Here is a 121,896-nt window from a genome sequence, read left to right as displayed (position 1 = left end):
TGTGGCAAAACCCTCTCTCTACTAAAAATACAAAAATTAGTCAGGCGTGGTGGTGCACACCTGTAATCCCAGCTCCTCTGGAGGCTGAATGCAGGAGGCAGAGATTGCAGTGAGCAGAGATTCCACCACTGCACTCCAGCTTGGGCAACAGAGTGAGACTCTGTCTCAAAATTACTGCAATGCCCTCCCACCCTCTATGTCCTGTGTTCATGAAGAAAAAGAAAACTCGAATGCATGGCACAAATAAATAATCTTTAATTTCAATAAATAGCTCCCCATCACACCAGACATTATGCTGTGGAAAAAGATACAGAAGCATCCAATAGAGAGAGAGGAGAGAGAGAGAGAGAGAAAAAGAGAGAGAGATCTATTCTAACTACATTAATTCCCTAGCACGTGAGACGTAACATTGGTTCACAGACAAACACAGAAAAACGCTCAGAGTATGATTAAGGAAGAAGATCATCATGGATGGGTGTGGTGGCCATTTAATCCATGTATCGGGTCCTTTGTATATCTTTTGTGGGTCACAATCACCATGATTCAGCCAAAAAAATGTTACTTTTGCGTTATCATATCCTATTTACTTGACTCACACACACATTACTGTTACCCAAGCTGGGGTCTCTGACAGACAGGACACTGGTTGGAATCGCACTGGACAGGAGAAGCAGAGAGAAGGCAGTGCTCAGGATTGAAGTCCCGACTCATTGCCATGCTCTCCAAGAGGACACGTAGGCACACGCATGTGTTCACCTGTGAGGGCACATGCACGAGAACATACACATATATACCCACAGGGAGTCTCCTGGAATGAGCTAACACAAGGACGATTCCATTAAGCCAGGAGAGGCTTCTGACACTGGAATAGTTCTGGTTGCCATTTGGTTTCTCCAAATGGTCCATAATCTAGTTATCACATTTACTAAGGAGAAGACAAAGATACTTACACCTTTGGAGAAAGGTATCAGGTTTGAAGAACCCCAGGGAACAGCAGCCTGTTCAGAAGTTACCCAGTGGGTGTGTGTTTGGGGAGTGGGGGTGGTCAGGTCTCCCACATACTGGCCAAACTCTTGGTAAATTCAGTCTTGATGGAGACTGGCACCCTTTGGGAGGTCCTTTCTCTGGCCTGAGGGTTGAAAGTGCATTTTGGGGCAGGGGTATTGACAAGAGCAGGCACTGCCAATAAGTCCCACGGCAGAGCCCACTGAGCTTGTGATCTACAGATGGGGCTTCCAGAAAGTTCCCAGGTCTCACTGAGGGTGGCCATTTCGTGATTAATAGTCTGCTTCCTCTCACTTCTGAGAGGATTTCGGGTGTCTGTGTGTCTGTGTCTGTGGACGTGTGTAGACATGTTGCGAGTGTGTACACAGGTGTGGATGTAATAGTATGTGACATTTTTTTTCTGTCTTTTTTTTTTTTTTTAAACATATGAAAGTTGCCTTCCCTGCAGCCCTCAGGTCACCTCCAGGGAGGCAGGAGACACCCGGTCACACTCAGCTCGGGACCTCAGGCTGTGCCACTGCTCCACGGCTGTGCGGTGCGTGTTGAGCATGCGCCGCCAGTGGTTGGACTCAGAGGGGCCTGAAGAGTACTGGCCGATGACAATCCTCCCGATGAAGTCGTTGCTGCTCTTCATGTTGTGGCCGAAAACTAGGGAGCCAGAGGGTTGAGGGTAGGAGGGAGGCAAGAGGAAGGAGGGGAACAGAACAGGAAGGCAGGGAGAAGACAGAGGCCATTAGTCTACACATTCGTCAACTGCAAACATAGGGGTCATCGTTTAGGGCACGTCGTCTTTTTCCTTTTCTTGGTGAGAGTTCCAACTCCTTCATCACATCCTCCTGTGAGTCTCTGTAACAGATGCACCTGGCTTCCTGCCATCCCATGCCAGCCAGGTTCCTACCTCTCAGCCTTTGCATTGGCTGTTCCTTCTGTCAGACAGCTGCACTGCCTACAATATACAGCCTTAAATGTACATCCATGGCATCACCACACTGCATAGGGAGCTCTTGAAGTGGATAGTTCTAGTGGAACAGCGAGCCTGTCACTGTAGTCCAGCTGAGTGATTAAACAAGGGTTTCTCAGTCATGGCACTGTTGACGTTACGGGTGGGATAATTCTTTGCTGTAACTGTCTTGTGCATTGGAGGAGGTTTAGCAGCATCCCTGGTACCCACCGGTCCCTGATGTTGGTAGCTGCTCTCTCTACAACGGTGACAACCCATAATGTCTTCAGACATGGCCCCTGGGGAGGCCAATGCATCCCAAATGGGAACCACTAGGTTAAGCCCTGGGGCCAAATATCCTAGAGCGAATCCTGGCTCCATCATTTGACCAAGCTCTGGGACTCCAGGGCAGGTGGAGTAACCTCTCTAAGCCTTAGTTTCTTTGTTAGTTAAACAGGAATTTTAATAGTGCTTCTCTCATAGATCAATGTGCAATTTCTATGAGATAATGTGTGTAAAGCTCTCAGCACACAGTCCCAAGCATGTGATGAGAGCTCAACAAATGTTATACTGCTATTTCGATCCTAAATTTCTGTCTGTTGACCTTTTATAAAAGAGACTTCATGTCTCCTCTGTTCCATCAAATGGTGGAAATTTGCTGAGAGTAACGGCTATGGCAATTTCTTCCACTTTTTATTGTGCTGCATGTCTCTTTGAAGGGCTCCTCTGTTAATCCCAACTTAAGCTTAATTTGTGTCTTTCAAGCCTAATGAGATGGTTAACTTGATTTATCTTCCCGGCCAAGTTCCGCCTAATTCTTTATCTGTGTGTGGGTAGTCCAGGCATGCCGTTTCACTAATGGGAAAGCAGGCTATGCCTGTGTTATAAATGAAGGGCTACAGAATGGGAAATATCACAGATTCACCCAGCGTGAGCCGAGCAAAGGCGGGCTAGATCCCAGGAGGGATGCCGAGAATCATATAAACCAACTAAAATATGCAGCCAAAAACAGAGCTTGAATGCTAACGAGCCACTGTTCTCCCCTGTGGGTTTCACACTACGAATTCCAAATGATGAAAATGAGGGAGAAAAAGAAAAATGCAAAAACTCCGTGCATCATCCAAAAGCCAAAAAGACTTAAGGAAAACTAAGCTATGTGAAATAGTTTGTCATCTTTATCAAGAGGGATGGGTACCTGTCAGCTCTGTGGAGAAAAATTGGACCATGTATATTTTTTGTACATTTGGTAACATGCTCAGTATGCACAGGTGGACCTCATTTACATGCAAATTACTTATGTTAGAGAAATAATAGGAAGGGAAGCTTTGCTTAATAAATGAAATTGCTAAGGAGCTCTCTGCATTTGAAAAAAAAATTTTTTTGAATAGGTAACACTCAAGGCTTTTTGGAATGATACTTAGTGAGTAGTCTAAGGTTTGATCTTACCAAATGAGGACAAGTTACCAGAGTCCCCGTCCCTGTGGGCCTCAACCTAAAATAAGATACTATTATGAGGTCACTTCAGGCCCCATTTGGTTTTCTTCTCCAGGGGCAAAATGTTCTATCTTCCTCTTCCTCTCCAAAACTCAAGAATGACAATGCAGAAACTTCCCTTGTATATGGGTATGGGTTTTACTTCTTTGGGAAAAGGGTTTAATAAAGGAAATTTTGATGGGACATGGGGACTCACATCTATAATCCCAGGACTTTGGGAGCCTGAGGCAGGTGGAATGCTTGAGCCCAGGAGTCTGAGACTAGTCTGGGCAACACAGAGAAACCCCACCTCTACTAAAAAATACAAAAAATCAGCCAGACATAGTGGTGCATGCCTGTAGTCCCAGCTACTTGGGAGGCTGAGGTGGGAGGATCACCTGAGCCCGGGGAAGTCAAGGTTGCAGTGATGGTGCCACTGCACTGGATATAGCCTGGGTAGCAGCAGAGTGTCCTTGTCTCAAAAAAAAAAAAGAAAGAAAGAAAGAAAAGAAAAAAGAAAATCTCAGTCTCAAGTACTCTCATGTGCCACTGGTGGAAAAGCAAGTTGGTTCAAATTTTGGAGTGGTTCACAGCATCTGTTCAAAACAAATATGTCATAACTTCATAACTCATGACTCGGCAATCTCACTTCTAGAAATTGATCCCATAAAATTTTCTGCACAAATGGACAAAAATACACATATGAGGATATTTTATATAGCACGAGTAGGTAAACTGCACCCTTCAAGTCAAATATGGACTACTACCTGTTTTTGCAAATAAAGTTTATTGGAACACATTCAAACTCATTTGTTTACATAATACTGCTTTTGTGCAAAAAGGGCAGAGTTGATGTCTTAGCCCATTCAGGCTACTGTAACAAAATGCCATAAACTGGGTGGCTTATAAGCAATGAAAATTTATTCCTCACAGTTCTGGAAGCTGGGAAGTTCAAGATCAAGACACTGGCAAGTTTGGTGTCTGGTCAGGGAGACTGCTTCCTCATAGATGGTATTTTCTCACTGAGTCCGCACATGGTGGAAGGGACAGGCTAGTTCTTTGGGGCATCTTTTATAAGGGGACTAATCCCAGTTATGAGGGCTCTAACCTTCATGACCTAATCATCTCCCAAAGGTCCCACCTCATAATGCCATCACTTTGTGAGTTAGGATTTTGACATAAAGTTGGCAGGGTGGGGCACAACTATTCAGACCATAGCAGTTGAATAATTTGGAAGCCATGTGACCCTCAAAGCCTCAAATATCTGCTCTCTGTCTAGTTCATCTATGTTGTAGCATTACTTTTTATAGCCAGATAACATTCCATTATATGAATATGCCATGTTTTGCTTATCTATTCAACAGATGATGAACATTTGAGTTGTTTCCACCTTTTGACTATTATTGTGGATAAGGCTACTGTAAACATTTGTACAAGTTTTTCCCTCCCCTCCCCTCCCCTACCCTCCCCTCCCCTTGCCTTCCTGATTAAATTTCATTCCTGTCACTCAGGCTGGAGTGCAGTGCCACAATCTTGGCTCACTGCAACCTCTGCCTCTGGGTTGAAGTGATTTTCCTGCCTCAGGCTCCCAAGTAGCTGGGATTACAGGTACCTGCCACCATGCCCAGCTAATTTTTGCATTTTTAATGGAGACAGGGTTTTGCCACATTGGCCAGGCTGGTCTTGAACTCCTGACCTCAGGTGATCCACCCGCCATGGCCTCCCAAAATGCTGGGATTACAGGCATGGGCCACCACACCTGGCCAATGTACAAAGTTTTTAAGGCCATACATTATGATCCATTTATATGAAATGTCCAGAATAGGTAAATCTCTAGAGACAGAAATTACCATTAGTGGTTAGCAAGGACTGAGGAAGGGGGATGGGGAATGATAGCTAATTGGCACCGAGCTCCTTTTCTGGGCGCTAAAAATGTTCTGGAATTAGATAGCGGTGTTGGTGGCACAACCTTGAAAATATACTAAAAAGCACTGAATCATATACACCAAAAGGGTGAGTTTTATGTTATGTGAATTTTATCTCAATTTAAAAAATTGCTAAAAGAGAATACAAAAAAAAAAATGACTCTCTGGCTCCTTATACAAAAGTTTCCTGACCCTTGCACCAGGGCATTGTCTGTAAGAATGAAAAACTGGACATGACAAGACTGTCCCTGAGGGAGTGTAGCTGGGGCTGGTGGTGCCCTGCCTACCCCTCAGCCCACCTTGGAGGCTACTCATGGTTTCTGTGGATAGTGCCCTACCTCAAGCACCTGCAGCTTCCTGCCTGAGCCATGCCAGCTTGTCTATGCTAACTGTCATTTATGGTGGGGACCTTGGGCCACTCGACATTAGCTTGACCTTTGCAGGGGCTGGAGACTAGGCTCAGCCACCCAGATGGTCAGCCATAACCATATGACTGACCTCTTCTAACTATGCTGGACACACAACAACTGGAAGCTTGCACCTGGTCTCTCTTGTACTTTTTCCTATGACAAAAAGGACTCTTTCCCCTTTCTTAGTCTGTTTGGGCTGCTAAAACAAATTACCACAAACAGGAAGGCTTATAAACCATAGGAATTTATTTCCTAATGGTTCCAGAAGCTAGGAAGTCCAAGATCAAGGTACACCTGTAATCAGATTCGGTGTCTGGTGAGGGCTTTCTCTTCTTCATAGGTGGTGCCTTCTCATGCAATAGAAGTAACAAGGCAGGTCTCTTGGTTTCTCTTATAAGGACACCAACCTCATGGGGATTAGGATTCAACATAAGAATTTTGGAGGAACGAAACATTCAGACCATAGCAGCAATCTTTCACTTTGCTGATTTTAGTCTGTATGCTTTTTTAAATTTATTTTTTGATACGGAGTCTTGCTCTGTTGCCCAGGCTGGAGTGCAGTGGTGCGATCTTGGCTCACTGCAAACTCCACCTCCCGGGTTCAAGCAATTCTCCTGCTACCAGGCCCAGCTAATTTTTGTATTTTTAGTAGAGACGGGGTTTCACCATGTTGGTCAAGCTGGTCTTGAACTCCTGACCTCATGATCCACCCACCTCAGGCTCTCAAAGTGCTGGGATTACAGGTGTGAGCCACCGCACCCAGCTATATGCTTTTACTGTAATAAACTGTATCCATGAGTTTTTCCAAGTTCGGCGAATCCTTCTGGTGAATCATTGAACCCAAGGGTGGTTTTGAAGACCCCCCCATACTGCAGATATCTACTCATCAAACATCCTCAATTTGTCTTACCCCTTTTCCTGTCTCATTCGCCACTCCCTTATTCAAGCTTCCTGAAGTCACTTGAGTGCAAGTCATTAAGTTTGTCTTTGGGAGGTACCCAGAAGAAGACTGGAAGAAAGGAATTAAATAACTTCCGCAGTAATAATACCACGGAAATCCATATTGCCCTTAAAAATGAGACAGACTTATCTATATGAAATAGAAAAATCTCCAAGACATATTGCTAGGAGACAAAAGTACATTACAAAACAGCATATGTAAGCACAATCTTTTTGTTAAAAAGAATGTTAATATACATACAGAAAAAAATATCTGGGTGAATGTTCACCACACTGTTCAGAGTGGCTCTCTCTGGGGAGGGGGAAACAGGAAAATTTCCACCTTCTGCATCATATAAGTATGTATAGTTTGAATTTCTCATAGCAAGTGTTTATTATTTTGGAAAGAAAACAAAGGAAAAATAAGTCACCATTAGAGAATCCACATCTAAATTGCCAGAAGGGAAGAAAACCAGAAGGAAGTCTAATATCCTACGCTCTTCATCCCAATTTGTAAAGTAACTTGGCTGGTGAATCACTTGGCCCTGAAAGGTGGGAGCTCTGAAGTGATTCAGCTTTCTGATGGGAGGCAGTTCCTGCCATGGCCATCTGAGTTAATCAGCAGGCACTGGCACTTGCAAATCATTTGGTAAAGTTATGGTACTCTTAACAGTCTTATTTTTTTTAAAACCCAAAACTTAAAATGCAAATTATAATAAAGTGAAGCTGAAGATAACTAATGACTTCTAGCAGAAAAGTTGCCTGGGAGAGTATCAAGATTGCTATCACTGTAAAAGTCTAAGACGTGTGTTGGAGAAAACAGAGAATTAAAACTAGACATGTAAGGAGCCAGGTGTAGTGGCTCACACCTGTAATCCCAGTACTTTGGGAGGTCAAAGTGGGAGGATTGCTTGAGCCCAGGAGTTTGAGACCAGCTTGGGCAACATAGCCAGACCCTGTTTCTAAAATTCTTTTTTCTTTAAAGATTAGACATGTAGAATCCAGAAAGGGACTTAGGGACAGTCAGTCAGATAATCCAGCCCTCTCCAGGTTATAGATAAGGAAACCAAGTAACGCAGCTAATTGATGATAAAACTTGTGGTATTTGAATAACCTGTGAATGAAGCCAATTCCTTATAACCATATTCCTAAATTTCTTCTCTTTAGAAATATTTACAACTGAAAATTTTGTTGTAAAGCACTTCCACGAAATGTTCCTACTGATGGTTATGGGGGACTCCTTTTAATGTAGTCACTAATATATTTCCAGAGAATGTAAACCAAAAAATAGAATTCTAAGCCCCCTAACCATCTGACAGGACCCTCCTCTTGGCCAAGGGCATTCCAAAGTTAACCTGAAAAGCTAGTTCAGACCATTTGGGAACAGGAAGTCAGACACGCCACCATTAACATCAACACAGATCTTAAGACTGATAAACTCTTTAAAAAAAATTTTTTTTGGCCGGGCGTGGTGGCTCAAGCCTGTAATCCCAGCACTTTGGGAGGCCAAGGTGTGTGGATCATGAGGTCAAGAGATCGAGACCATCCTGGTCAACATGGTGAAACCCCATCTCTACTAAAAATACAAAAAATTAGCTGGGCATGGTGGCGCGTGCCTGTGATCCCAGCTACTCAGGAGGCTGAGGCAGGAGAATTGCCTGAACCCAGGAGGCGGAGGTTGCGGTGAGCCAAGATCACGCCATTTGCACTCCAGCCTGGGTAACAAGAGCGAAACTCTGTCTCAAAAAAAATTTTTTTTTTTAATTTTTGGAGATAGGAATCTCACTCTCTTACCCAGGTTGAAGTTAAGTGGCATGATCTCAGGTCACAGCAACCTCTCCTCCCAGGATCAAGTGATCCTTCTACCTCAGCCTCCCAAGTAGCTGGAACCACAGGTGCACACCACCATGTTTGGCTAATTTTGTGTGTGTGTGTGTGTGTGTGTGTGTGTGAGTGTGAGAGAGAGCGTGTGTGTGTGCATGTGTATTTTCTGTAGAGATGGGGTTTCACCATGTTGCCCAGGCTGGTCTCTAACTACTGAGCTCAAGTGATCTTCCCACCTTGGCCTCTCAGAGTGCTGGGATTACAGGTGTGAGCCAATGCACTCAGCCAGAACAGACTCTTGCAGTGAGCCAAGATCACACCATTTGCACTCCAGCCTGGGTAACAAGAGCGAAACTCTGTCTCAAAAAAAAAAAAAATCTGATAAGAAACATTTACAATCAATTCTCTTTGAAGTCTGCTACCTAGAAGCTGTATCTGCATGATAAAACCTTGGTGTCCAAAACCCTTCATTGTAATTTAAACATTGATTTCAGGTCTTTAGATAATAACCAATTTGCCATTCTTTGAATCTACCTATGACCTGGAAGTTCCCCACACACACACTCCCCAACACCTGCTTCCAGCTGTCCTGCCTTTCCAAACTGAAGCAATGTACCTCTTACATGTATTGATTGATGTCTTATGTCTCCCTAAAATGTATAAAACCAAGTTGTAGCCTGACTACCCTTGGCATATGTCCTCAGGACCTCCTGAGGCTGTCTCATGGGCAGGACCTTAACCTTGGCAAGATAAACTCCTAAAATGATTGCGATTGTCTCAGATACTTTTTGGTTTACAAAATGTACACACTCTAAGTGTACCTGAGTCATCTGGAAGCAATTTCTCAATGACCTATACAATGTGGAGTGTGGCAAAAAAAACCAACAACAACATTGAAACAGTCAGAATTGATGTCGAAAAGTCTGCACAAAATCTATGAAGAGGGCTTTCTCTGAGAACCTATTTATTGCTCATGGATTTAGACATAATTCAAATGAACTCAGTCATCTGGTTTCCCCATCTGGAGTAACTTAATATAGCAGATTGTGAGTACCAGACAGATACAAGAACTCAAAAAACTACAATAGAATTGGGACCATTTGGTGAAGGGGCAAATAACATTTTCCTCTTTCACAGGGCTGGTGGCTATTCGCAGTGTGATCATTTATTTTTATAATTATGATCATGAATCCATTAGAATGTTCCTCTGAATGGATCAAATGAAGTATGAAAAATCTGGTATCAAACACAGTTAAAAATGTTAAGCCTTGTTTAAAGCTTAAGGGGAAAGTGATCAGTAAGTGGAAACTTGACTCTCACAAAATGCTTTTAGTTCTCCTCCCCCAGTGATTCTAGAATGACACCTTGCACAGTACCTTTCACTAATGTTTTCTCTTCTGAACCTGGTTGAATCTCCAGCACCCTAAGGTTACCCTTTGGGGACAGGCACGTGCATGGAAGTCCAGTTCCCTTCCTCAGACAACGCATGGACACACCCTGCCTATTCCACTTTTAGGAATTTGAGACCCAACTTAGCTGTAAAGAGTTATCAACATATCTGTCTATTTCTACCGTACCACAGCAATTCAAGTTGTGGAACACAACCAGGAAACAAAAATATGATGGGAGGCACCCACCAGGGCTCAAAGGTCAGGCTTGAGGGGACCCGGGATAAAGATCAGTTTATTAAGCACCTGCTATGTGTTAGGTCCAGAGCTAAGCACATCAATGGATTGACTCTTTAATCACTATCACATCAAGCCTCCAGAGCAGGACTTCTCACCCCTGATACTGCTGACATCATGGGCCAGATCACTCCATGTTGTGCAGTGCTGTCCTGAGCACCCTAAAATGTTTAGTAGCACCTATCATCCTACACCAAATATCAGTAGCAATTCCTCTATCTCCCCTGTTATTTTATTTTATTTTATTTTTGAGACAGAGTCTCGCTCTGTCGCCCAGGCTACAGTGCAGTGGTGCGATCTCAGCTTACTGCAATCTCCACTTCCTGGGTTCAAGCGATTCTCCTGCCTCAGCCTCCTGAGTAGCTGGGATTACAGGTGTGTGCCACCATGCCTGGCTAATTTTTGTATTTTTAGTAGAAACAGGGTTTGGTTTCATCATGTTGGCCAGGTGGGTCTTGAACACCTAATCTCAAGTGATTCGCTTGCCTCAGCCTCCCAAATTCCTGGGATTACAGGAATGAGCCACCATGCCTGATATCCTCTATCTCCCTTGTGACTACCAAAAGTATCTCTAGACATTGCCAGATGTACCCTGGGGGCACAATTGTCACACTTCCTGCCCCCCACATCCCATGTGTAAAAAGTGCTTTATGGGGGTTGCTTTCACTGGCTCATTTCACAGCTGGGGAGACTGAGGTTTAGCGGGTTAAGGGCGATCGCTCACTTAGGTCAAAACCTAAGTGCCCTGAATGAATCAGGGACAAGTTGAGGCTTTCACCTGTTGATATTTGCTGTAAAAATGAATTTGTTTTCCGCCATAAAAGCTAAATTCTTTGGTCGTTAATTTAGTTTGCCAAGGCAGACAGTTCTGGAAGGGAAGCTGGACGACTTAGAATGTGGGTGTAATAAACACTCCAAATTACAAGGAAAAAAAACATCTTTACCAATGGGAGCAGACTGGACAGCTTCTCATTTTGCGTAATTGGTTCACAAGGTAACGAAGGGCTCTTGTCTGTGCTCTAGGCTCTCACTGCTCTGAGTCTGAGAGCATGGTGCAGGGACACCCCCAGATTACAGCTGGAACCCCAAAACCTCATCACTGTACCCTGAGATCTACCTCCTCGGTGCTTAGTTAAGATGCTCCCCTATTTCTGAAAAGAAAAAAATACGCAAAACCAGCAAGACTCACCCTGGACTATTTCACAGTCCTTCCTACTTTCTCATCATCAAGGGGTCCTCATAATTCGTCAGGTTATCCATGAGCTGTCTTAACTGTTGGAGACTCGAAGCAGTCTACACAGGCCTGCTTCTTCCCCTTTTCTTCCCCTAGTACAGCACTGACACACCACAACACAGGTGTTCTTCATTCTCTTTTTAAAAAAGACTTTTGCAAAACCTCTTCTCACTGTAGCACTCTCTCTCTTTTTCTTTTTTCAGAAACCTAGAAGCTTTTTCAGGTTTTTCTTCAAAACAAGGTACTTCATATCCCTTCCCTGGGCCTCAGTTTCCCCCTTTATACAATGGGCAGGTATATGTAGATGTTGAGTTCTTTTTAGCTATGACATTTCTTTGGTTCTAAGAAGTTTCGTCTGTGGCTTAAGGGTGATGTTTTTCAAGCTTTTCTGGCTCACTTTGTAATTCACAACAGCTGCTGGGACAGAACTATTTTTTCCTTCCAACAGTCATAATGACGATTCAGAGAACTGTATTATAATAATTAAAAATCAGTCATAGCAAATCCTGAGGCTTGTGTATTAGAACCGAGAAAAGCACTTTATGTATGTTGTTGTTTTTCTTTTTGAAAACTAAATCCATATCACAGCCCTATTTTTATCACCATTTTGCAGATGGCAAACTTGAGGCTCAGAGAAGTTAAGAGGCTACGTGCCCAAAGCCACCCAGGCATGAGACACAGTAGAAAATGAAACTCAAAGTTCAGCATATTTTCTTCCCTTATCTCAAAAAGAAGTCACAGTGGCTCATGCCTGTAATCCCAGCACTTTGAGAGGCCAAGGTGGGAGGATCGCTTGAGCCCAGGAATTCAAGTCCAGCCTGGGCAACATAGTGAGACTCTGTCTCTACAAAAAATTTAAAAATTAGCTGCACGTGGAGGTGCACACCTGTGGTTCCAGCTACTTGGGAGGCTGAGGCGGGAGGACTGCTTGAGCCCAGGAGGTTGAGGTTGCAGTGAGCCATGATCACGCACTGCACTCCAGCCTGGTCAAAAGACTAAGACCCTGTCTCAAAAAAAAAAAAAAAAAAGTCTCACCCATTTCCTACTTCCCTTGACCCTCCCATGTGACAAGGATCAGATTGGGTAATAGAGACTTATGGTACGTGTGTGTGTGTGTGTGCGCACATGTGCACGTGTGTGTGTGTGTGTGTGTGTGTGTGTGTGTGTTTGAAGGGGAACTTACACCTCAACCAGCATATAAGGGAAAAGGCCAACAGTCAGAATGGCCCTGGAAAATCCCATGAAAATCCTCATGGAGGCGCCACGTTGGGGCCCTTCATGCCATCTCTCTAGGGTCCAGCACACTCAAGATTGGCTCCAACATTTGAATGGGCGGCTGCCTATTCAGTCAAGCAGCAGATAAGGAATGAAGATGTCCTATGTTTAGGGACTCCTGATACGAAAAACACGACGATAGTACCCAACACTTCTATAGTGCTTATCACATACCAGTCCTGTCCTGTGGATTTCAATACACAAATTTAATCAACACAACAAATCTATGAGGTATATACTGTTACTACCTCTATTTTATTATTTTCTGGAGCCTAGAGGGCACACACTGGCAGCACGGTGCATCTTCCTGAGGACTGTCCTAGACTAGACCTGAGCAGGCCCTGGAAATAGGCTTCGGCTATGTGGGTGGGAAATTCTGGGTTCCCAGTATTTGGAGAGGATCTAGAAAGGAAGATGTGGGCTCCTTGATGCCTGGACTCATCACTCCATGAATTTCTTGCCTCCTCCCATTTAGAGCATGAGGCCCAAGGTAGAAGCCCTCTTTGTCCTGGTCTGCAGGCAATACTGGCTTAGAACGAATTGTTAATTTTTATCTTAGAGTACAGTGGAGTGCAGTGGCATGACAGGATTATAGCTCACTGCAGCCTCAACCTCCTGGGCTCAAATGATCCTCCTGCCTCAGCTTCCCAAGTAACTGGGATACAGGGGCACCTCACCATGCCTGGCTAATTAATTTTTTTTAGACATGGGGTCTCACTATGTTGTCCAGGCAGATCTTGAACTCCTGGCTTCAAGCAATCTTACTCTCCTTGGCCTCCCAAAGTATTGGATTACAGACGTGAGCCACTGTGTCCTGTCTGAATTTTTTAATGCGGTTGTTTTCAATGGGGCTAATTCTGTCCCACCAATCTGGAGGCATGTTTTATTGTTATGTCTTAGAGGGAGGGGCTGCTGCTGCCCTCCTGTAGGTAGGGCTCATGGATGCTGCTCACTATCCTACCAAGCACAGGACAGGCCCTACAGTGAAGAATAATCTGGCCTCAAATGGCAATATAAGCATGGAGGTAGAAAACCTCTGCCTATAAGAAAAGCAGCAATGACAGGAGTTCCTGTCATGAAAACCAAATCGTCCCCTCTCTCCGAACCAAAGGAAGGCCATTGAGGCTCAAAAGACTACGCAGATCTACAGGGTAAAGGAGCTGGGAGATTCAGGAGCAGGAGGGAGGAAAGTCACATCCACTGAGCTAGACAGAGCTTGGGAGCTCAGCACAGGGGAAAAAAAATACAGCAAACTTAAGGGGAGAGAAACGGGGGAGTAGAGAAGAAACTCGTGAGAAATGTTGCTTCGGCTTATGAATTAGATCCCTTTCTCCTTCCTCAAGAGATGAAAGTCAAGGTTGAAATTTTTTTAAACTTCCTTTGGGGTTGTGGGACCCCTTTCTTTATGCCTCAGTGTGGAGACTGAGCCACGTGCAGCCTGCACTGAAGAAGACATATGAGTTGAAGCATCACTTTCAGATCCGTGTGTGAATCACACCAATGAGAAGGAAGCATTTAAAGGTGTGGCTAATAAAGCAATGTGCTTGTTTTGACGTGAGCAACCAAAATGTTCTGACTGAGGGTCGTCTCTACATGTGTTTCAGAGACGCTGGCATCACTTGGGGGGGAATGTTCACCGCAAACTGTCTACAGAGCTAGTTACAATATTTCATCTACGTCATGAGCTTTGGGGATGAGGTAAGGCCTGCAGAAGGTCTGGAATCAAATTCCACGTTCACCATGAGCACCTGAGCAAGTTTGGTGATATCATTAGAATGTGACATTATCTTCCAATTTCATTTTTGCCTTTAAGGGATAATAAATCAGATCTTCCCCCCTTCCGTGCCCAGCTTTACCCCCAAGAGATTCTGTTGATTGGTTTGGGGGTGGGGGCTCGGTGCCAGTGGTTTTCAAATGCTCCCCAAGTAAATCTCATGAGCGGAATCTCATGCAGAATCAAAATATGGGTTGACTGGTGGCTTAGCTGGGTTGTAGAAAGGGGCCTGATCCTACGATTTCCTCTTCTTGATTTAAACCTCTCTGATCATCACTGTGCAGGTCTGTCCCCGCAAGGCGAAGCCTGCCGAGCGGGCTCCCTGAGCGAGTTGCAGAGGATGGTGCCTATGGCAGGCAGACAGATCCCAGAAAGAAGAGGAGAGTAAGAAGACCTTTAACAACTTAGTCCCATCCCGCAGAGACTGGGACCTGCAGATGCACACTCATTATGTTCTCAATCATGGAAGTCACTTCTTCCCTGGAAAGAACAAATAAAGAATTGAAAGAAGGCCAGGCACAGTGGCTCATCCTTGTAATCTTAGCACTTTGGGAGACCAAGGCAGGTGGATCACCTGAAGTCAGGAGTTCGAGACCATCTAGCCAACATGATGAAACCCCATCTCTACTAAATATACAAAAAATTAGCTGGGTGTGGTGGTGGGCACCTGTAATCCCAGCTACTCACGAGGCTGAGGCAAGAAAATCACTGAACCCAGGAGGCAGAGGTTGCAACGAGCCAAGGTCGCGCCATTGCACTCAAGCCTGGGCAACAAGAACAAAATTCAGTCTCAAAAAAAAAAAAAAAAAAAATTGAAAGTCTAGAGGTGTTTCTCTAGGGCTAGGGTGGACACAATTTTTCTCTTTCTTTTCTTTTCTTAAGAGGTAGGGTCTTGCTCCATTGCCCAGGCTGCAGTGCCATGGCCTGATCACAGCTCACTGCAATCTTAAACTCCTGGACTCAAGTGATCCTCCTTCCTCAGCCTCCCAAGTAGCTGGGACTACAGGCATACACCACCACATCTGGCTAATTAAAACAATTTTTAATTTTTTTGTAGATTCAGGGTCTCACTTTATTGCCCAGCCTTCAGTGCAGGCTGCATGTAGCTCAGTCTTCACAGTGAGGCATAAAGAAAGGGGTCCCACAACCCCAAAGAGTTATCTCGGACTCCTGAGCTCATGCAGTCCTCCCACCTCAGCCTCACAGTCATGGGATTACAAGCATGAGCCACCATGCCAGGCCAACATACTTTTTCTATAAAGGCCCAGACAGTAAGTATTTTAGGCTTTGAGGGCCACCTATGGCCTCTATTGGAAGCACTCGACTTTGCTACACTAGCAGAAAGCAGCCACCAACAATATGTTGATGAATGCACATGGCTGTGTTCCAATAAAACTCTATTTACAAAACCAGGGAGCGGACTGTAGTTTACTGACCTCTGATCTATCTAAAGCAGTGGTTCCTGAAATGTGGTCTCCACACCAGCAGTATCAACATCCCCGGGAAACCTATCAGGACTGTGAATTCTCAAGCCCACTCAGCTATACCAAATCAGAAACCCTTGGGCAAGGGCTCAGCAATGTGTTTTAACAACTCTGTGGGTGATTCCCATGCATGCTGGAGTTCAGCATTGGTTCTCTGCAGGACCGCACATCATAACCACCTTGGGAGCTTTATAGACTATAGTGATGAGGGAGGGGATATTTCTGGCCAACTGACACGCTCTCTGGAGGTGCCACCCAAACATCCATCCCAACTTTTAAAAGTTTTCCCAGGTGACCCTAATGTCTAGCTGGGATTGAGATTCACTGGTTTAGAGTAAGTGCCTCATGCAAATCTTAAGTTGTGAAATAGGATCCTCTTCCAAACACCCAAAAAAATCAGCCTCATTTCTTAAGAAGGATGCTTCATTTCTAATTTTTTAAAGGTGCTGCTGAGCTTAATCTAGATGAATCATTCAGCTTTCCATGACTTCAAGTTATTTTTTTAAAATGTATATGTCTCATCCAGGCATGGTGGCTCACTCCTGGAATCCCAGGACTTTGGGAGGTCAAGGCAGGCAGATCACTTGAGCTCAAGAGTTTAAGACTAGCCTGGGCATCATGGTGAAATCCTGTCTCTACTAAAAATACAAAAGTTGGCCCGGCATGGTTGTGTGCACCTGTAGTCTCAGCAACTCGGAAGTCTGAGGTGGGGGGATTGCTTGAGCCTGGGAGACAGAGGTTGCAGTGAGCTGAGATGGTGCCACTGCACTCCAGCCTGGGTGACAGAGTGAGATCCTATCCCACAACAAACCAACAAAAACCATATATAACTCATTTCAAAGGATGAAGAATTCTGCCACATTTATGTTTTCTTTCAATGTGGGGCAGGCTCTCGAGGTAATTTGAAAAAGATGTCTCAAACAAGATTTTTTTGTTTTGCTTTGAGACAGTCTTGCTCTGTCGCCCAGGCTAGAGTGCAGTGGCACAATCTCAGCTCACTACAACCTCTGCCTCCTGAGTTCAAGCAAGCACATTCAGGTAATCTTTGTATTTTTAGTAGAGATGGAGGTTTTGCCATGTTGGCCAGGCTGCTCTCGAACTCCTGACCTCAAATAATCTGTCAGCTTAGCCTCCCAAATTGCTGGGATTACAGGCATGAGCCACTGTGCTCAGTTCAAATATGTTTTGAATAATGGTAATGTCACTTAAAGAGCAGCAGCCTACACGTAGAGGCCCTATGGCCCTGTGTATGCACAATCCCATTCCGTCCTCACAGCAGCCTAGGACGAAGGTTGTAAGATGCTCTCATTTTCCAGATAAATTGACAGAGGCTCAGGGTGTACGTACAATGAGCTGAATTGTTCAAAAGCAGCTCTGGGACATTAGGCTAGATGTCTGGACCATGAACTGTCTGGGACCAGCTCTCCCCCTACCCTGGGGGCTTCCTCCCCTGGAAAGAGGGAGCTGTAATTTCCCACGAACCCTAAGGTCTCTGGTCACTGGTGCTAACCCACCTGTCCCACTGACATGGCTGCCTGCTCACCCTTGCCCTATAAAATGGTGGGATGGTAGGTTCAAAGTCCTGGCTCTAGAAATCAGACGCATACCACAGACCTGCAGCATCTGGCCCCAGTGCATCTCTCAAAAGGATGGTGGTTAGGTTGAGGGAATTCAAGCCTCTTCCTTTCTGGCCAATGCCTGTCCTACAGGCCTTTTCCTTATTCTCCAGCAGAGTCTATTCCTTAACCTATACTGTGGGTCAATGTGGCATTTGTCTGGAATCTTTGTGCAGAACAAGGTGTCAAATCCCAGTAACGGGAGACCCACCTGGGACCCAGTTTGTGGTCCAGTGGTAGAGCAGGATGTGAATTCTGGTCCTGATGACTTTTTTTTTTTTCTGGATGGAGTTTCACTCTTGTTGCCCAGACTGGAGTGCAACGATCAATCTCAGCTCACTGCAACCTCCGCCCCCCGGGCTCAAGCCATTCTCCTGCCTCAGCCTCCCAAGTGGCTGAGATTACAGGTGCCTGCCACCACGCCCAGCCAACTTTTTTTTGTATTTTTAGTAGAGATAGGGTTTCACCATGTTGACCAGAGGAACTACCCTCTCTGCTGACAGCTGGACACTTGTCAGAACGACCTTCCTAGCAGAGAGAAGATACCCTCTCTGCTGAGAGCTGAACACTCATGGGGACACCCTGGCTATGGAGAGGAGCTATGCGCTACACTTCCCTTTGAGCTATTGTATTGCTCAATAAGGCTCCTCTTCATCTAGCTCACCCTCCACCTGTCTGTGTACCTCATTCTTCCTGGATGCAGGACAAGAACTCAGGCCTTGCCCAATGGCAGGGCTAAAAGAGTTGTTACACAAACACGGCTGAAACGCCCCTTCTCTGCCACGTTACGGGCAACAAGGACAGAAGACCTGTAACCCTGCCTCGGGCCCAGCACTGGGAGTTTCCTGAGCCAGGCTGTGACTCCCCCTGTAGAGCTCTGTGGTTCCTTGTGTCTCCAAGCTTCTGGGCACCACTCTGTTTCCCGGTGCCAGCCGTTGAAGCTGCTTGTGGTGAGCCTGGTCTGGCCACAGCCTTGCAGTGAGGTGGCTCCCATGCTGGCACCTCGAATTGCCTGCCCCACTGCAATAGCTGGTGTGCCCGACTGTGCAGTGGCTGAACCCCATGCTCGCTTGCTCACATAACCCTCGCTGCTCCCCTGCAGTCTCTTCAGAGGCATGGGATCCAGCCTGGTAGCGTGAGCCGAGCGCAGCCTGACAGGATGAGTGGGCCCAGTGGGTCCGAGCAAAACTCAGGCAAAGGCGCCACCAGTCACAGACGTTTCTGGCCAGAAAAGCAACATCCCCACTGATCCCATAACACTATGTCCTAGCATTTCTATGCAGATTAAATGAGTTATTTCATTGGAAATACTTGCAGCAGTGCCTGCCACACAGGAAGCACTATTGAAGTGTTTGCCATTATTATCCTCAAATACTGCATGAACAACCCTGTGATAGATTTTATATGCATCTGACGGAAGAAAACTAGAGGCTCAAAGAGATTAAAAGGTTCTGCTCAAAATGTTACAGCATGAAACTGGCAGTCTGGTTTTCTGATTTCTAAGGCAAAGCTATTTTCACTACAGCTGAAGGTTTCCTCAAAATGTAGGCAGATAGGTGACACTAGAGGCTGTGTCCTGCCGGCCTTGGCATTTTAAAATTTTATTATACATATATTTTAAATGTTTAATGAATTGATTTTGAGACAAGGTCTTGTTCCGTTGTCCAGGATGGAGTGCAGTAGAGGGATTACAGCTCACTGCAGCCTCCAACTCCTGAGCTCAAGTGATCTTCCCCCCTTGGCCTCCTGAGTAGCTGGGACCACAGCCGCATGCCACCATATGTCCAGCTAATTTTTTTTCATTTACTTTTTATAGAGAAGGAGTCTTTTTATGTTGCCCAGACTGGTCTTGAACTCCTGACCTCAAGCAGTCCTCCTGCCCTGGCCTTCCAAAGTGCTGGGATTACAGGTATGAGCCATGACACCTGGCCAGGCCCTGGCATTTTAAAAGTTAAGCATTCTGCTGACTGGTAGCTCTGGATTGGGGAAGTCAGAATGAGGTGATGGATAGAAGGGATGCCTGGAAGCACACTGTTGGTTTCTGATTTGATTTCATGCATGATTCTTCATTTTGAACCTACCCAGGTGCCAGCCCTAGCTTCTGAGCACAAGATTGCATCTTGCCAGCACTGAGGCACAAAGCAAGCCTGAAACCTGGCCTCTGCTGGCCCCCAAGTGTAGCTCAGGCCCTGCAGGCACACATGCGGTTGGATAAACCCTCAGTTCCCCGATGCTCTCCCCCATGGGGATCCGCCTGGAACGAGGTTCCATTCAAAGGCACCAAAGTCATTAAACAGCCATTCAAGTGGAATAAAAACCCTCAGGAGCCCTGGCAGCCGGCCCGGTCTTCAAAGACTGCCATTGGAACCCAAAATGAATGTATAAGACCCAGCCAAGTTCTACCACCTGGTGGATGTTGGCAGACTCAAGGAGCTCTCAGGAGGAGAAATTGGGGTCGGAGTGCTACTGGGGCTTTACCATGAGAACCCCAGCGTGACAGCTCAGGTCTATGCTTCCATCTCCTGACCTCCTGGCTAGAGTTCCAGCCTCTGCCCATATCCAGGTTCAACGCCACAATCAACTGAGGCCCCGCTTTACACCAAGCTCTGCTCTAAGCCCATTATGCATCATGTCCTTTTGTCCCCACAACAGCCTGTGAGGTGGGAACTGGGAGCTAGAGACAAGAAATTCTGATTCAGAAGAGATTAGTAACTTGGCCAAGCTAGGGAATGGTCCTTCACATCTGATCCATCAGCAAGTTCTGCTGATCCTACCTCCAACATTATAATCCAGTGAGTGACCTCTCTTAAACCCTTCTTCCACCTCTCCAGTCCAAGCTGCCATCAATGCAGTGGTCTTTCAGATGATTCTCCTATCAACAGCTGGAAGGATATTTTTCAAACATTTTCTGAGCCACATCACTTCCCTGGTTAACATCCTCCAAAGACTACTCAATGCACTTAGGAAAAAACTACCAACTTCTTATCCTACAGGCTCTACATGATCTCCCCCCGATATTTCTGCAAACTCACAGTCCCCCAGCCCCAGTCTGGCCATACTGGGGTGACACTGGAGAACAGAGGAAGAGTCTCCTAGCTATTCAAAGTGATGCAGGGCAGGTGAGCCCCAAAGTGGGGCTTAGTCCATGAGGGTTCCTGGCTTTGCCCAGGAAAGAATTCAAGCGTGAGCCGGTGGTAGGGCAGAAGAAAACAGCTTTATTGAAGCAGGAGCATGACAGCTCTGTGACTGCTCCTGCAGAGCAGGGCTACCCGCAGGCAGCGTAGCTCAGGGTAGTTTTGTAATCATATTTGTACCGACTTTTAATTACAGGTAGATTAACTACATGTAGATTAATGGGTGGGTTATGCAGAAATTTCTAGGCAAAGGGTGGTAACTTTGGGTTATCGGGTCATTGCCGTGGAAAGGGACTCCCAGGTGTTGCCATGGCAATGGTAAATTGGCATGGTGCACTGGTGGGCGTGTCTTATGAAAAGCTGTTTTCCCCTGCCCCTATTTTAGCTAGCCCTCAATTTGGTCCAGTGTCCAAGTCCCACTTCCTGCCTCGAAAGTGTGGGTCTCAGACCAGCACAGGTGTCACTGGGAACTTATTAGAATATAAATGCTCAGGTGCGTCCCCAGGCTTATGGAATCAAAAACCGCATTTTAACAAGACCCCCCAGTTGATTCACAGGAACGTCAATGTCGTGGTTAAGAGTGACTGAACAGGGCTTTGGAACCAAGCAGCTTTAGTTGGAAGATCAGCTCAGCCACTGACCAGCTGGATGACTCTGCACAGGTTACTAGTTACTACCTAAACAGTGAAAAAGTAATCTTACCCAAAAAGAGTCCTAGCCTTTGTCTTTGGCTCCTAGGAAATGATCTCTAGGCCTCTGTAATGTTTTGCCTAAGAAGAGAATCTTTGTCTATCTGGGGGCTTTGGCTCTTGTATAGCCTAGCAATGTGATTTATGATGGGGGCTCTAGAACCACAGAGGATCAATTCAGACTTCTGGAGAAGCTGATCATGAAAGGTATGAGCCAGACCTCTGGGAGGGGATAGAGACTGCAGATCAGTTACCTGAGCAGTATGTGATTGAGGCTCAGTAAAAACTCTGGATGCCAAAGGTGTGGTGAGCTTCCCGGGCTGGCTATATTGTATATATTGTCACACACAGTGACCGAGTGGAGGTCATGCTGTCTGTGACTTACAAGGCAGATAGATGACTACAGCCTCAGAGTTTGACCCCTCCTGGACTCTGCCCTGTGCATCTCCTCCTTGGGCTGATTTTAACTTGCACCCTTTTGCTGTAATAAAACTGTAGTCATAAGTAGCACTTTGCTGAGTTCTAGTAGTCTTTCTAGCAAATCACCGAACCTGAGGGAGGTCATAGAGACCCTGAATTTTTTTTAATTGCATTTTAGGTTTTGGGGCACATGTGAAGAACACGCAAGATTGTTGCATAGGTACACACATGGCAGTGTGATTTGCTGCCTTCCTCCCCTTCACCTATATCTGGCATTTCTCCCCATGCTATCTCTCCCCAACTCCCCACCCCCCGCTGTCCCTCCCCTATTCCCCGCAACAGACCCCAGTGTGTAGTGCTCCCCTCCCTGTGTCCATGTGTTCTCATTGTTCAACACCCGCCTATGAGTGAGAACATGCAGTGTTTGATTTTTCTGTTCCTGTGTCAGTTTGCTGAGAATGATGGAAACCCTGAATTTGTAGCTACTGTTCTGAAGTGAGGTGGTCCTAGGGACCCCAGAACTTACAGCTGGTATCTGAAGTGAGGGCAGTTTTAGGTGAACTGTTCTCTCATTCTGCAGTTGGCTTTACTCATTGCACTTCCTGTCCCTAAGCTTTGAGTTTCCCAACTGAGAAATGACCATAAAATAGATCATAGCTCATATGTTTGTTGACAGGTTAAATAAGAAAATGAACACACTGGAGGTTCATGATAAATAGAAGTATTACTGTCCCCATTGTTCAGACAAGAAAACTGAGGTTCAGAGTGGTAAAGCAACTTGCCCACAATCACACAGAAGCCAGCTCTGGCTGATTTTGACCATGGTGCTACACGGCTTCCCCGTGAATGGCTACCGTTTCCTGAGAAGGGAAGAACAGGAGTGGTTTGGTCGAGCCAGGAGCCCAGCAATCTGGTACGGAACCCAGGGGTTTTCCGGGTGAGTCACCCACCTCCATGCTATGCTCCCCACTGTTTTTTCTTCTTTCCTTCTGGGATTCACGTGACATAAATGTTCTGGGATTCATACGGCATGAACATTAGACTTTTTGATATTTCTCCATAGGTCTTCCCACCTTCTTCTTTCCTCCTGACCTTTTCACTCTCCATTGCGTAATTTCCCTGGATCTGTCTTCAAGCTCACTAACACCTTTCTCTGTCATCTCCGTTCTGCTATTGAGTCCAGCCAGTGAATATTTTATTTCAGTGATTGAACTTTTTCAGTTCTACAATTTCCATGTAATTCTAGTATCTTTGATTTCTCTGTTGATCTGATGACCTTCACATTCTTTTCAAGAGGGTTCACCCTTACTTCTTGGAGCATAGTTGTAATAGCTGCTTTGAAGTCTTCATCTGGTAATGCCAATATCTGGGCCATCTTGAGGTTGGCATTTGTTGATTGCACTTTCTCTAAGAATTCACCAGATTTTGCTAGTTCTTTGTAAATCAAGTCATTTGAGGTTGTATCCTGGACATTTTTAATATTATGAGACTCTAGGTCTTGCTTAAATCCTATTGAACATGTAGACTTTTTAAGAAATTGAGAAGGAAAAGTTCAGGCTACAAGGTCTAGCCTGCCTTCTGTTTGCTGTTATTCTGATGTTAGTTTAGTTTTCAAAGGTTTTGCAATGCTATTTGTATCTGCCCCTCAGATGTGTCCCCTAGGGACCTAGGTGGTGAGCCACCCTATAGTTCAGTTTTCAGTGTCTTTAGTGGACTGTTTAGAATAATATCCACTTGTGTGTGTGGCCGGGAGATGAGTCCAGTAGTACATATGCAGTTTTACGGAATCCCTTCCTAAGTTCCTCCCCTCTATAATGCTCCTCATACTGTGGCTCCCAGGGGCTCACTTCTGTGGTCCTCTGGCTTTACTCCCTTCACTCTGCAGCTCACTTCCCGTGACTAGTCTGGCGCTAGTGCCTACTGCCAGGTCTTGCTCTCATCTATCTCCCCACACTGCCAATCCCAAGGAACTTCAGGGAGCACAAACTGGCCTGGTTCTATATCTGGGTTGGCACAGATTTGGTGTCAATTCCTGGCTCCCAGACATTATACCAGCTGTTAGTTGTGGGGTGATGGTGAATAAGTGAGGGAGATACTGGGGCAACAACCACAGGCTGCTGGGCTGAGCTATTAAATACCTTCAATGCACCAGCATTTCAACTCTCTCCCAGACTGCAGTGCTTAAAACAGATACAATTTTCCAAGTGGCCACTTATGGATGGGCCCACAGGCTGATTTGCCTTTAATCCCCAAAATAAGAATGATTGCTACATTTTACACAACAACAAGCTGGGGCTCAGAGAGGCAGAGTCACTCACTTGAGGTCACACAGCTCACATCATGGGGCCAAGATTCAAACTCAAGTCTGTGTAATTCCAGGGCCTGCTCTTCTATGACAGAGTCCATCAATTATAACATCATCATCATCATCATCATCAATCATATTTGGCATTTATTGAGCACTAATGGCACAAGGCACTTTCTAAAGCTTTTTATATAATAGTGAGATTTTCAGCACGAGAGGAAAGGTAAAAATAAATATACAAAATAAAAATTGAAAGCTTAAAACACAGGAGAAACCTGAGATCCATCAAAAGAATAGTTTGTCCAATATCCATACACTTGCTAGGTGGCAATGGTGAATTTCTTTCTTCCTCCTCTGTCTTTTTTCTTTTTTTTTTGAGACAGGGTCTCACACTGTCCCCCAGGCTGGAGTGCAGTGGCATGACCATAGTTTACTGCAGCCTTGGACTCCCAGGTTCAAGCGATCCTCACACCTCAGTCTCCTGAGTAGCTGGGACTGCAGGCATGCACCACCATGCCCAGGTAATTTTTTAATTTTTTGCAGAGATAAAGTCTCACTATATGGCCTTAAGCAATCCTCCTGCCTCAGCTTCCCATAATGCCAGAATTATAGGTATGAGGTATGAACCACCGCGACTGGCCAAAAGGTGAAATCTGAACCAAACACGAGCTTATCCAATCCACACTCTGAATAGTCATGCAACTCTCTCTCTAGGAGGCAAAGCTGGGCCTGGTGCTCCCTAAATCAGACTAGAAGGGGAAAAGACAGAAGCTGCTGCATGGCTGCAGAGAGAAGGTGTGTCATGGGTCGGCTGTGGCTGGGGTGGGGCTCCGGGGAAGCATCTGTGCCCTGGAACAAGCCTATACATCTCACGATCTCAAAAGAATTTCAGGCTCTCTCAGAATGCTCTGCCCCATTCAAACTTGTTTCCTCTTCTCTGTGGGAGATCCTCTGCCTCTCCACTGTCCTGCTTCCCAAACTCCAACACTTTTTATTTTTAACGAATTTTATTCTTTGAGACAGGCTCTCACTCTGTTGCCAGGTTGGAGTGCAGCGGCATGATTCTAGCTCACTGCAGCCTCGACCTCCTGGACTCAAGTGATCCTCCCACCTCAGCCTCCTAAGTAGCTGGGATGACAGGTGTGCACCACCATGCTCAGCTAATTTTTAAAATTTGTTGTAGAAATGGGGTCTCGCTATGTGCCCAGGCTGGTCTTGAACTCCTGCACTCAAACTATTCTTCTGCCTCAGCCTCCCAAAGTACTGGGATTACACATGTGAGTCACTGTGCCTGGCCTCCAACCCCTTTAAAGAGCATCCTCCACTGCCCATTTGACCTGGGGTCTTTCGAAGCAAGAGGCTGGCACTCTGCCCTCCAGCCCTGCCATCTACTCCCTGCCACGTCTCCCCACCCATCTCATCTCACCCGCAGATCCAATTAGCCGATTTGATGCTACAACTGCAGAAAGCCAAGCAATTACGGAACACAGACCAGGTGCCTTGGCTCGCACTCTCACAGAGGGGCCTGGGAGGCCTCCAGACAGACTGCAGGGTGGGAGGGAGGCGGAACAGCAGAGGCAAAGATTGGCCAACCCAGCTGGCACAAGAGAGCCACCTGGGAGCTTTGAAGAATACAGATGCTTTCCAAAACCCCAAAAAACCCAGATGCCTGAGCTGAGTTTTTCTGCTGTGGGAACTGAGCATCAGAATTTTTAAAGTCCCTGAATCATACCAATGTACAGACAGGGTTAGGGGGTCAAATGATGTGCAGGGGTAGGGACCAGTGCTGGAGAGTTTTAAATTTTTTTATTTTTTTTTTGAGACAGGGACTGGCTCTGTCACCCAGGCTGGAGTTCAGTGCCACAGTCTCGGCTCACTGCAACCTCCACCTCCCAGACTCAAGTGATCCTCTCACCTAAGCCTCCCGCGTAGCTGGGACTACAGGCATGCACCACCATGCCCAGCTAACTTTTGTATTTTTAGTAGAGATGGGGTTTTGCCATGCTGCCTAGGCTGGTCTCAAATTCCTGGACTCAAACAATTCACCCGCCTCAGCCTCCCAAAGTGCTGGGATTGCTGGTGTGAGCCACGGTGCCCCACCAAAGGTTTGATTCTTATTACTGCACTGGCACTATCAATCGTCACCCACCCTGAGTCCCTTCCTGGGTCTCTGTTTCCCAAAATGTGGTCTGCAGCCCCACAGCATCGGCATCACCTGAGAACTGTTAGAAATGCAGAATTCCAGGCCCACCTCGGCCCTCCTGAGTTACTGAGTCAGAATTTGCATTTTAACAAATCCCTGGATGATGCAGGTGCATGTGAAAATTGGAGGTGCCACATTCTCTAATCTTAGCTAGAGACACCAAGGGTTGGCAAAAGCTGAGGCACGTCTGTCGTTGCCTCGTTTCTTTTCTGTGTGTTCCATAGCTGTCCTGCACTGGTTATTATTGATGAGGTCCCTCTAAGCCGATACCCAGGTCAATTCCTGTAGCAGGCAGCAGAGTGTGGGGGTCTTTCATGCCAATTCCTGGCAGTCTACTAGCTCCCAGGTTGAAGTATGACGTCAGCCTCAATTTCTCTTCTGGGGCTAGAGCCTGGCTGACCTCCCCGCACCCCCTGCAATCCTCTCTGCTGATTAACACCTCCTCGTCCTTCAGCTCCCAGCTCACATGTCAGCTCCTCTCACTCCACAGACTGGGTCAGGCACTCTGGAATGTGCCCTGCATCTCTCCTTCATAGCCCTTAGACCAATTTACAATTCAACAGTTACTGGCGTGGCATTTAATTAATGTCCATCTGCCTCTACTAGAATTAAACTCCATGAGAACACAGGGTGTGAATGCCTGGTTCTCTGTCGAATATATAACATCTAGCATGGTGTCAGGTACATAGTAGATGCTCCAAAAATTTAATCTGTAAGGACAGACACATGGTTAGCTCCTGCCCCAGGGAGGTGGTCCCACCCCCTCCCATCTCAGCCGTAACAGGTAGCCAGGAAGCAGCAGTTCCCCTACCTGCCTTTCCTTGGGCAATGGGAATGCGTCCTAAGCCAAGGGCCTCTTGACCAAGTTTGCTAAGGGAACAAGAGGGTTTCTTTCTTTCTTTCTCTTTCTTTCTTTCTTTCTTTTTTTCTTTTCCTTTCCCTTCCTTTCCTTTTCTTTTCTTTTCCTTTCCTTTTCTCTCTCTCTTTCTTTCTTTCTTTCTTTTTTTTTTTTTTTCTTGAGATAGAGTTTCACTCTTGTCGCCCAGGCTGGAGTGCAATGGCACAGTCTTGGCTTACTGCAACCTCACTGGGTTCAAGCGATTCTCCTGCCTCAGCCTCCCGAGTAACTGGGATAACAGGCACCCGCCACCATGCCCAGCTAATTTTTGTTATTTTTAGTAGAGACAGGGTTACACCATGTTGGCCAGGCTAGTCTTGAACTCCTGACCTCAGGTGATCCACCCGCCTTGGCCTCCCACAGTATTGGGATTATAGGCATGAGCCACCACATCCAGCCTACAGAGGGTTTTGAGTGCCTTTCAGAAGGCCAGAAAATCCCAGTCACTTAGGGGAAACTGAGGGAGGGAGAAGGCTAGAGGCTCAACACATAACATTTAGTTCCCTCAGATTTAGGGATTTCTCCAAAACTTCACCTCCATGAAGACAGAGGGCCTTTCTCTAACATCCAGAAGGAAGAAAATACCCTACCCAGGTAATTCTGCAAAATAATTTTTTCCTTCCCTCTTTGGGTTTTCCACAGAATCTCAAATTCTATGTTGACAGGGTAGATAAACATATATTATTTATTTATGTATATATGTAGCCTTTCTTCAGACAAGCTCAAGGTAGCATCTAGCTGCATAAATTGGATGTCTTTCAAGTAATAATAATAATGCCTCATACTTAAAAAGGACTTTCTCTGAGCCAAGCATTGCTCTAAGCCTTTACATCTATTCACCTATTTGGACTTTGCAAGAATTCACTGAAGTAAGTACCATTATCCCCATTTACAGGTGAGGAAGCTGATTCAAAGAGAGGCCAAGCAGAGTGCCAAGATTACACAGCAAGTAAGTCACAAATATGAACTCAAGCTAAGGCTCTGGTTCCTATGACACCTAACTATTCCCTCAAAGCAGCAATGAAAGAGAACATTCTTTTCTCAGGAAAAGAACAGTAGGCCAGGTTCCAGCATCAGCATCCAGGTACTTCTGTGAATTGCTCAGGATCTCCAGGGCTCAAGCCTCATTCACTCATTCATTCATTCATTCATTTTCTAATTGTGGCAAAATGCAAATAACATAAAAGTAACCATTTTGAGATATACAGGTCAGTGGCATTAAGTATATTCACAGTGTTGTATAACCATCACAGTCACCAATCTCCAGAACCTTTTTTTTTTTTTTTTTTGAGTTTCGCTCTTGTCTCCCAGGCTGGAGTGCAATGGCATGATCTTGGCTCACTGCAACCTCTTCTGCCTCCTAGGTTTAAGTGATTCTCCTGCCTCAGCCTCCTGAGTAGCTGGAATTACAGGTGCCCACCACCATGCCCAGGTCATTTTTGTATTTTTTGTAAAGATGGGGTTTCACCATATTGGCCAGGCTGGTCTCAAACTCCTAACCTCTGGTGATCTACCCACTTCAGCGTCCCAAACTTCTGGGATTATAGGTGTGAGCCACTGCGCCCAGCCTCCAGAACTTCGTTTTATCTTCCCCAACTGAAAGTCTGCACCCATTAAGTAATAACTCACCATCCTCTCCTTCCCCCATCCCCTGATAATCTCTATTATGCTTTCTGCATATGAATTTCACTACCCTATTTCACAGAAGTGGAATGATACAGGATTTGTCCTCTCATATCTGGCTTGTTTCACTTAGCATAATGTCTTCCAAGTTCATCCATGTTGTAGCATGGCTCAGAATTTCCTTCTTGTTGGTCAGCCACAGTGGCTCACACCTGTAATTCCAGCACTTTGGGAGGCCAAGGCGGGCAGATCACAAGGTCAGGAGATCAAGATCATCCTGGCTAACATGGTGAAACCCTGTCTCTACTAAAAATAAAAAAATAAAAAAAAAATTAGTAGGGCATGGTGGTGCATACCTGTAGTCCCAGCTACACTGGAGGATGAGTGGAGGCTGAACTCAGGAGGCGGAGGTTGCAGTGAGCCAAGATCTTGCCACTGCACTCCAGCCTAGGCAACAGAGCAAGACTCCATCTCAAAAAAAAAAAAAAAAAATTACCTTCCTATTTAAGGCTGAGTAATATTCCACTGTCTGTGTGCACCACTTTGTTTACCCATTTATCTGTGATGAATGCTCAGGTTGCTTCCACCTGTTGGTGGTTGTAAATAAAGGTGCTGTGAACGTGAGTATACAAAAAACAGTTTGAGTCCCTGCTTTCAATTCTTCTGGGTATATACCTACAAGTGCAATTGATAGATCACATGTTAATTCTATTTTGAACTTTCTGAAGATGTGCAATCAAGCCGCATTTCTTTTTTCTGCCTTTCTGATATGGTTTGCATCTGTGTCCTCACCCAAATCTCATGTCAAATTATAAACCCTAATGTTGGAGGTGGGGCCTGGTGGGAGGTGACTGGATCATAAGGGTGGATTTCTCATTAATGGTTTAGCACCATCCCCCTTAGTATTATATAGTGAGTGAGTTCTCCTGAGATCTGCTTGTTTAAAAGTGTGTGGCATCTCCCCCTTCTCTCTCTTCCTGCTGCTCTGGCCATGTAAGGTGCATGCTCCCTCTCTGCCTTCCTCCATAATTGTACATTTCCTGAGGCCTCCTGGGAAGCCAAGCAGATGCCAGCCTCATGCTTCCTGTACAGCCTGAGGAACCATAAGCCAATTAACTCTTTCCTTTAGAAATTCCCCAGTCTCAGGTATTTCTTTGTAACAATGCAAGGACGGACGAATATACTTTCTTTCCTTTTTTCCCCAACATCCAGTAAGAGCCCAATCCCCTCAGCAGCCAGCTTCACTTGACTTCGCTTCAGTAAACCTTCCTGAATTTCCTAGAAGCCCTCTGGGCTGTGTGTTGCTATCTTGGGTGGTGAAAAGCAATTTTGCCCCTCTTTTCGTTCTTTATTTTTAAACTTCAGCTGCAGAAACCACCTGATTGAAAATTGCAGACGAATCCTCATCCCACACAGGAAAAGAACTGCTCAGAAGGTCCAGCTTGCAGCTAATTACAGGCTTTTATCAGGGATTCACGGCAAATGCTAAATTGCAAATCAACCTTACTTTTGCTGTGAAGTGTTTGGAAACATGCTAACAGGCTGGGCTTTGGATCCTTGGCCTAGAAGTGACAGCTCTTTCCCTCAGTGGACAAATAAAGCAGGTTAGAACCTTATGAATTCGAGTTCAGGAGAACTGTAGCTTTGCTGAGATTCATAGTGGCTTAAGACACCTTTCTCATATGATTCCAGCCAGCACCCTTTATGTAAAATGCCACCCTAGCTGGGATTTCCACTCACAGCTGTGCTTCTGAACAATGAATGAGCAATAGAAATATCTGGGGTACTTTGAAAAAATAGCTACTTATAGACGCTCAGTGCCTCAGCCTAGTACAGTTGCTTTAGAGTCTCTGTGGGATGCAGTACAACCACTGGCAGCATTTTAAAGCTCCCAGCGAATTCTAAGGCACAGCCAGGGTTAAGAATCCCTGATTTAAGGGGGCAGGGAGGCAGTGCTTCCTTCTCCAGAAAGAAGATCGGCGCAATCTTGGCTCACTGCAACCTCCGCTTCCTGGGTTCAAGCAATTCTCCTGCCTCAGCCTCCCCAATAGCTGCAATGACAGGCATGTGCCACCCTGCCCGGCTAATTTTTGTATTTTTAGTAGAGACGGATTCATCATGTTGACCAGGCTGGTCTCAAACTCCTGATCTCAAGTGATCCACCCACCTTGGCCTCCCAAAGCACTGGGATTACAGGCATGAGCCACCGCAGTCAGCCTATTTTCAATGAGCTTAAATTTAACCAGAGGAGCATGAACTTCCAAGCCAGGGTCCCAAAACTTACAGAAGAGAAGCAGGTCTTCTGTGCATGGAGAGTACAGGCCTTGTCTGATGGCATCAGCTGACCACTGCCCTGCTGACAGCTGTCACCTGAAGTGCTCTGGGTTGAATAAGAGAAGTATGGGGGGTGCGGTGTGACCTTTCTAGTTTGATTTGAGCCTCATGTGGTGACCGTATGGGATTCAAGGAATTCAAAACAAAAACCTCTGCAACTATACGCAAAATTTTCCATACTTCCATGTATTTTTCTGGGGACTTGCATCCAGAGTTCTAATCACAATCCCCGAAGCTCTGTCATACTTCCAACCCCCAGAATAAATAACCTCAGCTTTTATCATACTACATCATGCAAAATTATCTAATGCAGTTATTAAAAGTAAAAAGTTAAGTCCATTTGCATTCATATTGACCTGAAGGCAATGAACACATTCATTGTTAATTAAACCAAAGCATGGTATCCCTGGAATGTCCCGGTAGCCTCCGCCAGGGCAGGGATTAGGGCTGTTTTGTTCACTACTCTGTTCCCAGAACTTGGAAGCAGTGCCTGGCACAGAATATGTTCAATACACACTTGCTGAAATCAAGAATAATGTTTTAAAGGAACAGAACCCTCTGTACGTGGATATTGTTTATGTGAACAAGGAAAAAAGTGTGGAATGATAGGCAGCAGGACATGAAAGCCATGACTTCAGGGAGAAGAAACTGGAAAGGGGAAGGCATTAAAGGAAGATATTAGGCCTAGGCCGGGCATGGTGGCTCATGCCTATAATCCCAGCACTTTGGGAGGCCAAGGTGGGCAAATTGCTTGAGGTCAGGAGTTTGAGACCGGCCTGGCCAACATGGCAAAACCCTATCTCTACAAAAATTACAAAAAATTACAAAAAAATTACAAAAAAGATTATATGGTGTCATGTACCTATAATCCTAAGTATTGGGGAGGCTGAGGCATGAGAATTGCTTGAGCGTGGGAGGCAGAGTTTGCAATGAGCCAAGACCATGCCACTACAGTCCAGCCTGGGCAATACAGTGTGACTGTCACAAAAAAAAGAGAAAGAATAGCAAAGACCTGGAATCAACCCAAATGCCCATTGATAATAGACTGGATTGGAAAAATGTGGCACATATACACCATGGAATATTATGCAGCAATCAGAAATGATGAGTTCGTGTCGTTTGTAGGGACATGGATGAATCTGGAAAACATCATCCTCAGCAAACTGACACAAGAACAGAAAATGAAACACCGCATATTCTCACTCATAGGTGGGTGATGAAAAATGAGAACACATGGACACAGGGAGGGGAGTACTAAACACTGGGGTCTATTGGGGGGAAAAGGGGAGGGCCAGTGGGAGGGGGAGGTGGGGAGGGATAGCCTGGGGAGAAATGCCAAATGTGGGTGAAGGGGAGAAGAAAAGCAAAGCACACTGCCATGTGTGTACCTACGCAACTGTCTTGCATGCTCTGCTCATGTACCCCAAAACCTATAATCCAATAAAAAATTAAAAAAAAAAAAAAAAGAAAAGAAAAAAGGGATTCCACAGCAAGAAAACATTCTGAAATAAACAAAACTAGATGAGGATGTGAGGGAGTGAGGGAGAAGGTGGTAGCTGCCCCATGGTGGGTGGGTAGGGAGCCAGGGAAGGAAGACATTACACTTTCCTTTTAATAACAGTTAACAGTTCTAGAGGGCTTACTGTGGGCGGCACAGTGCTCAGCACTGTGTTTATTGATCCTACTGAATATAAATAACAATCCTGTGACGTGCCCTGTATTGTTATCCCCATGTTAGAGATGAGAAAGACTAAGCACACAGATCTTTCCTAGGGCCACCAAAGTGGGTAAGTGGCAAAGCCACGGCCCAGACACCAGCTCCCCAGCACAGGCACATAACCCCTGTTCTCCTCTGATTCTCTGTCCTTACATATCTTTTCAGTGCGTCACTCATTATAACACATGTGTGCTATATTTATTATAAAACTTAAGTAAAATATGAAATGTCAGGGCTTTCCATACGGGCTCTCAGTTTCCCCTGGGGCCGTCACCTCATCTAAGCTTACAATAGGAGGTCCCTTATTCTTAGCAGGGACTTGGGAAAAGAGACTTCATGTTTTGATCTGTGTCTTCGTTTAATATATGATAGTTCCCACTGCCTGCCTGCCAACTGTTTAAGGATTCAGGAATGACTGTCTTCTGTGTTGGCCTGAAACCTAGGAGAGAGTGAGGCCCTTAGCTATTTGTAACTGCATCTGGACAGTAGCCATCACAGATTGCATTAGAAGGGATCATTATATCTGCGTAGGGCAGGCATCCGCCGATTCAGTGCAGACTCTATGGGTGACAGGCCTTGAGAAAGCCCAGAACCACCCTCCTTTGAAGGGGTCTCAGAGTATAGACATTTGCAATGTTGGTGAGAAGGGGCAATAAGCTTATGTAGGGGAAATGCTACATGCAAGGGTTTTTCAGCTGTGGCTTGATTTCTTGGGAGACCTGGAGCCCAGGGTTCTAGAGTAGATCTAAACAGAGGAGAGCTTCCAGTTACCCTGGAGAAGGATGTCTCAAAGGAGGATGTCAGATCCCCAATGCCAGCCCTACCTAGGTGCTTGAGGAAATATAGATCCCTTGATATGCAGAGCTAGCAAGACCAAAGCTTCAATCCTGATTCTATTGGCTTGAGACTTTGTGTAGATTGCTTGGGTTTTAAGCCTCAGTCCCTAGATCTGTAGGTTGAGGATGATGTATCAACTTGACAGGGTGGGTTGTGGTAAATATTAGCAATGATACAGGGAAGTACAGACTGTAATTAGAACACAAGAAATGATAAGCATTACTCCTACCACCTCCATCCCCATTGTGGTGAGTGGCTCCTACTGTGACTCCCAGTGGTTTCCACCTCCCACTCTTAATACCTTTGGGGTATCCCTTCCTCTTGAGTGGGGGCTGGACCTAGTGAATTGCTTCTAGTGAACAGAATATAATAAAAGCAAGAGGATGTCATTTCCAGAGTAAGATTACGAAAAGACTCTTCACTGCCATTCTTGCTCCCTCATTTGACCACTCTGATGAAAGCCGTGTTGTGAGTTGTCCTGTGGGGAAGCCCATATGGCAAGAAATTGAGGAAGGTCGCTGGCCAACAACCAGGAAGAACTCCCCTGTTCAACAGCCTGCAGGGAACTAAATCCTGCTGAAAACTGTGAGTGAGCTTGAAAAGAGATCCTCCCCCAGTTGAGCCTTCAGATGAGACTGCAGTTCCAGACAATACTTTGATTGCAGCCTTGTCAGAGATATTCAGACAGAACTATACAGCAAAGCTTTGTATGCCTGGATTTCTGACCCACAGGGATGATGAGATATAAATGTTTGTTGTTTCAAGCTATTAAATTTTGGGGTGATTTATTATGTAGCAATAAATAACTAATATACTCTGGAAATAATAGATTAGGTTATACCCTGGAAAAACAGACTACCTTCTACCAGACAGTGGCACATGAAGCCTCTACTTAAATACTACATCCTCTGAGGAAACTTTCAAAATCTCTTTCTCTGAGTTAGGTGACCCTGTTTTCTCATATGCTTCTCTTATTTGACTGCAGGAAACTTGAATCATCACCACCATCATCATCAACACAAACACAAAGTGAGTACTTATTATGTACCAAGTATATTCCAAAGTCATAAGCCATTTACTATTCACAGCAAACCTAAGCCACAAGTACCATTATATATATTGTTCCCATTTTATAGATGAGGAAACTGAAGCTCAGGGGAGTTAAGTAACTTGCCAAAGACCTCAGTTATTGTGTGGCAGTATGAGGAAATGTGGCTCAAGTCCACATTTCTAACAATTATATTATAGGGCTGTATAAGTCCTGCCCAAGTTCATAGATGTTAAATGGCATCAACCCCATGTAGTTGAACAGCAGACATTAAGTTCTTAAATATAACTCTCTCTAGATGTCTTCTGTCTCCAGGACAGTAAGTTGAACAAGTCTTACCTGGAGTTCATCAGGTTTTGGAATGCTACCTACCTGTAAACACTAAGCTGGCATTTTCCAGTTCTTCTTGGGGAACTTTGAAGCTGAAGGATTCATTGTAGAAAGGATCAATTGTGCCTCTTAAGAAGGATGTCTTCTTGGTTTTCACAAGTTTGAGTCCATGCACCAACTGGATTTTCACAAAGGGGTCTGAAAATTAGATACAGCATCATAAAATGTTAGAAATCATGAAATCTAATTTGTCCAGTCATTGATCCATTCAACCTCCCATCCATCCATCCATCTTTTCATTCATCCATTCTTCTATCATCCACTAATTCAACTTTTCATTCATCTCAGTCCATCCGTTCATCCAGCTGTCCATCCGTCCATCTTCCCATCCATCAGTTCACTGATCCATTCATCATCTCACCATTCTTTTATCTATTCATTTCTATCCGTCTAGTTTCCCCTCTATTTGACAATTCAACCATCTATCCATCTATTATCTAACCATCATTTTCATCCATCTGCTTATCTGTTTATCCCTTTCCTTTTTCCTTTAGCCATCTAATATTTGTTGAGCTCCTGCCATGTGTCAGCATTGTGTTCATCTTACAGATGAGAAAAAACTGAGAACTCAAGGTGAGAAATCATTTCTTAAAGATCTTGCTGGTAGAGACAGAACCAGACTCAGAGCCTGCCCTGGCTTTCTGTTTGTGGAAACCCATTATCATTTCAGTGAGCCCATAGCCCATATACAGGAGAATAGAGATGGCAGAATTATAATTCATCTTTAGATCATTTTACATTTTACAAAGGGATTCATGTACATTATCTAATTTAATATTTGTTTAAACAACTTATCAAGATGAATACTGTTATTATGTCAATTTTTGAGACTGAGAAATTGAGGCATATAGAGGTTAAGTAACTTACCCAAAGCCACATCATTTGCAAGCCACATCATTTGACTCCTCAACCCTTAATGATTTGATCATACTGCCTCTCCCATTGCAGTGAGTCTGAAACTCTTCAGTCTTAAAACCATTGCCTCCAATGGCCCTTTCTAAGCCTCTGTTTTTATAATATGGTTTTTGAGAATGCAGATTGTCTTCTAGCTGTCACCTTATTGCAAAAGTAATTTATTTTAGCTATTGCACTTAGAGAAGACAATAATTCTACCACTGAGCTGAAGAGATCCCTGTGATTACAGGTGCTTTCACAGTAATGTCCTTTGCTGTCATGGGAGAAGCAACAGACAGATGGAATGGAATCTGTTCCCTTCCATTAAAAGTCATGTTTGAATGGTTTTTGCTATAATGTATATACTTTAAATACAAGTCTTTTCAGAGCTGGAATTCATGAAGATTTATGGTACACATGAAATGAGCTGGGGGAAAAAACCCTCAGGGTGTGTCCTCTACACTCACTGCTTAGAATGCATAGTTGGCTGGACACGGTGGCTCACGCCTGTAATCTCAGCACTTTGGGAGGCTGAGGCGGGAAGATCATGAGGTTAGGAGTTCGAGACCAGCCTAGCCAATATGGTGAAACCCTCTCTCTACTAAAATTACAAAAATTCGCTGGGCATGGTAGCACACGCCTGTAGTCCCAGTTGCTCTGGAGGTTGAGGCAGGAACATCACTTGAACCTGGGAGGCGAAGGTTGCAGTGAGCCGAGATCACACCACTGCACTCCAGCCTGGGAGACAGAGTAAGACTTCAGCTGGGGAGGTAGCGGGGTGAGAAGCATAGTCAATGTACACTATCACCACCTGCAGGATGGCGTCTTTATTGTAGGAATAGCATTTGGAAAGGCCAAGTCACTTCCTTGGGTTCAAAGAGGTAGGTTTCCTGTAGTTATTACAACTGGTCTCAGTCAACTCCCCAATTCCAGTAGGGTTACTAAGGTGGCATCATTTACCTGCCTCATCCTGAGATGAATAATGTTCATTCAGGATGCAGAAAAAGAAAATTAGGTCCCCCACACAAACATAGATGCCTCACTAATAAAGAGAGAGAAGGAGGGAATCACACGGTACCTGAACCTTGGCTCACATCTGTTTGAAGAAGTTGCTTGGCTCGGATGACATCAACATTCAGTCTGCCAGCACTTGGGAGATAATTCAGTGACAGAAGCAGCTCCCCTAGCTCCACTTCATTCTGCAGAGAAAGGAAGTAGTCAGGAAGTTGCTTTCTCCTCTTATTCCTTTTGCAGCCACCATGCAGGAAATTGACCGCAGCAGCTCACAAATGGGTTGCTGTGAGTGCTTCGGTGGACAGAAGTGTCTCTGTATATGACTTCTTTTCAATTCTGCCTCCAATTACTGTGGTTCATCTATCTCTGAGTTTTTTCCACTCTTAGGTCAATCAACAGCAACAACAATAACAACAAAAGCAGCAATAATAAAAAATAAATGCATGTTACACTGCCATGTACTACGCTAAGTGCTTCACGTGTAATGACTAACCTTCTAATGAAGTATTAACTCTGTTTAACAGATGAGGAAACTGAGGCTCGTGGGATTAAATAACATGTCCAAAGCCACAGCAAGAAAGTGGTAGAGCTGGTACTTAGACCCAGGGAGGCTGATTTGATCCCAGATACTCTGACTGCATGGGATACCTGGGAGGTAGAATGCCCTGCAGAGGAACTATCTGAGTGAAAAAATCTGTTCTTAACCTCTAATCTCCAATAGACTCCACACTTCTAACCACACCATAGCAACACTCAGCACGGTGACATCCCTTGTTGAAGAGCACCCATCCCCTTGATGTCAACTCTATCACACTGTGGAAAATTCACAGGAACACCTAAGCACATGACTCTATACTGCCAAAAATACCTAGAAAACAGGAGACCTCCTACTTCTCTGTCCCTTACCAAAAATAAACATATTGTAGAAAATTTCAACTATATACAAAATAATAAACTAGCATAACAAATCTCCATCTATCCATCAAAAGTCTGTAACAATTATTGACATTTTGCCACATGGTGTTTCGCCTATATCCTGACTTGCAAAACATTTTAGCTGAATATTTTAAACTAAGTCCTTGACATGGTGTCATTTTACCTGTATATACTTCAGGACATTAAAACAAGCATTTTAGTGTGGGAAATTTCCAGTCATATTCAAAACCAGAGGGAAGAGTATACGCCATCATCTTCATATCCCAACATCACTCAGCTTCAAAAATCTCATCCCATGGTCAATCTCCATTCACTTATACCCTCATTCCACTCCCCATATTCCTCTGAAGTAACTCTCAGTCAGTATATTGTTTGTAATATTTCAATATGTATCTTTAAAGGGTAAGATCCCTATCTATCTAATCTATCTCTCCATCTATTACCTATCAATCATCTATTTATCTATGTCTATTATCTATCTTTATCTATCATCTAGGTATGTATCTATGCATATCTATCTATCTATCTTTCATCTCTATCTTCTTTGGTGTCAGTCATTTTCAGCAAATTAATGCCAAACACCCAGCACAATACCCAGCAGCTCTAGAACAATGCCTAGCACATAGCAGATACTCAATAAATAGCTGCTGGCAGGGTGAACAGTCAAACCAAAAGATTCCTGTACTAAGTGAGTTAGTCCCCAAACAAACAAGAAACAACCTCGTATGTTAACTCAGAAGTTGCAAATAGCCTGCAGGTTTTGTTTGCCCCGCATCATATTTTAACTTATAATTACTTGCTAATTATTATATAATTCAAGAATCAAGCTATTTCACATTTTTTTAAAATCTGGACTTCCTGCCATGCTTGAAAAACAGGAAGATGTAGCAACACCAGCATTCCCACCAGGCAAGTGACAAAGACTCTTTACTTGACCAAACTTTAGTCAGGCTCTTACACCTCCTAGGCCCATCTATGCACCACCTTATAAAATCCAGTTTCTGCAAAGAACCCTGCTAAGTCATTTCAGTAAGAAACCCTCGCCCTCGGTATCTAATCAGTTCTCTCTCTCTCTCTCTCTCTCTCTCTCTCTCTCTCTCACTCTCACTCTGAGACAAGTTCTCACGCTGTCACTCAGGCTGGAGCAATGGCATGATCATAGCTCCTTGCAACCTCAAACTCCTGGGCTCAAGGGATCCTACTATCTTAATCTCCTGAACAGCTGGGATTACAGGTATGTGGCACTATGCCTGGCTAATTTTTTTTCTTTAAGAGATGAGATCTTGCTATGTTACCCAGGCTGGCCTTGAACTCTTGGCCTCAAGTGATCCTCCTGCCTTAGCCTCCCAAAGTGCTGGGATAACAGGCATGAGCCATCATGCCCAGACAGCCTCCTCATTCTCTGTCATCCTCTAGAAAATGTCTGATCACCCTGGCCTGCCTCCAGCAAGAATCCTGCTAGGTTGATTTAGCCAGAGTCCCCTTTACTCCTGATGCTTCCTCTCAGTAATATTTTTTTTCAATCCCTGACCCCACCTTGCTCCTTGACTATAGATTCCCACGTGTCTATGCTGTATTTGGGGCCAAGCCCAGTCTCTCTCTGTGACTATAATATCCCATCACTGTGGTCCCTATACCTATCATAACGGTCCTCAACAAAGTTTGCCTTGCCATACTTTAAGAAGTGTCATTGAGGGCCAGGTGCTGTGGCTCACGCCTGTAGTCCCCGCATTTTGGGAGGCTGAGGAAGGCGGATCATCTGAGGTCAGGAGCTCGAGACTAACCTGGCCAACATGGTGAAACCCTGTCTCTACTAAAAATACAAAACATTAGCTGGTGGGGTGGCATGCACCTGTAATCCCAGCCACTTGGGAGGCTGGGACAGGAGAATCACTTGAACCCAGGAGGCAGAGGTTATAGTCAGCCGAGATGGCACCACTGCATTCCAGCCTGGGTGCCAGAGTGAGACTCTGTCCCCCCCAAAAAAAGTGTCATTGAATAATTTTTTCTTTAACCCAACATCTGGCCACAGATCAGTGCCCCCTTTAGATGAGACCTGCCCCCTTCACATCATACCTCATCTGTCCACTTTCGCCCCCTTACATTCCTGCTGCCCTGCCCTGGGTATCCAAGTTTGCAGATTTTCAAAACAGGAATGGTCAACTCAGTGTCTTGAGTAATAAGAGAAGTTCAAACCCCTACAGTTGCTAAGGGTTTCCTGCCACTTCTCAAGGGCTTGGAAGATGCGGTGTCTTTAGGGCATGACCCTGCTAACTCATCGATTCAAATATGAGCGATGCTAAGAATTCTTCAGGCGCCCAGGCCATCCATGTCCTCCTGGACTTCGCTCCTCCCAGGTTTATAAGTCACAGTGACATTTCCCTCCTTTTAAAAGCAAGTTTACTACGTACCAGGATTGGGGGATACATCAGTGAGACCAGTCCCTGACTTTATGGAGCAGACACTCCTGTGGGGGAGATGGACAATGCACAGATTTTTGATTTCAGGTAATGCTAAATATTAGGAAGAAAAATATAACAGGGTGAGAGACAGAAGAACCTTTCTTGGGTGATGGCAATATGCTATATCTGGATTGGGGTAGCCGTTATGTGTGCATTTGCCGAAACCCAATGAATGTTACACTTAACATGTACGTGTTTATTATACATAAGTTCCACCTCAATACAATTGATTAAAAGGGGGGAGATGTGAAGTAAGCAAATGTGGCAAATATTGCCGACTTATGATATCTGTGAGATGGATACATAGGTATTAGCCAGGCATGGTGGCATGCACCTGGCTACATGTGTGTTTGGTTTATTTTATGTGAGAAATATTCCCATTAAAAACATAAAATAAATATGAAAAAGGAAAACAAGACAAATTTGGCAGAGTCAGAGAATGGATGGGGTTCACGTGGGAGTTGCCCTTCCAGCTGGCGTATGGGCCAGGGTTTTCTGAAAGGTGAGGTTTGAAGAGAAATGAGGGAGGAAGGAGGGATAGGGACTCATGGGACAGAGAGAACAGCAGGTGCCAGGGTCAGGATGGTGGGAGGGAGGAATAAACCTGGTGTCACTGAGTCGGTGTGTTCAAAGGAGGAAAGAGAAGGCCCGTGTGGGTAGAATGTGGCAAAAGATGGATTCTAGAGACGCCTACAGGAGCCAAGGCAAGCTGTCTGGTGGTTGACCCCAGGGGCTCTGCCCAATCCTGGCAGCCCTCACAGAATTGGAAGGAGGAGGTGAGGCCATCTTCTGGGCCCTCAATTCCTAAGAGGCTCTCATGCCCCCTCTGCAGCCTTCAAGTGTGGATAGAATTGTTACTTCCCTTCCCTGGGGTCATTGATTGAACTTTCAACAAGCCACTTCCTGGAGTTATCCTTGTTCTAAGAAGGCTGAGTGTTTTTCATCTTAAGAAAGCAAAGCTCTTTTATTCCTCCTTCCCTTTGCAGATACAAGCTAGCTGTACTCTCTACCCATCCCATTCTCAATACACAGTGTGCACATCATGGCTTTCAGGTTGTATTTTTCCAGGGAACCATTCCCATTGATCCAGCCACTCTTTCTGTCTGCCTCATCTGGGGAGTGATCAAATGTTAGCAATGTTGTCTGGAGTCAGGGGAGCAGTTGATAGAATGTAAAAAAAGAGGGCTAATTGTGCAGTAGCAAAAGATTCATTGATTCATTTAGCAAATGCTCATGTCACAGTTACTAGGTCCTAAGCACTTGGGGATGTCATGACCATGATCCTTACAACAAACCTTTGTGGAGAAATCACCATAGCCCAGGCCCCGTCCTAGCCCCTAAGGCGGAATCAGGTTTCTTTTCCTTAACTCCAGAAGCTTCCATCTTGCAGATGAAAGAACTCCAGCTTAGAGAGCTTGAGCTGCATGACTTGCTTAAGATCATACACTATAAACAAAAAGAACAAGGTTCAAACTCAGCCCATGGTTAACTCTTACACAAGGTTTCTGGTGATTAAGCGACAATCCCAGACATCAAGCAACTGACCTTCTACTGGGGGACAGCAAGGAAGACATAAAAACAAATCGAAATTCCAGGGGCTGCACACCCACTAGGATGGCTATAATAAACACACACACACACACACACGCGCGAAACCATAACAAGTGTTGGCCAGGATGCAGTGAACAAGCACCCTGTATGCTGCTGGCAGTAATGAAAACTGATGCAGCTGCTTTGGTAAACAGGTTGCTGTATGACCCAGCAGTTCCATTCTTAGGCGTGTACCTGAGAACGGGAAACATGTCCACACAAAAACTTGTATGCAGATGTTCATAGCAGCACTACTCATAAGAGCCAAAAGTAGAAGCAGCCTAAATGTCCATCAGCAGGTAGATAAACAAAATATCACCTATCTATGCAATGGCAGATTATTCAGCATGTAGACAAACCTTGAAAAAGTGAAAGAAGCCAGACACACACACAAAAAATCACATATTGTATGACTCCATTGATAAAATATCCAGAATAGGTAAATCCATAGAGAGAGAAAGTAGATGAGTGGTTGCTAGGATCTGGGGGGAGGGGGAATTGTGGAGTGACTGCTTAACAGATACAGGGTCTCCTTTGGATTATGGGAATGTTCTGGAATTAGAGGTGATGGTTGCATACCACTGAGAATGTACTAAATGCCACTGAATTGTATATTTAAAATGACTAAATTTACACAATGTGAATTTCACCTCAATTAAGAAATAATTATAGGGCTCGAGTATTAATCAGCCATATAAACGAGACCCAAGACAAATCGAAGCCCAATCCATTCTGGGAGGGGCGTGGTCAAGGAAGTCTTCATGGATGGGGAGGCGTTTGAGTTAAGCCTTGACAAGTAGGATTTGGTCCAGTAAACATTGCAGAGAAGGGGCCCCATACAGATGGAACAGAATGAGGGAAGCCTTCGCTAAAGTCCCAATACTCTTTGTTGTATTCTGATCCTGAATTTATTAATATTATTATATAATGGTTGATATGGTTTGGCTGTGTCCCCACCCAAATCTCACATTGAATTCCCACATGTAGTGGAAGGGGCCCAGTGGGAGGTAATTTAATAATGGGGGCAAGTCTTTCCTGTGCCATCCTCATGATAGCGAATAAGTCTCATGAGATTTGATGGTCTTAAAAAGAGGAATTCCCATGCACAGGTTCTCTCTCTTTGCCTGCTGCCATCCATGTAAGATGTGACTTGCTCCCCTTGACTTCTGCCATGATTGTGAGGCTTCCGCAGCCACGTGGAATTTTAAGTCCAATTAAACCTCCTTCTTTTGTAAACTGCTGAATCTCAGGTATGCCTTTATCAGTAGTGTGAAAACAGACTAATGCAAGGGCCAAGTAACTTATTATTAATAATAAAGTTGGCTAGGTGCAGTAGCTCATATCAGTAATCCCAGCACTTTGGGAGGTCAAGGCAGGAGGATTGCTTGAGGCCGGGAGTTCAAGACCAGCCTGGGCAACATGGTGACACTCCCCTCCATTGCTACAAAAAATTAAAAAAAAACAGCCAGCTGTGGTGGTGAGTGCCTGTGGTCCCAGCTACGTGACAGGCAGAGGTGAGAGGACTGCATGAGCCCAGGAGTCTGAGGCTGCAGTGAGCTATGATAGAGCCTGGGCAACTGAGAGAGACCCTATCTCAAAAATAAATAAAGAAATAAAGTAGCCAAAGATGGTTAATAATTTGGATGTTTGAGATAAATTTGTGAGGATTCTCCTTAGAAACAGTATCACCGTCACCCATCTACATTCTTGGTTTGTTGTTGTCATTAAGTGTGGAAGACAATACTGGTTTCTCCCTTAGAACAGGTATGCACTTGGCCACTTAGGAGCAGGTGATGCCCTCCCCACTTCTACATTAAATACATTTTTAAAAAGAGAAGTAGATTTTTTCGCAAGCATTTGATATTTCAGAAATAACACTGCAGTACCCATTGAGAAATTAGAACATTGGTGAGATTTACATTTGAGAATTATTGCAGCAGTCCTTTTTGGCCAGGCATGGTGGCTCGTGCTTGTAATCCCAGCACTTTGGGAGGCCAAGGCAGGCAGACCAGTTGAGGTTGGGAGTTCGAGACCAGCCTGGCCAACATGGTGAAACCCCATCTCTAATAAAAATATAAAAATTAGCCAGGTGTCAGGGTGGGCACCTGTAATCCCAGCTGCTCAGGAGGCTGAGGTGGAAGAATCACTTGACCCAGAAGGTGGAGGTTTCAGTGAGCTGAGATTGCACCACTGCACTCCAGCCTGGGCAACAGAGCAAGACAAAAAAAAAAAAAAGACTATTATCTTGAATGACATATGGTAAGCGACTCCATAATTTTCAGGGCTTGGGGGCCTCAAAGCCTTATCCTAACCCAGCTCTGGAGACAATGGAGAGTTGACATCACACTCAGGGCCTCTGCCCCAGAATATGTTGTACGGATGAATAACACCGTTCAGTCGGACACCATACATGTCAGCTGTAATAATCGGAGAATAAAAATGTCCCTGTGGGGTTCCTGGAGCCAGAGTCTTCTCAGTCCTTCCCTAGAAGTGTCTGATGCTGCATCTAAAAGCTGACCAGGGCCAAGCATGGTAGCTCATGCCTATAATCCCAGAACTTTAGGAGGTCAAAGTGAGAAGATCGATTGAGCCCAGGAGTTCAAGACTGCAGTGAGTGTTGGTGGTGCCACTGCACTCCAGCCTGGGCAACAGAGCAAAACTTGGTCTCTAATTTAAAACAAAACAGAAAAAGCTGACCAGGAGGCAGCTAATAAGGAATTTACAATATAGAAACAGAAAGCAGGACCATCTAGTCCAGCAGCTCCTCAACTTGTCCCATTTAGGAAGATCATAAAATGAATGGTGATCTTTACAGATATCCATGAAGTCCTGGGACATCCAACTTGCAGCAATCTGGGATAATTTCATCCTCTCTCCTACCACCTCCAGGGACATTTGGCAACATCTAGTGATGTTTTTCATTGTCATAACTGGGGAGTGGGGAGGGTGTCTGCTGCTGGCATCTAACGGGTAGAGAGAGGCCAGGGATGCTGCCTGTCCTACGAGATATAGGACAGCCCCCCTCAACCAGAAATGGTTTGGCTCAAAATATTACTAGTGCCAAAGTTGAGAAATCCTGAACTAAACCTATAAATCTAGGGCCGACTCAGATTTTTAAAATACATAATTGCACCCTGAACAAAATTTAATAGAAACCAAAGACTTGGAACTTTTAGTATGAGAAGAGTTCGTCAGGTGCAGTGGTTTGAGCCTCTAATCCCAGCTACTCAGGAGGCTGAGGTGGGAAGACAGATTGAGGCCAGGAGTTCAAAGGCCAGCCTGGGCAATGTAGCCTTCCCACCTTCCATCTCTAGACATTTTATTTTTAATTAGCTGAGCATGGTGGCATGTACCTGTGGTCCCAAATACTCAGGAGGCTGAGCCAGGAGGAATGTTTGAAGCCAAGAGTTCTAAGCTTTAGTAAACTATGATTGAACCCTTGCACTCTAGCCTAGGTGGCACAGCAAGACCCTGTCTCTTAAAAAAAGAAAGAAAAGTCTATTCACCACCTCTGCTGAGTTTGTCTTCAGTCCCCTCTGGACCTGAAGAGGCCAAAGCACCACCTATAAGCCAGAGCCCAGAAAGATCCAGCTAAGATTTCCTTCCTTCCATTATCACCTTAAGCCATTCTACTTCTCTGCAAAGTGGACACCCAAGCACCAAATACAAAAATCCTCCCAGGAAGCGGGCTCAGCCCTCCCAAGGAAAATGGATTGCCTGTTTGGGAGGATCTCCAACTCTATGAAGTCTTCCTTATCCAAATTTGGTGAGGTAAGGTTGGAATGTCAGAGCTGAAATAATGTAGACCAATACTCTAATTTTCTAAAAGAAAACAGCCATGCCAGTATCTCACTTCCCTGTTTATTTATTTTATTTATTCATTTATTTATTTATTTATGTTGAGACAGAGTCTTGCTCTGTGGCTCAAGTTGGAGTGCACTGGCATGGTCTTGGTTCACTGCAGCCTCTGCCTCCTGGGTTCAAGTGATTCTCGTGCCTCAGCCTCCAGGGTAGCTGGGATTACAGGTGTGCGCCACCACACCCAGCTAATTTTTGTATTTTTAGTAGAGATGGGATTTCACCATGTTGGCCAGGCTGGTCTCAAACTCCTGACCTCAAGTGATCTGCCCACCTTGGCCTCCCCAAGGGTTGGGATTACAGGTGTGAGCCACTGCACCCGGCTTCACTTCCCTGTTTAAAACCCTCCACTCAGAATAAAATCCAAAGTGCTTGGCCTAGTCATCCACAGGGTTTGTCAGCCTCAGCACTATTGCCACTGTGGGCTGGAGCACTCTGTGTCGTGCGAGCTGTGCTGTGCGTTACAGGAAGTTTTGCAGCATCTCTGGCCTCTACCCACTGGATACCAGCGGCATCACCCCTCTCCCCAGTTGTAAAAACTCAAAATGTGTCCAGATATCATCAAATGTCCACTGAGGGCAAAAATCACCCAGTTAAGAACTAACGGTCTCCAAAAGGATCTATCTACAGGATCAAAATGATCTGATACCTGCCTGCCTCTGAGACATCACCCACCAACCCCCCTCTGCCTTCTTTCTAGTCTTTGAAAATACAAGATCATACCTGCCCCAAAGCTTGAACCCGTTGTTCCCTGGGAATCTCAGCTCAACAGTCACCTCCTCATCTAAGCTTTCCATGAACACTCAGTTGAAAACAGTCCTCTGCCTCCATCACTTTCCACCACACCACTTTGTTTATTTCCTTCGTGGCACTCGGTCCTTACCTATTTTCTTTTTCTCCATGTGTCCACTACTATATTCAAAGCACCGGGAACAACTTCCATCCAGATGACTCCAAGATCGAGCAGTGCAGCCCCCAGCACACAGGCTGAGCTGCTGCCACACCACGGGCCAAGATGGGTTGTCAGCACGGTGTTCCGTTCCCCGTCCTACCCAACCTCCAGAGAATCTAAGCCAAGACAGGAGAAGGAACTGGGTGACAGGCCCACTTCTAATTTGTCCCTTGTGGAAGCAATGTCACAAATAAACAGGCCTCATTTCCTTTCTTGTAAGAGCCCGATGAGCTTAATTTGGTTGAACCATGTGGGGTGGGCTAGGGAGAACCGAAATAGAAGATCTGTAAATTACTCAGATGAATCCAGCAGCCGGATTGGACAAATGTGGCTTGGCTCTCTCTCCTCTCTACCCAGACAAAAATTCTCTCTCCCTGCAGCCTTTCAACACAGCTAATTTCTAATCAATAAGAAGGAAATCAAAGAAATCCATCTGGGACAAAAGACATTTTCTGGAGAAAGCAAGAGCTCAGCTCTCCTCCGACAGGTTTCCTTTGAAGTGCTTCTCGATGGTCCTTTTGCTCTCTGTCACCTAGCAGAGGGTTTCAGATGTGTGCACACAACTTTTAACGAAGCCCAAACACAGCTGCTCTGTGCCCCCTTACGCCTTTGTTCTCATAGGTTGGTTAAAGCCTATTGTCTCTTAATCTGCTGCACAAACAATGTTAAAATAGAAATGGATTTTTTAAAAAGCAAACTCCCACCACCAACGCCAGCGCTTTATACATTTCATCAAATGCTTTCCTTTTTTTTTTTTCTTCTCTTCACTTTTTTTTTCCAGTCCTTGTCAATACACCAACCCTGTACTTGCATAGCTGCATTGACAATACAGGCACATTCCGAAATACCCTTTAAGAAGAAAACTTAGATGAGGGGAGAGAGGATGAAGAGAAGTAGGTTAAAGGGTACAAACATGCAGTCAGCAAGAAGGAATACATCCAGTGTTTGGAGCTGGGCACGTGACTTCAGGAGGCCGAGGTGGGAGGATCACTTGAGGCCAGGAGTTCAGGACTTTTGCCTCATGAGAGATCCCGTCTCAGTTAAAAAATAATAATAATAATAAATGTTCGATAGTAGAGTAGGCTGACTATATTTAACAAAAATGTATTGTACTAGAAAGATAAAAACCCTAAATATCCTGACTTGATCTCTATGCATTATATATGTACAAAAATGTCATGTGTATCCCATACATTCGTACTAATAAAAATATACAAAACGAAAAGAATTACACACATCACACATATATTTTCCATGTGACTAGACATCACAAGTATCATTATGAATGTTCACATGTAACATTCCACTAGGCTGAAATACTGTAACTTATATTAACCATTTTCCTATTGCTAGATACTTAGGGATTTTTTGTTTTTGTTTTTTGAGACAGGGTCTCGCTCCATTGCCCAGGCTGAGGTGCAGTGGTGCAGTCTTGGCTCACTGCAGCCTCTACTTCCTGGGCTCAAATGATCCTCCCACCTCAGCCTCCCAAGCAGCTGGGACTAGGCCCAGCTATTTTTTTGTAGTTTTTGTAGAGATAGGATTTCACCATGTTGCCCAGGCTGTTCTTGAACCCCTGGGCTCAAGCAATCTGCCCGCCTTGGCCTCCCAAAGTGCTATGATTACAGGCATGAGCCCCCCCACCCCCATCACTTAGGTTGTTTTTAACAATGTAAATTGGAGACTTTTTCTTCTTTTATTTATTTAAATTTTTATTTATTTAGAGACAAGATCTCACGCTGTTGCCCAGGCTGGGGTGCAGTGGCACAATTATAGCTCACTGTAGCCTCAAACTCCTGGGCTCAAGCAGTCCTCCTGCCACAGCTTCCTGAGTAGCTGGGACTAGAGATGTGCACCGTCACACTCAGCTAATTTTTAAAATTTTTGTAAAGATGGGGTCTCACTAGGTTGCCTAAGCTGGTCTCAAACTCCTGGCCTCAAACGATCCTCCCATCTTGGCCTCCCAAAGTGCTGGGATTACAAGCAGGAACCCCTGTGTACAGCCTATTTTTCTTTTTTATATATTACGTCCTTCTAATAAAACCCAGGGGATCACTGACTCAAGGAATATCAAGACATTTCTCTGCCACTCGATATAGACTGCTGGACTATTTGCCAAAAGGACTGCACTAATGTCACAGTCAGTAACAGAGGGGAGCACAGACATCTTCCCACAGGCTTACCAGGACTGAGTATTAACCTTTCAACAAATGGATGTGGGGTTAATGTGACTGATCAAATATATACACCTAAGATGGCACTGTATCTTTTGTTTGCATCTCTTTGACTAAATATCTAGTCATATATTGGTTTAACTACATTTCCTTTTTCGTGCTGAAATGTTGACTTTCTATGTGAGTTCAGTGCTCTTCCTCCCTAAGCTCCCAGTGAGGCTGACAAGCCACATTTCACACTGGATTATACTGGTCTATTATTGTTAGACTTTTCATTATTCTCATCTGACAGGTATCTTGTGGGTTTAATCTGGGTTTCCCTAACTGCCAAAGAGGTGAGCACCTTTTCATGTTACCAGCTTCTCATGCTTTCTCATCTGTGAAAACCCTGCTCGTTTCTTTTTGATCACTGGGCATTTGTCTTTCTCTTATTAATTTCTGAAAGGGCCTTTAAGTATTATGGATACTATTATTCAGCAGTTGTGTGTTTTTATGGGTTGAATTATGTCCCTCCTTAAAATTCATGTTTAAGTTCCAACCCTTGGGATCTCCAAATGTGCCCTTATTTAGAAATAAGGTCCTGGCAGGGTGCGGTGGCTCACACCTATAGTTCCACCACTTTGGGAGGCTGAGGCAGGCAGATCACTTGAGGTCAAAAGTTCTAGACCAGCCTGATCAACATGGTGAAACCCCATCTCTACTAAAAATACAAAAAATTAGCCAAGCATGGTGGTGAGTGTCTGTAGTCCCAGCTACTCAGGAGGCTGAGGCAGGAGAATCACTTGAACCTGAAAGGCAGAGGTTGCAGTGAGCTGAGACTGCACTACTGGGTGACAGCATGAAACTCCATCTTGGAAAAAAAAAAAAAGAAAGAAAAGAAAAGAAAAAGAAGGTCTTTGTAGAGGTGATGTTAGTTAAGATAAGGTTATACTGGAGTAGAGTAAGTCTTAATCCAATGACTGATAGCCTGATGAAAAGAGGGCATTTACATACAGACATGCACACAGGGAGAATACCACGCAAAGATGAAGGCAGAGATCTATAAGCCAAGTGGCACCAAAGATTGCCAGCTAACGACCAGATGCTGCGAGAGAGGCCTGGAACAGATAATAGCCTTGTCAACACCCCCGACACGGTTTGGCCCTGTGTCCCCACCCAAATCTCATGTGGAATTTTAATCCCCACGTGTCAGGGGAGGGACCTGGTGGGAGGTGATTGGATTGTGGGGGTGGATTTCCCCCATGCTGTTCTTGTGATAGTGAGTTCTCACGAGATCTGATGGTTTAAAAATGTCTGGCACTTGCCCCGTCAGTCTCTCTCTCCTGCTGCCTTATAAACCGTGCCTGCTTCCCCTTCACCTTCCACCACGATTGTAAGTTGCCTGAGGCCTCCCCAGCCATGCAGAACTGTGAGTCAATTGAACCTCTTTTCTTAGTAGATGGCTCAGTCTCAGACGGTTCTTTATAGCATCATGAAGGACTAATATAGCCCCAATAATTGCAGAGAGTACATTTCTGTTCTTCAAGCCACCAGTTTGTGGCATTTTGTTACAACAGCCCTAGAAAACTAATAAATGTGTATAGAAAATGTGTCCTCCCAGTTTGTGGCTTGCCTTTTAATTCTTTTTTCTATGTTTCCTGATAAGCAGAAATTTATCATGTTAATGTGGTAGAATGTATCCATCTTTTTTTTCATTGATTCATACTTTATTTACTGATTTTTAAAGAGGTGCTTTGTTATCCTAAGGTCATAAAGATCTTTATTTCCTTATAAAACTTAAAGTTTGGCCATTCCAGTGTAAGTTCCTAACCATCAGGACTTGATTTTGGTGTGTGTTGTGAGGTAAGCTCCATTTTCTTTTATTTTTTTCCTATTAGAGACAAGGTCTCACTGTGTCACCCAAGCTGGAGTGCAGTGCTGTAATCACAGCTCACAGCAGACTTGAACTCCTGGCCTCAACTGATCCTCTTGCCCTGGCCTCCCAAAGGATTACAGGTGTGAGTCACTGTACCCGGCCCCATTTTCATTTCTGAGGGAGTAGACACCTTGTTCTCTCTTTCTTCTCCACAAAGCCGTGAGCTCATTGAGGGTAGTGACCTTATATAACTTTTCCCCAATGTTGGATGGAGGTGAGGCCTGGTGGGAGGTAAGTGGACCACGAAGGTGGATTTCCCCCTTTGGTGCTGTTCTTCAGAGATCTGGTTGTTTAAAAGTGTGTGGCAGCTCCCCATTCTCTGTCTCTTCCTCCTGCTCTGGCCATGTGAGACATCTCATTTGCCCCTTGCCTTCTGCCATGATTGTAAGTTTCCTGAGGCCTCCCCCGCCATGCTTCCTGAAAAGCCTACAGGAACTGTGAGCCAATTAAACCTCTTCTTTATAAATTACCCAGTCTCAGGTATTTCTTTATAGCAGTGTGAGAACAGACTAATACACCTGTAAATACGACTGTTTTAGTTCATTTTGCATTGCTATAAAGGAATATCTGAGGCTGGGTAATTTATAAAGAAAAGAGATTTGAGTGGGTTGTGGTCCCACAGGCTGTACAAGAAACATGGCATCAGCATCTCCTCTGCTTCTGGTGAGGGTCTCAGGCTGCTTCCACTTTCGTCAGATGGGGAAAGGGAGCTGGCATGTGCAGAGATCACAGGGCAAGAGAGGAAGCAAGAGAGATGGGGAAGGTGCCAGGCTCTTTAAAACAACCAGCTCTTGTGCAGAACTATCAGAGCAAGAACTCACTCATTACCATGAGGATGGCGCCTAGCCAGTCATGAAGGACCCACCCCCATGACCCAATACCTCCCATTAGGTCCCACCTCCAACACTGGGGATCACATTTCAACATCAGGTTTGGCAGGGGACACACATCCAAACTAGAGCAATGAGGGTCCACAGTCCTTATTTGAACATATAAGTTTTGCAGATGTAATTGAGTCAAGATTAGGTCATACAGGAGTAGGGTGCGCCCCATATCCCATAGGACTGGATTCATGAAAAGGAAAGAAGAAACACGGACTAAGACACACAGGGGAGAATGCCAGGTGAGGAGAGAAATGGAGGCTGGAGGGATACAGCTCTCAGCCAAAGAGCACCAGGATTGCTGGCAGCCATCAGAAACCAGGGGAGAGGACTGGAGTGGTTTAATTAACTCTGCCGACACCTTGAATTTGGACTCTGAGCCTCGAGTTATGAGGGAATAAATTCCTGTTGTTTTAAGGCACCCAGCGTGTATTACAGTGGCCCCAGAAAATTTAACACACTGGTGGATTAAGACAAAGGACAAAGAGTCACAGACATCTGTTGCAATCCCAGCTCTCCCACGTACTCTGACTGTGTGACCTTAGCCACGCTGCTGAACCTCTCTGAGACTCATTCCTTTCCTCCTAGGAAAAGGAGGACAAATATCACATACCCCACAAAGTTCTAGTGGCGGAGGCTAGACCTTTCTTGAAATTATCCAGGCCTGGTGGTGTGTGCCTGTGGTCCCAGCTACTGGTTGATATAAGAAAAAAAAGCCCACAAATTTGGTGTCAGAAGTGTGAGTGAAAATAGTTTACCAAGTATGAACCTTATAAGAAACTAACTTTAGATCCTGAACTCCTGAAAACTATACGTTTGGCTTTTACCCCCACTTTCCCCACTGAAAATTGAGGCTCAGAGAAATCAAGTAACTTCCCCGAGGTCACACAGTGAGTAACCCCCAGAGCACTGGTGCCTGGACCAAGCAAGTGCTCAGTAAGTACCTGTTGAATGAATGAAGGTGTAAGTGGTCAAGTTAGGATCAAAACTTGGGTCTGTCAGACTTTAAAGCCTACTCCGTTACCACCATACTGGAAAGGGGCACACAGTAAGGATCTAATAGATCTATTTATCTTTTAAAAAACAGGGGCATCCCTTTTAGCTACTTTCCTTTCTTATGTCTGCTGCCCTTAGAAGCCCTCCCTATCATGAAAATAGCACTTTCTCTCAGTCTTTGGTTTTGGGGGGCCATAGGAGAGGTATCTGCAGCTTCTATTTAGCACTCCTCCCCTCCCCACTTCTTCCAGTATCAGAAGCTCTTTTGCTGTGATTTGGGTGGGGCTAACACTGGACATTTGTACAGGAGTCAGCTGGTATTCATTGATTCTAACAGTCTACTGTGTAAACGTCTATCTGATGACAAGGTTTGAGCCCCTAAATTCAGCTGTGCCTGACGCTCAGGGAACTCCTGGGATTTGCAGTTCCCTAAGTACCTCCTCCCCTGTCCCCCATGAAGGGAGTCTGAGTTGGGACTGTGTCCCTGGTGGCCCAAAGGGTCCTGACACATAACACAAATCTCAGAAGGCAAGTCCTTCCATGCCACAAATAAGCAGGTCTCCATGACCACCTTGGTGCCACCTAGAAACCAATTTCTTCCCTCACACAGGCTCTGTGTGCAGGTGATGAGGTCCCTTGGACAGTTCAGCGATAGTTGGGGCCTCGGTGGGACCTGGTGCTGAAGCAGACTTCCACTGTTGGTCCCGAGAACACTGAGGTACCACTGAGAGAGCCCCGGGTGGTGGTGGGGTTGGAAACATCCCCCAGCTGTTCCCCCCACTGGAATGTGCAGCCTTTATTCCAGTGATGTTGGTGAGCTGATCTGACCTTCTGCCTCCACACATCACCTCTCGGTTGCCCAATTTAATTCCCTAAGGAAGATCACAGGGTCACCAGTGTGGACAGAAGCTCTTTTGAAACTAAACCCTCAATCTCACCTCTCCTCTTCTCTTTTTTCTCTCAACACTGGGTTTACACACATCTTGAGGCCAACACCAGCTGTAGTGAAAGTCCAGATCAAACACCTTCTAGTCACACCTTCTAGAAATACCTTATTGCACCTGCCCTGGACACCCTGCCCAAGGGGGCAACCCACTGGATTCTCCATCACCTAGAAATAAAACTAGAATGGAGAGAAATGAAGAGCGAGTGACCTGAGTCCACGGAGTCAAGTCAATTAATCTGATCCTTCTAAGGCTTTGCTGTCAGTAGAGGAACACCTTGCCTCTTATGGCTGCTGCACACTTGAACACAGCTAGTGCAAATCGAGATGTTCTGGGAGTGTAAAAGAAGCAATGGATCTGACCATTAGTGTGAAAAATGAATGTAAAATTTCATGCTGATATTTTGCTTTCATGACTTGTAGAAATGATAACACTTTAGATGTATCAGATTGCATAAAATAATATTAAATTTCACCTATTTCTTTTAGTTTGTAAAATGTGTTTCCTAGGAATTTAAAATTATGGTCATATATATAGGCCCATGTATATGGCCCATTAATATGTAGCAGTGTTGTATTTGTTGGGCTGCCCTGCTCTAGAGAGAAGTCCATGGGGACCTGGTCTAGAGAGTCCCAGAGGCCTTGGTGATTTATTTCTTTTGATTCTATAAACTACTCCACTATCCTTTCAATACCACCCTCTTTCTCTCCCAGAGAGCCAGACATGAGTCCCAGCTCCACTGTTTATTAACTGGAGGACTGTGGGCAAGTTTCCTAACTCCCTGGCCTCAATTTTCTTATCTGTACAATGGGATAGTAAGGACACTAATCATATAGTTGTTGTGAGAATTAAATGGGTTAATATATACGAAGGGCTTACAGCCCAGATTTAATAAGTAAGCCTATCTTATTCATCATTTTCCTTAAGCTACCAAAGTCAGTTTTGCTGCTGTTTGAAATAAAAAGACCTTTTTCTTATAGCCCTATTAGTTTTCCCCTTCATAGATATCAATATCATAGATTTTTTTTTTCTTGATACAGGGTCTTGCTCTGTCATTCAGGTTGGAAGTGCAGTGGTGCAAGCATAACTCACTGCAGCCTTGAACTCCTGGCCTCAGGGGATCCTCCTGCATTAGCCTCTCAAGTAACTAGGACTATATGTGCACCAACATGCCTGGTTAATTTTTTGTTTTGTAGAGAAGAGTTCTTGATTTGTTGCCCAGGCTAGTCTTGAATTCCTGGCCTCAAGCATCCTCCTGCCTTGGCCTTACAACGTGCTGGTATTACAGGTGTAAGCCACTGTGCCCAGCCCAATATAATAGATATTGATGGCCATTACTGTTTTTCAAAGGCAATTTCAGGTGATAAGAAGTACTGAGCTCAGATGTCATCCTGTCTAAGTTCATGTCCACATTCCACCATTTACTCCCTGAATAACCTCAGGTGAGTCACTCATTGACCAGGACCTCAGTTTCCTCCAGTGTGGAATAAGGATGGGTCACCATACCTCACAGGCTCGAGTGAGTCTGCAGTGGGACTACATAGAGAAAACAGTTTGCACCGTGTTGGGAAACAGGACACATCTGACAAATGCTCATACTTATTACATTATGATGAGAGTCTCAAGGGCAGGGACCAGGTCCTCACTCATGTTTGTAGCCCTGGAACCTGCCATACATATGTGCTCAATGTTGACAGCCCATGGAAACATTCAACTTTTCACTCTCTGAATAAAGCCCTTCATGTTCTCTCTGGAGCTTACCACCAGAAACCTGGGCCACCCACCCACTGACAACCCAAAGCTCATAGCCTCATCTTCTCAGTCCCAGAGGAAGTTGATTTTTGCTTGGATGACAAATACTACTTTATTCTCCTACTTAAACTGAGATGCAATTTCTTGGCTAGGAAGATTTCAATGCAATCATCGTGGTAATGACTGCCAGTGACATTTATTTAGTGTTACCAGGAGGAAGTTCACATTAATTGAGGCCTTGCCTCATGCCACAGGCATTATCAGATGACAGCCTAACTGTGACCCTTGATGTTGGAGTTGTTATTCTTTCCATTTTCCAACAAGCTGAGCCTCAGTGAGAGGGTAAAAGTTAAGAACAGATGCCAGAATTTGAACACAGCCTTCTCCATTCACTAACTTCATGACCTTCGGTAAGCTACTCAAGCTTTCTGTGCCTGAGTTTCTTTAACTGTAAAATTGGAATAATAATGGCCCCTGAGTGAAAATGAAAGCCCTTAGAGCAGTACTTGATCCAAGGTAAGTACTCAGGGAGACCTAGCAATGATTATCATCAATGACATTGAGTAATTATCCAAACTCACACTGCTGGAAGTGGTTGGACTGGCTCTGACCTGAAAATTAAAGGACACGAGGTCTGTGCTCTTGACCACGACATGGCACCGCTGTAAACATGTATATGCCTAGCGGCTCTCTCTGTTTTTGGTGCTTCATAAGGACTAAGTCTGACTGCCCACAATAACCCTTTGAAGTAAGTACTACTGTGATCAGTGTTGTGATGGTAAATGTTTAGTTCTCGTGCAGGGAAAAAGGTTCTAACTTATGACACTGGTCAATTTCATACACAATAGCTGGTTACTAGCCGTCAATGTGATAATGTCACCCAGCTTGCAAAATTCCTGAAAATTTAACAATCGGCTCTGGGAGCCAGCACACCACACGATCCCTATTTACAGACAAGAAAATAAGAAACTGAGGCTTAGAGATGACAAGTAACTCACCTGAGCCTACACCTCTAGCAGATAGTAAAGCCAAGACCTGAAGCCAAGTCTATACAACTCCAAGGTCTATGCTTTTAGCCATCATGAGATCACTTCCCTTGTGAGGTAAAGAAGTGAATGTTGGTAGAGTACGGCAAGACCTCCTGCCTGAAAGCTGTGTGACTTTAAACAAGTCACTCAGCCTCTCTGTGCTATGGCTCTCTAGTCTATATAATAGGGAAGCTTGTCCAAAGCATCCCCGGTTCCTCTTCTAGTTCATTTTATAACTAGGAATCAAAAGTGCATGTTAAGCCTGGGCACGGTGGCTCATGCCTGTAATCCCAGCACTTTGGGAGGCTGAGGCAGGTGGATTGCTTGAGCTAGAAGTTCAAGAGCAGCCTGAGCAACATGGCTGGGCAAATTAGCCAGGCATGGTGGCTCATGTCTGTGGTCCCAGCTACCCAGGAGGCTGAGGCAGGTGGATTGCTTGAGTCAAGGAGGTAGAAGCTGCAGTGAACCGTGACTGTGCCACTGCACTTCGCTCTGGGCAACAGTGAGACCCTGTCTCTAAAAACAAACAAACAAACAAAAAAGTACATGTTGATGTCTAAGATGCAAAATCAATTTCTTTTTAAGGAGAAAGAAAACATGAAGGACCGTGAAAAGAAACTTCTAGTTAATGGCTGCTTTGCAAGACTCTGGCCCGGGCCCAACTCTGGCTGTACAACATTGCCAAACACTGCTGTTCATCAGAACCTGAGCGGGAAACAATTTTAACATACACACAAAGGCCAGGATTCTACCGAGAGGGTCAAGGCTGACTACAGCTCAGGGCAAGTTAAAGAGGAATTTCTCATTTAAAAACCTGACATTTGCCTTGTCAAGAGCCCGGCTGGTAAGGTACCAGGTGGTGAGTGATCTCAAAATACAAAATGCAGTAAGGTGTCTCTGTTTACCAGGCTGTTTTTGACAGCTGACAAGGCAGGCTGGGGGCGTTTATAACTCCAGGCAGTTTCCAAGTACTGGGTCCAATGAGCACATAATTCTGAGCACCTCGAATTATCAAGTATTTTGGCTTAAAAGAAACATTGCAGAGAAACTATTCTGGATGACATTACAACGGTGACCCCTGTCATTATACGCTGGTCCAAACCTGTAGAATGCACAATGCCAAGACCATCCTAATGTAAATTATGGACTTGGAGTAATAATGATGTGTCAGTGGAGGTTTATCAGTTGTAACAAATGCACCATTCTGGTGGGAGATGCTATAACAAAGGGGATGATATACGTGTGGGGGCAGGGACTGTATGGGAAACCTCTGTCCCTTCCTCTCAATTTCCCTATGAACCTAAGGCTGCCCTGAAAAATAAAGTCTTTTAAAAAAATCCTTCAGCTGGATGCTGGTGACTCACACCTGTAATCCCTGCCCTTTGGGAGGCCAAGGCAGGTGAACCAGTTAAGGTCAGGAGTTCGAGACCAGCCTGGACTACATGGTGAAACTTTGTCTCTACTAAAAATATAAAAACTAGCTGGGTGTGGTGGTGTACACCTGTAATCCCAGCTACTCAGGAGGCCGAGGCAGGAGAATCGCTTGAACCTGGGAGGCAGAGGTTGCCTCCAGTGAGCCAAGATCACGCCATTGCACTCCAGCCTGGGCAACAGAGCAAGACCCTGTCTTAGGGAAAAAAAGAGAAGGCTGAGCATAGTAGCTTACACCTGTAATCCCAGCACTTTGGAAGACCAAGGCAGGTGGATTATGAAGTCAGGCATTCAAGATCAGCCTGGCCAACATGGTGAAACCCTGTCACTACAAAAAATAAATAAATAAATTAGCCAGGCATGATGGCAGGTGCCTGTAATCCCAGCTGTTTGGGAGGCTGAGGCAGGAGAATCATTTGAACCTGGGTAGCAGAGGTTGCAGTGAACCAAGATTGCACCACTGCACTCCAGCCTGAGTGACAGAGTAAGACTGTCTCAAAAAAAAAAAAAAAAATCTATCTACTGTCTGCCTGGGGTATGGTTATGGCCAAAGTAGTAGAAATTGAAACACAAATCAGATTCTAAGCCAATTCCCTGTGGTTTCAATCTCAGTACTGCCTCCATCTCCCCTCTTCCTGGCATGTTCCCTCCTCGGGTCCCTCCCTGTGACCTTCTGGCGTTTATTCAGCATGTATAGCATGATTCCATCTCTTTTTGTGTCTTTTTGGTTTCGGTGTCTTTTTTTGAGACAGGGTCTTGCTGTCACCCAGGCTGGAGTGCAGTGTTGCCATCATAGTTCACTGCCACCTCTACCTCCTGTGCTCAAGTGATCCTCCCACCTCAGCCTCCCAAGTGGCTGTAACTGTGGATGTGCATCACTCTATTAGGCTAATTTTTAAATTTTTTATAGACATGAGAATCTCACTCTGTTCCCCTGGGCTAGTCCTGAACTCCTGAGTCACACCTTCCTCCCACCTTGGCCTCCCAAAGTGCTAGGATTACAGGGGTGAGACAGTGTCTTGCCCGTTTGTCCAGGCTGGAGTGCAGTAGAGTGATCTCGGCTCACTGCAACCTCTGCCTTCCGGGTTCAAGCGATTCTCCTGCATCAGCCTCCCAAGTAGCTGGGTTTACAGGTGTGCGCCACCACAACCAGCTAATTTTTGTATTTTTAGTAAAGACGAGGTTTCACCATGTTGGCCAGGCTGGTCTCAAACTCCTAACCTCAGGTGATCCACCTGCCTCAGCCTCCCAAAGGGCAGGAGTTACAGGTGTGAGCCACCATGTCTGGTGCCCCCATCTCTTTAAAACAAAGGGGAGTTTTTTTTTATTTTTTTGAGACGGAGTTTTGCTCTTGTTACTCTAGGCTGGAGTGCAATGGTGTGATCTCGGCTCACTGCAACCTCTGCCTCCTGGGTTCAGGCAATTCTCCTGCCTCAGCCTCCTGAGTAGCTGGGATTACAGGCACGCGCCACCATGCCCAGCTGATTTTTTGTATTTTTTAATAGAGACGGGGTTTCACCATGTTGACCAGGATGGTCTCAATCTGTTGACCTCGTGATCCACCCACCTCAGCCTCCCAAAGTGCTGGAATTACAGGTGTGAGCCACCAGGGAGTATGTTTTTTTAAAGGTAAAATAAATAAATAAATGAAAGAGGCAGTGCCGTGGAGTAGAGTGGCTGAGAGTACAGCCTCTGTAGCTGGATGATATGGATTCAAGTCCCAGTTCTGTGGCTTATGTGTGTTGCTTAATGCATCCCTCAGTTTCTCCATCTATAAAATGGGATGATGATAACAGTTCATATAACAAAAGCATTTAGCAGAATCGCTGGCACACAGTGAGTGCTATGTGAGAGCTTGCCACCATCACTATCTTCACAATGCTCCCTCAGTTCTCCATTGCAGTAAGAATTATTATCCCTAATTCACAGCCTAGGGGATGGACCCAAGTTCACACAGCTGGGAAATGATTAAGCTGGAACTTTTTTTTTTTATTTGAGACAGAGTCTCGCTCTGTCGCCCAGGCTACAGTGCAATGGTGTGATCTCGGCTCACTGTAACCTCCCCCTCCCAGGTTTAAGCGATTCTTCTGCCTCAGCCTCCCGAGAAGCTGTGACTACAGGCCCGTGCCACCACATCCAGCTAATTTTTGTATTTTTAGTAGAGACGAGGTTTCACCATGTTGGCCAGGATGATCTCGATGTCTTGACCTCATGATCCACCCTCCACGGCCTCCCAAAGTGCTGGGATTACAGATGTGAGCCACCGTGCCCGACAAAAGCTGGAACTTTTAACCAGGTCAGTCGAATTCAAACACACAAGCTCTTAATACAGCAATGTTTGTTCAATTCAGAAGACGTCTACTGAGTACCTTCCAAGTGCTAAAGATACCAAGAATAGAATGCTTTTATTCAGCTGGGCATGATGGCTCACACCTGCCATCTCAGGACTTTGGGAGGTTAAAGCAGGAGGATCACTTGAGGCCAAGAGTTCAAGACCAGGCTGGGCAACAACCAGACTCTGTCACTACAAAAAAATCATTTAAAAATTAGCTGGGTGTGGTGATTCACACCTGTGATCCCAGCTACTTGGGAGGCTAAGGTGGGAAGATCACTTGAGCCCAGGAGTTTGAGGCTTCAGTGATCGTGAAAGCACCACCGCACTCCAGCCTCAGTGACAGAGTGAGACCCTATCTCTAATAAATAGATAAACAAAGATACCCACATGAATAACAACAAATGCTGATGTCTCTGCTGATACTCCATACAGTATTGTAGGATGCTGAGTGATGGTGTGTCCTGTTGACCCCAGAACACGCCACCCTGGCTCAACGCGAGGACCAAGGAGAAGTACCCAGGAGCCAGCAACATCTCTGGGATTGATAAGAGGCAGAGAGGCAGTTCCGCAGCGTTCACAATCCTCCTTACTCCCAGTATCGACATGTAAAAGGGATGAGGGGAGAGGGAGCACTGGCTGAGTAGACAGCTATAGATTTTCCTTGTCTTCCGTTCCCCCAACAGCCCAGAAAGAGACATGGCTGCCAAGACAATATTTGCCAAGACTGGGCACCTCTATAAGAAGGGGGGCCTGACACTGTTTTCTTTACAGGTTTCTGCTTAGCCAGAGTTATTCATCTGCATTGCGCCTTCCTGATCAGAGGAAAAGGGAAATGAAGCGAGACGGCAAGTAGGGAGGAGAGGCATGGAAGATGCTGCATTCTGAGCCCTGAGGGGGGCAAGAGAAAGTGTAGCGGTGCTAAAGGTGCCCACTAGGCAGCACCTCGCCCCAACCAGAACAGACTCCACTGATGGCCTTTTGTCAGCCCTATATCTCTGCTTAAGTCTCTGGCCAGTGGAGTCCTTCCTGCTCATGTCCATAAGGCAAGTTGGAGGTAGGAGCCCAGGGACTTAAGGACTCTTGGGAGCAACCTGCAACCCAAGCCAGATAGGAATGGGTGAATAAATACCCCAGCTCCCTCACCCCTAGGGTAGACTACACAGAGTTCCCCAGTAGGATTAACCTCTAGTTGCCCACAGTGATGAGACCCTTTATTGGTCTCATTTTCTCCCTTCTCTTCTGGTGTCTCTCAGCATCACTTCCTAAAGAACTAATGCATGCACTCCCATCTTTGTCCTGAGGTCCATTTCTAGAGGAGCCCAATCTAGGAAGACAGACGACTTTCCCAGGTGTCAGCAGACACTGGAAAACACAGCTTGTTCAGTGACCACACACAGAGACTCTGCTTCCTAAGCCACAATGCCTGAATTCCAGACATCAAAGACCTAAAAGGTTTTCCTTTAAACAGAGCAAATCTCAGCTTGAAGCCGTGTTCAGAAACATAAATATCCAGCATTCGGGTGTGCAAATATCACTTTTGACTAAACACATTTTCTTCTTCCAGGCCCAAATCAAACACTTCTCTTCAGTGGGCAATCTGGCATTGTAATACAAGATACTGCACCCTGCCAGGACTCAGAACTCTTCTCCATGAATTCCTAAGGGCACTTTAACATGAATCTACTCCTTCCCAGAATGGCTCCATAAAAGATCATCTTAATAGCACCCTGCACACCAGGCACTCGAGCCGCCCAGGCACAGTCCTTGTCATGCCTGCTCATGAAATCATCTCAACATCCAACCCGTAAGTGGCAGAGCCAAGTTTTAGATGCAGGTCTGTCCAGTTTAAACACCTTCCACCTTCCTTCCACCTTCCTTCCACCTTCCTTCCACCTTCCACCTTCCTTCCACCTTCCACCTTCCACCTTCCTTCCACCTTCCACCTTCCACCACCTTCCACCTTCCACCTTCCTTCCACCTTCCACCTTCCACCACCTTCCACCTTCCACCTTCCTTCCACCTTCCTTCCACCTTCCATCTTCCACCTTCCACCTTCCTTCCACCTTCCATCTTCCACCACCTTCCACCTTCCTTCCACCTTCCACCTTCCTTCCACCTTCCACCTTCCACCTTCCTTCCACCTTCCATCTTCCACCACCTTCCACCTTCCACCTTCCTTCCACCTGCCACCTTCCACCTTCCACCTTCCACCTTCCACTTTCCACCTTCCTTCCACCTTCCACCTTCCTTCCACCTTCCACCTTCCTTCCACCTTCCACCTTCCTTCCACCTTCCACCTTCCTTCCACCTTCCACCTTCCTTCCACCTTCCATCTTCCACCACCTTCCACCTTCCACCACCTTCCACCACCTTCCACCTTCCTTCCACCTTCCACCTTCCTTCCACCTTCCACCTTCCACCTTCCTTCCACCTTCCACCTTCCACCTTCCACCTTCCACCTTCCTTCCACCTTCCACCTTCCTTCCACCTTCCATCTTCCACCACCTTCCACCACCTTCCACCTTCCACCTTCCTTCCACCTTCCACCTTCCACCGAGAGTTTCTCAGATTGAGGTCCAGAATTTGCCTGCATTAGAATCTCCCAGCCCATTGGCTCAAGTGCAAAGACTGGGCACCTCTCACCAAAGACATGGGAAATCAGAATCAGGGAGGCTGAAGTCCGGGAGCCTCCACAGCCACAGCTCGCAGGTAATTCTGATGCTTGTTAAAGTAAGAGTACTACCTGGGTGGTAGAAACCCAACCCCCCCACCCCCACACTGTTTGATATTCCTTGTTTACAGTTTCCTGAAAGGCTACTCCTGAACATCCAAGACTCTGCTTTCAAACTGCATCCTGTCACCGCCACCTTACATGGAGCCCAGATCATCGCCACCTGTCACCTAAGAGACCACAGCAATTCTTCCTGACTGGCACCTGTACTTCCTGTCTTTTGCTCCCCAACATTTTCTTATGAACATTCTCTCTCTCTTTTTCCTGTAGAAACAAGGTCTCATTATGTTGCCCAGGCTGGTCTCGAACTCCTGGCCTGAAGTGATCCTCCCACTTTTAGTTATGAGCCACCATACCCAGGTCTATATTTATTGATTTATTTATTCATTGAGACAGGGTCTCGCTCTGCCACCCAGACTGGAGTGCAGTGGAACGTTCTCGGCTCACTGCAGCCTCTGCCTCCCGGGTTCAAGTGAGTCTCCTGACTCAGCCTCCTGAGTAGCTAGGACTACAGGCATGCGCCACCATGCCCAGCTAATTTTTGTATTTTTAGTAGAGATGGGGTTTCACCATCTTGGCCAGACTGGTCTCAAACTCCCGCCCTCAAGTGATCCTCCTGCCTCAGCCTCCCAAGATGCTGGAATTACATATGTGAGCCAGTGTAAGCTGTGGCTTACATTCTCAACACTTTCAAATACACAGAGGCTTAAATAATTGTATAGTATGGTCAGACATGGCGGCTCACGCTTATAATCTCAGCACTTTGGGAGGCCAAGGTGGGAGATCATGAGGTCAGGAGATCAAGACCATCCACTAACATGGTGAAACCCTGTCTCTACTAAAAACACAAAATATTAGCAGGTGTGGTGACACGTGCCTGTAGTCCTAGCCACTCAGGAGGCTGAAGTAGGAGAACTGCTTGAACCCGAGAGACAGAGGTTGCAGTGAGCTGAGATTGCACCACTACACTCCAGCCTGGGCAACAGAGTGAGACTCCATCTCAAAAAAAAAAAAAAAGAATTGTACAGTACAGTGCACACTCCTAGATACATCCCCTAGATTCTATAGTGGATAGTTACTGATATTAACAATGCTATAATTATTTTTAAATATGTTCTATTTGCTTCATTCCTATCCATTATCTATCACTCTATCTTTTTTGAAAGCATTCCTAAATAAGTTGCTGACATTAGTACACTTCTCCATTGTCTTAGTCCATCCAGGCTGCTACAACAAAAATAACATAAACTGGGTGGCCTGATAACAACAGAAGTTTATTTCTTACCCTTCTGGGGGCTGTGAAGTCCAAGATCAAGGCACCAGCTGATTTCATGTCTGCTGAGGACCGTTCCTCATAGATGGGACCTTTCGGTTTTGCCTCATAGGGAGAAAGGGACAAGGCAACTCTCTAGAGCCTCTTTACAAGGGCATTAATCCCATTCATGATGGCCCTGCCCTTATGGCCTAATCACCTCCCAAAAGGTCCCACCTCTTAATATCATCACCTCAGGGTTAGGATGCCAACATATGAATTTAGGAAGCATTCAGACCACGGCACCCCTACGCATTTCGACAGGTGCATCATTAACCAGGGTTCAGTGTTTGTTCACGGTGGGGTTTTGTTGTTGTTGTTTTTTGAGATGGAGTCTCACTCTGTCAACCAGGCTGGAGTGCAGTGACACAATCTCAGCTCACTGACTCCTGGGTTCAAGTGATTCTCCTGCCTCAGACTCCCAAGTAGCTGGGACTAGAGGTGCATGCCACCATACCTGGCTAATTTTTTGTATTTTTAGTAGAGACGGGGTTTCATCATGTTGGCCAGGATGGTCTCGATCTCTTGACCTTGTGATCTGCCCACCTTGGCCTCCCAAAATGATGGAATTACAGGTGTGTGCCACCATACCTGGCCTGGCGGTTTTTTTTTTTTAAGATTAAATTTATATACAGTGAAATGCACAAACCTTAGGAATACTGGATGAGTCTCGCGTAATGGATACAACTGTGTATCCTTCCTAATGCTCAGAAAGGTTCCGCATGACCAGGAAGCATCTAATCTCTGCACTGCCCTTGCTCTTCCTTCCCCAAGCCACATGAACTCAAGAAAAAATGAACTACCTACATTGTAGATATTTTTATGGCTTAAAAAATACACACACTGTTGGTCAAAAAGCCATCTGCACACCTGTGTTCATAGCAGTATTATTTACAATAGCCAAACGGTAGAAGCAACCCAAGTGTCCATGAATGGATGAATGAATACATAAAATATGACACACACACACACACACATACACACACACATACACACACACACACAGAGGAATATTATTCAGCCTTAAAAAAGAAGGAAATTCTAACTCATGCTATGACAGAGATGAACCTTGAAGACATTATCCTGAGTGAAACAAGCCAGTCACCAGAAAAATACTCTATGACTTTACTTACATGAGGTACCTAGAACTGTCAAATTCATAGAAAGTAGAATGAGGGTTGCCAGGGGCTGGGGGGAGAGGGAGATGGGGAGTTATTGATTAATGGGTGTAGGGTTTCAGTTTTGCAAGAGCTCTAGAAACGGATGGTGATGATGGTGACACAATGTGTATGTACTTAATGTCCCAAACTGTACAGTCAAAAATGGCTAAGATGGTAAATTTCATGTTGTGGGTATTTTCCCACAATTCAAACGAATAATTTTTTTTTTAAGTTTCACTCTTGTTGCCCAGGCCAGAGTGCAATGGTGCGATCTCAGCTCACCACAACCTCCACCTCCCAAGTTCAAGTGATTCTCCTGCCTCAGCCTCCCAAGTAGCTGGGATTACAGGTGGCCACCACCAACCACACCCAGCTAATATTTGTATTTTTAGTAGAGACAGGGTTTCACCATGTTGGCTAATTATTTTTTTAAAGACTTGAGCCTACACAGATTTCAATGGCTTTCAATCCATTCAGGTAAGCAGAATTTCTCTAAATGGCCAGTGTAATTTTATATCTATGTCAATCCCCTCATCCCACTCACTCTATGGTCTTATTTCCATCATCTTCCAACCAACCTTAACATTGAGACCCCCATTAACTGCCGTTTCCTGAATGCCAAGATCAAAGTTGCAGTCAGATGGGACATTGCAAGACAGATGGGATGTTCTGCCTGGAACCAGGAGGTGCCTATATGCTGGCCCCACAAGCCGCCCATTCATCTTCCATATGGGTTTTCCAAAGAGAAAGTATAACTAGACCCTAAGAGTTAGCCCAACCCCATACACCATTAGAATAGGCTGAAAATAAGAAACGGAATAGTTTTGTCTTATATACCATTACACAGCTGCCTCCTTTCCTTCCCATTCCACTAATCAACCAAGCAACTGGTGAAAGCAGATGTTAGCCTCTAATGAAAATCAGCAATCAGGCCAGCTGTACTGACTCATATCTGAATCCCAGCACTTTGAGGAGTCAAGGCAGGAGGATCTCTTGAACCCAGTGGTTTGAGACCAACCTGGGTAAAATAATGAGACTCTACCTCTACAAAATTAAATAATTATCTGGGTGTGTTGGTGTACACTTGCGGTGTCACATGGTCCCGGCCATGAAAGGCTGAGGTAGGAGGATTGCTTAAGCCCAGGAGTTCAAGGCTGCACTGAGCTATGATTACACCATTGCATTCCAGCCTGGGTGACAGAACAAGATCCTGTCTCACACACACACACACACACACACACACACACACACATACACAGACAAGTCGCCGTCCTAACCCTGACCCCTAGATCTCAGAATGGGACCTTATTTGGAAATCAGGTCATTGCAGATGTAGTTATTTAAATTAGGATGAGGTCACACTGGAATAGGGTGGGTGTTGATAAATGTTAAGTTGTTGAGAAATGCTAAGTGTATGAATATTAAGAAATGCTGAGTGTACGATAGAATATATTGTTTGCTAGGAAGAATGATGGTAAGGAAAACCTAGCTGCCCCTCCCCACACCACCCACAAGTAGAAAACTACTTGGGGCATTCCAAAGTGGCAGGACAATGTACCAATACCACACACCAGTTAAAAAAGTTCTTTGAGCTATCTGACCCTGCCCCCGTGGCTCTCTTGTGGAGAATACTTTTTGGTCTGTCTGTGATCAATGGTTAGCGAGCACCACCAGCTGCCTACTTGGCATACTTTGCGTTATGGGAAAATACCAAACACCTGTTTGTTAATAAGGATCACCTGTTCAGAGAGTCTAAATGCAGGGGTCAGTGTCTACTGGGGGCCTTCAGCCCAGAATGCTGTCAGCCCGCTGAGGCTCTCAGCTCGGAAGGCTGTTGGCCCCCTGGAGAGCCCACTTTGCTGTTCTCTCTGGGTGTCTGACTCTAAGTTCCTTCAGCATCACCTGGGTGGGGGTCTCTACAGCCAAGCTGGTCTCGGTAGATGGGTCCCAATTTAATACGACTGGTGTCCTTATAAGAAGAGAAGAGACACAGACACACATACAGGGAAAAGATGGTCATGTAAAGGTGGGGCAGAGATTAGAGTGACCCAGCTCCAGCCAGGGAACTCTGAGGACTGCCTGCAACCATCAGAATTCAGGAAGGGGCAGGGAAGGCTTCCCCTCCAGGTTTCAGAGGGAACACAGCCCTGCTAATGCCTTGACCCAGGACTCCTCACCTCCAGGCCTCTGAGACAACCAATTTGTGTTGCTTTAAGCCACTCCATTTGTAGTGCTCTGTTATGGCAGCCTGGCAACAAATCTACATCCAAATCCCCATCTCTGGCTCTGCTTCTAGGGAACCTAGCCAAAGACAACCAGCTTGGTTTTTCTCTCTCTCTCTGTTTTTTTTTTTTTTGGCGGAACTTAATTTTTTTTTACTTTTAAGTTCAGGAGTACAACTGCAGGTCTGTTACATAGATAAACTCATGTCATGGGGGTCTGTTGTACAGATTATCTTATCATCCAGGTATTAAGTCTAGTACCCACTAGTTGCTTTTTCCAATCCTCTCCCCCTCTCACCCTCTACCCTCTGAAAGGCCCCAGTGTGTGTGTTCCCCTCTGTGTCCACGTGTTCTCAGCATTTAGCTCCCACTTATAAGTAAGAACATTTGGTATTTGGTTTTCTGTTCCTGTGTTAGTTTGCTGAGGATAATGGCCTCCATCTCCATCCACGTTCTTGCAAAGGACATACTCTTGTTCTTTTTCGTGGCGGCATAGTATTCCATGCTATATATGCACCACATTTTCTTTATCTAGTCTATCACTCATGGACATTTAGGTTGATTCCATGCCTCTCCTATTGAGAATAATGCTGCAATGAATGTACCTGTGCATGTGTCTTTATAACAGAACAATTTATGTTCCTTTGGGTATATGCCCCGTAATGGGATTGGTATTTGTCTTTAGATTTTTTTTTTTTTTTCAGACAGAGTTTTGCTCTTGTTACCCAGGCTGGAGTGCAATGGCGTGATCTAAGCTCACTGCAACTTCCGCCTCCTGGGTTCAAGCAATTTTCCTGCCTCAACCTCCCGAGTAGCTGGGACTATAGGCATGTGCCACCATGCCCAGCTAATTTTTGTATTTTTTTTTTAGTAGAGATGGGGTTTCACCATGTTGACCAGAATGGTCTCGATCTCTTGACCTCGTGATCCACCCACCTCAGCCTCCCAAAGTGCTGGGATTACAGGCGTGAGCCACCGCACCCAGCCGTCTTTAGATCTTCGAGGAATTGCCACACTGTCTTCCACAATGGCTGAACTAATTTGCACTCCCACCAACAGTATGTAAGTGTTCCTTTTTCTCCACAACCTAACATTTGTTATTTTTGACTTTTTAATAGTAGCCATTCTGACTGTTGTGAGATGGAATCTCATTGTGGTATTGATTTGCATTTCTCTAGTGATCAGTGGTGAGCTTTTGTTCATGATTGTTGGCAGCGTGTAACAACCAGCACAAATTCCAGAGTAGGCATGAGCTGGGCAACAGGAGCACATTCCTCCCTCAGTCAGTCTCCAGTGCCTTTTTTTGTTGAGCTTCTTGCGTCACTAAGTATGAGTCTGATATTCAAAGAGAAATACCCATATAGCATCGCCTCGTAGTGGATTTCATCATTTAAAACTTCTGCCTAAAATACATCGCTCCACAAATGTGAACAAATAACATCTTGATCCACTCCAATGGTACAAGACCTACTGTGTTGGCATTACTGAGAGATGGTACCTCAGTCTGCGATATGGTGCCAATTTTCAAGGCCAGTTTTGATCATTCTTAATAAAATAAGTCTTGGCAGGGGGCAGTAGCTCATGCCTTTAATCTCAGCGAACTTTAGAAGGCCAAGGTGGGAGGACTGCTTGAGGCCAGCAGTTGGAGACCAGGTTAGGCAACACAGTGCAAGTCCCGTCTCTGCGAAATATATTTTTTAAAAAATTAACCAGGTGCAGTGGCATACAACTGAAGTCCTAGCTACTCAGGAGGCTGAGGTGGGAGGATCTCTTGAGCCCAGGAGTTTGGGGCTGCAGTGAGCTGTGACTGCACCACTGCATTCCAGCCTGGGTGACAGAGCAAGACCCTGTTTCTAAAAAAATAAAATAATTATAAAAAATCAAAATGCGTCCTGACTGCACATTTATTACTGCATGCAGCACGCTGCATTACGGCTTGCTGTCTACCAAACTGTCTTTCCCACCAGAATGGAAGCTCCTGCCGCCCGGAATTGTGTGGTATTTACCGTTATTAATCCGACTAGAACTGCCAGGTATATAATAGGACCTCAAGGAAAACAGAATGAAGAAAGGAGCAGATCAGAGAAGAAAAAACAAAGAATAATAAAGAGGGGTGAAGAGAAGGAAAACAAATATCTTTTTTTTTTTTTTTTTTTTGAGATGGAGTCTCTCTGTAGCCCAGGCTGGAGTGCAGTGGCACAATCTCAGCTCACTGCAACCTACGCCTCCCAGGTCCCGGTTCAAGCAATTCTCCTATCTCAGCCTCCCAAGTAGCTGGGATGACAGGCAAGAGCCACCATGCCCAGCTAATTTTTGTATTTTTTAGTAGAGACAGGTTTTTACCATGTTGGCCAGTCTGGTCTTGAACTCCTGACTTTGTGATCTGCCTACCTCGGCCTCCCAAAGTACTGGGATTACAGGCGTGAGCCACTGCACCCGGCCGAAAACAAATATCTTAAGGGTCCAGATAACACTTCCAAAAACTACTTTGAACAGTACTAAGAAAACACTCATCATCATCAGGAATGAGACAGAGGGGGTTTACAGCCAGGATTTGAGAGTGAAACTCACAGTGAAAGGCATTGCCAGCCGCTATCTGGCTGACAACAGCACCAGCAAGGCTGGAAGCCCCAGTGTGACAGACCAGAGTGTAAATCAGATGAGCAATTAGAGCAGCTGACCTGCCTGAAATAGTTCAACTTTATACACACTTTGTTATTTTATTTTTTTAGAGACAAGGTCTTACTCTGTTGCCCAGGCTGGAATGTACTGGTATAATCATAGCTCATTGCAGCCTCAAACACCTGGGCTCAAGCAGTCCTCCTGCCACAGCCTCCCGAGAAGATGGAACTATAGGCACATGCTACCATGCCTAGCTAATTTTTTTTTTAATGTTTTTTAGAAATAGGATGTTACTATGTTGCCCAGGCTGGTCTCGAACTCCTGGGCTCAAGCCATCCTCCCACCTCAGCCTCTCAAAGTGCTGGGATTACAGGTGTGAGCCATTGCACTCAGCCCTATACACATGAATAGTTTCAATTCACAGAGGCACCCAAAAGTCCCCATGGGACTAAGGCACCGCCCACAGCTCTATCAAGGGTGAGGAGCCAGCCCTCGTCTGGGAGAAACCTGCTCCAGCAGTGACATGAAACAGGCCCTGCCACCCCTCTTCAGATGTAAGGGAGACGGCAGCTCTGAGATTAGCTCAGCTCAGGCGACGGCCAGCTCCTCTGCTGCAAGAAGGCTCCGCATCAGGAGTGATGGGAAACACTCCCGGTCTCTTGTCTGCCCAATTAGATATTCACCAGGTGTGATTACTGCTTAGTGTACCGGAAGTCGATGCGTCACAGGCTCACTCTGAATGGGTTCACAATGGAAGATGTCTGCTCCTGACAACTGGGGATGCCACTGTGGAGAGCTCACCATCAGCCAGACCCTTCAACAGGGTTATCTGGTCCACTCCTCACCTCATCACTTCAAGGTGAGGTGAGGGAGCAGAGGGATCCCGCAACAGCTAGGCAGTGGGGGGAAGGTTGGACCTAAAGCCATTTTCTCTGCATGTCACCAAATGGCTCCCAATGGAAAAGTAACTTTTTTTTTAAAGAGACAGGGTCTCGCTCTGTCACCCAGGCTGGGGTGAGCTAGAGTGAGCACAGTGGCTCAACCATAGCTCACTACAGCCTTGAACTCTGGCCTCAAGAGATCCACCTGCCTCAACCTCCAAAGTAGCTGGGATTACAGGTATGCACCACCATGCTTGGCTAACTTTTGAATTATTTTTTGTAGAGATGAGGTCTCACTGTGTTGCCCAGGCTGGTCTCGAACTCCTGAACTCAAGCAATTCTTTGAAACTCCAATGACGTGGCAGGAGCTACAAAGGTGACACTTGGTTCTCCTGCCTCAGCCTCCCAAAGTGCTGGGATTACAGGTGTGAGCCACAGCGCCTGGCCTGGAAGGCAACTCTTATTGACCTCATGGTGGTCAAAGCCCCCTCCCTTGTGTCTCCATCTCCCATAGCTGTTCCTACACCAGCCATCCCACAGGACAGGCAGAAAAGGAAGGGAAGAGGAGGGAGGGAGGGAGGGAGAAAGGAAGAAAGGGAGGGAAGAAGGAAGCAGGGAAGGAAGGGAGGGAGTGAATGAAGAGAGAAGTGGGAAGGAGTGGCTGGGTCTTTTCCTTTCCTTAGGCTCCCCACGTCCTTCTACCCACAGTGGGTTGACACTTGTCCTCTAATATACAGGAATGCCTAACAGCCAACTGGAGACGGGTCTGTTGGTGGCTTCCCAAGCAGCCAATCGCATTTCCCTAGCCTGGACACAGGGAAAGCAGCCAGTCTAACAGGGAGGGAGGAAAGAAGGAAAGAAAAGAAGGAAAGGAAGGGAGGGAGGAAAGTGGGAGGGAGGAAAAGAAGAGGAAAGAGAGGGAGAAAGGGAGGGAAGCGGGGAGAAGGGAAGGGAGAGAGGAGGAAAGGAGAAAAGAAGGGAAGGAGGAAAGGAGGGAAGAAGGGAGGAAACCAAATTTGCAGTGACATGGCAGGAGGACTTATCTGCAAAGGTGACACCTGAGCCTCCACTTTAAGGAGGTGAGGTGTGCAGACACCCAGATTCTCTGTATCTCCAAGTCTTCCACTGTGGGAAGTAGAAAAGTTTCTCTTTAAAGTTCCCTTTCTTGTTAAAGAATACATCGTAAGTGTGCTAATAACTCTTTGTTAAGCCCGGATATGTAGCTGTTAAACATGCTGTGCTTACAGGCACATAGTATATTCTATGTCCTTGTACTTTAACCAAAATATCTGTGCTGGATGTGCCCATGGGCATGTCTCAGCTTGCAGCCTATGCCCCTTGCCTGTTTAAAAAGGTTTTAAGTTATTAGTCAATTGGCTTTTAGTTTAGATTGTGAGGTCTGGCTCCAGCCAATGGAAATTAGACACAGCAGTAAAGATGACCCCCCAAATGCGTGAGGGATAAATATGTCTGCTTTTCCTTTGTTCATTGTACTCTCATGGCAAGATGGCTGGCGAGAGTCCCCTTCCTGCAGTCCAGGAAGTGAAACTTGCTTGCTGACAGATCCTTTGTCTCGGTGCTGATTTTTTTTCTTTCTGGCCCTGAGCATCTGTTTCCAACATCCACTGAAGTTAAGAATGGAGTTTGGCAAGATGGAATTTGTTAAGTCTAGTGGGTCTCCCTCATTAAACTTTAAGTTTCTAGCTGGGTGAGATGGAGCAACTCTTTGAAACCCCAGTGATATCAAGAATCAAGGAAGACACCCAGGAAGCACCCATGAATTCTGACTATGTGATGGGAAGGAAGATTAGACACGAGGAATGCCCAACAGCGGACTGGAGACACAGCCTGGTCCGTGTGTGGCTTCCTGAGCAGCCAACCATATTTCCCTGGGCTGGACAGGGGGAAGGAAGCCAGTCTAACAGTTGCCTTGAAAAACATCCATGCATCATCCTGTTTTCCAGCCTTCAGTTTTTTCCCTCAAAATCAATTTCTGAAAGTCAAAATGATTGATAGCTTTATACCCTGCGCAATCATTCTCCTTATTAAATAACTCAGCATCAGTGATTTTAAAGAGGCTTCCAGAGTGATGGTGGTTACATGAATCTATATATCTGATAACTTTTCGCAGAATGACACAAGTGATGCATGTAAAAACTAGTGACATCTAAATAAGCTCTAGGTTAGTTACCAATGTCTACTTCCTGGTTCTGTAAGACATTATCACTGTGGGATGCTGAATCCAGAGGACACAGGAAGTCTCTGTTATTTTTGCAACCTCTTGTGAGTCAAAAGTGATTTCAAAACAAAAAGTTTGGCCAGGCATAGAGGCTCATGCCTGTAATCCCAGCACTTTGGGAGGCTAAGGTCGGCAGATCAGGAGGTCAGGAGATCGAGATCATCCTGACCAACATGGTGAAACCCGGTCTCTCCTAAAAATACAAAATTTAACTCTGTGGCATGTGCCTGTAGTTCCAGCTACTCAGGAGGCTGAGGCAGGAGAATGACTTGAACCCAGGGGGCGGAGGTTGCAGTGAACCGAGATCGCACCACTGCAATCCAGTCTGGTAACAGAGCGAGACTCCGTCTCAAAAAAGTAAAAATAAAAAGATTAACGGTTTTAAAAATTTTTTAAAAACCTTTTAAACAGTAAAGTAAAAATAATCACTTTTTTTAAAAGCTCCCAGGAGGAGACACCACAAACCCACCCCTTACCTGAGAACTGGGAATCAGCGCCTTCCACCAGTGCCCACCCTTGACCAGGTCAACTTCACACAAAGGCACGGAAACTTTCCCAATGACACAGTGGCGGGAGAACTTATCAAAATCCACCACGGTCAGGAGCAGGGTCCTCCTCTGGGCTTCCAGGAAGGGGATCTCGAAGGTGTAGCGCTCCTCAAACACAGGCTTCTGGGTCTTGCGTTTGACCCCAGTCTGCTTCGAGTTCTTCTGGTCTGGCAGGAGACAGATCTTGACGTAGGGGTTGGAGTGTGCCATGTCCTGGCGAGAGCCGTCATGGGAGATGGGAGGTGGCAGGTCCCTGGCCTCGATCACACGCACGGTGAGGTGATTGTGCAGGAGGTCATACTGGGTGCTGAAGTGCAGCATGCCCAGCTGGTACTTGGTCAGGATCTCCTCGTCCGTCAGAGAGTCCACGTCATCGCTGTTGGAGTCGAGGGAGTACAGGTGGGGTTCGAACTTCCTGAAATAGTCGTCAGGGGTATAGGTCCGTCTGAGCACCGAAGGCTGGATGGGCTCCTTCTTGGAGCTGAGAACACCAAACTCGATGGGTTTAATATCGATGAGTGGAGAGCTGGGACGTCTTGACTCAAGACCTGAGAACCACCAGAAATAACAGTGAAGACCACCACCACGTACAAGGCCGACCTGGGCCACTTTACAGGTGAGCAGATTCTTGCATTGTTTGCTCTGCTTCAAAATAATCTTTGCCACCTTTCTCCACACTCTAAAATACTCACTGATTCTGTGACAGACGGTATGGTGGCACTATTGTCACCACTGCCATTATCACAGCAGCCAGGTGCCAGGCACTGCTCTAATGGACTGCGTACATTACATCACTTCATATGCACAATCATAATCTCCATATCCCCTTGAATGTTTAGATAATTACTATTATCCCCACTTTATAGATGAGGAAACAGAAGCTTTAAGTAACTTTCCGAAGGTCACACACTTGCAAGTGGAGGAGCCAGGGGTCAGGCTGACCTCGCTGGCCTGAGTCTGGCTGTAACCATTATCCTATGATGCCTCCACTTTAAGAGAGGGAGCTCTGGGACCAGAGTGTCTGGGTGAAATTCCTACCCAACCACTTACTCACTACTCGTCACTACTCATGTACTCAATAGCAGTGAGCCATGTGACTCTAGGCATGTTATTTTAACTCTCTGGGACTCCACTTTCCCATCAGTAAAACAGACTCAATAATAGCACCCACCTCAGAGAATGTGGTGAAGATTCATGGAATCTTCATGCATGGAAAGGGCATGGCGCAGGATGTGCTGGTAGGCACAGACCAATAAATGGGAACAATTATACGTCAAGGTGCATATTCAAACCTCATCGCTTACAGGTGGCCTCTCTCCCTTCCATGAACCAGCCAAGTCCATCGATCCCAAGTTCATGATTCTAACAACTGCACATCCCTCTCTTCTAGCAATGAGCCCTCGGCATTCTTGCTAATTGCCCACACAGCTGTCTTTCTGAGACATTTGCCTGAGGCAAGGGAGGTACACTGATAGATGTGTGCTAAATGGAAATCACCTGTGTTCAAAGCTGGGCATGAGACTTCGAAATCATCTGGACCCACACTGTCCACAGAAAGATAACGCAAGCCAGAAATGTAAGCCACATGTGTAACTTAAAATGTTCTGGCAGCCACGGCTTCTAAAACATACAAAAAATGGTGGTTCAAGCCTGTAATCCCAGCACTTTGGGAGGCCGAGGCGGGTGGATCACGAGGTCAACAGATTGAGACCATCCTGGTCAACATGGTGAAACCCCATCTCTACTAAAAATACAAAAAATTAGCTGGGCATGGTGGCGCGTGCCTGTAATCCCAGCTACTCAGGAGGCTGAGGCAGGAGAATTGCCTGAACCCAGGAGGCGGAGGTTGCGGTAAGCCGAGATCGTGCCATTGCACTCCAGCCTGGGTAACAAGAGCGAAACTCCATCTCAAAAAAAAAAAAAAAAAAAAGGGGCAAAATTTATTTTATTTTATTTTATTTATTTTGAGACAGAGTCTTGCTCTATCACTCAGGCAGGGGTGCAGGGGTGTGATTTCGGCTCACTGCAACCTTCCCCTTCCAGGTGCAAGTGATTCTCATGCCTCAGCCTCCCCAGCAGCTGGGACTACAGGTTGTACCACCACACCCAGCTAATTTTTGTATTTTTAGTAGAGACAGGGTTTCATCATGTTGGCCAGGATGGTCTTGAACTCCTGGCCTCAAGTGATCCACCTGCCTCACCCTCCCAAAGTGCTGGGATTACAGGCGTGAGTCACCGTGCCCAGCCTGCAAAATTAATTTTAATATTTTATTTAACCCATTATATCCAATATAAAATCATTTCAACATGGAACCAATATAAAAATATTTTAGTGAGATATTTTAAATTTGCTCTTTTTTTTTTTTTTTTGAGACAGGGTTTCACTTTTATTGCCCAGGCTGGAGTGCAGTGGCAATGATCTTGGCTCTTTGCAACCTCTGCCTCCCAGGTTCAAGCAATTCTCCTGCCTCAGCCTCCCAAGCAGCTGGGATTACAGGCATGCACTACCATGCCTGGCTAATTTTGCATTTTTAGTAGCAATGGGGTTTCACCATGTTGGCCAGGCTGATCTTGAACTTCTGACCTCAGGTGATCCTCCTGCCTTGGCCTTCCAAAGTGCTGGATTACAGGCATGAGCCACTCCACCTGGCCTCTTTTTTGTTTCTCTTACTGTCTTGAAAGTCCAGTATGTATTTTGCACTTACAGAATATAAGTAACATTCAGTCTTGTACCATTTAGGTGCTGAACAGCTGCATGTGGCTGGTAATTGTGATACCAGACAGCACAGATCTAGACCAGCCCTCTCATTTTACAGACAGGAAGACTGAGGCCTAAAGAAGTCCAGTGCTCCCTCTGTTTTTCACTATTTCATGCCCTTGAACTCTTTTTTTTTTCTCCTACTTTTTTATTTTCCCTCTCCCCCCAGGAAAGATTCAACATCAATGATCTCCACCTGAATGAATTTGTTTCGCCCATTTTAAGCTTCTCCCTCTGTTTCCTGAATTTCAGACCGACTCACAGAGAGCAGAGATACTTTTGTGAAGCAGAAGGGGATTGGGAGTCTCTGGGTGTTTGTCCTCTTTTCTCCTCCTCACCCAATTCGTGCTATTTGGTCAAACACATACGCCACACAACAGAGTGAACAAATTGGGTGACCAGCTTTGACAGCCACACATACAGTTCATTTAGGCTTAAAAGTAAGAATGTTTTATATTAAAAAAAAAAAAAAAGACCCAGATTGCCAATATCTCTTTTAAAAAAAAAATCAGACAATACTGGGAGCCCTATCCCATACAGCTACCATTGGCCACAGCTGAGTAAAAGCCACCCTGCACCTCTTTTAATGGGACATTAGCTTTTCAATTGGCCAAAGTCCCCACCCTGCCCTAGTAACTCTCCAGACAGAGCAGCTGCTGCCATTCGTCACTGCACTCAGGCAATGTTTATTTCAATCCAACCTCTGCACTCGGTCACTGATGCAACCCACCTGGCCCCTGAAGTCACCAGAATTGACAAGCCCTCCTATATAATATAACGACACTCATCTTTCAGAATCTGAAATGATATACACTGACAATGTTAATCAATTCAGTCATTTCAATCAAACCTAAAATTAATAAAAGCAAAAATCAATCAAAATGATTGCTTTTGATTAAACTCAGCAGCAATCAGGTGCAATGCCTTCCTCTGTCACACTGTCATTATCTCTCTCTCTCCCTGTCTCCGGGACTGTCACCCTACTCTGCCGCCCTCCTCCAGCAACAACCCTACCCTTCATGATATGACTCTCCTTGGGAGAGTATCTGGAAAGCCAGCCAGGGTCCCCAGATGGGCACAGCAGAGATACTTACTCGAAATCCTCCGCGTCAGGCTGTATGTGGACTTGGATGTGTCTGAGGACGAGCGTCTCCCATCTGGGGAATTGGTCCGTGGGGTCAGCGGGACTTCGCTGGCCGTGTGGACAGAGTCGCCATCCTTGTCACTGCTCCGGCTGGCCATCCTATGGGAAAGGAATAGGTCTCAATGGCTGTCCAGGAATTCTCGGGGACTGACATCCCTTGGGGGTTAAGACCCACGATGAGAAGGGGGACCCAAGATGGCCAAGTAGGAGCAGCTCTGAATTGCAGCTCCCAGTGAGAGCATGGAGGGTGAGTGGATGCTGCATTTCCAGATGGATTTTTATTGCCCACAGACCAGGAGATTCCCCAATGGAGGAGCGCCACGGGTCTCCAGCATAGCTGTTTTGGCCAGCAGGTGGGTCTCCACATAAAAAACTCACATGGGTCGGGGAACCCTTTCAGCTGGTGACTGGAGCACCTGGGAGACAGAGTTGCCATTCAACTGATAAGAAGGGGGCTGAAACACGGAGCCAGGCCAGGAGATTCCTGGGTGGAAAAGCCCCATGAGCCCCCAATGTGGCTGTTTCAGCTGGCGCAGCAGGTCTCTGTACAAGAACTCACACAAATCTTGGCACCATTTCAACTGGTGACTGGAACGCCTGGGAGACAGAGTCACTCATTTAACTGAAAAAAAGGGGTCTGAAGCAGGGAGCCAGGTGATCAGGCATGGCTGGTCCCACCCCCACAAACACCAGCAATCTGAAACGCTCTGGATTGAGAGTTTCACAGCAAACACAGCTGAACTGGGGATGGTCCAGCTCTGTGGGGGAGGGGAGTTTACTGAGGCAGTACACCACTGCTGAGGTAGTCTGCCATTGCCGAGGCTGTCAGCCATTGCCAAGGCAGCCCGCCATTACAGAGAGAGTCTGCCATTACAGAGGCAGGCCGCCATTGCCGAGGCAGTTCTAACTACACCGGTATAAATAAGACTGCAGGGAAGTTCACATGGCAGCTGGGCGGAGCCCACAACCAGCTCAGAAACGCCTCTGCTGCGTTTCTGCCTCCTTGCTGGGCAGAGCAGCCCTCAAAAATGGCAGCAGAATGACAGAAACTTATAAATAAAGCCCTACCTTCCTGGGACAGAGCACCTGGGAAAAAAAGGCAGTTATGAGTTCCGCTGCAGCAGACTTAAAAGTACCTGCCCAGCAGCTCTGAATGGAACAACAGAGCTCACAGCTCAGCACTTGAGCTCCTATAAAGGACAGACTGTCTCCTCAAGCAGCTCCCCGGTCCCCATATATCCAAAGAGTCACCTCATAAAGGAGAACTCAGACTGACATCTGGCAGGTATCCTTCTGGGACAAAGATAGCAGAAGAAGAAACTGCCAGCAACCCTTACTGTTCTGCAGCTGCTGCAGGTGATCCCCAGGCAAGCAGGGCCTGGAGTGGACCTCCAGCAGTCCTACAGCAGAGGGCCCTGACTGTTGGAAGGAAAACTAAGAAACAGAAAGAAATAACTTCATCATCAACAAACAGGATGTCCACTCAGAGACCCCATCTGAAAGTCACCAACTACAAAGACCATAGGTAAATAAATCCACAAAAATGAAGATAAACCAGCACAAAAAAGATGAAAACACCCAAAACCAGAATGCCTCTCCTCCTCCAAGGGATCACAACTCCTCACCAGCAAGGGATCAAGGCTGAATGGAGAATGAGTCTCATGAATTGACAGAAACAGGCTTCAGAAGGTGGGCAATAAGGAATTTCTCTGAGCTAAAAGAACATGTTCTAACCCAATGCAAAGAAACTAAGGACCTTAAAAAAAGGTTTGATGAAATGCTAATGAGAATAAACAGCTTAGAAAGGAACATAAATGAATTGGTGGAGCTGAAAAACACAAGAACTTCGTGAAGCATACACAAGTTTCAATGGCCAAATTGACCAAGCAGAAGAAAGGATATCAGAGGTTGAAGATCAACTCAATGAAATAAAATGAGAAGGCAAGATTAGAGAAAAAAGAATAAAAAGAAATGAATAAAGCCTCCAAGAAATATGGGATTATGTAAAAAGACCTAATGTATGTTTGATAGGTGTACCTGAATGTGACGGAGAGAATGAATCCAAGCTGAAAAGCACTCTTCAGGATAGTATCCAGGAAAACTTCCCCAACCTAGCAAGGTGAGCCAATATTCAAGCCCAGGAAATACAGAGACCACCACAAAGATATTCCTCAAGAAGAGCAACCCCAAAGCACATAATCGTCAGATTCACAAGGGTTGAAATGAAGGAGAAAATGCTGAGAGCTGCCAGAGAGAAAGGTCAGGACACCCACAAAGGGAAGCCCATGAGACTCACAGCAGATCTCTCAGCAGAAACCCTACAAGCCAGAAGAGAGTGGGGGCCAATATTCAACATCCTTAAAGAAAAGAACTTTCAACCTAGGATTTCATATCCAGCCAAACTAAGTTTCATAAGCGAAGGAGAAATAAAATCCTTTACAAACAAGCAATTACTCAGAGATTTCATCACCACCAAGCCTGCCTCACAAGAGCTCCTGAAAGAAGCACTAAACACAGAAAGGAACAACCAGTACCAGCCACTCCAAAAACATACCAAATGGTAAAGACCATCAACACAATGAAGAAACTGCATCAACTAACAGGCAAAACAACCAGCCAGCATCAATATGGCAGGATCAAATTCACACATAACAATATTAACCCTAAATGTAAATGGGCTAAATGCACCAATCAAAAGACACAGACTGGCAAATTGGATGAAAAGCCAAAACCCATTGGTGTGCTATATCTAGGAAACCCATCTCACGTGCAAGGATACACATAGGGTCAAAATAAAGGGATGGAGGAAGATTTACCAAGCAAAGGGAGAGCAAAAAAAAAGCAGGAGTTGCAATTCTAGTCTCTGATAAAATAGACTTTAAACAAAAATCAAAAGAGATAAAGAAGGACAGTACATAATGGCAAAAGGATCAATGCAACAAGAAGAGCTAATGATCCTAAATACATATGCAGCCAATACAGGAGCACCCAGATACATAAAGCAAGTTCTTAGTGACACACAAAGAGACTTAGACTCCGACACAATAATGTGGGACACTTTAACACTCCACTGTCAATATTAGACAGATCAACCAGACAGAAAATTAACAAGGATATCCAGGGCTTGAACTCAGACCTAGACCAAGCAAACCTGATAGACATTTATAGAACTCTCCACCCCAAATCCACAGAATATACATTCTTCTCAGCACCACATCACACCTACTCTAAAACTGGCCACATAATTGGAAGTAAATCACTTCTCAGCAAATGCAAAAGAACTGAAATCAAAACAGTCTCTCAGACCACAGTGCAATCAAGTTAGAACTCAGAATTTAGAAACTAACTCAGAACTGCACAGCTTCACGGAAACTGAACACTGGCTCTTGAATGTTGACTGGATAAACAATGAAATGAAGGCAGAAATAAAGAAGTTCTTTGAAACCAACGAGAACAAAGACACAACATACCAGAATCTCTGGGACACACTTAAAGCAGTGTCTAGAGGAAAATATATAGCAATAAACGCCAACATTAGAAGCAAGGAAAGATCTAAAATTGACACCCTATCATTAAAATTGAAAGAGCTAGAGGAGCGAGATCAAAAAAAACCTCAAAACCTAGCAGAAGACAAGAAATAACTAAGATCAGAGCAGAACTGAAGGAGATAGAGACAAAAAACCCTTCAAAAAATCAGTAAATCCAGGAGCGGGTTTTTTTTGAAAAGATCAACAAAATAGACAGACTAGCCAGATTAATAAAAAAGAAAAGAGAGAAGAATCAAATAGATGCAATAAAAAACAATAAAGCAGATATCACCACAGATTCCACAGAAATACAAACTACCATTAGAGATTACTACAAACAACTCTATGCACATAAACCAGTAAACCTGAAAGAAATGGATAAATTCCTGGAAACTTGCAACCTCCCAAGCCTAAACCAGGAAGAAGTCGAACCCCTGAATAGACCAATAACAAGGGCTGAAGTTGAGGCAGCAATCAACAGCTCACCAACCAAAAAAAGCCCAGGTCCAGATGGGTTCACAGCCGAATTCTACCAGACATACAAAGAGGAGCTGGTACCATTCCTTCTGAAACTATTCCAAACAATCCAAAGAGTGGGAATCCTTCCCAAATCATTTTATGGGACCAACATTATCCTGATACCACAACCCAGCAGAGACTCAACGAGGAAAGAAAACTTCAGGCCAATATCCATGATGAACATAGATGCAAAAATCTTCAATAAAATACTGTCAAACTGATTCCAACAGCACATCAAAAAGTTTATCCATCACGATCAAGTGCGCTTCATCCCAGGGATGCAAGGCTGGTTCAACATACACAAGTCTGTAAACCTAATCCACCACATAAACAGAACCAAAGACAAAAACCACATGATTATCTCAACAGATGCAGAGAAGGCCTTTGACAAAATTCAACAGCCCTTTATGCTAAAAACTCTCAATAAACTCGGTATTGATGGAACGTATCTCAAAATAATAAAAGCTGTTTATGACAAACCCTCAGCCAATATTATACTGAATGGGCAAAAACTGGAAGCATTCCCTTTGAAATCCGGCACTAGACAAGGATGCCCTCTCTCACCACTCCTATTCAACATAATATTGGAAGTTCTAGCCAGAGCAATCAGGCAAGAAAAAGAAATAAAGGGTATTCAATCAGGAAAGGAGGAAGTCAAATTGCCTCTATTTGCAGACGACATGATTGTATATTTAGAAGACCCCATCGTCTCAGCCCAAAATCTCCTGAAACTGATAAGCAACTTCAGCAAAGTCTCAGGATACAAAATCAATGTGCAAAAATCACAAGCATTCCTATACACCAACAACAGACTTAGAGCCAAATCAAGAACAAACTGCCATTCACAATTGCTACAAAGAGAATAAAATACCTAGGAATACAACTGAAAAAGAATGTAAAGGACCTCTTCAAGAACTACAAACCATTGCTCAATGAAATAAGAGAGGACACAAACAGATGGAGAAACATTCCATGTTCATGGTTAGGAAGAATCAATATCGTAAAAATGGCCACACTGCCCAAAGTAATTTACAGATTCAACGCTATCCCCATCAAGCTACCAATGACCTTCTTCACAGAACTGGAAAAAAACACCTTAAACTTCATATGGAACCAAAAGAGAGCCCGCATAGCCAAGTCAATTCTAAGTAAAAAGAACAAAGCTGGAGGCATCACACTACCTGACTTCAAACTATACTACAAGGCTACAGTAATCAAAACAGCATGGTACTGGTACCAAAACAGAGATATAGACCAATGGAACAGAACAGAGGCCTCAGAGGCAATACCACACACCTACAACCATCTGATCTTTGACAAACCTCACAAAAACAAGCAATGGGGAAAGGATTCCCTGTTTAATAAATGGTGTTGGGAAAACTGGCTAGCCATGTGCAGAAAGCAGAAACTGGACCCCTTCCTGACACCTTACACTAAAATTAACTCCAGATGGATTAAAGACTTAACCATAAGGCCTAACACCATAAAAACCCTAGAAGAAAACCTAGGCAAAACCATTCAGGACATAGGCATAGGCAAGGACTTCATGACTAAAACACCAAAAGCATTGGCAACAAAGGCAAAATAGACAAATGGGACCTAATTAAACTCCAGAGCTTCCGCACAGCAAAAGAAACAATCATTAGAGTGAACTGGCAACCAACAGAATGGGAAAAAATTTTTGCAATCTACCCATCTAACAAAGGGCTAATAGCCACAATCTACAAAGAATTAAAACAGATTTACAAGAGAAAAACAAGCCCATTCAAAGGTGGGCAAAGGATATGAACAGACACTTTACAAAAGAAGACATATATGAGGCCTTTTTCATGAGGCCAAGAAACATGAAAAAAATGCTCATCGTCACTGGTCATCAGAGAAATGCAAATCAAAACTACATTGAGATACCATCTCACGCCAGTTAGAATGGTGATCATTAAAAAATCTGGAGACGACAGATGCTGGAGAGGATGTGGAGAAATAGGAACACTTTACACTGTTGGTGGGAGTATAAATTAATTCAACCATTGTGGAAGACACTGTGGCGATTCCTCAAGGACCTGGAAATAGAAATTCCATTTGACCCAGCAATCCCATTACTGGGTATATATCCAAAGGACTATAAATCATTCTATTATAAGGACACATGCACACGAATGTTCATTGCAGCACTGTTTACAATAGCAAAGACTTGGAACCAACCCAAATGCCCATTGATGATAGACTGGACAGGGAAAATGTGGCACATATACACCATGGAATACTATGCAGCCATAAAAAAACGATGAGTTCATGTCCTTTGTAGGGACATAGATGAACCTGGAAACCATCATTCTCAGCAAACTGACACAAGAACAGAAAATCAACCACCACATGTTCTCACTCATAGGTGGGTGTTGAACAATGAGAACACATGGACACAGGGAGGGGAGCATCACACACTGGGGTCTGTCGGGGGGGGAACTAAGGGAGGGCCAGTGGGTGGTGGGTAGTTGGGGAGGGATAACATGGGGAGAAATGCCTGATATAGGTGATGGGGAGGAAGGCAGCAAACCACATTGCCATGTATGTACCTATGCAACAATCTTGCATGTTTCCCAAAACCTAAAACGCAAGAATATATATATTAAAAAAAAAAAAAAACCATGCTGAAACGGTTCTCACACCCATTTTATGCAACATGGAATAAGGCAAATTTTAAATACTGTAGTGTCCTTAAACGCTCAACAACGTCTTGCTTTTTGCACAAAATGTGAAACGATATGAAGAAATATTCCCCAATTTAGAACAATCTGTCAAGAACTTGCATAATTTCAAAGCTGGGGTTGGGCAGAGAGCTGTGTATACTTCGGCTGTCGCCACGTGGGGGCGCCACTTTGGCTTGGCGAAACCCGAGACCTGTCAATCTCCAGTCTGCAGTGAACCGCCTGGTCATTTTACAGGCATCCAAACTTCTGCTTTTGGTTACAAGTCTTCTGCTATTTCAACGGCCATTGTGTCTATAATTTAAGATCTTTTAAAAATATCCGATAACAATACCACTCAAAGCTTCTTTGAGTGGCAAAAATGGTCCTGAAAACCATCAATTTCTGAACAGAAGCTTGATGTAAAGAAACAGCTATAAATTAGTGGCAGCCATGCTGCTCCCAGTAAAGAATTGCTGAGAAATTGGGAAGGATGGGAGTAGTATGGATAGAGAAGGAAGGTAATACAGGGTAGTGATTGAGAGAACCTCTGGGGCTGAACCCTGGCCGGGTGGCCTGGAGCAAGTCCCTTTCCCTTCCCATACTTCGATTTCCCCATCTGTAAAATGGAAATATTGACAGGACCCACATTACATGGTGGTTGTAAACACTGAATGAGTTAACACATACAAAATGCTTAGAGGCTGAGCATAGTGGCTCACACATATAATCCTAGCATTTGGGGAGGTCAAGGCAGGAGGATCCCTTGAGGCCAGGAGTTTGAGACCAGCTTGGGCAATATAGCAGGACCCCATCTCTACTGAAAGTTGGCTAGGCGTGCTGGCTCACAACTATAATCCCAGCACTTTAGGAAGCTGAGGCAGGAGGATCACTTGAGTGTGAAAGTTCAAGACCAGCCTGGGCAACATGGCAGAACTCTGTTTCTACAAAAAAAATTTAAATATTAGCTGGGCGTGACAACCTGTGTTTGTAGTCATAGCTACTTGGGAGGCTAAGATGGGAGGACTGCTTGAGTCCAGGAGTCCGAGGCTACAGTGAGCTACGATTGTGTGACTGCACTCCAGCCTGGGTGACACAGCAAGAGACCCTGTCTCAAAACAAAACAAATAAAATGCTTAGGACAGGGCTTGGTTATATAGTAAACAGGTGCTCAATACATTTTTAATTGATTGATCAATCAATCAATTCATTGATTTTTTTTTTTTTTTTTTTTAAGAAACGGGGTCTCACTATGTTGCCCAGGCTGGACTCAAACTCTTGGGCTCAAAGTGATCCTCCCGCCCCCAGCCTCCCAAGTAGCTGGGACCACAGGTGCATACCTTCATGCTCAGCTTAGTTGATATTATCACAACAGAGGTGGCTTTAAGATCCACCCCTCACCGCAACCCAATACTCATAAAGCTAGGTAAGGATGCTGGAGGGATGGGAGAGGAAGTAGAAAAACAGCAGGTGATGTGGATTTGAGACTGATGCTGCTAAAAACGTGCCCCGAAGTCATAATGGCTGCAGATTTATGGCTTCTGAGACTGCATTCCCCCCCAACTTGACATTAAAGCCTACGGAGAAACTCATCTTGAAACATACAAGTTTGGAATTCTATGAGGTCTTCAGACCCATCATGCGCATGAAATGAGACTGATCTGATGTTCTTCAAAAGTGATATCAGGAGCCAGGAGCAGTGGCTCTCGCCTGTAATCCCAGCACTTTGGGAGACTGAGGTGGGTGGATCACTTGAGGTCAGGAGTTCGAGACCAACCTGGCTGACATGGCGAAACTCTGTCACTACTAAAAATACAAAAATTAGCCTGGCACGGTGCACACACCTGTAGTCCTGGGTACTCAGGAGGCTGAGGCATGAGAATCACTTGTACCTGGGAGGTAGAGGTTGTAGTGAGCCAAGATCATGCCACTGCACTCCAGCCTGGTGACAGAGTGAGAGTGCATCATAAAAAAAAAAAAAAATTAATTAAAAAAAAAATTTTTTTTAAGTGGTATTATGGTCACAGACAGGGCAAGACTAGGTCTGTTATAAGGGGGAAAATGGAATATCTGCTTGCTCCCTGCTCCTGGTTGGTAAAAGGTGAAGGAAGTAGATGAAATGTCAGGGGCGTGGGGGGTAGGGGGAATGGGGGTGGAGACAGACATAAGGTCCTACTGTATATCTATATGGTAGGATCCTATTTCTACCAAAACTTTTTAACAATTAGCTGAGTGTGGTGACCTGCATTTGTAGTCAGTTACTCGGGAGGCTAAAGTGGGAGGATCACTTAGCCCAGGAGTTTGAGGCTGCAGTGAACCTCCCTTAAATGAAAGCAGCACCATCTTCCAAGGAAGTCAGGACCGAAATGTTATGGCCGGGCCAGGTGTCTGGCCAGGTGAGGTGGGTCACGCCCGTAATCCCAGCACTTTGGGAGGCCGAGGTAGGAGGATCACGAGGTCAGGAGATCAAGACTATCCTGGCTAATGGTAAAACCACCTCTCTACTAAAAATACCAAAAAATAGCTGAGCATCGTGGCACGTGCCTGTAGTCCCAGCTACTTGGGAGGCTGAGCAGGAGAATCGCTTGAACCTGGGAGGTGGAGGTTGCAGTGAGCCAAGATCGCACCACTGTACTCCAGCCTGGGTGACAAAGCAAGACTCCATCTCAAAAAAATGGGGAAGGGGGCGGAGGGGACGGGAGGGGAAGGGAGGGGGAGGAGAGGGGAGAAGAAAAAGAATGCTCTTTCTCTTCCCTCTGCCTATCTAATTCCTTCCCGTAATTGAGGTCTCCGCTTCAACGGCGCCTCCTCAGAGAAGCCCCGCTACGGTTTGGATGTTTTTCTCCTCCAAATTTCATGTTGAAAATGTGACCCCGATGTTGGAGATGGGGCCTGGTGGGAAGTGATTAGATCACGGGGGCAGATCTGTCATGAATGGCTTGGTGCTGTCCTCAAAATAATGAGTGCGTTCTCACTGTACGAGTTTCCATGAGATCTGCTGGTAGGGCACCTCCTCTCCCCTTGCTCCCACTCTCACCATATGATGCCTGCTCCCTCCTTCACCTTCCGCCATGAATGTAAGTTTCCTGAGGCCCTCACCAGGAGCAGAAGCTATGCTTGGTCAGCCTACAGAACCAAGAGCCAAATAAATCTCTTTTCCTTGCTAATTACTCAGTCTTGAGTATCCCTCTACAGCCACACAAAACAAACTAATACAGGTTGGGGGAAGGATGAATAATTTGCACCACTGTTAAATGGTAGAACCACAACCGAGCCAGTCATGCTAAACTCTAAATGGCACACTCCCTACCTACATGTGGGCATCTCTGAGAGACCTGTAAAAGCCCTGTGCATTGTAGGTATTCAACACATGCTTGTTCGACAACCAACCCACCAACTTGACTTTAATTCACTCTTCAATGAGGGTCTTTCTGGCATTGCTTCAAACGCACCAGACTCTACAATTTTCCCAGCCCAGCCAAGAAAAGTTGGGGGCCCACAGGACATGAACACATGTGACAATTAATGTTGTATGCCCAAGATCGCATGCACAGCACACACAAAGGGCCACTCATCTGCCACGTGCCAGTCCACAGAGGCAAGTCCCATGATTCGTGGCTCAAATGCCACAGTAGGAACAGCACTGCAAAGCCCAAACACTTGACATTTCTACTTCCTGTCTGTTTGATAACATGCAGCTGGCCACTTGGTAAATGAATCTGGGGGAAACACAAGCTGTAAGTTTGCTTTTTGAATGATTTAGCCCATCTTCCCTGTACAGATTTCTCTTACCATTTTGCATTATGCTGAGTGCCAAAAATGTGTTAAGCACTGCCCAGGGTTCAGAAGAGACCACATTCATCCTGGGAAGCATGAAGGTCACGTACAGCTGTTCAGGCTACAGACTGCATAGCCCTAGGTGGTGCCATTCATAATGGCCACCAGGTGAACGGTGCCCACTGGAGTTGTGTGGTATATTGGCCCTGCTGGGAAAGTTACAGTCCGCTTCTCTACTAGCGACAAAACCAAAAAAAGTGTCTGCCCAGATGGTCCCAGCCCTCTTGCCCCTGCTTACACAAAGGGTCAGCAGGAGTCAAGGCAAAACGCAACTGTCCTCCAACTCAGCATCAAAACCTAGGCTGTGCATCTCAACATCTGGATATCTGGGGGGCAAACAGGTACCTGCCTGCAATTTTCAATACCTATGAAGGGTCTCTACTGGTACAGAGGAAAATCCAGATTCCTCATTCCGGCATTCAAGACACAATTCAACCTGAGCTTGCAGGCTCATTTTCCATGACTCCCCCAGCTCTTCCCAGACGTAGCGTCCAGGGGTGGTCTCTGCCCACCTCTGTAGTCCATTCCCTCCTCTCTACTGGGGAGATACCCAATTGTGACACCCCAGTTGTCTATTACAGGGGTCTGCAAACTGCAGAGCCAAATTTACTACCTGATTTTGTAAATGAGGTGTTACTGGAACACAGGCATGCCCATTCATTTACTGTCTACAGCTGCTTTTGCACAGCAATGGTAGAAATAAATAGCTGCAACAGAGACCATATGGCCCCCGAAGCTAATATATTTACTATTTGGTCCTTTATGTTAAAAGTTTGCCAACCCCTGGTCTAGTAGTTTAGTTCATGTGTTTCAGGTGTTAATGACCATTTTCCTGGTTTCCTGGGTGGGCAGGTAACTGGCATGATTCTAGCACCATTTCCTCCAAGTGAAAGTGACCAGTACTCCCAAGCCAGGCTAATGGGAGTCTTTCCTGGTTTTGTTTTGTTTGTTTGTTTTTTATACAATGGCAACTGAATGCAAGTCTAGTGCTGCCGCATGGGGAAAACAAGCTTAAGAATGAGGCCTATACAGAAGAACCAGAGAGAGAAAGAGCGAGAAAGGCTCTGATGACATCATTTCTGCTCCTGGATCCAGCTGTGCCTGAAGTCATCATTCCTGATTTCTTTCACAACAAGACCTTATGCAGAACTGTCATATGTGGTATGCAGGGTGTAAATCTACAACTCTAGGGGGCAACCTCACTTACATACCTGCCTTACCTCCTACATGAGATTGAAAATTCCCTGAGCACAGTCACAGGATCCTATCTAGCCCTGTGTATACCACAGCGCTTGGCACACTGTGTACTTGAGAAATAACTACAAAAGGGACCAAGATTAACCTTTCAACTGGATGACTGGCACTTTTAGGATTCAAGCTCTGCCGGTAGGATAGTCTGTCATCAATAACTTATTTCTGAGTGAACAAGACAGGCAAAAATCCCTGCCCATGTGGAGCTGGCATTCTTGTGAGCATAGCTTTAAAGACATTAGATGGACTGAACTAACTTCTGCTACATAGACCAGTGGAATCCTTTTTTTTTTTTTTAACAAAAATTAAAAAAGCAAGTCTTGCTCTATTGCTCAAGCTGGAGTGCAGTGGTATATTATAGCTCACTGCAGCCCTGACGTCCTGGGCTTAAGCGATCCTCCTGAATAGCTGGAACTTTAGGCACCAACATGCCCAGCTAATTTTTAAATTTTTTGTAGAGATAGGGGTCTCACTGTGTTGCCCAAGCTGGTCTCAAACTCCTGGCCCCAAGCAGTCACCCTGCCTCAGCCTTTCAAAGCACTGGGATTACAGACGTTAGCCACAGCACCTGGCTATGTATTATGTCTTGATTAATGAGTTGCTCACTAAAAATCTCAACTCTACACACACCTGTAGGAGTCAGGCCACAACTTATGAATAATGAATAATGGAAGAGTTCCTTAACATTGTGTTTATATCAGTTTAATTAATCTCTATTGATATCTAATACTAACAGAAATACTTATAAAACATTTACTCTGTGCTAAGCATATTATATGCATATCTCATTTACTTTTTTTTTGTTTGTTTTTTTGAGACAGGGTCTCACTCTTGCCCAAGCTGGAGTGCAGTGGTGCAATCACGGCTCACTGCAGCCTCCATCTCCCAGGCTCAAGCAATCCTCCCACCTCAGCCTCCAGAGTAGCTGGAACCACAGGCACTCATCACCATACTTGGCTAATTTTTCGACACTTTGGTGAGCTTGGGGTGGCGGAGGGGTCTCACGATGTAAGTGATCCGGCCCCCTCTGCCTCCCAAACTGCTGAGATAACAGCCATGAGCCACTGCGCCCAGCCAGAATTACTTACATTTATAATCGCCGACAAGGTATCAAGCATTCCCAACTACTTTTCCACATTCCAGATTCATTGACTCCCTACCACAACTCTGATCGAAATACTATTCTTTTTGCAGCCAGGCACGGTGGCTCAAGCCTGTAATCCCAGCGCTCTGGGAGGCCGAGGCGGGTGGATCACGAGGTCAAGAGATCGAGACCATCCTGGTCAACATGGTGAAACCCCGTCTCTACTAAAAATACAAAAAATTAGCTGGGCACGGTGGTGCGTGCCTGTAATTCCAGCTACTCAGGAGGCTGAGGCAGGAGAATTGCCTGAACCCAGGAGGCGGAGGTTGCAGTGAGCCGAGATCACGCCATTGCACTCCAGCCTGGGTAACAAGAGCGAAACTCCGTCTCAAAAAAAAAAAAAAAAAAAAAAAAAGAAATACCATTCTTTTTAGCATCGCATTTTATAGATGGGACATCAAGGCACAGAGAGATCAATTTGCTCAAGGTCACAGAACTAGAAATAGTAGTGAAGATTACACAGCCTGGATACGGAGCCATTTTGCTGTGAAAATATTTGATACTTGCTTCTAAGAAGAAAAAATGAGAGGCCTGAGGCATGAGCCCCAACCTGAAGAGAAAGACAGGGCACCAGAGACTTTTGGAATCTCAGGCCACGGACTGAGCTAAGACAGCACTGTCTCCTTCCACCCTGCCAGGCTCCAGCTGTGGGTCCTGGCTGCTGTCTCTCCCTCCTGGGCCTGCCCCTCCGAGTCATGAGGAGCTCACTTGATGTCTTCCTGACCCTTCTCAGCCCCGACCTTCTTGACTGTACCCAGGCTCTCTGACCACTTCCCTCTCTCAGTCACGGAGAGGTGGACCAGACACGTGGCTGAGAAGCTTCAAAACTGCGTTCCCAAAATATCTGAGCGACTGGCAGATGGAGATGTTGTATGCAGGCGCGGGAGGAGAGCGAATTAGAAATAAAATGAAAGATGCCAGAGAGAACATAAACAGCGTTGGAGGACAGGATGGAGCCCGGAGGTGCTTTTCTGCTTCCCTGTTTCTGAAGTTCTTGTTCAGAGCAGCAAAAAAGCACTTGTTTCTTTATTCCGTCTACCCATCCATGCAATGGATATTTACCGAGCTTTTACTATGTGCAGGCCCTGGACTGGATGCCAGGAAATCTTGTCACGCTGACTTGGATGGAAACCTCAGAATGTGGTTAGCCCTTGAAGAATACAGAGACTCACAGACCTCCTTCTCTGCTCAGAACAACATTCCACATGACTAAAACGTCCCACACGCTTAGCATTACACAGTTCATATCTCCAAAGGCCCAATGTGCCACTAGGTGAACTAAAACCACACCACCAGCTGGTCTCGCCGGCTTGCTGAACAAAATGAGGGGTACAGAACATATCCCCAGTCTGTAGCAAAGATGTCCATGGAAACTCAGCCTGCTGCTCTTTCATGCCCCCCAGATCCTCCCTCCCATGGCCCAGGCCCCCAGCCCCCTTCTCAGAAAAAGGGAAAAGTCTTGAAATTGATTTCAGAGAAGTTCAGAGCAGTTTTACTTACAGCCAGGGAGGGGTCTGAGCAGGGAAAGGTCCCAGAATTTCAACTTCATCCTCACTCGACTGGCAACAGCTGGACTCGTAGCACTTCTGACAGCAGTGCCGGCAGGTCCATCTGCACAGCAGCAGATCAGAGATTCTAGAAAGAAAACCCTGAGGCCATTGGGGGAGGGGGGAGGAGGGAGGGGGCGGGGGGCAAGGGGAGAAGGGAGGTTGGCAGGGTGAGGAAGAGGAGAAGGAGAAACAACACCCAAAATTACAAGCAGCCGATCTTGGATGAGAAAAAGACATTCAAGGGTTCTGGTTCTGCTGCTCAGCACTTAGAACAAAATGTTTTCCATTTCTATTTACCAACTGCAGGCACAAAGATAGCAAACATCAACTTGCTGGGGCCATTAGTAGCAAGTGAAACATTTGCAGGTATTTTCTTTTGTAGTTTATGTGAACGTCTTTCTTGACATGTGGGTGGTTTATACGACATCATGAGGCTATACAATATGTTCTTGAAACAGAATGCATATTACTCTGTCTTCTGAAAAGCCGGGAAAAAAATTTTTTAAAAATAATCTCGGTGACATGAAACAGACAGAGATAATCAAACGGAATAAGTAGGGGTGGAGAGGGAAACTTGTTTTGTCAACTGGTGTCTTTTCAAAACCGGGATCTCCTTTCGGTAAAAGGAATGGAAACTGAGCTGTTATGAACACCAACCAGGTTACTGTAGAATATTCAATATCCCCACAGCCCCACATAAGACTCCAAAATGAAAGTCAGGCATTTCTTGATTAGAAACCAGACCAAACAAATCATCACATGAACCCACCTCGTTTAATGGTTCCAACTGCCCTTTTAAGATCCACGATGAAGCCAAGGGCGTAAGGGAATGAAGGGGTTAAAGAAAGAGAGACAAGACCAGTTTAGCAATATTCCAGCAACTCAAAAAAATTTACAAAAAAAAAAAAAAAAGCCCTGCATATTTCCACTTACCATCCTGGGAAGGAAGCTGACTTCCTAACAAGGTGTTGCTATTTTCAGGGCTGCTGGTAGCCTCCCGGTTAACCAACACCAAATAAATGAGAAACTCTAGCATTTCGATCTGATTTGCACCGTATGCTGTTATGAATCAGAGCGGGCAGATAGATAGTCATGCTATCCAATACAGCCACACTTCAGGAGAAGAGCAAACCTTCCTATACAGAAATAGCCATGTAGCCAACCCGAAAGGACATGATTAGCTAACATGCAGGCAGGCACACAGTGGATGGTACTTGGGTCCCCCGCCCTCCAGGAGGCCCTACCTTCCAATTCTGCTCCAATGGTGATAGTGGGGTGTTTCCTATCACCACCCACAAACAGAGGGAACTGAAAAGGAAGCCCTAATCTGGTCCTCTTGAGGAGGGAGGCCCTCCCTTCCTCTTCTATTGTGAGGCCCTCCCTCTCCTCTTGTGCTCCCACCCTGCCTCCCCATCTTCGTCTCCTGGGTTCTCAAAGCACAAACTCCCTCCTTCTCTTTAAGATGGTTTTCCAAATGGGCCAAGTGGACTAGATAGAAGTCCTGCACCCCAACCTCGGGCATGTCCCAGAGGTGAACTGAGGCAGGACTCAAACTCAGAACTTTGAATCAATGGGGAGAAAGTTATTATCTTCCCCCCACCCCCACCCCATTCTCCTTCAAGGAGGAGAAAGTCTCAATTTGGTACCATTGTATTTTTACCACTTACCAATTCCTACCCTCCCCCAACCCCTTCCTTTTAAACAAACGAAGTTGATCTAGCTCAGAGCCTTGAAGATAGCCCCATCCACCTAGAATTCAGCAATGTGGCATCATTCCCATTATGCTTATTCTTCTAGTTGCCTTCTGCCTATGTCACATGATCTGGATTTCCTATGAGAGTCATGACATGTTTCCTTTTCATACCATTTTTTTTTAAGTAAAAATAAAAGTGAGCCCATTTATAGGAAAAAAGTTAATAATAGCATAGGTAGGGCTGGGCGCAGTGGCTCATACTTGTAATCCCAGTATTTTGGGAGGCCAAGGTGGCTGGATCACTTGAGGTCAGGAGTTCGAGACCAGCCTGGGCCACATGGTGAAACCATGTCTCTTTTAAAAATACAAAATATTAGCCAGGTGTGGTGGCAGATGCCTGTAATCTCAGCTGCTGGGGAGGTTGAGGCAGGAGAATTGCTTGAACCAGGAAGTTGCAGTGAGCCAAGATCGCGCCACTGCATTCCAGCCTAGGCAAGAGTGAGACTCCATCTAAAATAATAATAATAATAATAGTACAGGTGGCACATGGCTTGTGAGAAATTCAAAATCCTTGAAGTAGTAAGGGAATAACAGCTTGGGAAATAGTCTAAAGGCATTCATCACAAATGTCTCTAAAGCCAAAACCATACACAGAACAAGACCCAAAGGTGCTAAGGGGCCACACAACAAGCTGAGTCAAGAGGTTCTAGAGTCCTAGTCTCACCATCAACTGATCATGTGACTTGAGCAAGTAGGGGCCTCTCTGAGCATTGGTTACCTCTTCTTTCATGGAAAAGCTACTCTATACCTCAAAGGGGTGCTGTTGAGGTAGGACAGGACACTGACCATGCAAATGCTTGCTGTCCAGCTGAAAAACAAAATGCACCCTGTCTGTGACTATAATTAGGTGACTGTCAAGACCTAATGGAACCCAGCAGGCACCAGGTATTGTCCCAGAAGGTACAGCAGGGCACAAAACAGCAAAATATTATGCCCTCATAGGGCTTACATGAAAAAGTGTTTTACAATGTTTAGGATAAAGTGATACTTTTTCATAATAATCCATGACCATTTTCTGAATATAGGAAAGTGTTTCCTAGACATGTGGTGGTCAAAAGAGGCCATTTATGAAACCAAGTGAACAGAGACGAGGCCACCTCATATCCCTGCTGAAAAACAGCCTCCCCAGCTTTCTCAAAGCCCGGGTACAAGATGAATGTCAAGGAACAGAGAGAAACCAAAGAAGGTAAAAGAAAGTGCCCTGATGTTCCCAGGCATGCTGCATGCTGAGTATTTCTAGCGTTGGGTCTCCTGGGTTCATGTGTTTGACACCAGTGGAAGAGAACTAATTCACACCAGAAAGAAAGAGGAAGAAAGAGAACCCATCCATTCTAAACAGAGGTTGGCAAACTAAGGTTTGCAGGTCAAAACTAGCCCTGCAGCCTGTTTTGCTACTGCCCTTGAGCTTTAAGAATGATTTGTACATTTTTAAATGGTTGAGAACTAAAAAGAAGATGCGCCAGGCGCGGTGGCTCACGCCTGTAATCCCAGCACTTTGGGAGGCCGAGCAGGGTAGATCACGAGGTCAAGAGATCAAGACCATCCTGGGCAACATGATGAAACCCTGTCTCTACTAAAAATACAAAAAATTAGCTGGACATGGTGGCGCGTGCCTGTAATCCCAGCTACTCAGGAGGCTGAGGCAGGAGAATTGCCTGAACCCAGGAGGCGGAGGTTGCGGTGAGCCGAGATCACTCCAGCCTGGGTAACAAGAGCTAAATTCCATCTCAAAAAAAAAAAAAAGAAGATGCATGCCTCTTGACTCGTGCAAAGTATACAAAATTCACATTTTGGTGCCTGCAAATAAAGTTTTATTGGAACACAGCCACGCCCACTCATTTACTACTGTCTATAACTGCTTTGGTGCTATAGTCAGAGTGGAATAGTTGTGACAGAGACCATGTGAGCCTCCAAGGGAATAAAAAAAAAAAATACTATCTGGCACTTTACAGGAAGAAAAGTTAACACCTTGTTCTAAAAGAAAAACCAACATCATTGGATCATCGTCATATGAAATGCTTAACCTATCAACCGCCATCCCCTCTTGAGATCCCACCTTGACCTCAAAGCAGCTGTGTGGCCTTGGGCAAATCACTTAATTTCTCTGTGCTGAAGGCAGCCATTAAGAAACCCAGGAGCCGGTAATCACTTTCATTTCTCACTAAATTGTGCAGAGGGGCAGGGACTGTGCTGTTTTCATCACTGTATCCTCAGTGCCAGCACTTAGTAGGCAGTGACGCAGGTGTCTGTTGGGTGACTATTGAATGGCCCCTGGACAACACACAGCACACAGTGGGTGGACAGTAATGTGACCTTCATTGAACTTGAAAAGAGAAACTGTCAATTTCAGGAAATAAGCCAATCCAGGGAATCTAAAGCAGGAGAGAAATGGAAGAGGCTCCCCCAGGTGACACGGCACGGAGTTTCCTGGCAGGCTTAAGTGTCTGAAGACACGATTGAGGGGATATGTGAGCCAGAAGGGAATGGGGGGACCATCAGCACCCCCATCTGTGGCTGAGGGGACAAGATGTGAGCCGAAACGCACCCTGGACGTGGGAGTCTTTAAGCTTCTCTGCCAAGCTCAGAAGCGCTAGCCCCAGAAGCAAACAGCTCAACGGGTCTCACTGCGGGTCTGCCTGCTTGACCTTGGCGCTGACCTGCGATCACTTCCCTTCTTGCAGAGGAGAAAGGTCTTTTCATCAAGAAGCCCGGTCCACCCCTTCGCCCCCTCCCCCTTAGAAATTATTTCAGCCCAAGGATTCGTGGGGGACGTTTCTTCAAGGTTAAGAGGGTCCACATCTCTCAGACACCAATGCAGCGGACTAAAGTAGCAGCCTCCTTTCTCTTCACCAGCGCGCCTCTGGCCTCCAGGTGTCCCCCACCCCTCAGCACCCAGTGCCCGGGAGAGACGACGTCCTTGTCCCTCTTGGTCGTAACAGCCGCCTCAGGCTTGCTCCGCCGGCCAATTAGCCGGAGCCGTCACCACGGCAACGGCAGCTGGCGGCCCGGGCGGCCGGCGCGCCCCGGGCCGCCCTCCCGCGGCCCCTCCCCAGGGGTGGGGTGCCAAGGGGAAGGAGGGGGCGGGGGCCGGGGAGGGGGGAGAAAAGTCCGCCCCACCCCCCATTCCCTCCCCAGAAAGCAAGGGCGCGCGTTGCAGTCTACACAGGACCCTCCATCCCGGGGTTTAGGGGTCCCCAGTCTCTCCTCCCGGGGCGCACCCCTGTTGCTGCACAGGTTGACCGCGCACTGGCACCCTTTTTCTTGAAGCAAGTTTGTGGGAGCCTAACCGCCGGCCCTCTCTTCCGCGCGCTCCCAGCCGGAGGGGGCGCGGCACCCCCTACTCGCACCCCGGACCTTGCCCCCAGCGTCGGCCCTACCTGGATGTACGCCATTTTCGCCCGCGCGCACTCACTCCGGCCCGGGCATGGCGCCGCCACGGCCACTTTGCCCTCGCCAACAGCGGAGGGGGAAGAAAGCAAGGGGGGAAAGGAAGAAAAAAGCAGCCGGTGGCCCCAGACGTGACTGGCGTGGCTGATGAGCGGCGCCCGCCCCTCCACCGGCCGCCCCGTCCTTGCCTTTCCCTGCGTTCCAGCTCTCGGAATCGGGGCCGCCTCCCCGGTTCAGAGGGATAGGGCGCCCAGGGCCCCCGCCTCGGCCCCCCTCGCTGTCCGGTGTTCCCCCTCCAGAGGCGCTCCCCAGGCTGGAATAAGGCCGGGGCGCCTGGGCAGGGAACGCGGGGCAGCCGCGGGGACTGCAGCGACCCCAGCGCGGGCGGGGCCGGAGACGCTGGGGCCCTAGCGCGCGGGAGGCGGGGGAGGGGATGCGGATGGGGAAGGGGGTGGGAGGGGGCGGTACACAGGTCAGCCCATCCTGCCGGCACGGGGGCTGGCACCTACCGAAAGCAGGGTCCCCGAGGCGGCCGTGGAGCCGAGGGGACACAGTGCAGCCTGCCATGAAGTCTGCAGCGGGAAGGGTCCTCCCCATCCAGCCCTCTCCCCAACCTGGGTTGGTAAAACTTTATTCCCGCCCCACCCGACGCGCCTAGCACGGTTGCGGTGAGGCTCGCCGAGGCTGCTTGGATGGGAGCCTCAGGTTAAGGTGGGCGTAGGGTGCCCCAAAGGGAGGTGCTGCGTCCAGGGCTGCAGGGGTGTGCGGAGAGAGCGGAGCGCCCCTTTACCCTAAACCTGCCGGAGTTGCGCCCTGGACGCAACAGGTCTAGCGCGGGGCGGCCCGGCAGCGCCACCCAGCGTCTAGCGGGGGTGCCCGGCCTGGCGCGCTCCTCCGTCCACTGGCAGCGCGCCGCCAAGAAGCGTGAGCCCCGGGGCGTGTCCACCGCCGCCCTCACCTGCCTGTCCGCGTGGCTGGGGCGCCCTGGACCCGCAGGCTCTACCAAACCTCCCAGCCAAGGCTTCTGGCTCTCCACTTGGAGATTCGAGGAGGGACATTGCTCTCCGCTGGATATTTTATTTTATGTTACTTTATTTCTGAGACAGTCTCACTGTCACCCAGGCTGGAATGCAGTAGCGTGATCTTGACTCACTGCAACCTCTGCCTCCTGGGTTCAAGGGATTCTCGTGCCTCGGCCTCCCAAGTAGATGGGACTACAGGCGCACGCCACCACGCCTGCTAATTTTTGTTATTTTTAGTACATTTCACCATGTGAGCCAAGCTGTTCTCAAACTCCTGGCCTCAAGTGTTCGGCCTGCCTCAGCCTCCCAAAGTGCTAGGATTTCGGGTGTGAGTCACTGTGCCAGGCCAGATTTCTTTTTAATATGCCCAGCCATCTCCTGTTGCTGGGCACCAGCTTGTCAGCCTTTTAATTTTAACCTCCCAGTGCCTCTGTCTTTTCCTCAGTAAAAACAGGAGACAGTCTCCACCCTGCCTATCCTCCAGGGCTGTTTGGTGGGAAAAATGAGAAAATGAATATGGAAGTAACAAACAAACAATATGATATTCAGATGCATATATTTTTTGTCTAAAAGTCTAGCAGACATTTTTTAGTGTGATATATTTGGTTTGTAGCATATAGCATGTAATGCATATTGAGCAGTTACGATTCTGCAGGCATACAAACCTCAACACTTCACAAGTATTTCATTTCAACCTGCAGTACCTTGATCACTCCTATCAGCTAGCACCCTGTCCAGCCGGAGTAGGTACTCAATAGTTGTTTTTGTTGCCCTTATTCACTCAGCTTGCTGAGGGACGTGCTATGATTATCTCCAATTTACAAGGGACTGGCATGCAGAGAGAGACAGCCTCTACAAAGGCCTGACAGCTGGTAGCCGGGGGCACTGGCCTATGAACCCGGAAGTCCAGTAATGAATCCAAAGTGGCCACTTCTCATTACTTTGTGGCACTTATCCACAATCTTTCTCCAGCACTGATGGCAAGTCATGCCAGGTGGGGAGTGGGCCTCACAGAGGAGGATGCCTATTGGGAAGGGTGCACCCTGGGGGCACTTGAGGGAGATAGAGGAATTTGCCAGGTGTTCCCGTAAGAGAAAATAATTAACCCTTTTCACCTGAGGTCAGGAGTTCGCGACCAGCCTGGCCAACATGGCGAAATCCTGTCTCTAGTAAAAATGCATCAATTAGCCAGGCATGGCGGCAGGTGCCTGTAATCCCAACTACTCGGGAGGCTGAGGCTAGGAGAATGACTTGAACCTGGGAGGTGGAGGTTGCAGTGAGCCGAGAGTGTGTTACTGCACTCCAGCCTGGGTGACAGAGCGAGATACTGTCTCAAAAAAAAAAAAGTTAACCCTTGTTGAGGTCTGTGTGCCAGGCACTATTTTCAGCCCTTTACACAAATTTCAATCTTTTAATTCTCTGATTACGATGAGGTAGACACTAGTACTATCTCACTCTTTGAGTGAGAAGAAAAGAGGCATAAAGAGGCAAAGTTGGCCAGGTGCAGTGGCTCACTCCTGTAATCCTACCACTTTGGGAAGCCGAGGTGGGTGGATCACTTGAGGCCAGGAGTTCAAGACCAGCCTGGCAACATGGTGAAAGCCAACTAAAATCTTCTCTACAAAATATGAAAATTAGCCCAGCTAATTTTCACACCTGTAGTCCCAGCTATTTGGGAGGCTGAGGCTGGAGAATTGCTGGAGCCCAGGAGATTGAGGCTACAGTGAGCTGAGATCACACCACTGCATTCCAGCCTGGGAAACAGAATAAGACCCTGTTTCAAAAAAAAGAAAGAGAGAGAGAGAGAGATGAAATCATTTGCCCAAGGCATGTCATGCCAGACCACCATTAATTTTTACAGAAATGGTATGGCCCCATGTCCAAGAGACCAAAAAAGAGACCTAGAGACAGTTAACAAGGCAGGGTTTATTGGGGGAACTTACATACAGGGACAATCCAGTGGCAGCGGGCTGGACAGGAGAACCTCCACTGTTTATGTAAAAAAGCATGGCGTTTATGTAACATTTTCCCTTAGCGCCCTCCACCTCACAACTTCGTTTTGGCCCTTTAACCCAAAACAAAGGGCCTCATTGTTTATATAAAAAGCATGCAGTCGCCAGGCAAAGTGGCTCATGCCTGTAATACCAGCACTTTGGAAGGCCAGCGGGTAGATCACAAGGTCAGGAGATCGAAACCATCCTGGCTAACACGGAGAAACCCTGTCTCTACTTAAAAAAAAAAAAAAAAAATTAGCCGGGAATGGTGGCGTGTGCCTTTAGTCCCAGCTACTTGGGAGGCTGAGGCAGGAGAATAGCTTGAACCCGGGAGACAGAGGTTGCAGTGAGCTGAGATCGTGTGACTGCACTCCAGCCTGGGAGACAGAGTGAGACTGTCTCAAAAAAAAAAAAAAAATGCAGTTTATATAGCATTTTCTCTTAGCACCCTCTATCTAAGCAACTTCCTTTTGGCCCTTTCACCAACGATTTTGGCTCTTTAACTCAAAACAAAGGGCCTCAGTTGCCTGTACAGCCTGCCTTCCATGGGACAGGCAGGGGACTCAGACACCCTTCATAGATACGAAGTGAATCTCTAGGTTGGCCACTCCCGGATTCTTCAGCTCTGAACCGTGAATACACATTCTTCATAGACCATAGTGGTTCCTGCCTGTAATCCCAGTGCTTTGGGAGGCTGAGGTGCATGAACCACTGTGTCCAGCAAGAAAAGAGATTTTTAGGTCAAATTGAAACTTCTGGTCCTACCTAGGCGTCTTGCCTACTGTTATCCAGAGGACCCTGTACTCTGCTTCGGTTGACCTGGACCAGGTGACCAGGTGACCAGAAGCATGAGCTGTGATTCCACAAAGGCTACATAGAGAGGGGAGGAGGAGGTTCTCTAAGAAATAGCTACTGGGAGACACAAAACAAAAAAAACAAAAAACATGGCCACGAGGAGGTCACATTGGAACACTCAGAACGAGATGTCCAATGGGCAGATTAGATGGTTCTGAAATTAACACCATCTTAACACAGAATGATATTCAAAGCTGATGAGCAGGAATGAGACCTCAGTCACCTCTCAAAGGCACCCAGGGGCTCATTTTTATCTCCATGTTCTAAAAGGAACCAGGCCTTCCTCCTTCTTCCTTTGAACCTCCACCCACCCAGCCCTGGATGGCAGACACATACACATCATAACGATCTTCTCTTCAGGATCCTCAGATAGATACTTAGTGATGCCGAGGCAAACTACAGTCCTGAAAATACCTGTTATAATTAAAAAGCACCGGAACTGCAAAAGCAGCCCTGGCATTCATATGAACAACACAGATTCTGGTTAGGTGACTTCCTATTTCTGCCACAGAGGCTGACGGCACTTGTCTCCTAGGTCAGTTTTAATTATACAGCTTCCTGAACATGCCATTCTGATCCTGTTTTAGCTGTACCTGTAACCCTGGCCGGTGTTTTTGAATGCCAGGGAAGTAGGAGGGTCCCAGGCTAATTAAACAGCTTAGTCTGAAGTAGGAATGTCAGCCTCTTGTTAAGTGTGATCCCAAGAGCGGACATAACCAGGTAACCTCACATGGAAGTCAGACCCCTCTCATCTCCATCCTCCTCAGGGGTCATGTGGTTTGATAGCAAGAGATCTGACTTCCAGTCTTGCTTACATGATAGCTGTGTGACCTCAAGTCACTTCACCTCTGCTGTGTGCCTCGGTTTTCCTCATCTGCAGAATGGGTTTGCTTCCCTGCCAGGCTGGTGTGAGATAAAGCAAAAGAGAAAAATATACTTGAAACACTGACATGTAGTTCACGAGTAGGAATTCTGTTTCTTCTGCTTAAAAGCATAAGTTTAATTTTCTTTCTCTTTTTCTTTTCTTTTCTTTTCAAGACAGGGTCTCACTCTGTCACCCAGGCTGGAGTGCAGTGATACAATCACAGCTCACTGCAGCCTTGACTGCCAGGGCTCAAGTGATCCTCCCATATCAGCCTCTCAAGTAGCTCAGTCTACAAGCACACGCCACCATGCCTGGCTAATTAAAAAAAATTTTTTTTGCAGAGATAAGGTCTCGCTATGTTGCCCAGGCTGGTCTTGAACTCCTGGGCTCAAGCAATTCTCCCGCCTCCATCACTCAAAGTGTTGGGATTTAGGCATGAGCCGCTACACCCGGCCCTCTGTTTTTTAAATTTTTTAGTTGGAAGAGAAGATCATGTTAGAGAGGAAGAAAGGATAACATGGAAGGTAAAATCCTGGACTTTGGAGTCAGCCTGCCACTTACTAGCCGTGTGACCTTGGACATGCTTCTCTGTGTGGCTCAGCTTCCTTCTCAGCGAACAGGATACTAACAGTCACCATTTAGTGGGAGTGAGGATTTAGTGGGCCAATCTAGATCTATCCCTTAGCACAGCGCCTGCCGCCATTTATTTACTCAGTAAATGCTAGCTAGTACTATTTTTTATTTTCAAAATATAAACACCTCACACAGACTGGTTATATTATCACCAGTCATTATACTAGGTGCTTTATTTACATTGAGAACAATTTTCTTTTTTTGTCTGTGGCTCACACCTGACACCTGTAATCCCAGCACTTTGGGAGGCTGACGTAGATAGATCACTTGAGCTCAGAAGTTCCAGACCAGCCTGGGCAATATGATGAAATTCCATCTCTGCAAAAATACAAAAATTAGCAGGGTATGGTGGTGTGCACTTGTTTTCCCAGCAACTTGGGAGGCTGAGGTGAGAGGATTGCTTGAGCCTGGGAGGTTGAGGCTGCAGTGAGCCAAGATTGCGCCACTATAATCCAGCTTGGGTAACAGAGTGAGAACCTGTCTCAAAAAAAAAAAAAAAAAATATATATATATATATATGATTGAGAAGAGAAAACATATCAGACAAGAGGACAGCCATTCATCAAACTTGGCTGTGCACAGAAAGTAGAGAGCTGTGCTATATCCTGAAACTCCTTGTTTTCAGACTCCTAACCCAGAGATTCTGATGCAATAGATTTAGAAGTGAGGTTGGGGATTTTCATTTCCTAACAAGCTTCCCTAGAGATGCTGCAGGTGGTCTAAACTTTGACCTTGACCTTAGCATGCTGGGACATCATTTTGGTGATGTTCACACACTTTCTACCTAGGACAATGCCCACCAGCAGCTAGGCTGAACCCCTGACCCCCCACCCCAAGGGATGTTCCATTGGCTAAAACAGGTCAGGGTAGGGGATTGCACGGAGGGGCATGATGGGCCCAGTGGTGCTCATAAAGCCCTGAAGATGTTTGACTCATCCATGACACTTGACCTCCAGCCGGTCCCTGCCTCCCGCCAGACATCTCTTCATCTTGCTTCCTGTCTGCTAAATCCTAAGAATCTTGCTTAGAAGAAGGAGTCTGATGGTCTCACTTTTGAAACCCCCTGAAGCCCCCACCCCATCCCCTCCAGCCTCCACATTGGTTCAAGAATTTCCACCACCAATGTTCCTGAGGCTGGTAGCTATAGCCAGCCAAACCCTCTCCACCCCATGATTCAGAAAAGGGTACCTAATTATGTAGTCTTCAAGAAGGAAAATCTGAGGGCAATTTAATAATGGGCTGCAAACATATGAAGGGTTATTAGTAGAAAGTGGTGACCACCTGTTCCCTCTCTCAGCTGCTGCTAGGAAGAACAGAGGTAGGATTTACCTGCAGAAATCAAAGAGAGCTTCGGGGTAGGTGTAAGCATTGTTAGATGTGGTTACAAGGGTCAGCATGTTACATCTGCTTTCCTGGCACTTATGACGAGGGAGGAAGCGTTGGATCTCATGTGGTGTTTCCTCTGGAGGCAGGGAGGAGGGCGTGTGAGGCTGTGAGCAACTTCAAGACAGGGATTTTGTCTAGCTCAGCCCAGATCCCTGGCACCTGGCACACTGTAGAGCAGCAGTTCTCAAAGCATGCTCCCTGGACCAGCAGCATCAGCATCACCTGGGACCTTTCCAGAAATGCAGAATCCCAGGTCCCTCCCATATGGACTGAATCAGAGCCTCTAAGGGCCAAGAAACCCTCCAGGTGATTCTGATGCTAGCCGAAGTGTGAGGACCATGATGTTTTCAAGTTTACTGTGCATTTTACTCAGGGAATCTTGTGAAAGATTCAGTAAGTCTGGGTCATGGCCTGAGATACTGCATTTTAAAACCTATTTATTATTTTTGTAAATATAGGTTCGAGTGCACATGTGCAGTTTTGTTATGTGGGTATATTGTGTGATGTTACATGGCTATATTTTGTATACTGAGGTTTGGGTTTAGAATGATTCTGTTGCCCAGATGGTGAACACAGTACTCAAAAGGTTGTTTTTCAACCCTTGACCCCCTTCTCCTCCCTTTTGGAGTCTCCAGTGCTTAGTGTTCCCATATTTATGTCCATGTGTACCCAATGTTTAGCTCCCACTTATAAGTAAGAACACTTGGTGTTTGGTTTTCTGTTTCTGCATTAATTCCCATAGGATAACAGTGTCCAGCTGCATCTCTATTGCTGCAGAGGATGTGATTTTTTATTCTTTTTTGGCGACTGCATAGTATTCCATACCACATTTTCTTTATTCAGTCCACTATTGATGAGCACTTGGGTTAATTCCATGTCTTTGCTGTTGTAAATAGAGCTGCAATGAACATATGAGTACATGTGTCTTTTTGGTAGAATGATTTATTTTCCTTTGGGTATAACCCAGCAATCGGATTGCTGGGAGTTTCTGCATTGCTTACAAGTTCTAAGTGACACTGATGCTCCTACTCTACAGACCGCAGATTGAGTAGCAAGGATCTAGAATAGATGCATTTACCCCTGCACACACCTGAGGGCTCAGCCCACTTCCACAGGAAGCATGAAAAGGATCAGAAGGCAGAGAGACCCTGTTCCAAAGCAGATGGGACACAGTCAAAAGAATGTGGAGTCACAGAGACCTGGGTTCAAATAGGGACTATGTTGCTCACCAGTTTTGTGAGCCTCAGTTTCTTCATTAGTAAGGCATGTAATCCACTTTCCTGGAATGTATGACATCCAAGATGGTTGGAGGTACAGATGAAATGAAGGAGTTGGAAGCCCCTGGCATGGTGCCTGGCATGTGGTACCCACTCTGCCATATAATTCCCTTTCCTCTGAATAACCAGGTCTCATGCGATGATCTGGGGCCCATCATGATTGGGGGCACCCATCAGTCACACCAACACCAACACCAGCAAGGTGTTCTCTCTTTCTCTCCTTCTGCCTTGACCAACTGCCTGCCTTTGAGAGCCTTGTTATCTAGCAGAAAATGCAAGATACCCACCAAAGTCCATCTTCCTTTCTCCTGTGGAAATAGTTATGGCTGGGCATGTAGCTGCCCAGCTAGATTCTACATGAGTGACTAATGTACCCAATTTTCTGATGGATCTGGACTCAGGAGCTCAAACCATGAAGCTGGTTCTCTGCCTCTCCACCTCTCATTCTTTCTTTGGTCCATCTACACAAATTTCCAAAATGTGTTCCCAGCCCAGATGCTATCTCCGAACTCCAGGACACCATATATAACCGGCCGCTTTTTCTCCATCTGCATGTTTAAGAAAGGAGGTTCTCAAATTATGGTTACACCCAGTTTCCCACCTGTTTTTATAAATACAGTTTTATTGGAACACACATTTTCTATGAGAGTTTTCGTGCAGCAGGGGCAGGATTGAATTGTGACAGAGACTGTATAGCTTGCAAAGCCCAAAATATTTGCTATCTGGCCCTTTACAGACAAAAATAAAATTCCAACCCTGTCTAAGAAGCATAACAAGTTTTCTATTCCAAAACCAAATTTCTGACCTGCCTCTTAATCTCCTAAACCCGCGTCTCCCACCATCTTCCCTCTCCAAGTTGCTCAAGTCAGTACCCGTGGAGCCATCCTTGAGATATAGATATAAAAATATATAGATTCTCTTGTACCCTATGTCTAATCAGAAAAGCCCTGTCAAATCTTGTCGTCTTTACATTCCAAATATATCCAGAATCTAACAATTTATCATTATTTCCCATGAGGTCCCATGAGAAATGTTGAGGTCCCATTATCTCTCTGCTGGACTATTTCAGTAGGTTCCTAGCTGGACTCTCCATTTTCTCCAGCACCGACTCCCACCTGATACTCTATTCTCAACCAGCAGCCTGCATGAGCTGTAAAAACATAAATCATACTATGTCATTCCTCTACTCAAAGCCCTCCAGTAAATTTCCATCTCAGTTAAAGTCAAAACAATTCAACATAACCTGGCCCTCCATCACCTACCTCTTTGTTTGCATCTTTACTACCCTCCCCTCATTCCATTCCAGCAACACAAGCCTCCTTGCTGTTCCTTGAGCAGCAGGAAAGCTCCCAGCCCGGGGCCTCTGCACTTGAAACATCTGCCTGCTTCACCCACCCCTCTGAAATCTCCCATGGCTCACTCCTTCACCTCTATGACAGGCAGATTCTAAGATGGCCCACAATGATTAACACCCCTGTGTAATCTCCTCCCACTGAGTGTGGGCAGGACCTGTCACAGGTGATGGATATCACTTCTGTGATTAGGCCATATACAGCAGTAATTTCTCTCTTGGCAGCAGATTCCCTCCCTTGCTGGTTTTGGAGAAACAAGTTAGCATGTTGGAGAAACCCACAATGCAAAGAAGTGAGGGTGCCTAGCTAGGAACTGAGATCCTCAATCCAACAGACCAAGAGGAACTGAAATTCTGTGAATAACCACATGAGTTTGGAAGCTGATCCTTCCTTCACTGAGCCTTCAGATGAGAACACAGCCCAGCAAGCACCTTAATTAAAGACTTGTGAGAGATCCTCAAGTAGAAGATCTAGCCAAGCTATGCCCAACTCCTGGACCACAGAAACTGTAAGTTAATAAATATCTGTTCTTTTCAGCAGCTAAGTGTAGGGTGATTTGTTAGATAGCATTAGATAATACTTTACCTTCTCAGTCTGATCTTCTTTGACTTTTCTCTTTAAAATAGCAACCTTTATTCTTGCCTACGAACTCTCAGTTCCCCTGCTCTGCCTGGTTTTTCTCCCTAATACATATCACCATGTGACGTATCATATAAAAATATATTTTTTGTGGTCTGTTTCCTCAACTAGAAGTAAACTCTTTGAGCACAGGGGTTTTGTTTCTTCCACAGTTGAATCGCTAATGTATAGAACAGTGCTTAGCATGTAGAAGGCACCCAATAATATTGTTAGATGAATGAGTGAATCAATGAGTGAGTGAATTCTCTTGACATTCTCCTTCTACAAAAGTGGACAAATGGCACTAGTGGATGTCAGCTTTACAATTTCTTAGCACAGCAATCCCAATGAGAAAAGAGATTTTTCTAGACATCCAACTATATCTATCCAGAAAAGGCCCAATGGCCCTACTTAGGTCCCTCCTTGTTAAGAGAAACATGGGAAAATGTCCTAAGGAAAGCCTGAGATCTTCTGACACCCCCATAACAGTTTTGCCTTTTCAAGGGAAGCAGAAGAGTTTTAACACTTTATCCATTGTTCTGAAATAAGGCTCAGTGAGTCCTACCTGTGTACTATGCCAGGAAAGAGCTTGTTTTTCTGGGGGAGAAAGAATTCAGTGTTGTCTAAAGAGCCATCACTCTGCACAAAGATTTACATGCCAATGTTCATGGCAGCATTATTCATCATTTTCAACAAGTGAAAACAATCCAGAAGTCCATTGATAGATTAATGGATAAACAAGATGTGTATAGTCATACAAAGGAATGCTTTTTTGCAACAAAAAGGAATGAACTACTGATGCATGCTACAACTTACATAACCTCAAACACATTATACTAAGTGAAAGAAGCCAGCCGCACCACCACCCGCTCCTTGGGAAAAACAAAAACAAAAAGCACATATTGTATGTCTCCATTTATATGAAATATCCAGAAAGGGAAAATCTACAAAGACAGAAAGTAAACTTGTGGTGTCCTAGGACTGGGAATGGGAAATGGGGAATGGAGGTAGACAGCACAAAAGATTGGGGAGGTTGGCAGTGGTGATGGAAACATTCTAAAACTGTACTATGGCGATGATTGCATGACTTTATGAATCACTATAAATCATTAAATTGTGCACTTAAAATGGTGAATTTTGTGGTATGTAAATTATATGTGAACAAAGCTGTTCTTAAAAAGAAAATAAAATGAAAAGCTCTTGCTAAACTTTTTTTATTCTATGTTGAAAGGATCTTCTGTCAAATTTTCTTTGAGAATTATGTTTCCTTCCTTTTTAGATGTTTTCATGAAAGATCAATGTAAAAGGTCCCTTCAGTGTCTCAAAAATATAAATGACATTTATAAATAAATTAATTAATACCTCTAAATGGCCTGGTTTCTGCCCTGTGTAAGGCAATAAAAGGGGCCATAACATTCTGACTTTTGAAATGGTTTTCTGGTCATGTTTGTGGAGCCATCGTTGTCTGACCTCATCACTGAGTGACCTGCACCCGCTCCAGGCACCACTGCCCATCAAAGCAACTGACAAATGCCACATTCACACAGAGAACAGGAATAGTGAAAGCAAAGTCTTGCAATGTGACTACAGGGGATTGCGGAAGAGTGAAATGCTCCAGTTTGCCTGCCTTGTAGTGACCTGCAATTTCCATTTCAAAGCAATCAAAGGGGGATGGAGGTAATCTCAACTTTGGTAGCCCCTAAAGTACTACCCTGGATCAATGGCAGGCACAAGGGAGAATGTAGCACGGCAATTGGCCCAGCCTGCATCACATGTCCATGCCTATGGGCAGGCGTAGCACACCAAGATTCATAGCCCCACTAGAAACATATAGAACAAGAGATGGATAGTTCCCACAAAAGAAAATAAAATGATTAGACAGAAACACTAGGTAGCTTATATTATTCCCATTTGCAGAAAAATCATGATGGGTCAAGATGCCCTGTGGATAAGGGCAGTCAGTGTTGTAAGTGACAGTTTAACAGGTGCTCAAGGGGCAGTGCCCACTTGGTTATAGTGATACCCCTCGTTAAAGTCAGCCTCGTACCCAAGTCTTCTGTCTCCAGTCAAGGGAATGTACTCATGTTGAGGACTCTGGGAGGGCATGTGTTACAAAGGTGATGGTCCCTGCATGACCCGCATGGTAGGCAGCTCAGTGCCAATTCCCTTCCACTTCTAAGACTTACGTTTGTGCAGATCTGGCTACACAAAAGTAGCAGGACTCTGTGCGAGATGAAAATTCAAGACCCATATTCAAAATTATTAAGGATTGCAAGGTGACTACAGCAATGCATTAAACCAAGTAGTGGATCCCTCTGAGCACTGGACTTATGCCACTGCCCAGGTCCTATGCTCATGTCACCAATCCTGTCCTCATGACATAAATGTCTTCTTCCTTATCCCACCTAGGGGACTCCAGTACCTTCTCCCCTTCTCCTCTGAGTCATTCCTGCACTACCTCTTCCTTCATCCACAGCACATCCCCTTCTCCAGAATTGAGAACTAAAACAGGAAACAAAAAAACCAAATGATCAGAACAGCCACTTCCCTCTGCAAGTTTAAACCCAAATATTTCCGAGGCTAGAGAACTCTGTGAACAAAAAGAAATTCACATGTAAGAGTTTATCCTTTAGCTGGGCATGATGGGGCACATCTGGAATCACAGCTACTCAGGGGGTGAGGCAAGAGGATGGCTTGAGCCTGGGAGTTGAAGGCTGCAGGGAGCTATAATCCCACCATTGTACTCCAGCCTGCGTGACAGAGCCATACTCTGTCTCTGAAAAACTTAAAAATTCAATTATAAAAATATTCTTTTTTTATTGTACTTTAGGTTCTGGGGTACATGTGCAGATCATGCAGGATTGTTGCATAGGCACACACATGGCAGTGTGGTTTGCTGCCTCCATCCCCCCGTCACCTACATCTGGCATTTCTCCCCATGTTATCCCTCCCCACCCGCTGCTGTCACTCCCAAGCACCTCCAACAGACCCCAGTGTGTGATGCTCCCCTCCCTGTGTCCCTGTGTTCTCATTGTTCAACATCTTTTTATGAGTGAGAACATGTGGTGTTTGATTTTCTGTTCTGTGTCAGTTTGCTGAGAATAATGGTTTCCAGATTCATCCATGTCCCTACAAAGGACACGAACTCATCGTTTTTTATGGCTGCATAGTATTCAATGGTGTATATGTGCCACACTTTCCTTGACCAGTCTATCGTCGATGGGCATTTGGGTTGGTTCCAGGTCTTTGCTATTGTAAATAGTGCCACTATGAACATACGTGTGCATGTGTCTTTATCATAGAATGATTTAAAATCCTTTGGACATATACCCAGTAATGGGATTGCTGGGTCAAATGGAATTTCTATTTCTAGGTCCTCGGGGAATCGCCACAGTGTCTTCCACAATGGTTGAACTAGTTTACATTCCCACCAACAGAGTAAAAGTGTTCCTATTTCTCCACATCCTCTCCAGCATCTGGTGTCTCCAGATTCTTAAAGTGTGTCTCACTTTACTCTCATCCTTGCCCAGAAACAACCCCAGCATTCTTTGTGGGACTTGGGTGGAAGACAATGAAGAGAGTAGCATCCAGAATGGAGCCCCAGTCCCAAGGGCTGCCACCACTTCATGGTGTTTAATAATAACTACTTTCACTGGGCACGGTGGCTCACACCTGTAATCCTAGCACCTTGGGAGGCCGAGGCAGGTGGATTACTTGAGCTCAGAAGTTTGAGACCAGCCTCAAAATTTTAAAAAGAAGCTTTCATGCTCCCATTGCTCAGCATTGAAGGCTTGCAGGCTTCACCCCTCTGGTACAGGGCATGTATACAATGCGTGGAAAGCAGGAGAAGGGGAAGGATGACAAAGGGAGAGCTGAATTAAAAGAGCAGTGTTGGGCCAGGCGCAGTGGCTCATGCCTGTAATCCTAGCACTTTGGGAGGCTGAGTGGGTGGACTGCCTGAGCTCAGGAATTCGAGACCAGCCTGGGCAACACACTGAAACCCTATCTCTACTAAAATACAAAAAATTAGCCAGGTGTGGTGACATGCACCTGTCATCCCAGCTACTCAGGAGACTGAGGCAGGAGAATTGCTAGAACCTGGGAAGTGGAAGTTGTAGTGAGCCGAGATGGCACCACTACACTCCAGCCCAGGTGGCAGAGCGAGACTCCGTCTCTAAAAATAAAAATAAAAACCAGTGTTGAAACTTCAGAAGGGGGAAGTGTCTCCTGACTGTCATACCCTGAGTTAAGAGTGACTCCTCTCTGTGGTTGGGCTGTCTTCACTGATGGACCACATTTTGCTTCCCTGACCACCAGACTTCCCTGATGAGGAAAGTGGATCCCCCACCACAGTCTCAGAAAGAACGGCATCCAACACCCAAGTGCATAACCCTCAATCCTCGTACTGGGGTAAGTTCAGCCAATAATTGTAAGGCTTTTTCCTGGATCTGGAGTGACCCAGAGAGACTTTTCCCGCTTCTCAATTCCCACCTCCAAAGAAAACGCTGCAGAGAGTAACCACGTAGTTAGTAAATGGGGCTGGTCCCCTTGATGGCAAGTTAGCTCTAATGCTGTCAGTTCAGCTGCCCCGAGAAAGCGACATCTACTCCCACCTAACTGCCTATCAGGTATTACTTGGGATCTTTACAGGCATATCTGAGCCTCCAACAAGTCCTCCCCTGCAAACGCAAGCGTTACAAGGCACAGACACATTCTAGTCTCAGACAGATCATCTTTATTTATCAGAACCTTTTGGTGCAACTTAGTCAACTGTGAAATACTCCACAGCAAACTTGACACTTATCCCCTGTGATTCAGTTGTGCAAAATGAGCAAGATTTTTTGTTTCATAATTCTACTCATCTGGGTCTGGAATGTGAGGAGTGTTGTAAGCCCTTGGGGTTGAGGAGTTCAGCACCAGTCCAGGGTCCAGGAGGCTGTCCTTAAGTTCATCTCCACTCCACATCTTCCCTCTGTTAATCTACCATTCCCGCATCATCCTGATGTGGTGCCCTGCCAAAGCACATTACTCTGAGACCTGCAATCTATCTCCTTTTTTCTTCTTTTTAAATATTGTATTCATCTATTGTCACACTGCTATAAAGAAATATCCGGCCAGGCACGGTGGCTCACGCCTGTAATCACAGCACTTTGGGAGGCTGGCGGATCACGAGGTCAAGAGATCCAGACCATCCTGGTCAACATGGTGAAACCCCGTCTCTACTAAAAATACAAAAAATTAGCTGGGCGTGGTGGCACGTGCCTGTGATCCCAGCTACTCAGGAGGCTGAGGCAGGAGAACTGCCTGAACCCAGGAGGTGGAGGTTGCAGTGAGCCGAGATTGCGCCATTGCACGCTAGCCTGGGTAACAAGAGTGAAACTCTGCCTCAAAAAAAAAAAAAAAAAAGAAAGAAAGAAAGAAAAAGAAATATCCAAGACTGGGTAATTTATAAAGGGAAGAGGTTTAATTGACTCACAGTTCCAACATGGGTGGGAAGGCCTCAGGAAACTTACAATCATGGCGGAAGGTAAAGGGAAAGCAAGGACCTTCACATGGCGGCAGGAGAGAGAAGAGCAAAGGAGGAATTTCTGAGCACTTGTAAACCACCAGATCTCATGAGAACTCACTCACTGTCACAAGAGCAGCATGGTGGCCAATAGAAACATAATGTGAGCCTCATATTTAGTTTAAAATTTTCTAGTAGCCACATTTTTTAAAAGAAGTAAAAGGAAACAGTGAAATTAATTTTAATAACATACTTTACTGCATATTTTATTTCATTATACATTTCTTTTTTCTTTTTTTTTTTTCTGGAGATGGAGTGTTGTTCTTGTTGCCCAGGCTGGAGTGCAATGGCGCAATCTCAGCTCACAGCAACCTCCACTTCCCAGGTCAAGAAATTCTCCTGCCTCAGCCTCCCAAGTTAGCTGGGACCACAGGCATGTGCCACCACGTCCAGCTAATTTTGTATTTTTAGTAGAGATGGGGTTTCTCCATGTTGGTCAGGCCGGTCTTGAAGTCCCGACCTCAGGTGATCCAATCGCCTTGGCCTCCCAAAGTGCTGGGATTATAGGTGTGAGCCACCACCCCCACCTATTATACATTTCTTTAACCCAGTATATGTAACATATTATCATTTCAACATGTGGCACTAGGCACATTGCAAGCATTGATTAGACACCTGTGGCTACCATATTGGACAGAGTGGTTCCACACAGATTCTTACACATGCCCCTTCCAGAGCAACGTGACAGCAGGCATGAATAAAAAACAGAAGGAGCAAAAACAGCTGAGCCTCTGCCAAATCCAAGTCACATCAAATCTTTTTTTTTTTTTTTAAGACAAGCTGGAGTGAAATGGGGCAATCATAACTCACTGCAGCCTCTAACTCCTCAGTACAAGCAATCCTCCCACCTCAGCCTCCTGAGTAGCTGGGACTACAGGCACATATGATTCCACCTAACTGACCATGCTTTTAATACCTGGCCCCTTGCCAACCAAAGTGTAGTTCTTGGACCACTAGCAGCACCCGGGAGCTTGTGAGAAATGCAGAATCTCAGATCTCAGGCCATAACCCAAATCTACTGAATCAGAATCTGCATTTTAGAAAGATCCCAGGTGGTTCATGGGAACATTACATTATGAGAGGCACTGGCCGAGGCTAGCCTGTATGTTAGTTACTCATCTGTTTCACCCCTAGGCCAGAACCCTACAAGGGCAAGACTGTCCTTTTCTTTACCACTCTGATTTCTGAACATCTGCTATAGAGCTTGGCATAGTAACTACCTGGACCAGATAATGAATCAAGTTCTTCTTTTCCCACCCATTCACCCACTGGGGTTTCTGTAAACTAGCCCACTTCCTTTTCTCTTTTGCTTGTTTGCTCTTTTATTTAAGATGGAATCTCACTCTGTGATCCAGGCTGGAGTGCAGTGGCGTGACCTCAGCTCACTGCAGCCTCTGCCTGCCAAGTTCCAGAGATTCTCCTGCCTCAGTCTCCCAGGTAGCTAGGATTACAGGCACATTCCATCACACCCAACTCATTTTTATATTTTTAATAGAGACAGGGTTTCATTCTGTTGGCCAGGCTGGTCTCAAACTCCTGATCTCAGGTGATCTGCCTGCCTCGACCTCACAAAGTGCTGGGATTACAGGAATGAGCCACTGTGCCCAGCCATTCTCTTTTTCTTTATATCCTGCCTGGGAAAAAGAAAAAGAATACATTGTGCATGACCAATTTAAAAACACCTGCCTGTGTCCTCAACAATAGGAGATTAAAAGTGTTTCACATTAAAAGTGCAAGACCTGACAATGCCCTGGGGTTCCTAGTGCCTTAGATAAACTCCAGCCTTTGCAGAACTAACCCCTTCCACAAAGCTGTTCGAAGCCAGGGCCAGGATTCAGCTGTGCCAGTCTGATGTTAATTTTTCACCAAAGTATCGTGTCTGAACAGAACCCATTCTGCTATTTTAGCAAGTGTAAATCTTTGGGGGCTACTCAGGAAAGGTAGCTCTGAGGAGGAGACCCAAGAAGGGGCTTAGAGTTGAGACTCTAGTAGGGAAGAAGACTTGAGGATGAGGAGCTTTACTACCACATCACAATAAGAAAATGCCAGGTGCCAATATAAAACATTGGCGGGCGAATGGAAATTGGGGGATGGGAAATGTTAAACCTCCCAGTGCTGTCCCTATGGAGCCACCACTGGTATTCAGGTCTCAGGAAAGGAAGCCACAAATCACCAGGAGGATGGGATTTTGGACTTCAGTGTTGATCCCAACCAAGGTAGTAGAAATTTGTATCTCAGAACATCAGAGCTGGCTGGGATGTGCCAGAAGTTGGGTGTTTCAGAAACACTTGTTGAAAGTTAAGAAGGGATTAGCTTGGGTTGTGATTTTGCTCATCTTTTTGATGTCACTGAGACCAGAGATCCAGGAATTCCTGGATCTTGTAATCCAGCTCCTAACACCCTCCTGTTCACTCCACTCCCCTCCCAAATTTCCTTAGGGAGCTATGTGCAAGAAGCAGCAGCTAAAAGGGAATCAAAACACATCTTTATTAATAGTTGAATCTGGACCTAATTGTCACCAATGTAGAGCTCCCTTTAAAAAGTTAGAATATCACTTGAGCTCAGTAGTTTGAGGCTGCAATGAGCTATGCTCACACCATTGCATTACAGCCTGGGTGACAGAGCAAGACCCTGTCGAAAGAAAGAGAGAGAGAGAGAGAGAGAGAGAAGAAAGTTTGATTAGAGCACTTGGTTTAGGCTGTAACCTAAAACAGTCGTTCTAGTCCCATCCCACCTCCCAATCCATGAATATAAATCTTGGAGTCTTACCATATAGAACCCAACCCAATGGCCCACATGTAAGGCAACATGAAAGAGCTCAGGCAGTCTGTTAGATCATAGCACTGCACAGCCTGTGACAAGGAAGAAGGGCAGAGCTGCAGTCCTTGCCATACAGTGATACTAGGGATGCATGGCCCAGAAAGTGTCTAGGACTTGGATGGAGCAAACTAGCACCTTCTCCTTGCAGAGAAGCTAAAAGGATAACAGGCAGAGAGTGGCCAGACATGCAATCTGAAGAGTCCTCTCTGCCTAAATAGATGAATAAAGAACCTCTCAGGCACCATCCAACCCCTATACTTCACAGATGAGAAAACTGAGATTCCCAGTGAGAAAGAGGCTAGCCCAGGGTCACATTGGCACAGCTGGAGTGAGAATCTAGCTTTCTGATTTCTGATTGAGAGCTTGGTAGATTGGACCCAATTGGACCCAACTGGTAGCTCTTCCCAATTAGACCCAGTCTTCAGGACCTATACAACTCTGTAAAATAATGAAATGAGCTTAAGTGTAATGGAATCTCCTGGAAATGACAGCAACACTCCCATTGGCCAAAATAGGATCACATGATCATCTAGCTGCAAAGGAGTCTGGGAAAGCAGGGAATGGAATTGAGCAATTGATTGGCTTAGTGACCAACCATCATCCATAGTCTAGAGTGAGCTCATTCCTAACTGGAACAAATTCAGAGTAGACAAAGAAGTGGGGGGAATGGGTAATTTGTAGGTCACATTTTCCAACCCAGCGATAATATTATGTTCATACTATAAAGAAAGAGCCTGATATTAGAGAGCTAATGTGATTTGCCTAAGGTCCCAGCTAATCAATGGTCAAATCACATTTCTGCCTGATTCCAGAGTCTGAGCTCTTAGCTACAATGGAATATTGACTTTCAGAAAGAACACAAAAAATATGGAATTTTTCAAGAGTTTAAGAATCTTACTTTGCAAAGCTATGCTAATATCCATGAATTCATCTAGTCAAATGATACTTGAAATGTATGTACATTTTTCATTCAAAGCAACAAAAAATCATTTTTTAAACATAGAAATTTGAGACCATTCTTTCTTCACCGTAGAAGCATATAGGACCATTAAGTTGTATGATTCCAGGAGGTGCCATTCATACAACAGTCTGTGTTCATAGCACCCCCTAGAGTTGTGCAGTGCACAACCTGCTCAGCCAGATATTAAATCATGCAAAATTTAACACGTTTGTCTGGTTCTTGATTTCCTCATCTGTAAAGTGAGCTGGTTGTTCTAGAAAAATTCAGAGGTTCCTTTTGAGACTGAATAGGATACCGCGACAAACTACGTGTATTCACAAGGAGAACAATAAATAGGCAAGAACATAAAAGTGTCTGATGCCTTCCCAGGAAAACTTGCTTAACAAGGTGCAGAATAGAGATGGTCTGAAATACTCCTCATAATACAGTCTTTTCAGTTATAAAACACCCTTGTTAAGAATCCAGAACACTCTGGAGCTTAATTTCATCCAAAAAAGCACGTCCTTATAGTCATATAAAAGTGTTCCCTCTTCCTCATCAGACTAACAGCAAATGGGGAGTTGATCCCTGAAGGACACTGTTTATGGGCAGTGTGCCTGCTAAGAATTGGCATGACCTTTTTTCCCATATCTGTCTAGTCCCCAGAGGAATAGGCCCTCTTATTACATTTTCCCAGCCGGGAGTTTAGCTCCACAGGCAACCTCCTGTCATTTGTTTGTCTGATGGGTATTATTTCTTCTAAGAATCTAATTAGGATCTTTTAAAGAGTTCAGCCTGGGAGCAAGGGAATTAAATATGACTCAGAGTACATGCTGCACAAAGCCAGGCGAAAAGTGAGATAATCATTCATTGATTTATTCAGATATGTATGCGGTCTACAAGCCCTGACAATGCATCTTTTTGTGTGTGTGCCAACCTATGCTGGGAGTTGAGGCAGGTAGACAGGAATGAAGGATCTTGCTCTACCTTGGAGGAGTTTAGCCACATATTGCTGATTAATAAATGAAGCCACATATCACTTAAAGGGAAGTAACTGAACACAAGGCACACAATGTCATGTGTCCACCAAGTCCTCTTTTTTTTTTTTTTGAGACATAGTCTCACCCTGCCACTAGGCTGGAGTGCAGTGGTGTGATCATGGCTCAATGCAGCCTCGACTTCACAGGCTCCGGTAATCCTTCTACCTCAGCTTCCCAAGTAACTGGGACCATAGGTGCACACCAGCATGTCGAGTTAATTTTTACAGAGATGAGGTCTTGCTATGTGGCCAGACTGGTCTTGAACCCCTGGGCTCAAGGAATCACCCAGCTTGACCTCCCAAAGTGCTGGGATTAAAGGCATGAGACATGGCACCTCGCCTCCAAGTCCTCTTTCGTTTTCTTCTTTTTGGACCAAAGGAAGACTACATTTCGCAGCTCCCTTACAAGGAGGTAAATGAGCTGTAGCAGAAGTGACCACTGTATTCCAGAGCCCAAGTGCAGCTGTCAGCTCTCTTTTACCCTGCTTTGGAAACCAAGAATGCAGAGGCTGCATGTATGAACATCTGTCAGCCTGAATCTCTGAGTGATCTCATGGAACAGAGCCCCTCCGGCCCCCCAACTGCCCTCATTTAAACATGCAGAAGAATGAGAAATTCCCCTTTGTTTTCTTAAGTCACTGACAGTCAGGGATTAACTTACAGCATAAGATAGCCTCATCTGACTAAAAATCTTGCTAGAGTGTGGTGGTTAACACCTGTAATCTCAGTGCTTTTGGAGGCCAAGGCAGGAGGTTTGCTTGAGCCCAGGAGTTCGAGGCTGCAGTGAGCTGTGATCACACCACTGCACTCCAGCCTAGGTGACAGAACAAGACCTTATCTAAAAATAAAAAATTACAAATCTTAACCAGTTAAACTGGTTAAGATGATAGTGAACTTGGGAAGAAAAATAACATATTTATTTGGTAAATGTGTGCAGAGCACAGACACATCACTATGTTGGGTAATATAAAAATGATTATAGTCTCTGCCCACACAGGACTCATGATCTGATAATACCAACCCAAGATTGGCACATGGTACTTGCTCCATAAACAAAACTACCATAATTGCAGCTCAGGTGCAAAAAGACATTCACACACACAATGTACTCCCATCAACATCCTCAGGTTATAGCAAAACCAAAACTTGCTAGGAAGTAGTTAGTGCCTCAGGTCGTGTTGTTTTTCTTTCTGCCATCAGTCTTCTACAACATTTTACTAGCCTGTGACAGCTTAAAACTGTCAATGACTGCTGGATGCTGTGGCTCACATCCGTAATCCGAACACTTTGGGAAGCCAAGGCAGATCACTTGAGTCCAGGAGTTCAAGACCAGACTGGGCAACATGGCGAAACCTTGTCTCTACAAAAAATACAAAAATTAATTGTGTGTGGTGGTGCATGCCTGCAGTACTAGTTACTGCTAAGGCGGGAGGATCACTTGAGCCCAGGAGGTCTAGGCTGCAGTGAGTGGTGATCTCACCGCTAGACTCCAGCCTGGGTGACAGAGTGAGATCCTATCTCAAAAAAAAAAAAAAAACAACAACAATCACATACACACACAAAAATTGCTGTCATTTACAAAATCTCAGAAAGTTGCCCTTTTATAAGGAAAGAGAAATAAACACTTCTGATATGATTTGGTTGTGTGTCCACCCAAATCTCATCCTGAATTGTAGCTCCCATAATTTCCACGTGACATGGAAGGAACCTGGTGGGAGGTAACTGAATCATGGGGGCGACTTTTCCCCTACTGTTCTCATGATAGTGGACAAGTCTCACAAGATCTGATGGTTTGATAAAGGGCAGTTCCCCTGCACATGCTCTCTCGCCTGCTGCCATGGAAGATGTAACTTTGCTCCTCCTTTGCCTCGTGCCATGATTGTGAGGCCTCCCCAGCCCTGTGGAACTGTGAGTCCATTAAGCCTCTTTCCCTAATAAATCACCCAGTCTCAGGAATGTCTCTATCAGCATCATGAGAATGGACTAATACATCATCCAACCTCACTTCCCAAAATAATGAACTTTAAAAGAAAATCAGAGCCATCAAAGGCGGCACGGAATCCTAGACTGGATCCTGGAACGGAAGAAGGACATCATTGGAAAACTTGGTGAAATCTGAGCAAAATCTGGAGTCTAGCGTGTAGGGCCGTACCAATGCGAATTTCTTCGGTCTGACAAATTCACCTTGGTTTTGTAAAATGTTAACATTAGGATAAGTGGGTGAAGGGTATACTGCAATTCTCTATACTATCTCTGCAACTTTTCCGTAAATCTGAAATTATTTAAAAATTAAAAGTGGGTCCAGGTGTGGTGGCTCACGCCTGTAATCCCAGCACTTTGGGAGGCCAAGATAGGTGGATCACCTGAGGTCAGGAGTTCAAGACCAGCTTGGCCAACATGGTGAAACCTCATCTCTACCAAAAATACAAAAATTAGCCAGGCATGGTGGCACGTACCTGTAGTCCCAGCCACTTGGGAGGCTGAGAGAGAAGAATTGCTTGAACCTGGGAGGCAGAGGCTGCAGTGAGCCAAGATCAGGCCACTACACTCCCATCTGGGTGACAGAGTGAGACTCCATCTCAAAAAAATTAAAAGTTGTTTAAAAATCAGTGCAAATGTTTTCCATGTATCTACTCCGAAGGTCGTATAAGTAAAGCAAATCTGTGTGTAGGGTTGTCAGAAACAGCAGTCCTTGGGCCAAGGAAAAAATACAGCAATCCCTAGGCCAAGCCTGAAATAGACACAGAAGTTGCAAGCATGAATATGATGTGGGTGCTGGCATTTAGCATCTCCAAGTCCAGTATAAGTCTCCAGGTATATCCCAGCCCCTGGCGTAGTGCCTGACACTAAGCCACAGCACCATTACTGCTTGTTGCTTGGATGAGTGGATACATTTCATTCATTCATTCAAGGTATACTTAATGAAGTACCTACTGAGAGCAAGGCGTTGTTAAAGGCACTATAAATGCAACACTGTACATTAATTACAGTGAACAAAACAGACAAAACTTCCTGCCCTCATTATAATTATCTACCAGTCCTGGGACAGGGGGAATGAAAACAAAAAAATCGGCTGGGTACAGTGGCCCACGCCCCTATTCCCAGCACTTTGGGAGGCCAAGGTGGGCAGATCACCTGAGGTCAGGAGTTGAGACCAGCCTGGCCAGCTTGGCGAAACCCCATCTGTACTAAAAATACAAAAATTAGCCAGGCATGGTGGCAGGTGCCTGTAGTTCCAGCTACTCAGGAGGCTGAGGCAGGAGAATCACTTGAACCCGGGAGGCGGAAGTTGCAGTGAGCCAAGATCATGCCCCTGCACTCCAGTCTGGCTGACAGTCTCAAAAAAAAAAAACCACACATAAAAAAGCAAATATATGGGTATTCAGATAGGGATCAGCGCTAGAGAGAAAAATGAAGCAGAGGAGGAAATTTGGGAGTATGAAACAAGGTGGGCAGTGTGATTGCAATTTTAAAGAAGGTGTCAGGGAAGGTTCAGCCAAGATCTTCAGGAAGTGAGATGTGTATAAAAGTGTATCTGAAGAAATAAGAAGTACCCTGGCAGCTTAAGTAAATATCACAGACTGGGTGGCTTACCCAGCAGACATTTATTTCTTCCAGTTCTGGAGGCTAGAAGTCTGAGATCAAGGCATTGGCAGGCTTGGTTTCTCTTGAGGTCTCTCTCGGGAGCTTGCAGGTGGCCACCGTCCCGCTGTGTCCTCACACAGTTGTCCTTCGCTCCTGTATTGTCGGAGTCCTGGTCTATTCTTATGAGAACACCAGTCATATCAGATTAAGGCCCACCCACGTGACCTCATTTTACCTTAATTATCTCTTAAAGGCCCTATCTCGAAATGCAGTCACAATTCTGAGACATTGGGGTTTAAGATATCCACATAGAAATTTTAGGGGATGTAAT

The 121,896-nt window shown here is 45.6% G+C and overlaps 1 protein-coding gene across 10 annotated transcripts; it reads right to left on the bottom strand.

Annotated features, from left to right (window-relative positions):
* Window positions 1-233: 233 nt before the first annotated feature.
* On the bottom strand, window positions 234-98,437 carry SYT17 (synaptotagmin 17). 10 transcript variants are annotated; one of them, XM_078344791.1, is made up of 9 exons: window positions 97,604-97,995; window positions 96,772-96,900; window positions 93,243-93,260; window positions 92,424-92,572; window positions 77,912-78,060; window positions 73,988-74,607; window positions 37,155-37,275; window positions 35,165-35,320; window positions 234-1,653 (listed from the first exon to the last, which is right to left on the bottom strand). In XM_078344791.1, exons 5-9 carry the CDS (start codon window positions 78,057-78,059, stop codon window positions 1,457-1,459), a joined length of 1,242 nt encoding a protein of 413 aa, XP_078200917.1. In that variant the 5' UTR covers window position 78,060; window positions 92,424-92,572; window positions 93,243-93,260; window positions 96,772-96,900; window positions 97,604-97,995; the 3' UTR covers window positions 234-1,456. The 10 variants fall into 10 exon arrangements, with proteins under 10 accessions (XP_078200917.1, XP_078200916.1, XP_078200919.1 ...); XM_078344790.1 differs by lacking the exons at window positions 96,772-96,900; window positions 97,604-97,995 and adding an exon at window positions 98,123-98,437; XM_078344793.1 differs by lacking the exon at window positions 93,243-93,260 and having other exon boundaries at window positions 92,424-92,558.
* Between the last annotated feature and the right edge of the window lie 23,459 nt (window positions 98,438-121,896).

This window comes from Callithrix jacchus, chromosome 12 (assembly GCF_049354715.1).
Source record: "Callithrix jacchus isolate 240 chromosome 12, calJac240_pri, whole genome shotgun sequence".
Classification (NCBI taxonomy): Eukaryota; Metazoa; Chordata; class Mammalia; order Primates; family Cebidae; genus Callithrix; species Callithrix jacchus.
This window is presented reverse-complemented; position numbering and strand designations above follow the sequence as displayed.

Bases quoted from the DNA above. Each gene is read 5' to 3' on its own strand.
- SYT17 (XM_035267078.3), bottom strand. From the start codon at position 93,509: ATGCTAGAGTTTCTCATTTATTTGGTGTTGGTTAACCGGGAGGCTACC. The intron at 74,608-77,911 runs GTAAGTATCTCT...GGTGGTTCTCAG, and splicing joins CCTGACGCGGAGGATTTCGA to GTCTTGAGTCAAGACGTCCC. The intron at 35,321-37,154 runs GTACCGTGTGAT...TCTAATTTTCAG, and splicing joins AGATGTGAGCCAAGGTTCAG to ACCCCTTTGTGAAAATCCAG.